Genomic DNA, 127,395 nt, shown 5'->3' with positions numbered 1-127,395 from the left:
GTAATGTTGTACTGTACCACTTTCATCAGGATCAAATGTGATTGTCAAGTTGGTAACTGACACAGTACTGAGTATTCTTCTTCTAGTTGGTTGGCGAGCTGTTACAAATCAAAAATACCAGATTGATTTTTTTTCAGATTTAGTATGAGAAAGACTTTAACAAAATTTTCAAATTAGAAATCATACAGTAAATTTCATCAGATGCGATCCATGAAAAATCAGTGCAAAAATATTTTTAAAATATTTTGAGCAAAAATTTCCAACATTTCATAGTAATGATTCAAATAGTTTTGTTTTGATGATAATATTTAAACATAAGTAATAAAAAGTTTATCCTTTGTTGAAATATTTATCACTCTCAATCAGAATTGTATGATTTGAATCATAAAAATCCCTTGACTCAAACACTGAATTAATTGATTACATAGGTACTTGTCAGAAAATTATTTTAATTATTAATATCGATACTTATATTATTCTCAGGTCAAGTACTAAGCAGAATTATATTGTATATTTAATATTTTTGGGAATAGTGTTGAAAAAACTCATATTGGGAAACATATATGGCGCTTTCCAAATAATAAAATTATATATGTATTCAAAAAATAATGCATATTAAAAGTAATTTGAATCTTCATTATTATTGAATTAATTGCATGCACAATGGGTATTCATAAATGCCTTATTCTACAGAATTTTATTGCCTTTCAATATGTAAATCAAATTGACTGATATTGAATATATAAAAGTAAAAATACAACAGCAAAGACTGATACCAACAAAAAAAATGAGGAATAAAATTTGATTATGAAAAACTTTGACGTTATCATCAAAAAATAAACATAATGTGCTTTTACAAAATACTTTAGTTAACTATTGTTTCAAATTTGAGTCAAAACAAAGAACAACCACTTACACTGTTGTTGTATATTTATCGTCACTCGAGAACTTCTTGTGTTGTTGCTTACAGAATGAAGAAAAAGTTTACTTAAAGCATCAGGTCTTCTAAAGTTGACAAGTGCACTTGTTTTGTCAGAATCATGCAGTACTTTCTCCTTCCCTTTTACAGTGGTTGACATCAAATACCTATTTAGTTTAGCAAATGAAACATATTTATATCACTGCAAGTGGACCTTTGTCAAGTTGTTGTTGTTAATTTAGATTTTCTCCTGAATACAAAGCCAGTAACTTTTAAATTTTCATTAATTAAAACAAATGTGTTTTCCAAAAACCTGTTATTTTTTTCGTCATTTGTTATTTTACAATAAATTCTGTTGCTTTTAGAAAAAATGCCACACAACAGAATTGATTTTTTGATGAGCGACTTTGACCACCTCATGTACTATGATACAATTCAAAATTATTGTATCATTGACTCACCTATCAACTCCAGTGACTTTATTCCATGTTATAAAAATACGATCTGCTCCTTGTTGGGAAAGTTTAACATTTTGTGGTATTGGTGGACGAGCTTAAAAGAAAATAATATAATTTGGAATTGAATAAATCAAACCAATTGGTGTTATATTTTAGTTAACATTGACTTCAGTTTCATACTGCATTACATCATGTAGGTGAAGCTAACAAACTGATGATAATGAGAATCAAAAAGGATTAGCATGTAGTAATGTCAACACACATCGAAATATGTGATTTTTTTTCAATATTGTATTATATAACGTAAACCAAGTGAACAACCTTAATTCATAAAAAATTGTTGAAATTCTCAAATCTAATTAATGTGTAAAGTATAATTACAATGACTGTGATTAGTTAAAAAATGATTAGGTCATACTGCTTTTTTTAATTTGTTCTGAAAACACCACTGGGCTTATCAGATCGGAGACAAATAACAGTAGGATAGTTAAAAGTCAAGTACGTGGCATAAACATAAGACAATATATTAATTCAGAGGTATCTACGTAGTTAACAAAAAACGGAACGGCATAAAAACATACGCAGAAACGGAATCCCAATGTATGTATTACGATAAGTATGGAGATCAAAAATTTCTGGTGATCCATGTGCTAAAATACACTTGCATATTACCGGTAAGTAGGAAAAAATGTGGTCATATAAAATATCTTGATCTTGTTTTTAACAAAACAACAGTAAAATTGAAATTTTTTGTGCTACAAATTTATTAACTACAAGATAAACTTTCATATAATATTCAATTGAATTCAATATTTGTTATTTATTGAAATATATGTTGTTTCAATATTTGTTGAATATAAAATTTTTAAGATTAACTAACCAGATTGCAATCGATTACTTACCGATCAATAATCTATACTTACTTAAAGTCACTACTGAATTAATTGGTCGGAAATTTAAACGTCGGTTGACTGCGGTTATACTAATGTTGTAAGAATATGCAGGTTGCAAGTTATTGAAAACCACTGGAACTGGTTGGCCTCTATTACGAAGAGCAACGACTTGTGTCCGACCCCTGTAAAATCGGATTCAAGCTAGTTACGCCTTATAATTTCGGATTTAATTTTTGTCCTAAACGGTATAAGGTGTGAACACCCTATATTGAGCCAGTAATACAACACCTGTTAAAAGCCTATCAGGGTATAAAAACTGAATGTAATATATGCTGGTGGATAGTAATGCCTACAATGCTATTGCAGTTCTAGTCAGTCCGAACATGCAAGCTTTACCCTTTGTAGAACCGCATTTGTTGCTGCTGTACTTGAATTCTTTCTAGTCATAAGTAGTTTCTTGTATACAATCATTTATTATGGAAGTATTGAAGTATAATGCAGCACACACATATGATCAAATCTTCAATTTACCTGTTTGCATCAATTCTAGTTACTGTAACTCGATATCTTTCTCTGTTGTTGTCAGATGGTGTTATTTTGAGTGTAATAGATGAAGAAGAGTATTCAATGTCTACCGTGATAGACTGTGTTATCGCTAGAAATTAACATAATTAGTTATTTACAGTTGGAACTAGGATAGGTGGGCATCAAGGGATGGATCTTTCTTTGCCAAAAATTGTTTACAGGTGAACTGTGTGACTCAGTGGCTAATGTTATATATAGGATTCATTATCTCTTCAAATGCTGATAACTATTGATGAAAAATTAGTTAACTCAGCTCATTTGAATGAGAAAATATAGTACTAAATAATAGTTGTGTAGCAACTGTTTGCTGATGTATCAATAGAAATAAAAAATCTTGGTAATAAAGAGCATATTTTCATAAATGCATGTAGATTAGTAATGTACTTTCAAAACAATTCTATAGGATTATTCAAATTGACCAGAAAACATCTTCCTACGTGGGATACACAAGCAACTCAAACCTGTTACTGATTAACCAAACAAACTCCGGTTGAAAACCACCATGTCTTAGACAAAGTTAAATTTTAAAACAACACTATCCTTAATAATATACTTTGGTGAAAAGATCCTTGCAGTTAGGGGTTATCATCAAAATGTTAATAATAGATTAGTTTCATTTTCATGCATATTATGAAGAAAGATGAAAGTTTGAATGGAAATGAACACAATAAAGATGTATAATATCACCTTGAAACAATATTGATTGTCAAAGAAGCGACCCCACAATTTAGGAACGAAGTTTCATGCATCATAATATTAAAATACAGACAAACTTTTTTACCGTTTTTTGGATTTATTTGTATGATCATATATATTGACTTGATAACCCTACTAATCTCTATAACATAGCTTCAAAGCTATATTCAATTTTTTTTTATTAGCGGAATAGTTTGATTCGAATATTTGTAAAAATTTGGGTGATTCAGCTGTACCTATATATGGGCATATGCTATTATAAATGACTACTGATTGTAACAAATAATAGCTTCGACATACATTCGAATTACGACATTCGAATTGTGAATTCTATAAGCTCACCATGCAAATCGATACAAACAAAAGTTAAAAAACAATTGCAAGAAATGTTTTTATGGCAATGAAGTGAAAGTGAAAGCTGAAAGCATAAAGAAATAAAGCATATGCTAACTGCTATAATAATAAAATGATGATAATAAAATTTTTCAAGCGAATTAAATTTTAACACAATTATTGACAAATACATGGACAGTGACAGTGTGTGTGTATGGACAGTTTTGATGATGAACTTTTGAAGTGAACAAATGAAGTATGAACTGATCTGCATTTTGAGCATATTGCCATGCCGTTGATCAACTTAATCACATGGATTGATATTGTTGAAGACAAATATTTTTCAAAAATATAGGTTTGTATCAAATAAAGCATTATGCGCAATTTCCGATTAAACATGCAGCATGTTGCTTATAAAGCATCAAATCAACAATATATAGAAAAAATTTACATGTGTGATTCAAGCCCATTGACAATGAACAATTTTAACATTGATCAAATATTGGTATTAGGATTAGACAAGTTAGTGATTTCAAAGCGTTCAGCAAAGACCTTTCCAGCAAAGTCAGTTTTCAGCAGAGTATGTTTACAATAAAACCTAAAATTATTACTGATGAAATATGAAAGCATTTATTTCAATGCTTTTGCAAAAACATACTCTGCTGAAGACTGCTTTGTCACGGTTGTCGCGGTACAAATTTATGAAATCAAAATTGTACCTCAGGACATATATACCTTCAGTTCTACCAAACGCCACAGGCAAACAGTCAAGCAATATTTATTTCCGTACATAAACAGAATTTATTTTCAAGTCATGTCGGACAAGCATGAACTATGAATGACTGAGCATGAGTAAAATAAATTGTCAAAAAACTCTTAGAAAAACATTGCAATGAACCGTATATAAATATTATTCATTGTATATAGGCTATATATATTATAGGCATTCATTTATCAAGACAAGTTATCAGCTCCAACTCTTCTATAAAATGGTAAATATTTAAAAATCGAAGTAAAGTCAGACCATCGTCTTCATACATCATTATATTATCGAAAGTCATAATAGATTGTAGATACAATTTTGGACTGTTGTAACAAAGATTCGAAGTCACAAATAACCAAAACTAATATAATACATATGAAATGGAATTTCAATTACTTGTATGAGCTTCAAGGTTTTAAAAGTAGACATAAGCAATCTACGTTTTTATATATTGTGATAAAATCCTTCAGTTGCCTATGTTGAAAATACTTGATTAATTAACAGCTTGCCTTCTTCTTCATTTATATGTTAATGTTTTATTTGTTATGTTAGCATTATTTTTGATTTAATTGATAATATTATATTTTTGTAAGTTACACTGCAATGTTTTTCTAACAGTACACAAACCACCAAGAAAACTCCACTCTCTATCACCACCAACCTTGTTTTTTCTTGGGCGATCCGGTATTATTTCCTATTTAAAATTATATTTGGAAAAATTATATTTAATTGATAACTTTTGATAAAACAGAAAAATAACATTTTAAAATAGTTTGAAAAATTTAAAACTAATATATAAAACATTTCAAAACTTACGAGATTCTATTATAAAAGTAGCTGGTTCACCACGGACACCATTAGCAACTGTCATGGCCGTAATAATGTATGACGTATCCGCAAGTTGAGGTACCTTAAATAATCCCTCGAGAGATTCATCAGCTTGGACCTATAAAATTTATAATTTTCTATTAGCACTTCAAGATCCCCATATATGAGAAGAGTTCTAAAAACTTTCACTGATAATATGGTTTTACCTAATTTTCGGATGCCCAGTATAAAAAGATTTTGTAAACATGCCATAGCAGAAATTCAAGTGTTTCACTGAGCTATCACATTTTGATAAGTAAAAATCGTATTGTTTCATTATGCCTTTTTAGCTGAATCAGTTCAAATACCAGTAAAATTCTTGTGGTTTCATTTAGAGCTTATCCATTCTAAAACTCTGTTGCTAACTTTTGTGCGTTCTTAATTAATAAAAAAGAAGGAAAAAAAAAAGGTAAGAATTGATATGCCTCAAACTTGTCCAAAATGTTTTTATTATCCATGTCTTTTCCAAATTTGATAGAAAGTATATAATGATCAACTTTTTCCACTCCAACAAACTTGACTCGAACACCATCAGAAGTCATTGTTGGTTTCAATGTTGTAATAGGCAGTGGAGCTAAAACACAAAACTTGTTGTTATCAGATGAAATAACATCACTTTTTAAATTCCAGTGCATTCTTCCAGTAAGTTCTAGTGCAACAAAATTTCCTGTATCTCAGTATTTAACTTCTGATTATTTCCAAAATATGTTTATTTATTATTATTAGTCAAAGTAAATATAGCAAGCAGCTTAGCATAAAGATCAGAATGTACAGTAGGTAGATGTATCCTCTTATTTTCACACGCCCAATTAAACCTTGCAATATCAATAATTAGAAACTAACGTAGTTATTTTTCTATATCTTGAAAATTACTCTGGAGAATCCGAAGCATATTCAAATTTGCTAAAAAGCGAGAAGGAAATACATTACGACATCGATTTTCGGCCAATTGAGTTTGGTAATTTTGTGATAAACAAACACCTTAGGATTACAGTAACAGAATACTTTGTACCCATATCTTTGTGCCTTTCTCCTTTGTTTTATTGATTTTAGACTCGGATGTAACCATCAAAAGGAATTGCACTGTTATTTTATCTAGACATGATTCGAATGTGTAGCAAAAGTGATTCTGCTATAGTACTTTTGATGTCCATAACAGTACACCATAAGTGGTACGAGTGTGATAAGGAGTACAAGTGGTGCATGACATGTACCATTTTTGTAGTACCATTATCTGAGTTGCTCAAATGGTGGGAAATAATAAGGTGAAGGAATAGTTACTAACCGGTATTGGAGATATGTTTCCTTGAATAATCACTGGTCTGCTCCATATTATTTATAAAAGATCTGACTTTGATTTCATATTGATTTGCTGGTGATAATTTTTGAAAGGTATAATTTGGATCACTTGTTTTGTGTATCATAAAAGTACTATCTCCTGGCAATGGGCCTGTCAATTCGACAAGATATCCCTGTAAATAAATTGCAAATGATATAGTTTCTGATGCACACAAAAACACACAGCCATATCTCGATATGTTACACAATAATTACCATAAATAATGAAAAAATTGACCCTGGGTTCTTATTTCAAATAAACTTCTTCTATATCACATAATTAGCCTTCTGCTGAAGCCTGAATTAAAAAAGCAAGAGTTCTGTGTACACAATCCGGTCCGATTTCCACTACTGAACTTGTTTAAAGATGTGTTGTGTAGTTATGGTACAAAACATGAACAGATTCATTTGATGTGCAAGTCTAAGTTAAGTGACTGATATACAAGTTTAAAGTCAATTTTTTGCCAACTCACTTCGACATTCTTGATAGAATCCCACGTAATACCAAGCATGTTGGTCCTGGATAACACAGTTTTCAAATTCTTCGGTATTTCAAGTTCATCAACCAAAAAATCAAATGGCACAGGCTTTGATGACTTTGGGCCACTCACAGTGGTAACAAGGAACAAGTATCTAAGAAGAAATATGGGTAATTTAAAAATGAAAATGTTGTTTTCAAACGAGGTTATTGTATATACTTTTAATTGAAAAATACATTGTACAGAAAATCTTGTTCTGGTAGGAGACTTGGATTGACCAATGCAAGATGACAATTTTCAATATTCAAAATATTGACCTGGCTACTAACAAAGGGGGTAATAGAAGTTGCCAAAATGCAAATGCCAGGGAAGCTTGAGTTTGTCATTAATTGGATATTAGGTACATTGATTCATAAGATGTAATCACTCCGTGGTGAATTGACTCAAGTCAAATTCAAGATATTATAATGAAAATCTATTATTGTAAAAAATATGACTTTACATGAACAAAACTTGTCTAATTAAAAATTTCAGAATTCTTCGAAAATTCTCGAATACCTAACTAATATCTGATTGCACCTCATTTAATGTTTTGCCACACTCCTTTTACACTCAAAAGGACACTTGCAACTTTACTGATGAGTGAGTTTTATTCATTTCACAGTCAATTCTTGTGAATATGATCTTTACTTTGAGCGAATATACATAAATGATGTAATCTATGTACTAAAGCACATAAAAAGGCACCCAATATTTGTAGCTAAAAGTACTTACTTTCCAGGTATATTGTTTTGGAAAACAGCAATTATATCTTTAACAGACTTCTGTTTCTTAACATTGATAGTATCAACAGCTAGTACTTCCATCGTCGAAGCATTAACTAATACAGTTTTATATTCGTCAACATTTCCAACAACAGGCGGAAATGATATTTGTAAATTTGATGCCAATCTGACTACCTTTACATTGCCTGTAACTTGTGCAGGATCTAATGGAAATAGTAAAATTTTATTTAGATTAACACAGTAGCTCTTAATGAGAAAAGCTAAGAATCATTGCACAGTTGATCCTCGTAGAGTACACTGGACCATAACGACAATTCAGTACTTGAACAAATATCTGAATGATACTAATTAGGATATTCATTGAAATGCAGCCCTCAAACTGTAATAAAAAGGTTCCATTACTAACTATGAAAAATATGCAATATATTGAATTTTGCCTAATTTTATTAATGATAAAATTATAATCCTAAATTTTTCGAATGAAGCCTTAATTTATGCTACTGCTGCATGTATATTTAAAATATTACTTTATCAGTTTTGAACAGTATTCTTACTTGAACAGTATTCTGAGGTAAGTGTGTTCATTTTGTTTACATTTCAGAAATGTTGTTACCACAGATTGAGGAGGATCTGGTATTCCAAACAAAATATTAAAAAGTACTAGACAAAACTTTTACCACTAAGAAACAAATTAAACTTTCTCGATTTTAGTGAAACCTAATGATAAACAAACCTGTCCAAAACTCTACAACATTGGAATTTTTTCCTCCTCGTCCCCGTCTTGTCTGTACCATAACAGAATATTGTGTTCCAGGTTGAAAACCATTTTTTTCATCAAATACATAGGAATTTCCTGTGACTCGAACCTGCTTGATATAGCTGGATGCATCTCGACCATCACCTTTATACAGCTGAATACCAACCAATTTAAGTTATACCAAATTTTTATTTTAAATTTTTATTATTGCTATTAGATTATTATATCTAAAGAAGTTATACTTTTAATTTAACTAATTCCACTAAGAATATATTTTATAAAAGTTTATCCCAGTTTCCCAGATGGAAAATTGGTCTAAAGTCTGTAGCAACAGAAATGCAAGTCAAGAAAGATTAACTTACATAGACTATAAATGAGTTCACACCAGTTCTGGATTTCCAAGAAACATGAATCGATTTCTCATTTATTATATGGACTTGAATTCCAACTGGAGGAAAGATTCCTGAAATAGTTTTAATGAAAATATGTGACCATATATATTTATTCTTGTAATTCTACATGAAACTACGAAAAAAGTTAGTTGCAATATCTTTAATTTAAAAATGAACAAAACATTGCACCAAAAATAGACGAACACTCACTAGGACAATTTGCTGCCTTTTTGATCTCTTTCGAAACTCTTCTTGATATTTCAGTAGAATTTAACGTTGCTTCGGTTGTACCAAACACCACGCCTTGTGGTAATGATATTTCTTCCATTAGTTTTCTTCTCAATGGCTGAAATATATTATACATATGATGACCAAGAGCAAATAAATAACAACCAATACGCCGCAACGAAAATTTGGACCTATTTTTACATATATTGGCCATGCTTCAGAAAACAACTAATCCCATGACCAACATGGAGTGGTAACCAGATGAGAGGCGTGGTTCGCCATATATTTAAGCCGTCTTATCAGCTTTCCTCTCTCTCTCTTGGAATAAATATGTAAATCCTATCCTATCCTAATTGCAAAACGCAACACGTGACTAGCTATATATATATATATATATAAATATATGGCCTACCATACTACTTCCAACAACAATCATAAAAATATACTAACTCCTATTCCAACGATGTGTAAAACAGCGCCTTGATTTTTTAATGACGCTGCAGCCGAAGCAAAATCATCCGGTAGGTTCCCTTTGGTAACAACAATCATGACCAGTCCAGCTCCTGGTCGTCTGCCCTTTCTATTCAGCAGTAAATTTGCTTCAATAAACTGTAGTGCTGAAAAAAATTTGAAGGATTCCTCACTCTGAACGAGGCTTTGAACAAGTGGGCAAAGCAAAAGGAGATAAGCTCTTCAATATGATATAAACCACATTGGTTTAGTGCACGCTGTAGAGTTTATCATCTGTATTCTAATACCGGACTAACATTATTCAAATAACAAAACTTCACTGTTTGATAACTAATTTTTAAATGCAATTCTTAACTATAATATACTATGATGACAAAAGTTAAAATGGTTGCTTCATTTTATTTTTGTGATAGCCAAGAGTGGTTTATTAATGGGGATACCCATAAAACAATTATTTCTAGACAACGTGGCAGTGGCGTATTTAGTGAGTAAGAGCATTAGTTTATATCATTTTGGCACTACTAAAATTGATATCTTCATCGCGTTAGGAACATAAACAACAAAACTTTGCAATACAACTGATATAACAAAAATTACCTTTGCCAAGTAATAACTTTGGCTCCCTTCCATTGTGAGTAATTTGTTCCAAGGCTTTTGCAATTTCAGTTCCAGTTTCATGTTCATCGAGAAAAAATTCTATCGATGAAGTCGAGCCCATGGTCACAGCACCAACCTAACGTAAAAAAAATATAATATTAACGATTAATACACAGTTTTACATATCAGTGAAAAAACGTGGTGTACAGGACAACGAGGACGGCGATGCCATTTCATTCAGAGGACGGCGATGCCATTTATTCAGTCGAGTGACACAATGAAAAATATTAAATTTGGCAAATAATTATGTCTTAGAATAAGGATAGGTATGCAAAATGGTTTAATCTCATTGCCGATGATTGCGAAGTTGTCGATGTTTCTGTCATATAGGTACCGGTATTTAGTTGCAGTTTATGACATACTGCAGAACTTTTATGTTATTATTATGTTTTTCTGACGAACTGCAGCGTTTATAACTTTTTTCTCATACTATCCTAAATGATTTGGTAATCCAGGTATGCGACTTACTTTGGTTGATAGCTGTCCAACATTAAATTGGCTGGCCACATTTAAGGCAAACTTTTTCATTCCACCGAACAAATTTCCTGAAGTAGCAAGTGTTGTTTCAAGAGCAAAAATTACGTCCAGGTAATCATTGTTTTCAGAACAGCCATATGCTAAAATCGAAAAACCCTCATGATAAACATTACACGTTGAACAAAAAATTGAAAATACATTCCAACAATTATGGCCCATGCTAACTGTGTTATATATATAAGTACACACTCAAGAATGAAAAATGTGTAAAATAAACTGTCATTGAAGAGGTTTGTATTTCAAACTTGCTATATCAATATAATATAGTGGATGAGCTAATTAAGCTATTTTGTTTCAAATACTTAGAAATCGTATAACCTACATTTATGAACCTACAATCAACATAAAATGTCAAAATAAAAAATGTCAAAAGCTATAGAAGCAATGCAGCACATACATGGACATATTGAGTTACGTAACATGGCAGGCATCTTTTGTTCAAGTAATTTGAAATTTGGATACGTAGTAACTCTTCCATCGTAGCCAGCTATATCTCTCAATTCCTTTTTATCGACGTGATTGGACACTCCAATGACATGCACATGAGAGGTGATCTAAAAGTTGATGTAAATTATAAATTCCGGTCAATCAACAATGTCTCTTTTTTATATTTAATAAAAATTTCAAAGTCATTACGACTGTTTGGCAATGAAGTCGAGACATTTTTTCGCGGTATGTTGTATCAAATAACATGGAGCGATAAGAAAGCCCGGGGCCTTGAATACGTTATCTGTCTGAAAAACATACTATCGCATTCGAACAATAACCTGGCAAAGAGTCTATTCGGTATCAACATTTTTTTTTATTTTGAAATTAAAATAACAATGGGATGAATTCGAAAAACAACTTTTTAAATCGCCCCAGGCGCAAATGTCGACAATACACAAACCACAATCTCAACGCAACGGTTTACGGTTCTTATAAAGAGCAATCGAGTTTAAAGTAAATTATATTTCTTCATATTTCCAATATTAAATTTTTTTTAGACGGGGGATATTGGTGTTTTTGATTTTTCTCCTTATATACCCAGGTAGTGTCTGTCCATGGAATTCGTACCAAATATTTTTGTTCAGATTGTAAAATAAAACAAACCTTGTGCAGATTACTTGCAGGTAAAGTTACATCGTCCGCACTTTTTCCATCAGTAATAATAATGACATGAAGATCGTTTCGTTGTCTTCTTCCGCGCGAAGACAACAAAACCTCGTCCTGGAGTTTTTGTATTGCTGAACAAATAAAACGCTATAATAATAGATGAAAACTTTTTGTTCTAGTCGTAATACAGGAATTTTATATATCGAGTTATGGACTTTAGCAAAAACTGCAAATATTACATAGTTTTCAAAATACGATTAAATATATATATATATATATATAATTATATATATATACCTAATCCAGTTTTTGTACCAAATCCCGAGTACGGAATGTTGCCAACTGCTTGTATAAGACTCTTCTTGTTTGCAAAGTCATTCAAGTGGAAAGCAACTTTAATATTCCTTGAATATTGTACGAATGCAATCTGAGACAAAAAGTAAGGTAAAATATGTGATGGCAAATCTTTGAATAGATCATCGTCGATTCAATGGGACACAACAATACCAAACTATCCATAAGTACAGGTTGGTTTGGGCTTGATATGGCGATGAAAGTTTGAACGAGAAATAAAGATGTTGCTCATAATGGCTATATAAGATAAATGAAGACTCTCGGATGAATATTATCACTGAAGTAGGGAGATCTACAGAATGAAATCAAGGCCAACATTAAAAGTTAAGACACGGAGAACCATCTTACTTTATCTTAATAAGCTCAGTTGGCCAGATGATCTATCGGTCAAACCATTAGACTTGGATGTGTTGATGACCACAGTTTGAATATCTCGAGTTTGTAAGATACCAGACAGGTTTCGCTCTTTTCAAAAATAGTCCCCCTTACATATCAGCTGATGCTTGTACAGGGCATTGTTCAGAACGAAAGACGTGATTAAGTGACGTAGAAAAAGTAATGTAAACCAAGATTAAACATCTTTACTTACTTGAGTTGCATACGGTCCGATTTCCAAGTAATCAATAAATTTTGTGACGGCCCGTAATACGAGTCTGTACGATGGATCTGTTACTGTTCTGCTTCCATCAACCATAATTACAATGTCATATTTTGCACGATCGCACGCTAAAAAGTTTGGAGGAATGCGAACGGGCTTCACCAAAGACATCTGAAAAATAATGTAATAGACAATTTTGAATAATAATTAAATTTGAATAATAATTTCAACATTTTCTATAACTAATGATCATCATTTTGTGTAACTGAGAAGTACAATTTGATGCTAATTTGGGGCTAGTTATATCTTCACTGGTGACTGAAATTGTTTGAATATTTCCTCAAGCATTATGTAAGTCGAGCGATCAGACGTAACTTATATTCCAAAGATAAACAAATATGTAGCTTGTTTTTCTTCGATCTGCTTTTCACTCATTATCCAATGTATGCGACTACGCGTAAAATTGCATATAGAATATTAATATTTAATTTACCATCGCAATTTATAGAAGCAATGAAAAACAGAACAGTAAATAGATTACCTCTTTTGATACTCTCTTCTCTTTACAATTAATGGGAAATGGTAGCTCATTGCTTCTTGGCACGGGTTCAAAACCGGGTGAACAGAGACAATAATAGCTTCCGGGTAAGTTATAGCATTTAGTACCAGATCCGCAATTATTGCTGTCTTCTCGATCACAAGCTTCGCATTCTACAATGGTATAAAGTGAAGAAATTAGGCATTGTATCGTATATTCAATTGATATGACACTAAACAACAGAAAAATATAATTTATTCGTCTGTAGTAAATTCAGATTACCGTATTTTACGGACCATAAGGCGGCACTCTAAATCCATTTTTGCTAAAAAACTATTTACTAAAAGAAGAAAGAGTATAAAATAAGTAATGAAAGAAGATATGTAAATCGTGATCATTACCTTCTATTTCAATCGATTTAGTATTCAAAGTTTGTAACAGTGAATTGGATCCCGAGTTGCTTATGATTGTTGTGTTGAGAGTTATTGTCAATTCTCGATGATCCTCTCCATCTAAAAGGAATCCCGTGTTTAATGTTCTAAACGTGAAAATATATATGATTTGATTTGCGTCTGAAAATCTTACTAATCATGGTCAAATCTGGCATCTGAAGATGGAAAAAAACTTTTGTGTAGTCGTCAACTTCATTGAGAGTCAAATCATTCACATGAGCAGGTCCTTTTCCCAACGTTTCAAACATGGAAGTTAGCTGAACAAACACAATCAAATTCTATATTTAGCCGGTAAATAATGACCTTTTTGGAGATCAACATAATTCCCAGAAACACATTCTCAAATGTTTTTCCCAATCTTTCGAATCATTCACGTTATATATATGTTATATTCATGGTTGTATCCCAGCAAATAAGGCCATTATACAGGATGATTCATTATGTTATTTAAAAAATAGTTTTGGATATAACGAAAAAACATTAGCATACGAAAATAAGTATATAAATATATATGTACTTACCATTTTCTCCAAATTTCCAGCCAAAAGATTTCTTTGACCAATATCAGCTTTCCATTCTCTTTTCAAGAGAAATGATATCTTGATGCAGGACCCGCCTTTCAAATAAAAACGATAACAATTAGAAAATTTTCTAATTGAAATATGGCCCACAACCGCAACTTACCTAGACTATTTGACTTCCCAATCTCAGACTTTTTCATTATGCTGACTAGCTCGCCGCTTCCTAAAATTAGACAACAAATTTTCGAGATTTAGAAAACTATAAGGAAAATACAATCTACAATGAAAAATAATTTATTGATAGAAAATAAGTAAAAAGCGTCTAGTATTTGTTTGAACAACTGAAAAGGAACAAAACAAGGTCACGAATTTTTTTAATTTTGTGTTTCATGAAATAAAACACATTACTTGTAGAAGCCTGAACTTGTTCAGTATAAGATCCCGTGCCGGCACTATTGATAGCAGCAATCCGAATTAGATATCTTGTAGAAGGCAGAAGACGAATGATATCTGTTGATAACCGATCAGCAAGAACCTGAATGAAAGGCAATGTAAATAGTTTGCGCGTTTGTTCATCTAGTATTCAAATTACTGGAAATATTAAACTTTAAATATAGTACAATGAATGAATTGCGCATTGGAGATCAACTTGACTGCCGAAGCATTTTATCAACAACTCGTACTGGAATGAGGTGTCAAATAATTATTGAAATGATGTTTATCCCTAGTCATCAGCATTGCGTTTTTGAGAACCCGGACCAATAATAGGTCAGACATTAGGTGAATGATGTACTCGAAATTAAAATTTAATCAATTTCACACCAGCAACAAATTTAAATCTGATAAACTTACTTGTATTATTTTACTCTCCTTGCATATATTGCCTATACATGAAGACGCTTGTCTGTATTCAACTGTGTAACCAAGTATTATTCCCATTGGTTCATCAGGTGTGTCCCAAGATATTTTTATACTATCTGCTCTTTCATTTTCAACTAGAAGATTTTGAGGCGGCGACGAAACTTTAAAATATAAAAAGGGAAGGTTTTGAAAATTGAACGAAGCATACAGCCTCGCATACGAATAAAACGTGTAAATATACTTATACTTACTTATACTCATAAAAAAGCATCAAATTTGGTAAAATCCTAAAATACCGCCCAAACACACTCACCATCACTATGGTGTATCATGTCAACTCTTTTGTGCCACAAACTAGTGGCCGGGGAAGTGCGCGCTTGTTCAAAAATGGAAAATGTTTGTTTCAGTGCAGTAAAATCACTTCATGAAAGAACAGTGATTAATGTTAGGGTGGAGTTTCATCAATTCATACTAACTGCTGACACGCGTGTGTTTCTTCTTTGTTACGTAAATACAGTGACTACTAAGTACTAACATATATTAATAAACCCATTACGCCCTATGATAAACGATTTAGTATCCCGGTTGGTACTCCCTATCTACACGAGACAAGATTTTCTGCGTTGGCTGTCATTAAACGCAAAGATACATCAAGATTAATACTAAACGAGACACGCCTAATTCAGAGATCCGACGAGGTTTGCCAAATTAAACGAGTCTGCATATCGCATTAAAATGTACCTGATTCATATTTGGTTTCCTATGATGTATTACAAATTAAACACTTATTGTTAGCTTCTTTATGATCTTATTTTTATTATAAGTATATTTTCACAGATACTTTAAAACTTTGCGGCAATCGTCGCAACGAATACACTTCGAAAAAATACTGTTGTAAAACATTTGATAATCTGAAACCTGAATCAAATCAAGGCAAATAGTGAGTAAAATCCCACTCCACAATTAAAAACTTATGTTCGAAAAGCTCGTGTATTCGTAATCAAGAGAGTAAAATGGACAAAAATGATTTCATATCCGTATAAATCGTGGCAAAAGCTATCAAACTCACGTCCTTCTCCCGTTACTTTCACACATGATCGAGTTGGGTTTTCTACAAGCCCTTCGGTGATTTGCATCCTGAGTCTAATAAAATATAGCGTGCTTGGGCGGAGATTGGTTATGATAAATGAAGATTCATTTCGCGCAATTGCTCTGTACTTTAAAGACGGCACGGTTTCCTGGAGATGAAAAATAAAAATAAAATGTTTGTAATAAACACCTCATATTTTTAAGATTTTCAGTTTGCTCGTTTATCTAATATACATTAGTAAAATCCACTCAATTATTGTGACTAATCTGAGAAAAATCCATGAGAGATGAAGATGACATAAATGTAATCGTGTCTCGGCATACGAAACTATAGAATTATTCATTATTCATCTACACAGTGTTTTATATACAGTCATTTGATCCGGTTGAACATGCTGAAGTCATTTCGACCGTCCATTTAAAAGCAGAATAATAGTATAGGTGAAAGTAAATGTCTATAATAATGAAACATCTGAAAAGCTCCCAGTGGTTTTATTTCCCTTATTATTAGGTGAAATAAAAAGATTTGTTCATTTGTCAATTATTTTTAAGGATTACCGTTTCGATGACATCATTCAGTTTTTCTTCGTAGTCATCGAATTCATCAAAATATGTCTTCAATTCTTCCTCTGTGTCATACGACAAGTCTTCGCGTGGATTCCAAGAAACGATAAACTGAATAATAATAATAAAATAATAGCAACTATGTATGAGTATAATCGACTGCAATTGATTTTTATGAACCAGTTATTGAAAATAAATCGGCATCAGTACGATAAAGTGGACATTTGACAATCACATCTAACAGTCAAGGATAAATCACAATATTACAGATTGTACTATATTACAAAATAAATCAATGTTTCTCCGACCCTAGAAAATTTTTCACATACCTATAATTAACCTATTTTTATGTTCATTTTGAGAACGTTTTTGCTAGCTTGATCAGAATCAAACTACCAATGCAGCTATTTGCCATTAAAATGATGAAATATTATTTTCACCCAATCTACTATTGCCGTTTAGTCGGGGCCATTTTCGATGACTCGGAAAGAATGACCACTGAACTGCTTCATTATACCTTCTTTGAAAACATAAAGAAGAACTGAGATATAAAATTCAAATTTCATCTCTAAAATTATCTCCCCTCAAAAATTGAAAGATAGGGGGAAATGCCGTCGAAGTACTTTCATATTCCTATTACCTGGTCGATAACAAGAGAATTCCTCCACTTTGGCGGTACTAGCCAGCTAACACGGATTGTGTCATTGCCCAAAACATCACAATTGAAATATTCGATCGAGACGGCAGCTGAAAAAAATAGGCTCGTGTTACGAAAATCTCGATATGCGATCTTTCAAATGATAACTTTTTAATTAAAGCAATCACTTTGAGTAAAATTATAACATTATTATGGTAAACACGAAAAGGTGTCACTTGCTCAACGTGATCTTGATCGCTTACCACTTTTGTATGCGTTTAATCTCATAAAGACATTCTCAGAGAATTCATTTTCTAAACTAAACTCAGTGAGATATCACAACCGCTGAGAACGCATATCAAGGTAGCACCTACGAAACAGTATGAAGATAGCAATGTCATAGCCTAGTACAGGGGTGTGCAAACTGCGGCCCGGCCCGCGGAGAAGCGCCAATTTTGAAGGTGTGCCCGCGAAAAGAGTTTTTGTTAGATAATCTGGTATGTGCGAGCAATTCCAATACTTTTGAGTCACAAAGCCTATACTAGTACCCGAGTACCTCCGTCATATTAGCAAAACTAGCTAGAAAACCCCTGTTGCAAAATACACGATGTTATAAAAACGTTTTTCTCACTTAATTCTCTTAAAGTCGGTGTGACAATAATTTAAATAGCACTTTTCTTCAGCAATTTATGCGTTTTAACTCGCCATTTCTGCAAGAACCTCTGATAATGCCGTAAGATCAATAACAAACAAAAAAATAATTGTGCATGCAACCGCTAGAAAAGCTATCTTCACCCAGTTACTTGTGTTTGGCCCTCCTGCCATTAAGATTGCACACCCCTAGCCTAGTCCAAACTGAATCAATAGACGATGTAACACCAAAACAAAACTAATGTATTTAAGGGTTGTGGAAGACAATTGTGTTGGAATGTATATCGCTTTCAATCTACCTTGACAAGAGTTTGTTCCATCGCCCACGTATCCTTCTTTGCAAAAACACAGAAAACCTCCGTCAATATTTTGACAATTGGCATCCGCGTGACAAGGAGAGGTTAGACATTCATCTTGATCTGTGATGTGAGATTTAATTACACCACGCCTCATATGCTAGTTAAACGTAATAGTGAAAACGTAAACTCTGATTGTGAGTCATAACCGTTCGAACATCAGTGTTATATGTGTGTTGATAGCGAGTTTGGATGTTGGTTGTACTACTACCACCGTGAAAGGTATAACGGAAATAGGCCATTTCACTTTCAGCTTCACTGATATGTTACTATGATGGACAAATTTTGAATGCTGAATACTAATCGAGGAATCATATCAATTCTGTCCTGAGCGAAAGGAAAATTCGATAGACCTACTTCACGAATGTTAGATTCAGTGACAAGTCGATGTAAATGGGACTGGACAACAAATTTTGACAATCCACTTGCATACCTTAGAGAGGGAGCACGTTACTGATGGCCAGTAAATGTAAGCATCACACTATTGAAATCCTCAAAATAATCGTTCCAGCATGACTTCGCTTTTAGTAAGTTATTTAGTTAAGCGCAACGGCCTATGTAATTCAGGCTTACTTCGAGTTAACGGCACAAGAAGTGTTTGTATTGAAGTATTGCAATATTTACCTTCACACGTTGGGACTGGTGAATCGTACTCGTTATCGTTACCACAAGTGATGGTTTGCTGCCCAACAAGTTCAAATCCTTTATTGCATTCGAATGTTACAGAGGATCCGACAGAAATATTTCCAGCAATCATTTGCCCGTTGTCGATAATTGGCTCATCGCAAACAGCTGGTGATGAAATAAACACAAACACTGAGACTGAGTAATTAATAATGATATATTGAATTATTTGAAAAATTTCACTTTAACAATTGTCTGGTCTGGCGGCTCATTTTACAGATAAGATGAAAAGATCGGGTATTCTATGAACTTTCGTTAATGAGGGAACGTACTAAACATGAACCAATGTGCGCTGATTCACAAACGTTCCATCAATAAGATTAGATTACTCCTTTAAAGATTGAACAAGTAATGTAAACGGAGTTTTTATGCACTTTGAGGGAGGGATAGACAGTTCAAATACGCAAATAGAAAAAAATGTGGGGAACTTATGTAGCCTACTAAACACTACAGAAAGCCTACCATAACAAACTATTCCGTCTCCTTGGTATCCTCTTGGACATTTTTCACATTGGAATCCTGTTCCAGGAGCCGGAACGTCAATACATTCAACTCCTTCGAAGCAAGGATCGTCTCTACATCCATTTTTATCGTTCAAACACATTGATCCATCGTAAGCGTCAGGACACTTGCATTTTAATATCTGTTCAAAGTGTTACATGATATAGAAAAAACTATGGAATTTATATTCATCTCGGGAGAATGCCAATAAGATACCCATTGGTGTGGCGAACTACAGTCTGTAACCAATCCCAGTCGGGCAAAATTGCTAGAGATTCAAGAATTTTATTGATGTGGAGGTGTCCGTGGCAACGTCGCAAAAATATCGTGTCCCACACTTGCCGTCCCATTTCAACACGCTTGTTCCACTGTTATATGTTAGGGTATTCACGTTATTTTCGGTGTTGGGATAGATATAGTACTTCGACATAAGGTTAGAGTATTCATATTAAGTTAGATTTAAAGGTAACACACGAAATTTTTGAAACACTTCCTGAAGGGGATAAAATGATTGATTTATGGGCTTGGATGAACAGCATAGTGCATCAAAAATTCAAAAATAATAATGAATACTCACGTGTATTCTGTCATTTTTGCTGTAAATCACGTCTGAGTTACAAGATCCGTTGTTTTGGCAACCACATAAATTCCATTCAGGGAACAGGTAATCGAAACCGTCTTTACCATCCTCTACCTTGAATTCAAGTCGGAGTAAACTTTTCAAGTAGTCAACAAGATTGCCTTCCAAAGGATTGTATGTGGTGAACTTTCCGTCTGAATATAAAATTTATGTAATTAATCGAATCCAACAGATACCGAAATATTTGTGATAATAATAAGCTAAATTTACAAACCTGATGTTACCGAACCAATTGATGATTTCTTTGTTAAAGAATACACCAGCTCGTCTCCATCAGGATCCGTTGCAACCAGCTGAGCAGATCCAATCTCGCCGATTTTCAGATGAACAGAAAATGGACGTTCAAATGCCGGGGCACGATTGCTGGATACTGTGTACAAATCAATATATACACGAACATTTCGATTATATTTTACTTACAAAATTTTAAACCAAGTTAAATTTACTCAGTGGCGCTGTCGTGGAGTTTATCGTTTAAGTAGAACCGCCAAAAGAGCACTTAAAACTATAAACAAATTAAAATCGGATCAAGGCGGTGATAAAGGTGTATGTTTGATTTATAGGTAAACTTGTAATGTCTCACCTTTGTATAGGACTAGTATTAAACGCTCCGGGCAAATAGTATATATATATATCAACGCAGTTTCTGCAAAAGATATCTCAGCGAAATAAATCAAAAATGACGAGTACGGTACATTTAATACTTAATCTCCCAGTACAAATCCACGTTATTCAGATTTGAACTATACATTTTGGCCTAGTCGTACGCAGGTATTCGGCTAAATCAACCATATATATATATATACGCGGTTAGAGTAATATTGAGTTCTATGCCAGCTAATTTATTTGATATTATGAAACGCTTAGTCAATATCAAGATCATTCCTAAAATTGTATTTATCAGATAGTAACACTATATAAACTTTTATAGAAAGATAAATTTTTCGGAATGTAAAATCTGCAACCATCAAAAACAGCGCCAGAAACTTGCGTATAAAATTCTTTCGCATTATGCCAAATATAATAATTTGTTCCTTCAATAGCTTCAAAGCCAGTCTTATCAAACTGCACTTAAAAATGCAATGGATATTTCGACAATACGCTTGCATGCATCAACATATGAGAGCATCGAAAAAATGGACAAAATAAACCCTCATGACCTAGAATAGATTATTACCGATCGAAACATTAAAGTAATGATTTGTAATCGTGAGACACACCCAGAAGGTTTGAAATGTCTCTTTCATTTATGTAATAAGTGAGGTTGGTTCTTGGAATAATAATAACTTTTAGTGCTAGACAGCCCGTAATGCTCTTGATTAGTGATACACAGTATTGATGAAAAGTGTTATGCGATTATTTGTGTCACATCAGCCACCTCTGTGGAAGATAACCTAAATAGTGTGTATCGGCTGTTGGCCTTGGTTTGCTAAATAAAATAACAAAAAAATTAGCTTCCTCTTTATCTATTAACCGAATCGCTTTCAATTTGTCAGTACTTGAACAAGAGTAAATCATAAAATAATAGTATATCTTTTTTTTCCAAATTTTCCTTGGACTACCTGGACCCCAATTTTTTATTATTTCGAGATTTCGCTGCCACATGGATATTCCGCTGATTGATTTATTCTCTTACGTATAACTACGTAATGTATGTCCAATAGTAATTGCGTCAACTTTTTTCCATATATTTGTGCCTTGCTGTTTTGTTTACCTAATAAATTGTTGACATATATATGTAACTTTTGAATATCATAAATCGGTAACACAACATATATTTCCCGTTGCGGTGTCGTTTATTATATTGCGTAACAAATTGCGACACGTTCATTTAAAGTAATCGCGAGAGAATTCTAGAAAACCAATTGGTCTCGCTTACTCACGTAGTATTAGATTTAACTGATATTTAGATTTTATCTACAGTCTAGTGGCTTTAGTGGACATAACAAGTGACCTAGTGACACGACTTTAGTTGGCATTGCCGAATGAAGAACTAGAATTAATGTTAGATAAAAATCGTGTAATCACAAAATCATATTAAGTTTCGTTCCTTCTTCCAAATTCATAAACAACGGGAAACAATATATATGATCTATCTATACAACGAAATGTCTCATTTAGGGCCAAACGAACTTGTAATCTTACTATTTTTTTATTCATTGCCACGCCCTAATTACTTTAGCGGGTTGTGTGAAAACATTCAAGCAATTTTTGCCTTGATTTTCGAAACGCTTACAATTTACATAATGAAAAAATAATTATATGTTCTAATTGCATATTGAGTATTTGTATTTTTTACTGAGTATTTTTAAAACCAACTTTTGTGTTGCATACCGACACCACCTGCGTTGTTTTTAATCTCATTAACTAATAAGTAGATTAAGTAATCCTCATAATTTGTGGATTTGCGTTCGTTCTTTCAGTCAATTGTTTTTGTATTAATACACAAAAGCGTAATATACTGATTTGAGTTCTGGCAATCACAAATCTACAAGTTTTAAAATTATCGTTTGGGTCACACAAAAGGTTTATATGCAAATTGGGGAATGTACCAGCCAATAACAATGAATCCCTCCACAAAATATGCCGGCTTCGGTGCACTGGTGGCTTCTTATTTGGGACTTATTTTGAGCAAAGTGGTAGGTTATATGCCATTATAACCCCGAATCATAGTTAAAAGGAGGGTTATATGGTCCCTGACGCGATGTGAATATCCTCCTCCGTCGAAGGCATATTGGTCTGCGATATATACAGCTAAATACACTACCAATCAAGTATGGTTTTGTTAAGTTTTATGGATTTTACAGATTCCCAAAGCATACCTTGACGTCGATGGCGAGTTTTTCCTGATTCACTTTCTTTCATCTCGCCCAATAAATCAGACAGGTGTCCGCCCTGCGCCAACTCCGCGAATCGCTCTTTTAGCATTTGTATTTTGGGTGTTCCAATATCCGGTAAGTCAAAATTATCCATGAAAATATATTCTCTCGTTGAATCATCGTTTGTGGTAATTTCAACTATTGATGAAATACTTGAGACGACTGAATCCCCATTGGTATCTCCTGCATTGCATGATGCTATGAGGAACAGCAGGTATAGCATACCTCCACCAGTAAACGTCATCTTCATTAAAACAGCCCCGGGTGGCTGTGAGGGTCGGAGTATTTTACGTTTGCACAAAAAATTTAATTCACTTTCTACAGAAAAGGTTATACATCTAAAAACATCGCAATGAGATTTCGAGGTTTTATGCTAGGATTTATACAAGAAAAAAGTGTCACGAAATCCTGTCATACGATATAAATGCGTCTTTTTGGTTTTATTTGAATTCGTCTTTGCCTACGGCTCCCTATTTCTTATCATACAGATGATATATCCCAATCTTTTGTGTTATGAATCATAAGTCATCATGAAGGTATTTTAACCACACTAACTACAAATTCACATGATAGGTTAGATCGCTGTTAGAAGATTTTACATCTATCCTGACATTTTGTATTCATTAGCATCCTTTAACCCCTGCATTACAAAATTTACCTCACACTGTAGGTATTCGGTGCCGATTAAAACGATTCTTTTAAGAAGAATTTCGAAATGAGTCTTTTTCATGAGAGTGGATTAAAAAATTAAATAAGAATATGAAAAACGTACAAAGTCTGTTAAATCTGATACATACATACTAGGAAGACTGTCATATGTTTATGTCGCCGTAGGCTAATGCTATGTTAGATTTAAACGGGATTGAGTATAAAATATGATATTGCATAGATCGTATATGATAACAAATACTAAACATAGGCATAGAAGACAAGGCCATGTATGGTCTGTCAATGAAAAACAAATTCCTGGAAAATAATAAAGTTTGTCGTTTAACTGCATTTTTATATTGTTTCAGATTTAGCAAAATATCTGAAATGACACAAGGAAATGTCGTTTTGCCGATGACAACAAATATGACTGGCATTTTAGTTTAATTGGGATGCGGAAAACGATTCCAAAAGCCGCTATAATATAACAGGGGGTACTCGTTTAAACCAAAACTTGCACAATAGTTTTAAAATACTGTATATGACTGAACGAAATACAAGTTGAAAGCCACGATCAAAGATAATATTTCAATTACAGCTGTTTTGTTTTTTATGTTTTTGAATGCTAATACAAAGCAGTCGCTCCTGTAAATATGACGCATAGTTTAATTTAAATGGATTCAGAATTGTCAATGAAATAAGTGGATGAATTTCTCAATGAAATTGGCAATCTTCTACTCTTCATGAAGAATACATAGAAGAAATTTAGCCGCAGCTCACTTGCAACATTAAGTAGGAAATGTTTTGTGGCATTGCTGAATACACGGTCGTCATTTATTAGTTGTATATCGCCAAGAAGGGATAGTTTGAAAAAAACATATGATTTACTGACTTTTCACGGTAATTTCATGGTTGAATTAAAATGTGTATACAATAGTAGACTAGTTTTAGTTTATCATTAATCAAAATGAGCTAAAACTGAACAATGTTGCTGAACATTTTCATGGAAACAAGTGTTTTTAATTATGGCTAAAGAAAATGTAACATTTTCGGAAATGATTCATTGGTGAGCTGCACATTGATGGTCGTTACGTACAATTATGTAAATATTTTTGACGGGATGGGTGATTAATGTGGGAGCAGACAAAATAAAAACAAGTACATATAAATATTGTTTATGAATTTTTCTCATTAGGGGAGTGGGCGGAATGAAGAAGCGACCGATGAACCAACAGGATCATGGAATGCAAATAAGACTTTATGAGCAATTACCGATAAACTTGAATACATAATGAATTTTTTTTTGGCAAATTTCCTTACTTTGACATGCATGGATCTGTATAAGAGATATTCCTAAATTTGTAATACAAGTTGAGTGAGTTTTCGTAAAGTATCATTGTTGCATGCAAAGTAGATTCCAAAACAATCGATTTTTCGTCGTTATTACGATGCTAATGTAAAGCTATACGGCAGACATTGCTGATATATGTTCAGGATCTAATTCTCCATATGCATTGAAATCAGAGACGATTCTATTTACATTCACCGATTAATTTTCGACTGTCTGAAAGTTTTTTTGGCGTGTATTTAAGTCAATGAGAGTTCATTTTCGTTAATTATTTGAAGTTTCCAAATTTATATGGGATCATTCATGAGTCGTGTCTGTTATACAAAGACCAAGATTGTTCTATCCTAGGAACCATGAAGACAAAAATACGTACAAAGTTTACAATGGCAGATGAAATAAAATGAACATATGCTACATCCACGGAACGCTTTCGGGACTAAAAATACGCCTGTGTGTTCATGACAAACAATCTATATGATGCGGTAATATTGATTCACGCTTCATCGTTAGTGATAGATCGTGAGGGTCAGTGCGAACATGGGCAAATATCTCTTGGAAGTCCCTGATCGCTTAATATGAATCACCAAAAAGTTTTCAATTTGTCATTTTTTAGTTCTTCGTTTTATTAAAGTTTGATCAATTGTGACGTAAAACAATAAAGTACATTTTGACGTCATAAATAATTTACAGTGTGCAAGAAGCTTCATGTTTAGCGAACAATATCATATGAAGTGAGGAGCGTATGGCGAAGAAGGAAATGTAGTCGGCCTGTCCTTCATCCATTCGTGTAGGTTGACAATAAGAGTTTACTGTTGTGAGGTTTACTGTGATCGAGACTGGTGAGTGGCAAAACCAACCAATTTGGTTGGTATCAAGTTGGTAATAATATACTGTTGAATAATTTTTCTTCGATTTTTTTTTATTTTGTCTAAAAATTGTGACGCGAGTAAATTACTTTTCACGCATTATGGATATATTTTACCACGCAATATCGGTACCAAGGTGGTGAAAAGTTAGCTTAATTACCTCCACTCTTTAGGTGAATAAAAATAGAATTGTTGTAAATGGTTTGATACAAGAATTAATTCATTTCCGTTCAAAAGATGCTTTCTACAGATCGCGCTAGTTAGGGGGCCACTTTAACGCAATCTTTATTACTAAATCATGTGCGGCCATGCATACCCGATTATATATAATGTCTTAGCATATTATTAGGTAATATAATGAGGAGATGCGCTGCTAGGATGCATGCCGTGGCTCTATATATTGATTAACTTCGTTAAGTATCATGCCCGAGTCTTTGAAAATACTTTTAAAATTATGTGAGACCACACCATCACAATATTGATTCAAGCGAAAGAGAAAGATACCAAATTAATGGGGAGCGATGTGTAGCAATGCGTAACATTAGCAAGTTAATTCGTGTAAATGAAAAATTGTAAGGTCTTGGGAAATGCGTTTTATCGCTTAATTTACAAAACATTGGCTTCTTGTGATGGTAATATATATTTGTTACAATAAGATTCTAAGATTGAAAATAGTAACGCACATATACATATTAATGTATATCAGCTTGAAAATTGAAGCAAACTGCAAAAAGCTCGATGTTACTGTAGCATAATAAATATTAATCAATATTGTTTTTCATAGATATAAGCATAATTATAAAAAATCAATACGGTGCTTGTTCTGAATGCCAAAAAATTGCAAAAACACAATAAGTTACTTATGAAGTTCCCTCCGTCTGAAGGAACAGTCAAGGATCACAAAGAACCTTCAACAAATATGGATGGATTCGGTTCTCAAAATTCGGCGAGGTCTCGCACCGGAAGAGGAGCTCCAGAGGGTACCCCGGCCCGAAGATCCAGGGGTGAAACTCCAGTAAATGGCCTGAGTGCACAATTATCTGGAGATTTGATTGAAGAATCCAAATCACCAAATAGGTTTTCAACGATGAAAAAGGCAGCTGAAGAACAACGAAGAAAAGTACGAGAAACAAGGTATGGAAAACCTAAGCAAAGGACTAAAATAATTTCTGCTACAAACAATTATTTTCTGCAAACCCGTTAAATATTATAATTATGTGTTAAGGGTGGTCGATCAATACAAATGAATGAGTTACGTTAAAACTAATTTATTTTCTTGTTTGGGTTTCTTTGATGTAAGCGTAACCTATTATGAATGCAAATTATTGGAAATTGTACTAAAACTAAAAAATAATATTACGAATATAAATACTAATTTGCTAAAGTAATTAGTTGATATAACCTAGTAAATGCATGGATATCAAATGCAATATCAATTAATATGTTATATCAAACAAGATCATGTATGTTGCATTATTGTAAAAATAAAATCTCCTATTTGGACAGAATTTAAGCAAAAAAGTTTAAAATAGTTTCATTTTAATCGGTCGTACAATTGATAAATGTAATGTAGCATGGTGATTTTTATTATATATTTATGTATGTATTAAATATGTACAAATTATATACATGGGAAATTAATCATAGCGAATGTAAGAACAGTAAAAAATAAGCGGGTTTATTTATTGAATACCAAACCCGAACAAAACCAGAACAGAAAAGCTAAAAGCTGGCCCAAATCTGAAATTACGAATAGCTGAGTAGGTTCAAAATTTGAAATAATCTAATTAATTACTTGTGTGAGCTCCATTGTAAATAATTAATGATTTGAAGTAATGCTTCGAGTATAACCCATGTTTGTCTATTTTAATCTCAAATTCTACCCCAGCAGTCCTGCGATTTAGATTTTCTGGCCAGTGAGTTTTTTTGTTTCTAATGCGTTAAAGCTCAAAATATTTTCATGCATAAAATACCTCGATAAGAACTTTTTGTATTGTTTACTTGGCAATGCTTCAGTTAGTTTTAAAAATTTAATAGCGCATTAATCTCCATTTTTCCCTAACTCTGTTGTGTACTTTACTGTCGAAAGTTAATAGAAAGTCACCATCGGTCACAATTACATTTAATCTAGTGCAGAATGTTTCGCCCCCTCTCTTTTCTATGAAGATTATTCGATGGTAAATGCTTCGATGAGGGTTTGAAGCCATGATTGAAACGATAGAAATGATTTTACGTTGCATTTGTTTCAAATTCAGATAATAGTTTCTGATTAGAAACAAGCCGAAGCTTTTGATCCATCCCGCGCATGCATAACCCGATCCATCAACACCTACTTATTTGTTAGTTCGTCGATATTATTTGATCAGGATACAGGACCACACTTGAATGATAAATGAGCGCATTTCTCAGTTGCAAATATTGAGTATCCCAAACTGAAAAACTGGAGGGTTATATTGAAATTCAAGGCTTATAAAACTAGAAATAATATTTTGATCATGTTATTGCAAGCTTCCATCGCTTATTTTATACGTTTACAACATTCTACACTCAGTCGACTGGCCTTTGGGGTTTGGACTTGAGTTTAAAATAAGTAAAAAAAAATGTTTAGCAAAAATATAATGTAGAACAAATTGCTCTGTCAAATAGGTATATCGCTTTTCAATGTATGGAATTATTCAAAATTTGTGGCCTACCTCAAAGAATTTGGGTCAGGTGTTTTGAGATTATAAGCATTTTTTTTCGGGTTCTACGAAAAAAATTGAGTCTGCTCTTTAATAAAAAAGTTTCAATTTTTATATGTTCCAGAGTGAAGCAACATGAAGAAGAAAGAGCACTGATTGCCCAGAGAAGACAAGAAGAATTGAAATTGCAAATTCGTGCGGTACTCGATAACATATTAGTCGATACTAGAAAAGACATCTTATTGGTTCTTCAAGATAGAATAAATCAGGAAAGACATTCAATAAAAGGTTAGTATATACGTTCTGTTTAGTTTTTTTTATAATAAATTGTATCTTTTGTTACATTCAAGCCAACTCACCACCGAACCCGATATATTGCATTGCGATTTGTTCTTGAAATCTATTCATTTTGATTTTAACATAGTTGGGTCAAAGCAGTAACTCATAAAAAACTATGTAATCACACTCATAAAAACTAACTTTTGCTTTTAATTTATGCTTGCTAATTTGTCACGTTGCTAGCTTGTACATTAACTTGTGTGGAAGTCACGGGCAAGCGCCTCAAAGGCGCTCGAAGATTTCCATCTCTAAAATCGGACTGCTCGGCCATGGAACGGCTAAATTAAACGCAGAGGACTACTTTGAATATTTTATTTGATAAACGTAGTAAGATTAGCGTGAAATTAAGTTATCAAACGACGCTAATAAAATAGAAAGGAAATTTAAATCGATACACGAGCGCTCTGTGAAAGAGCAGGATAAAAACGCAATTTGCGAAGTGCAAAAAGCATTTTTACTACTATTTTTACTTTAGCTCTTGCTGTACATATTATTTTCAATACCGACAAATAGATTTTCCAATCTTTTTGTCGTATATACCGGTAACTTATTTTTCATTGATACAAACTCGATATCGCTAAAATCTATATCGATCCCGATCGTTATTCCGATACTTATACTTGATAAAATATCTGAAACCGTTTTTCAAATATATCACAGGCTGACATCAGTTTCAAACATGATAATTTATTACTTTAATAAGAATAGTAAAAACGCTATTTTATCTTGAGATCAGATCAAAATTAATTACCTCTTTATTGGTACACACATTTCTGGAGTGCCGAGATTTATAGTTTTTATTCCCTCAAGTTAGCCAAATTTTGCGATCAATATTACAGTGGCGTAATGGCAATATCTATGGTCGAAATATAATATACATTTAGCTGATAGAAATAATCCTTAACCTAATTAGATGAGTGGTACATGCAATTATAGGGAAAATCGCCTAATTTTAAGGGATTTAACCATCAGACGAGTACTTATGAGACTACTCCAGGAAACAACTTTGCGCTGTGTAATGAGCTGTAAATAATATTGATTTATCGACTCACAACACACAAAATTGATCCATTTTATGAAGGCTGCCGTCCATTTAAACACGACTTAAAGTCAATTACAAGTACGAGATAGCGTTGAAGATAATTTATATTCTGAAATCAGAATTGGAATATTTTTTTATTTATTTTGAAATTTTCGATCAATTAGATTTGATAAGCCCGGTCACCAATATGTCCGGGTCTGCATTGCATCCCCTATTTATTCCACAGGTATGAAGGCTTGAACCCGAGAATATATTTGTGACATCAACAAAGTCCACCGTCATAATTGGATAGTACCCGAGATAACCAATTTGACATACAAAACCAAACATAGTTCGACCAATCCCCTATACCACTACAATCAAAGTAGACAAAATCTACCAATGCCCAACAAGAAAGTAAAATAATGTATTAGAATTGTTTAAAGAACATTACTTATTTGCGAGGGCTTTCCAATTAACATCTAAATAACGTAGTGTTTCGGCTTGATCTAGAGATTACTGATTTTTACAAACTACCGTACAAAAACTCATTTTTCAGGAGAATTAAAAGTGGACCTCGAAAAAACGGAAGATAATCTCACACGAGAATTAGAAAAACGTTTGACAAACGGAGAACCTTTTGAAAACCGAGTAGCAAAAGTTCAAAAAGAATTTGAAGATAGTTTCAACAAAATTCTTAAATCGGAACTGGGCAGGGTAAGAATATAACTCTAAAAAAGGTTATTTTTAAGACAATTCAACTGTTATGTTATTCTAATATATCGTAAACAAATTTGAAAAGAGCTCATCAATTGAAGAATTGCATCACAAACCATAAATTTTTCAAGCGATTAATGGTTTTGATAGATATATTTAGTTTTCGTGCTTTTATATACTGTGAAATATGACACATCAATCGCGAATTCTATTCAACTTGAAAATACTAGTTTTAGCCGGGAGCGACATTTTGGTGCTAGATTACGCATAATCGCATAAATAAGTCATTCTTACTTAAAAATATTATGTCGCATGTGCCATATATAAATCGCATTTGCCTCCTACATTTATCAAGATAAAATGTTGTTAGTTATAGGTTAATCCAAGACAAGTGCTTTTGCTTCACGATTTAACGATCAAAATTACTCCAACCGATCATTACTTTCACCAATGACATTTGTGGACAGATGATGCCACAACGTTTATCATGTTAGATGCTCTTCAACTCTTTCATTTCGATTCATCCGTACATTTCGTGATCCGCGGTGACGCTTTGTTTTTGCGGTGGGCGTAAGACTGAAAACAACACTGCGTCTATGGCAACGCCCGATACTATTTTGTGTTCCGTATTAAGATCAATCGGGTAAATTTACTTCATCGACAATCGAGAAACGGCCAATTAATTCATTAAATATTCAATGCTTTAAAGCATCGCAGGTTCAATGTATCGAAAACGTATGTACATCGCAGTTAAGATAAATTTAATATGAATTAATGCCGCAATGAATTATATAATATTGTTCAGCAAACTTGGGTTACCTTCGTTAGATGTAATGAAATATTTATGCGCCTGCTGTTTTTGCTGTCCGTATACAAATAACCATGAGCGGGGAAAGTAATGAGATACATGATATTTGCTTCAGCGTCCCGTATATTTAGTGTATATATCGCAGTCGGTTCTGATTGTAACAATTTAAAAATAATAATAAATTTATAATGAACTTTGAAAAAATGGATATATGGAATGGATATATTGGCACAGGGAATCTTTGTAGTAATCAACCAATCTTCGAACAAAATGCTGAATAAATAACTCGTATCTGCTCAATTTCATATATATATTCAATTTAACGTTATACTAAAAAAATTACATTGACGAGACTCGTTACTGTTGAAGCGTGCTATATGCAGTGGTTGGATCGGTTTGTCAGCGGTTTCATCACAAAAGTCATATTTTTCACCTGGTTCTGTTACATAAAGTCATTGACAGTAACCAGTAATGCTAACCGGTTCGCTGATCTCTAAAATTCCGTGAGACGGTTCTATATAACCGGTGCGAACCGACTGAATCCCACCACTGGCTATATGATATATTGATCGACATTGCGCCAATCGTCGTCGTCATTTTAACAAAGATGTCTGTAGATAGCGCTGATGTTCCAGACTGGAATTAATTAAAGTTAACACTGTCGTGCAAACAATTCATCTAAAAAAATAATCGTTGGTTTGATTAAAAAGTTTATAAACAAAACAATAAAATAATGTCATCACTTTGATTGTAGAATATGCAGTGGAAATTTTGTGGAGTTTAAGCATTTCCTGGGACATATGTCAATTTTGCAGGTTCAACGTGAGATTCTACAAGATGTCGATCAGAGGATTGACAAAGAGAAGCATCGGTGGGAGGAAAATTTTCGACGAGAAGCTGATACGAGAGTACGAACTGCCGAAGAAAATATCCGACAAGACTTTAGGTCAGTGGTTCTCAAACTTTTTTTGCTCGCGGCGCACTGAGCAAATGAAAAACAATTTGCGGCACACTTGTAAAAAATAAAGTTAGCTTTAAACAAATTTTATTCTGCAAATGTTGATTCGATGTGTGTGCCTGTTTTGAGAAACAATTGAAACGAGGTTCCATCGATCCCTTTTTTGCTTTTAATTTCAGTCAGAGCAAAAAAACCGTTTTCACAGAGCCATATGGAGATGCAAATGGCCAGATTACTTCGATGAATTTAGCACAGTCAAAACTCGTACAAACTTGCTTTCCTGTTAGCCCAACTAGGCGCGCAAGTCAACATGGTTAAACATGGACGTCTTGTTTGAATATACGTTATAACATAACAATACAATTATAGCGTGACAATTACCCTTACTACAACGACAAGTCAAATGCAATGATGTTATCAGTCTAATAATGGATAATGCGCACTCAAGTTTTTCCCGTTGCATGCATGCCTATGTGTAATATGAGAAGCTTATTTTCTAAAATTCCAAAAAGCTCTGCGGCACACCTGAGAATCTCTCACGGCACACTAGTGTGCCGCGGCACACAGTTTGATAAACACTGCTTTAGGTATTTCAAATGTAAACAGAAAAGATTTGACATGAGATCAAAGACTTTATTTATTTGAAAGTTCATTCAATCATGTACAGTATTTGGTGTCCATCGACACATGGTGGTATTTTTGCATCCCATTGTATCTATCCTTATTTGACAGTAAATGCGAAAACGCCTATAAATCTAAAATTGACGTTAAGAACAAAACTTTGTGAAATGTTTTCGCGTAAGATCTCATTGCGGTCAATGTAACTTTTAAAGCATTGCCACGGCTTAGCAATATAGAGCAAAGTATCGGTGGAAGGAAGTGAATAACCAGTAACATGGGGTAGATATGAACATTGCTTATTCGATTTTAGATTTAATGGCTTAACAAGTTGATTCATATATTCAGGCACGGCTTGGAAGACTCTCAACAACAATGCGATGACATAGTTCGAACTACACAAGAGCGAACAAACAGTTTAGAAAATCGACTTATGGATAAAATAGACACACTTGATCATTCAAATATGAAAAAAATTCAAGAATGCGAGGAAACACTAAAAAAGACAATAGATGATACAATGACAGATCGAGATGCAAACTTGACGCAAACATTTAAGAGCGAAAGTGATCGTATGCGCCAAGATATTACAGACATCCGGGGCCAGGTTACGCAACTCCAATCTAAATGCTGTACAATATTATAGCACCAACATGAGGATACAAACTAAACTAAAGTTTATTAAACTGAATTTCTTGAATTTGTATTTACAATTTTTCTAAATTTATATCGACTCTATTCATTTTCTTAACAATTAATAATTTTTCTTAACACACAAATAGAATCAGTATAGTAATCCAGACTGGTGTATGTGTTACAAATTTATGCGATAAAAATATGCGATATCATTTCTTAGACGAGTTTAGTCTGACAATAAATTATATGGCGCGTATTAACGGGATTTAGAGAAGCCAGTTTCAGCAAAAAAAAACGAGAATATCGGTCAGAGACCGAAGACTTATCGATCGAAAGTTAGGGGATCCCCCAAAACAGCGCTCTTACTCCATAGTGACACCTTGTGTCCCATCACTAATTAATTAATAACTCGCTAATTATACGACATAATTCGCCCAAAATAAATAGGCTTCTGGTCCGAGATATGATAAACGGACGTGCAAAATCTGGAGCAGATTCAATCTCGCTTTCGTGAGATATTGCGTGCATCTAACAGACAGACAGACCGACAAATACCTATCAACATACTTACCGATTAAAGTCGATAAGTAATGAGTTGGCAGATGTTATGGGCTTGATGATTACTGCTATATGTTAACGTTGAACCGCTCCGCAATTAATATTTTGTTCTTTAGTGATACCCCGTGGCCGCTCATGAAAATCGAAGGCCCTCAGCTTCGCACTAAACTTATTTACTCGCGGGACCAGCACGCAAGTCAAGTTTTAGATACAAGTTATGGACATGAGCAGTGGTGGGGTTCAATGGGTTTTGCACGAACCTGTTCTTGGAATGTAGTGAAGAGTCCGCGAACCCGTTCTTGTTTACTGTTTTAGAGTAGACGATGAGACGATCGCAGCATACGTGCACCGCTACTGACGACCAGCGAGCGCTATATTTGGCCTGTCGAACGTTTTGAACGTTTGTGATTTATGTGAAGCGTGTTAGTGAATTTGATACAAATGAAAACCCGTTCTAAATATATAGAACCGATAGAACCCTACTTAATTCCATTATAGTTGATTTTGCCCTCGGCAATGCTGACTATGTCCTATGTTTCCTCGAAGAAAAGACAGGCTTTCATTTCAAATTTCTTCCGAAAAATAACAATTACGAAATTTTCAAATATACAAAATATGAAATCAATATCCATTTACTTATAAATAACAATTTCTTATTTGATAAAAAACCGACTAGGTCTTATTTTAAGGGGAGAGCATATTATAAAATCATTTTTAAAATTCAGGATAGGTCCCATTTTCGGGGTTACACGGTATTGCAGACTGCAGTAGGGTTGAACTATCTGATAGACTTCTGGCAGTTTATTCTGTTACGATCCCTAACTCGTCAAGTCAAAGTGCGATACGTGATCTGTAAAAAAATACACACGTAAACTCCCGTGGGCGATATGTAGAACACCGTCGAAGCGCAGCAGAGGTTGATGGCAAGCCTACGATTGCGGAACCCGAAACGCCTCTGGTTCGAAATTTTATAAGGATGAATTGAAATACCTAGTCAAGGATTTTAATCATCCACTAATTAATTTATTGCAGCGGTCGCCAAATTTACTCGATATATTTCTCAAATCATTCGTACATGCATAAGATAATTTAAGCTACTATGAGATTCTTTTGACTGCTATTGAAGGCTAATACTACTATCTAGGATAGGATTTACATATTTATCCAGAGGGAAATGAATCCGATCGTTTATCGTATGAATAACCACAACCCTCCGTCCTGTTATCAGTCCATGACGGATGTGGGATTAGTTAGGCAGTTATTTGTTTCAGATGCAGGAGCTTGATGGTGGGGAAAGCCGTGACCAACCAGCAGTTAAGTGAATCATGGTGGGGAAAGCCGTGACCAACCAGAAGTTAAGTGAATCACCATGCGGCGGCGAAGAGTCCAACAATCCTCTAGTAGTCTAGACTCTAGCTAATAAAATTAATAGTATTTAAGTTAATTTTAGCCTTTTGGTTTCATCTTTACAAGTATCAAAAACGATCCGTCCAATATCAGATGAGTTAAAATGAAAGTGTATTTTTCCCAATTCAGTAAAACGATACATATACAAACTTGTCAAACAAACACTTGGTTTTATCAATTTATTCCACAAAACAGTTGATAATCAAAATATAAGCAGCAGAATGCAATCAATAAAATACACAGAAACATTTTTCATCAAATATCATACATGATTAGGAATATACTTAATATATATGCCACATTTCTTTATTTACAATACATAATCAGCAGTTACAGCGTATCGGTGAAAACTTGAAAAGCACTTTACTAATAAACTTTGCAAAACTAGCAGGGGAAAAATGCCATTGCCTCGAGAAGAGCTAAACTTCATCTATGCTTGAAATATATTTGATGAGCAGATCGGAGTTTACGATTCAAAATCCCACTTCCGAGATGGAGGGGTATTTGAGTTTCGCTGTTAAGGTATACATCAAAGATAACATAGAATACACATATTACAAACAACACGAGATATTATAACCAAGTAATTTCCAATGCAAGACACAACTCTGATATTAGATATCACGAAATATTCTTTGCGTACAACAAAATAAAAAGACTTTTGGTCATAAGAGGGATCCTTGGCATACGCAGTAATGTTCAAAACTTGTAAACCAATGAGAAAACATGGACCTCTAAATTCCGATTCAACTAAAATCGCTATAGAGGTTTGTTATGAATACTATGCTGAATTTTTTGAAACTAAATTATGAGCATGTATGTTACCTACCATAGAAAATGAACATTTGCTCAATGCTCAATTAGGCAATAACTTGTCAGTGGTATCAGCTAATTCAGTGTTTTGACGTAGTTCAATTAATTAAAAATATAAATCAATATATTTTATTCAGTAGGATCTATAAATGTTAAGTTTTTTTTTTCAATTCAAACAATATAATTCACAAATCATAATGAAAATAAATGTTGATTATCAATTTTTCAATGATAAGTTTCATTGAGAATCAAATTTATATCAATTCCCCAATATTCATCAAAAAAAAAGAGAAAACAAGTATTCTTAACAAAATCAGCAATTTGGAAATTACCTTAAAATTAAAATACAGATTCATGATTTGATTGCAAGTGGCTTGGGGTTTCATCAAGATTTTAAAATTATATATTGCAAAACTGTAATATTGCCATGCTATTGTATAATACTGTGTATGGATATAGACTAAGGTTCAAGTTTTAATATAAAGGAAGTGCTTCTGATTATCTAATTGTTTGTAAAATTGATTGTAAAAAGTTGAGAAAACTTCAAAGGGTATAGAAAAAATATCCGTTACTGTAATTAACTATGAAAATTAGTAAACATAAAAAACTGTTTTTCTAATCGCAACTTAATATTAAAAACTGAGCGGTTTTTCAAAATACTAATCTCCTGTAACATTTCATTAGATATAACAATGTAACAATAAGACTTTAATCTTCTGAAAAACAAAAATATGATTTGCCAATGGTTTCACAATTCAATATTTCAACTTGAAAGTCATAAAACATTGAAATGAAAAAAGTCAGTGTCACTTGTAAATCAAGAAATACTCATCGGTAATAAGCTATGTTTGAAGTCAATATCAATATTACTGGGCAAATGGGAGTGCACCAATTACAAAACTTGAGCAGCGGCAAGCAGAAAAAATGATACAAAAAAAGTTAGTTTCATAATTAATTTATACAGTATGAGAGGCAGTTAGCTTATAAAAGAATAGCATGAATGAAAGTTATCCAACAGAGATTCTACAGTACATTGATTTTATAAGAAAGCGTTTTTTGATCCATAAGTGCAAAGTAGTGACGGTATTTCAGAATATAAACAATAATACAGCGATAGCAAGATATTGTTAGCAGTGATAAGTAAAATGAATGACAGGAATGTACGCATAGCAGCACTGTAAAAATATTAAAGTTCTTTTATTTGATATTTACAAAAATGGTTTTTGTTGAAATCCATAAGGCAGCCATGCACATAGCATATTGCCTTTGCAGGCAAGGCCTAGACAATAACGAAAAAATTTGCGACTCCTAACAGGAATACTGTGGTTGTCATTTTACCTTAGTTACAACAAGTTTGAAAACCATGACAAAAATGGGTTTTATCACATTGTTGTAAGATGTGGTGACAAACACAATCAAAGTTCTGTCTCAGGGAAAAAAAATACTTAAGAATTAAATTATGTTAAGATAATGTAACAACCTTCGCTAAATTTTTATAAATTTCACCAAGCTTTCTAAATTAATTAAAAATTCATGATAATTAGACTTAGCAGCAGCACAATGAATATAACAAGAATAAATTCATGATTAGAGGAAGGAGGCTACCAAATTGTTTGATTAAAATTAAAAATAATTGATTCCCTGTATTTCACTTTCACAGCTTACAAATTAAAAGTTATGGGTTTATGATAAATTTAACCTAGTAAAATATACCCAATATCTCAGAATAATAAAATGACTTGCAAACAGAATATCTAGAATGCCAGCCATTCTATTGAATGTGTGCAGTCTTAACTCTCTTTTTCCTAATGATATATATATTCGTACTACCATCCTTGGTCATAATATGACAATAATAGTTATTTTCGGACTATTTTACGTTTATGTTCATGTTTTGTGAAGTATTCCCGCACTAACTAAAATCATTTTTGGCTTCCAACTATGATCCGTGCTTGATCCGTCAAAATTTTTTTTTTTGTAAATTTTTTATTCTACTACTAGGTGAATTTTATTTGTGTAGGTATTTCAAAGCTTAGAGATACACGAAAGTATTTGTCATTACTTCAAAGATAAGTCATTTGATCGAGCGGGAAACAATTTCGCGCACATAATAAACAAACAAAGATTCCAGACAACTATCGTGAACATGCTCTTACATATCATTGAATATTTCGCGTTTCGCTTCGCTTGCGAAGCTGAGTCTGGTTTTTCTGCAAAGGTGACTGCTCTTTGAGCAGAGCGCTTAAATCTTGTTTCTTTGTAACTCGTGTTCATCGGAGCGATGAGAGTGTGGCACAATCTCTCAAAATTTTTTGAAATTTCTCTCTTCTTACCGGGTAAGGTCGAACAGTTTGCGGATACGTCATCTGGGCGCGTTTTAGTAGGAAGACGCGAAAATAGGCTTTTCAAAGAGATATAAGGGGTGTTCCTGGCACGTTTGGTTAACTAGTCATTACATATTATAAAATGGTACAAAAAGTCGATTGTAACCAGCGGAAAAAGAGGGTTAAGTCAGAATGAAATAACTAATAAGAAGATACAGAATGTACAATGAACTAATTTGAAATGTTGACCAGAATTTTGTTTGTCGACTTCAGTGGTGCAGACACAAAATTGAAACGTTGATCGTTTGAAACTCAATAAAAAAACTTTCTAAATAAAATCTGAAACTTGAATATATATGTCATTTCAAACAGAGGCACCATTGTTTGATTATTAAAATACAGTAGTATAACAAAATGATGAAAATGATACATACAGCGTTAGTGTACTGAAAATAGAAAGAGACAAGTGCACATTAGTCATATCAGAGTACAAGATACATACAGTATTAATTATTGATAAATGGGAAAAAATATGGCCAACAATTTCAACATATGCTGATAATTTCAAATATTGTTTAAAGGAGTTACTACTTGAATGTTCATATCTTAATATTTTCACAATTTTTCAATTTTTATATCCAAGACTAATTTCCTTTTTTTATTTCCTAATTTGACCATGTTTTTCAAATACCTTGAATAATATTTACATTAAATACTCACTTACACTTCTATTAAGAAAAATAAAAGACTTTTGATAAATTGTATAAAATTGACTATAAATGAATTATGAACATCCAATAATCCTCAACTTTACAGTCAGTTCCAACAAACACTAAATCAGTCAAGTATTTGTACTTAAAAACAATCCATTGTTAGGAAATGCATAAAACACATTACGACTAGAGAGAGACATCGAAAAACAAGCCTTGAATTTGTATGATAATCAGTATCTATCATTTCTTCAAAATTCATACAAATATCATCTGAAATAAAAAAATGTGATTGAACATTATTACTTTCTGATTGAGCAAAATAATAAAAACCACCCTAATTGAAACAAGCACGGACCCATTAAAATGAAATTAAAAAAAAAAACGAAATATAAAGATGAAAAATATAGGTCGTTATCGAGAATTTTTGTAAAGGCCAGTGACCCTCAAGCTCAAATTGCCTAATGGTCCGTATAAATTGAATAAACATGATCCTTCACTCTTTTCAAAAATTTTCAATACCCTGAAATGCTTTGAATATTATCTTCAAATTGTTAAACCTAACTTACCAGAATTTAACTGACTGCATTAGTTCCATGTACATCAACACTCACGTCATCACAGGATATGTTACTGTCATCTTGCTCTTCAATCTGAAAACCTTCAGCTACAAATTTCCAAAGAAAAAAGACGAATGTTGGTAAATTTCAAACCAACTTATGCGACTTATCACACAGCTATTTATGTGAAATCTGCGCTAGTTTTCTGTAAATTTAAAAGAGTCTGAGTTTTGCATGTTTCTAAATTTGAGATTCACAAAATTTGAGACAGACAAAATTTTTAAAAATTCTAGTCCGCAGAAGAACGAGGATAATTGAATTCGAAACTTATGAGGGAACTGAAAAAAGCATTAAGTGAACCAAGAACGCTCGACAGATAAAAAATAATAGGACAAGTTTTTCCAAATCAAAAATTCCTCCAACATGAAGTCAGAAGCTAGAGTCGCGCTCAGAGTCATACTTTATGTCAACAAGGAGTCTGTTTGTGTTTAAATGAACCGGAGTTTAGAGTAAACTTCAAATCCAAACCACCAAATCGGCAGTGGGAAGTTGTGGTATAAAATACAGTACTCAATTTTAGTACATGAAAAATTACACCGACTTAATATGTTAAGCACATTACCATTGAATGGCGATGATGTGGCTGTGTCTGTCGTTGTACGTTTTGTGGAAGTGGAAGGAGTTGATGAAGCTTGTGGTATTGGAGTCAACAACCTATCTTTGTCAGTAGTTTCATTACATGCATTTGGTACAACATCAGCCTGCAACATCAAGTGTTTAATTGGTTAGGTTGCAAAGCTTGATATTACAACATTATAAAGAGTCGACCGACAAGAAAACAGTTCCCCCGAGCATCGGCTTCCTTGTTTATTTCTGTGACATTGACATTAGGTCATTAGCATTCTTTCAGACACCGCTTTCACTCAGACAGATTTTCAGGAACAACTTTGAACTTTCGACTCTTGTTCGTAGTGTCGAGTGTTAGTGTTATTTGTTAGTTATGTTAACAAATGAATCAGCAAATATAAACCAGTTATCTCAGCTCTCATTTGTCCTCAGAAGTGTTTTAGCTCGGCTGAGATAAATGGAAAGACTATGAAAAATGGGTGCGATAGACCAAACTTTTAAAATTAGTTCTTTTTTTGACAGCAGCTTGAACATTCTGGGGCAAAAATCATGATTTTGAAGATGTGAACCAATTTGCAAGCGCCAACTCACGGAACAAATTCCACAACGAAGCAGTATAGAAAAAAGTTTATAGGGTCAAGGATCGGGGGAACATCCATTGGTTTCTATTTCACATATATACATACCAAAACACCCAAAATCATCAAAATATCATCTCCTACTGCGTTAGATAATCAAAAAATATTAACAAACATTCAGCACATTTTATTTATGATTTACATAAATACAAATATATGTTGATCATGCACATTTTTGCAATGCAAGAAAAATACAACAATAACTAATATCATATTATATTACTTACTTTCACATTTTCAGGACTTCGGAATGACAGTCCAAACGTTTTCTTCGATACTGGACTTCGTGCTAGAAATAAGAAACCAATCAAGGATTAAAAAAGAAATTATCTAGACAAGATGAAAAATGCACATTGACTCATAATGTCATATTTATACATGGCCAATTGGCTACCAATCAATATTAGGCATATTCCCATTCAATGTTTACGCAACTGAGGTTTTATTCTGAGGAATGGAAAAACATTTTGTTATGCATTATAATTAGTCGCTCATTCAAGTTTTATTGTGATGGCAATCAGACAAATATGCATGAAAATTTTTCACTAAAAACTATCTGTGAAAACTCGCTTTTTTCATTTGTTGAAACCAGGGCTGTAGAGTCTGAAAAAACTCACAATCGACTCAAGACGCATGAAAAAACTTTGATCTAAACTCCAGCTACATAATCCGAAAAAATCAAATTTCGATAACGAAAACTATGGTATATGAGTCTATGACGGCCTTCTTTCATGGACTTAAGATTGGCTAGAAAAATTATTGATTACAGAGAAAACATGCTGAACTCCGACCCCAATTTAACATCTCTGATTGAAACCCTTGTCTACAGGTATTTCATCCTACATAATTTTTTTGAGAAATAGTTAAAATGTTGTGTGATTTTACAAGAATGGTGATTTCATGAGTACGAAGAGACGCTGTTTACCATGCATTATGGTTTTAAATCTTCACAACAAACATACCATAGTGTCCTGGTAAAGACAAAGTAAAAGATTCAGGTCTGGCAAGTGGTGCTGTTGCATCATGAGACATAGAGGAAGCAGATGAAGACGTGGATAATGGAGTACCCCGAATCTCATCAGTTATGTTGACACTAGAATAAAATTTTATATGGGTATTTTTTTTTATGTTTTCCATGCTTTCACTTGGAACAAATCTAGGAAGAACATAGTCAAGTCCAATGCTAAAACTTTTCATAATTAGTTGCTCATATGCCCAAATAATCTATGTCAGCAGTCCCCAAAGAGAGCGATTTGCTAGGTGCTTCTCCAAAATTGACAGAATTGTGTTAAACATAACCAATATATGATTGAATATTTTACATATTGTATTTATCATAAATGTTTTATTGTTTTTTGTTTTGAATGCTGCGTATATGAATCAATAAATCTATTTCACCTTTAAATGTTGTTTACTTTCTGTTACATAGTGTTATGTTACAAACACGGAAATTTGTTTTATTCGAAGGCAGCAATTTTTTTTTCGTGCAAGTGCGCCAAGAGTTTTTTCCCTTATAATATGGCGTCGTACGAACAAGAAGTTTGGAAAAGGTGTTTATCCAGTACAATAAATAGCTGTATACAGCTCCAAAGCAAATGCATATAACATTTGTGTTATAAAATTGTTTTCGTGATATCATAAAAGAAGGATGAAGAGAACTGAATAAATCATACAAAACTGGAAGATTTGTCTGCACAGAAAAACATGGGTTAAATACCTGCTTTGAAATCCATCAAATTCAAAGTTAAATTTATAATTTGTAGAATTTCTGATTACAATGTACGGTATACAAATCATACTTATTTTGATTTGTATTCAGAAACGGATGATCTGAGTCTTCCGACACATCTGAATCATGATGTCCATCAACTTCCTCATCATGATGGTGATGAGTTTGTACAGGAGATTCTATTATCAAGGATGTGTGAGGTTGCTCTACTACGGGGATGGTCTATAAGTATAATATTACAGATTGAAGAATAGGTGAATGGGGCAAAAGAAAAATGAACTCTGCAAATTAAAGAATATATATCAGTTTTATGAGTGGTAAAAACTCTAGGACCTGAAAATACAGTTATCTGGAGCAACCTATTACTGATAGTGGTTCTAGTATTCATTAGGTTATCCGTACTACTAACAAAAACAAACAAAATACAAAATTTCAGTAACAGGTTCCTTCGTTTCATAAACAATGCCGAACTTCTAGAACCATAATTGTACGTCATATTGACTAATGTATGTAACTACTAACTACATATGTTTCATTACCATGATTCGCTTTATATAAATTTCATACATAACTTTTGAAACGCCAAATACAATGATAGTTTTCAACTACGTGGTATGTTACCCATTTGCTGCTGTAGTCAAACGCTCACAACCAAAAAAAAAACAGAACAGGTCAGCTGATTATCACAACCATCCAAGGCATGTGAACCCTCCCTGAATCCTACACCATTGCTTGCAACTACATTAGTACATATATAGCATTGTAGAATAGAGTGGAAGCCTAGTAAAGGCTGCTTTTAGTCATTTATGATTCAACAGATATTTCGCTACCTTGTTCCTGTTTTTGTCTTTATTGCTTTGCATAGAATTACTTTTATTTTCAGTATATGGAAGAGTTGCTGATTGTGCATATGATCTGTTGATACGATCGGTAGGAAAATTGTGTATGGCCTGAAAAAAATATATATCAAGCATTAGACTTGCATAACTAATTAGTATTGAATATTCAAAATTTTGAAATGCTTAATCACACCGTTAACTTTAAATTTAATTACGCCAAGTAAGCAGTCAGTCATGACTATAAATACGTGCTTAGAATAAAGGGCATGCCAAAAGCTGTTTAACAAAGATACTGTTATGATTTTAGGCGAAGTCAAAGTTTTGAGTTTGGTGCTGTTTTATGAACAAGTAATTTCGCTATACTGGTTTGCTATAATGAGCAATTTCAAAATGCATTGTTTGTTTTAAAATCCCCAGTCATTAGGGAAAAAGAAATTCAGCAACCTCAGACCATCAAGCCTTGACCTGAAAATTTGAGCTAATCCTGAAATTTTTCAATCGCCATAACACGATTATAATCACCTTTCTGACACATCTTAAAACTTCTTGTGGCAAATGATGAGAAATCATCTGATGTGATACTATAACTTGATTGAAGTCATTCACGTTGTCACCATATATCATGTAATACTTTTTCTTCTTCTTGGAACTGTTGATGTAAAATAAGAACAACTTTATAAAGAATTTGCTCTCTACCTCACCTCTGTGTAGGGTCATGTATGACAGAATTGTCAAACTATTGTAGCCATTCATTGGGTAGTTTGAATAAGCACTGAGTAGTGGCAGTTTCCATCTTATAACATCCCTATAAATTGCAGCAGTCTCAACCTTCTAACTAATCCTATATCCAAGGTGGGCCGGTTTGATGAGACGAAATTGTTAGACATATTATATAAGTCTTGAACTTTCTACAATAAAATGAAAATCCGATTTTAATAGGCATAGGGACGCTACATGGTTAGAGACTTATGGAATCTAGTTCATCTTTATTTGAAAAAGTTTCTTGAAAATCCCCCTTGTTAGCCTACTCATTGAGGGAGAATTTAGTGGCAAAAATTTGAAAGAAAAAAGTGAAAGATGCAATTCCTGCCACAGAATTCATGTAGAAATCAAGCCACACTGTTTTATTTAAAAGGGGATGTTCACACCTTTATTCCTAACAACATGTAAAGGAGATATATTTTTAATAAGATCCAGAATCTTTCTATTTCAGCATTGCCTACACAATTTATCACACCCTGGGCAGGTGGTCGACATGGTGGCAGGATGGTGGCAAACATCTTCCCAAAAGCATTCCTAACCGATTGGGAAACGCTGCGCTAGGCCAATGGCTCTGATAAGCAATGTAGTAAAAAAAAGTTGAAGATGTATTTGACTATTTAGTTTGTCAGAATTCACAGTTACTAAATAAATAAAAATATCTATATTAGATATGCAACCAAAAATCACCATACTTCTGTTCCGATATACAGTCATTGGAATACACAAGATGAAAAATTCTTCCTGGTGGAAAAAGTTCTTCAGTTGCTGTTGAGACCATTTCTGTTGCCGTAGTATTTGCACTCACAGAATTTGTAGGCCTGGCACCTAATCTTACAGCTCGTGAATTCAATCTTTCCGAGCGCAGCAAACCATGGCGGTGTTCAATAGAATTGCACAAGTTCCCAAGTATAATTTGGTACTGAAATTAAAATAAAAAACTTGATTTTTACTTGATTTTTTTTTATAAAAGAAATCACCCATAGCAGGCTCAGAAATAGAAGAGACTCTTATCTGGGCAAAGATACAGGTGAGCATTGTAATGACAATATTGCAAAGGCCTGAATAGTATGGATCGAAAGAAAATTTACTAAATGAACGCTGCAGACAATTATGGACATGTTAAGAATATAACCGACTTTCATTGACAAGCGGGAACTTGAGTAGTGAATGATCGAGAATAAATGGGAGGAAAAAATAAAACCAGATAAGCAAGTTAAGTCATTTGATGACAACAGATTTGACAAAATCTTCATATTTATCTCAGGGAAAGGTGAAGAGCTAGCTTAATCACATGTCGAACCACAGCCACGTGTCCAGTGGCCATTCCAAACGTTGGGTATGAGATTAGTTAGCTAGTTTTTTTGCTTCAGATGCATGGACTTGATGGTGGAGGAAGCCGTAATCGTCCAGCAGCTAAGTAAAATACCCTTCAACAACAAGGTGTCCAGCAATACTCTAGCACAAAATTAGTCCCCACAGGACGGTTCTGCAGTAGCGAAAGTTTTCTTTGCGCTCAACACAATGTGTCAACTTCTGTGGCTCTGTTGGTTCATTTATTTTATTTCAATCAGGAAGCTCAGTACAATTTTGGGTGTCTGATCTTATGTTTGGCGAGATAATTGTACACAGATACTCACTTTTGGCGTCTTAGTATGCTTCAATAAGTCAAGAACTTCATTTCTTAAACTTTCTAATTGTGATAATCCAGCTCTTGGTACAATGTCTTTACCAAATATTAAAGTATGAATATAATCTTTAGATGCCATCACAGCAGAATGGCTAAAATAGATGAAAATTAATGATATGAAGGCATACATAGAATTTCCATAAAACATCACCATGATTTAAAAAACAGAGCAATCCGTAAATATATGGACACGAAAAGCAAATACAGTAATACAGCCAATGATAGCAAAATTTCAGGCTAATGTTACTAGAATGGTGTCGAATTTCATATGAAAATGTGTCAGAGAATAATCGAACATCAAATTTTATGGTGAAATGTTGAGCCGCATAGGACTATAGGAAAAATTCAAAATCAAAATAAAATAGTATTCCCTGAGACTTCCCATCCGTATTGAAAATTTGAAATCAATTGGTCAATTAGATGCAAAGAAAAACGATTTTCCAACTTCAATGATGAAATTTTTTTAGTAAAACTATCTTAATTCAGAAGATTAACCTACCTCAATAATCCACCCGGAGGTGAAAATGCATAACATTTTAAATTTCGATAAATAGGATGCAGTAGAATGGCAAGAATACTGGCAATACCGGCACCAAGTGAATGACCTGAAAAATATCATTTAAGAAATCATGCGATCTAATATAACAGCAATATCACATAATGATATATGAAATTACTAGAAATATGTGTACTTGTCATAATTTCAAAGTTGTGAAAATAAGATAGGTAAATAGAACAATACATAGTGTTAATGATAGGTACCATCTATTAGTGAATTTCTCACCCTGTATCACCATTCTTTTATTATTTTGAAGCTAAAACAATCAAGATCTTGACTGTTTGAAGAATGAAAAGATTGCAGTCCATAGAACAAACTTTTCACCCCAAGAGTACATAACCATAAATTGACAACTTACCCACTAAAACTAAATTATAGTCTTTCGTCCCCTTGGAAATACAATGACCAAAACCGAGAGACAAAACCATTTCTTCTTGCAAAAGTTTCTTCTTAATATATTCAGCACCATCCACCATGCCCTGGATAAGAGATATTAGATGGTTGGAAATAATTGGTTCAACGATTTCCAAGAGCTTTCAATATAAGATTAAGAATATATCATTATTGACTGGATATACGTGAGTGGTAGTAATGAAGTTGAAGTAATAAAATTTAGAATGAGAACTAAAAGTACATTGTATCAAATAGAACAATAAATTACATATATAAAATTTGAAATTACATGGCTGTAAACGCTGATCAGAAAAATTGATAGCTTCTCAATTACTGTTGTTTACAATTCTTTTTACATTTCATCCATCACCACATAGTTAATGAGTTGTTCAGAAGGATTGGTATCTTTTTATTGCTGGGTTCAATGGGTATGCTTATATTGAAATGAACATGATTTGGTTCTCACAGTTGTTTGATATAAAATTGATATTAATAAGACTGATATATGTGAAAGTATTAGACAGCTATGCATAAAATATTGATTGATATTTTTGGATATATTTCTTACACCAATGCATAATACAGACACCCAATTTTGGAAATGAAATTTGACTATGAAAGTGAGTATTATAAGTGGAGAAATATGGCAATTACTCTATATAACAGCTAACAAGAGTAATAGGAAAAATAAACAATATTCGCGAAAATCATGTGATTTTTTTTAGATAATAATATTGAGAATTCACAAATACTTTAGTGAACAATCCATACTAAGTTGGGTTGCCAGAGCTATAAGAATGTTCACAGGAACAGATGAAGAAATCAAATGTCGGTATCAAATATTCAGAATTTCTCATTGTCAGTGTTCATTAGCCATAAACCACAAAGAGTTCGACTATATGTATGGACTAACTATATGTACACTTCCAATTTTGATGGATATATACAAATCTATATGCTAAAATCCTGATAACAGAAGGTGATATGTAATTTTGGCATGAATCACAATATCATTGAAAAACATGCAATTCCGTGCAAAATACAGTACTTTCATAGTAGGCTACTTTATCAATTGTGCTATTTCTTGCAATACAATTTTTTATAATAAATAATTTAATAATTTAATAATAATTTAATTTAATAATTTAATAATTCTTTAGACAAAAACAATGTAACTTTCAAAGTAATATCCTTTCACTTACCTTGTGTGCTCTCCAAGTTCCATCATTTTCCTCTGTATCAAGATATTCAGAAGAAGCAACGAGATCAGTGAGGGCATCCGCTTCTGCTAGTGTTCCCCTCACTGTAACAACCACTGATCGTTTTTCATGATCAACAGATAGAAAGAATGGTTGTTTTGATACCTGAAAAAAATTGCAAATAAAGAGTCATAGAAGATGCCATTTCATGTACAGCAGAATCAATCAGAGTAAAGAGCGCAGCAACAGAGATAAAATGTCCAAAAATCTGCATTTGAACAATTCCATACGATTATTTGCTGATTAGGTAATTTCTTTGAATATCAATTTTGAAATCACAATTTTATTTTACAAATACAGTTTTTCTCATTTTGACACAAGTTTTCACTAAATGTGGTCAAAACATGCGTTACATAGATTTCATATAAAATGTCAGTGGTTCCCAAACTTTTTGTTTGTGCGGCATGTATACACAGCATTTAAAATAAGAAACAACATTCATGAGTAAAAACATTTATAATAAATACAATATGTAAAATATTCATTCTTTTCTTAGATATGTTTAACAGTAACACAATTCGGTTGATTTTCACAGCTCACTTAGCAAACCGTCCACTTTGGGGATTTCTGTACTAGATTGTATATAATGATTTTTAAGCTTTGGAGAGAGATAGAATAAATAGAAATGCATCAGCGACATTAATAATACATTAATGACATTAATGATATCAAACTGCTATGACTTTCGCTTAAATATTATCCAAAATCTGCACCATTTTACAACCATACACATGCAGATCACTGTCACCCTCACAGATATAATGCACCATAGGCATCTATCACAATCATAATTTGATGTATCGATATAAACGATATCGAGTCCTGCAGTGGTATACCCAGTGACAAATTTCTTTAAGATTTTTTTCTTCAAGATAATTCACTCAAATTCTTTTGGCAATGACAGTTGGCAATGATTTTTTTTATAAAAAGCTTGATTTGAAGTTAACTAAGCAATCAAATCATAACTTCAATAATAAAAATCATAATAGAAAAAATCAACTAATACAAATATCTTACATCATTTTCAAATGATACATAAACTACTTCTGTGTTGACACCATGATCAGTAAGTGATTTCTTGATTCCAGCAATTGCCCATCCACAACCGGAATCACCCTTGATGAGTGTTTTTCTTCGTCTTGCCACTTCTGTCCCAATACAACATCGTGATGTACAGGTTGGATTCTCACTACACCTAAAAAATACTGGTTATCTTATGGGCCTTAGAGTGAAAAAATCTTAAGAATTCAAAACATGGGACTTGAAACATACTTCTTGATAATTGAGAATTTCAGTGTTTAAATACAAAGACAATAACATGTAAAAAGATTATACATACAAAACTATATAACAATTTCCCAACAAGACGTTTCTGAAATATAAATTTTTATACTTAAATTTCCAAGTTCAAAGATAGATTAAGCAGAAATGCCACTAAGAAACTTACTAAAAACTGAGAAAACTCAGGGCAAAATTCGTCTGCGGCCGGTGCATTTCACTTGTTTCTACTCTTAAGGTGAGTTTATGTCATTTGGTTTGTATAATTAATTTTTCCTCTTTCAGTTATAAAATATCTTCTTATATACAAAAGTAATCATTTCCTACAGTCATATCCAAATATTAAAAAATCCTAACCTGATATCAGCAAAATCACACCATTGATTGGGAAAACAGCAGGATAATAGAAAACATTAATGAGATAGCAGTATGAAGTCACCCATGCGCTGAATCCTAAAACTAATACTTCATCATGTATTATTATGAGAAGTACCATACTTGACTTACAGACATTCCTGAAGGACACCACATAGTCCAGTTCCAGTGTTCTCCACCCAATAGAAGAGAGGTCCATATGCAGCTAGACCATAAACACAATAATACGCCAGGTCCTCACATTCTTGTTTAGTCACCTGAATAAATTTATACCGGTAATTGATTTTCAATTAGCATGCATATTTAAAAACTATTAGTAATTTCATAGAATCATTTTTCTATTACTTACTGTTGTAAGATGTTAGTAATGATGGGAAAACTAATACCAAGTGCTCAATATACCAAATATGATAAAAGATGAATAAAATTGAATATTCCACTTAAGTTTTGACATCCATGTACAGCAAATATTTGCACGAACAAAATATTTTGTCACAAGTATCATTGCAAAATCCAATACTTTACAATCACTTCTTCTTAGGGAGTCCAAAATCAAATGGTTTTTATTCTGGGATTCTGCTTTGCAGTTGTTCTCATAAGCATATAACATACTGAGATACAAAACAGGCTTAACCCAGGTATTTGACATCCCATTTTATACACCTCGGGATGGAAGGCAGGGTCGGATAAACAATGAGGTCGACTAATGGTTGGGCTTCAAACGTCCAAAATGAAATCCAAACGCATAAACCATTAGGTTATTAATGTATGATTTCCAATATCTAAATTTTGGATATAAGACCCATTATCACATGTTCGCAGAATCAAGACCTGCAACGATTAATAGTGTGCATGATGATTGTTTGACCTGTCATCATTGTGGGATTGCCCTAAATTGCGAGGTAGACAAATTTCTCCACCATCAAGTGCAGGCATCTGAATCGAATAACTGATGACTATTTCCATATCTGACATATGTTAATCGGATGACAAGCTGTGGTTAATCATATACATGTTTAATTAAGCCATTTTACCATGTTTCTTCACCTTGGAATAAACTTGACAATCCAATCATAAACTAACTTTTCCTTCGAGGCAAATAACTGGTAATAATAACCACGTTTACCCACCGTATTACTGAGATCCACAAAATTAGTATCTGGTGTAATTGCTCTTCCACACATGAATTCCTCCACATCATTTTCATCCTAAAGTAGACTTGTTATGTTAATTCGGCAAGTTACAAAGTAAATGACACAGTAAGAATAAGGAAAAGGCAGATAATAATAAAGAAAATAACACATAAAGTGGGATTTATGAGTACCGTTATTACAAAATAATAATTTGAAGTATAAACAGAGAAATGAAGAATTTATAAAAAAGGTAATATTTCCAACTGATTTATGAATCTTTAGAATGGCCAATCACTGGTGAATAGTGATGTCCATAGAACTTGGGATAGTCCATATTTTTAATTTTTTTAGAATATACGACGACAATATTGAAATATCTGTGCAAAGTTACATGACAAAATTTCAAAAATGAATATTTATAATTTACAAGGATTAAAGTAAATCTATTAGCAATTCTCAAATCACAGGAACTAAATATAATGTTCAAGTCTGTGCTTTAGTTTAGTTGATCATATTGTGGAGTGGTATATTTGTATCAAGACTTTTGAACTTTAGAATCAAATGGGTATTTTATGTATTTATATATATAAATAAGCTAGGAAATGCCTGCAACTACACCAGGCAATATCAATTATGTCAATCAGATTTGAGTCAAATAGAAATCGTGAATCACAATTTACATGCAGAGATGAAAAGACAACTACGGTAACTATGAATCAATAGAATATAACATGATGAATAGGTTGGAAAATTACTTCCTTGTTCACTTAAAATTATTCAAGCACTAAATGGGTATACTTAAAATTTAGTTCGAAAGAATTTGTGAATAATGTTTTTTGAAATATTGAACGCCCTAATATTCTATTGATATGAATCGCTTGGATTTTAGTTGAATCTATCTAAATTTTTCACAATTGTTATAATGGTGTTATATGCAAACAATCACCACAAGTTAGAGTTACTAGCTAGCTAGTTTCATCTAGACATACCATGGATGCAACTACCGTAATAGTGCAAATAATCACAAATCAAGTGTTGGTAACTTTTGGGTATTCACCATGCAGAAAGAATTTAAAAAGGACGTTTGTAAGTATCCTCAAGCATCACACTAGGCTTTTAATATGGTTTGAACATTTGAATTTGATTCTATTGGTGCTATTAGTAATATTCTAAATTGAATCGCATAAAATCAGCAAGTAATGCCATATCTCGATAACTAGCTACAGCATGCACTTAATTCAAACCAGGAAATATCCTGACTGAAATAATCATTTATTCAAAACTTTTTTGAACTTCAGTAATCTATAATTCCAAATTGGTCAACATAGACAGGATGGAGGTAAGATGCTTGATGAAAATGAAATATTGACGTAAATATATTGTTGGCTTCAAGTCCTATGGAAGTGAAATTTATTTCGATAGTTGCAGTAGTCTAATTGTGCGATGATAGTTCGATTCGTTTTGCCGCGATCTAACGATTTTTCTCTAATGTTCATTTATTTGCTATTGCTAGTTTGTGACACAAAAAATTTGTTTCCAAGTTGGATTTTCCTAAATTATCTTGGTGATCTATTGCAATCTATTTCAATATTGATTTGTTTTTTGACGCACATGACCTAATCATAAAGTGTTACTAAATAATCTCAAGCAAGAAACGTGAAGTGATGAAGACATCGAACCCTTGTGACTTATCTAAATAATATTACTCATATGTCTACATATCACCTTACTAAGATTGAATTTTATTATTCCAAAGTTTTAATTTGATGGTTTACTTCGGACATATTTTACCTAAACATGGTCATGACATGACCAAACATTTTTGAGCTGGTCTTTAGCGTATATACATGGATTATAAAAGAATTCAGATTTCATTATTCATTCATATAAATAAATAATATATATTCATTCTTGAAGGTGAAGTTACTAATGTGAAAAGCTACCCAAATTACAAATTATTCACTGAACTATGATTAGCATTCAAATTGGGATAGGATTACTCTAATCAATGAAAAAATTGAATATTCATGATGCTAATTTCATTCAAACAGTCACACCACAGGTGAAAATGATCAAATCAAAACCAAAGAAAATCAGAAAATAAATAAAAATAATTACGTTGCTCATAACTTGTTCGCGACACCAACATTCCTGTGAAGTGATAAACCAAAGCAGTAAGGTTAGTGGAAAGCAAGCAAAATGCAACAATCACCTGGAGTGAAGCAAGCAATGAAAAAATAAAAAGATGAGAAATTGAATGAAAATCTGAATGAAATCAATTCAAACTTAATCACACTCATTATTAATATACAAATAATGTTTTGAAACATAAGACGAAATACGGAATGGAAATGGGAGCCAAATTTCACAGCACGGACATAAACAATGTGAAACTGACAGAGAATAAATCAAAATGAAGATAAAAGCAGAAATATATATTTTCATTTAAAAATTAGTCATTTCTACTATAATTTTCTATGTTCAAACCAATGCTTCATAAGAATTAATAGAGCTTACAGTATGTTTTGTATGGAAAATTATTCCAAGATAGCTTCCAAGACCAATACAACTGAACTAAAAGTTGAAATAACTAAAAAATATTTGCCTGCTAAAGAAAACTCACCGACTATTATAGCAAAAGCTAGCTATGTCTAATGAAAAAGTAAGGCTTTTGGGAAGTGGAGAAAAGAAAATAAAGCTACATTGTGCATAATAACTAACTTAAAATTTGAAGAACGGAGAAGCTGGAATCATGAATTTAAATGCAAACAGGAATTTTTACTGATAAACAGCTTTTATTATCTTATTAAATCTATTTGAAAAATGTATTTTTTTGCCAAATACTATAGATTTTTCAATTTATCGATTTGAATATTTTTGACACTCATAACAAATGCATTAATAATTCAATAGGCATAATATGCTAATATAAATTTATAAATAAATTTATCAGTCTGATTTTATAGAAAAAGATAAAAAAAAAAAGACAATATAAACAGTGCTACAGATTGAAGCGAAAATGAACTGATTTGAATCTAAATGATAGCGTAAACATTATGCGAAGCAAAGAATATACAAGAAAATCCTATAAAATAATACTGATGGAAATCGAGAAATGAACGTAACCTAGGAAAATGAGTAGAAAATTCTTTAATTTTGCTGTTTATCATTACAAAATATATATTTCTATATATGTCTACACATCTATATCGTGATGCATGTTTTTAGGATATAACCCATTCACTCACAGTTACTGTTGTATCATTTTCAATGCATTGTTGTTTGTGACGAAGTAGAGTGAGACCGGCTATTATATCAGACATAACCAAGTCATGTTCTTTGAAAAAGTTGTGTAATAGCATGGATACCTCATCTAAAGCAACCTGAAAATATAGATTACTTGTTATAGGATGTTTATAAAATGAACTTGTTGACTGCTGTATCAAGAATTATCATCCATATATATATATACACGTTATTGATTGTGTATTTGGAACCATCCAATGCAAAATAAATGAAGAATATAGAGGGTTATCAAGCGTAGCTTCACCTATGTTAAGTAAAAAAGAGGAGTTCCTTATGGAAAAAATTGAACAGTGCCATGTATAACAATAGAATCCATGTCATCCGAACAACAGCATATTATAATTCCCTTGGGTTGTGGCATTCTGACATTTGAATTACTACGGAATAAACAAGTAGTAAAACTTGTATCTGAATGCCACGAACAACTGTTATCAAGCTGTAATGGCCACAAAATGATAACACGCTGACAGGAAGAAGTCCACATGATTTGCTTACCAGATAAAGATATCTTGATTCTTGAACATGTAGATTGAATCATGATACATCCGATAAAACCAGAGTTTCTGTTAGATGGCTGGTATTCAAGTATTTGCAGAATTTGACATTAAATGGAATAACTCCAAAAAAAATTTGAATCAAAAATGGCTACCGGTAATTTTGCAAAAATATTTATAATTTCATAAGAAACCATCAATACCAAACCATCTTTACAGAAATCTATTCTATTTCAGATATTCAAAAAGAATATATTCCACCAATTTTGATCATTAAAATAATTATATTACTGTGTACACGGTGCACACATCCAAACTTAGTTTTAGTACAAACTCATTAAGGTAGCAAATAACATGCCTAGAAAAAGCTTAAAAATTTAGAATTTAAATCAGGTGTGGGCATGGGCTTGTCAGGAGGGGCATAATAGCAGAAAGCGAATGGAATTTTTGCAACAGATCCAATACTAATAAATATTTAATGAAACCATAATAAACATTTGGGGTTACATTATTATATTCTGGTTCTCCAAACAGATTGGAATCTCTCTGATTAAGAGTGATATTGTATATACTTGTGGAATGACAGTAAATCTACTAAACCATGAAAAACAATTAGTCAAGCACATAGCACTTTGATAAAATATTAACAGTGGACAAGAAATAGACGAATGAAATGTTTTGCTTGATGATTGTTGTTGTTACTGAGAAAAAATCAATTTTCTTTTCACTTTTTTAAATTCTCAGTAAATATTTGGTATTCTAGGTTTTTACATATTTTCTCTGCTCTCCTCTTTTGAGGCTATTAATCTTATCTCAAATTTTGAAGAAAAATGTGATACTATATGAAATGCCATATATTTTTTATTACAATACTTTGCGTCAAAATATATCGTGTTCATCTTTACATGGTGGTCACAGTGGCCTACAGGTTAATAAAGCGTTAGATTTGACTATCATGGCATCGCACGTTGGAACTTTTATTTCCCAGAAAGAAATGAAATTTTTTGTGAATTTTCAATATCAAATTTGCAAATTTATCAATATAAACATATTTTTAGTAAAACAAGAACTGAACACACCTGTTTAATATTAGTACTGTTATTGGATACACAGCAGAAACAATTGCTTAATCGGGACAACCAAGTCTGCCGTCGTACGCTATCAAGTTCATTTCTGTAAATATGAGTATAATGAATCGAACAAGTCGAAATAATGCAAGCATACATATATAAATAATGAATTGTCATATAAAATTTCAAAACGCGATAACCATATCAGACAACAATCATGCAAAAATTTCACTTTAAACAGCTAATTAGGTAAATTTGAATAGATTCAACACAGACCCATTCAACAACTTGGACAAATATCAAACATATGGCATCATATTTGCATAGATTTTGAGTACATTTTGATTTTGAATAATATGAAACAATCCGATAGAGTAAGGAAAAAGGATGTTGCATCTGTGATATAAGTAGTAGAGGATTCAGAATAAATTATCAATTCAAAATTTAAATAATTAGGTACGTGTTGCATAGAAAAAATGTGTATACCACTGTGACATGATAAGCCAAATTTGGAATATATTTAGAACCAAATTCTTTAAAAACGACTATTTACAAAATTTAGTTTTTCCATGAAACATTTAGATGAAGAAAACACAAATCAAATACAACCCTCCTTTCAAAATATAGATTCTAGATTATATATATTATTCATGTATATTGAAATATTATTATTGGATGTCCCAAAGATTTTATTTTTTATAAATACATATTAATCCACACTCATTGCTTATCGATTTTAATTGGTAAGTATGTTGATATGTATTTGTCTGTCTGTCTGTCTGTTAGATGCACGCAATATCTCACGAAAGTGAGATTGAATCTGCTCCAGATTTTGCATGTGCATTCATCATATGTCGTACCAGAAGCCTATTGATTTTAGATGAATTATGTCGCATAAATAGGAGGTAATTAATTAATTAGTGATGGGACAAAGGTGTCACTATGGAGTAAGAGCGCTGTTTTGGGGGATCCCCTAGCTTTCGATCGATAAGTCTTCGGTCTCCGACCGATATTCTCGTTTTTCTGTTGAACAGAAAGAAATATATTTTCCGAAATATTGCAAATAGTGAATTATTCAGGTAAAAGCTTTTAAAAAAATAAAAATAATAAATAAAACAAACCTCATTTGTTCTATGTATGAAGCTGACATTCGTTCCTTGTAAGCATTCTTTACCTTGTAGTATTTTCCACCAGCGGGATCAAACACACAATATCCAACAAGAACAACAATGAGAAAAACTATGATGTTGACAATCACAATTCCTGAAAAAATGTCTTTAGTGAAAACAAGATATTTAGTGCGGGTAATATGAAGGTAACTTGGTCCCCAATTCCCAAAATAACAAGAGAGCAATCCTTAAATGCAAGTACACTGAAGTCCCACACACATAGTCAAAAATAATTCCCAGATTTGATGTTTTGAAATGGGCAGAGTTAATAACACGGTAAATTTTCTCGATATATCATGGTTTGATGTCATATGTACATAAACTGTTGAAGTGAATTGAATTTCACCACATGAAAAGAATTCTTAATTTGTAACTTCAAGACATTTGTTCTCAAAAGTTCTCTTATGTGACATTGCCCCTTTACAGCACTCTATACATCATCATTGTACCTCGGCAAAACAAAAGAAATGTGAGGGTTGTAAACAAATGCATTACAAATCAATTAAAATAATTATAATACACGGTGCTTTTAATGAGACGGATGAGCTTGGCGATTTTCAATGAGTTCTTAAAATTTGGAGACATTACTAACAAAAGCATAAACGTGACAAGTTTCGATATAATTTAGACTCTGAGAAAGCGTTTCGCCTCCTGCAGATTTTCACTGTCAAATGCATCTTTTTGCCTCCAGAGGGTGACTAATATTGCCCACTTCGAATTTCACGGCTTCAATGCACTGCTCCAGCAATAAATACAGGCCTGAATCCCTGTAAGTACCCTTCTATGCATAAGACTTCTAATCTAATCTCCTATCGATTAAAATTCTGACCTGTGGCAACAAAGTCATCTAAAGTTTAATGTTAGGTAGGTTTTGCCAACTGCCAAACCTAAAAGATTTCTATCTTTCTAGCACAGTTCTTACAGTGGCTTTATATCTTACTAGTCTGGATCCTTGTTCAGAATAGAGTGTGAAAAACATTAAAAATTCTCCAGTAACAAACCTGATAAATACCAAAAACCTAGACGAGAATTTGATATTGTGGCCAGACAGAATAATATGTTATGATTTGTCACAACCATGCAATCATTATATATAAATACTCATTTTAGAGTAAATTGCATATTTTCAAACTAATATTTTTGAACGTCATGACAATTCAATTATCGCAAGCATTCCAACAACTATTTCAACTCAGACTGGGGCCATACAGATGCATATCAAACAATACTTCACTGAAATTTACAGCAATATTTCAGATACCTTGAACATAAGATCAAGTTATTTAAATTCAAACTAATTATTTAGTAAACACAGAATATATCTTTTCTTGAGGATAGGCTAATAGATGAAAAACAGTTAATAAGAATTCAAATTAAGAAGAAATTTCTTCTATTTGGAAACTGATTTGGTAGATACAGATCACATATATTTTGAAATGCATCTGTAACAAGCAAATAAAAATTCATACCGATTTGTATATTGTATAAATCTCTCAGAACACCACAGATTCTCCAATGAAGAGATATTTGTACAGTGGTAAGAATACTATAGGCCATTTCAATGACGCCAAACGCTGAAATAATAAAAAAAATGAACCCAATTTAAACCCAGATTATCATCCTTTCATAATAACTCAAGTATTACAACTAATCTACAATTTATTGTTCCAAATTTTAAATAGATTCATTCAAAGAATGGCCAAAACCAAGTAATTTATCATTTCGAATACAATCTAAAATAATGTTTTTTAATAATATCATATTTATTTTACAAACTGGTCCTTTTCAACAGAGGATTTCCAAAAGCCATAGTTGATTCATAGAAATAAATTTGGTTAAGTGGAATGTTGATTTTAAATTGTTTTTTACAGAGTAGGAAGATCCCCCAAGTTTAAAAAAGCAAATTTATTAAGACGAGCAATTATTGAAAGAAAATAATTTAAACTAATTTTAAATGTATTTTAGAATTGTTTTACAGAAAATATGGACATAGGTACACTTTCACCTTAATAATTAGTAAAGTAATATGTTTATTGTTAGTTTATAAGCCCTAATCCAATTTGCCACTTTTACAATCTCTATTGAGAGTTCACTTTTGATTGAAGACCTGGGAGATATTTGTCACTATCAAAAAGATTGGTGTCATCAGTTAAAAATTGTGAGAAGAATGAAGAACAATGGGCAAGGTCATTAATAAAGACTAAAAATAATTAAGGCCCCAAAGTAGACCCTTGTGGACCCCATAAGATGCTGGAGCAGTATTTTTCTACTCGAACATATTGAGTTCTATCACCTCAATAACTAGATGATTTTCCCAGTATTTTTACTCAATTCGTTAGAGAACAGAGACATTCTTATAATTTATAAAACAATGTCATACCCATTCTGATATAAATCAAGTATTCCACTGGTTTTCTTGGTTCAGGGTTCATAATAGTTCCTTGCATGCTATAAAGGGTCAGCAAAATCTCTATTATCTGGAAAAAAAATACTCTATGAATAAAAATTAATATAAGTACATCACATCTAATTTTGTATCCAAGGTCAAGTATTTAGCACATTATATAAACTTAACTATATAGACATCTCAGAATCAAATCAAATGAAATTCACCCTACCCAAAGAGTATTAAAGGGAAAAGGTAGAAGTAAAGTCAAATCGAAAAGATTCCAGTCATTCCAATATTAGTACCGGAGTTCTTTACATATGAGTGACTATTTGTCGATAGCAATCATCAAAGAAAAGAGGGGAAAAACACTATAATATTATTAAAAACATTATGAGAGAGTACAGAATAAAAATTAAAAATAATATGATGCAGATTAAACTGGTGAAATGAGTATAAAAAAAAACTGTAAAATTTTGTTGATGACCGATATTGCTGTTGTTGCATTTTGTAATGTATTTAGTAACTATGTAATAATAATGATGTTTGAAGGAAGAAAAAATAATACCAGAGTGTATAGATAGGATAGTCAATGCCTAATCAGAACAATTTTGGTCCTTCCACAATTAATAGCTTCACTTTTCAGTGGCTGCTTATACAGTGTCTTTTTCAGAGTGAAAATGTAAGTGAATAAATTATAAATAATGATTATTTCTAAAAATCAAAAAAGCAATCTTACAGCAGCTACTGCAGCTAGTACCAAGTATCCTATTGAGTAATCTCTAATTTCATGAGCGCATGCTGCTTGGTCGTAGAGTGTCTTATTGTAGATAACACTGGTACTCAATGCATTTAAATCATACGAGGCATATTTATCCAGCTCTGGAGATGTTGAAATGATTACTGCTATCACAATAAATCTAAACAATTAAGAAAACTTAGTTTCAAATAACTACAATAATAAAAAGAGCAATGCTCAAACATAATATGAACACAAATATCACACAGTGACGGAGATGATAAAGCATGAATAAAGTGTTCCCATATTTCATAAAATGTGTTCCCATGGATTAAAACAAAACATAAAAATTTGATGTGGAACGTCGAGTCCCAAAAAATCCAAAAATGAGAAGGTATTAGGGCAATAGCCTTCCAGTAACTTCATTGATCTATATATATTGTCTACTAGATGTCAAAGTTTCAAACTTGACCGTGTTAAGGTGTTAGCATCGGTAGTCCCACATCTCATGGCCCACACCCAAAGGTGTAATAAATTGGATAGGCAATGCCAATGTCAGTTATAGAAACTCCTTACATATCAGTGGATTATTGCGCAAGGTATTTTCAGAGCAAAAAATAAAAATAAATACATATTTGGGAAAAATGGGATTATCTATCCCATTTCCAGCATTTTTTTATATGTCAGCGTCATTTCGACCAAAATATTATTCCTATTTGCTAAGTCTTTAGATATTTTTTCTATATCACATACCGGTAAATCGAAAAAATAAACGTAAATATCGACTTACAATATAAGATGCATGAGGAATAGTAACATTCCAGGAACCACAAGATCGTCGCTTCCCGTTCCCCATCTTCTTTTGAAGGCAATCATTCCAGGCATGATGGTGATAAATCCAACTTTCAACAAAGTTCATAAATTTGCTTTTAAACTAAGTAAGCTAATGATTATCTCCATTTAGGAAACGACATCTCATACTCCCAATAGACTCATGTAAATACCTGACCAGAAATGCTTGAAAAAAATGAATTAAAGATATGGATACACAATGTATGCAAATATTAGAATAGAGAGAGCCTGGCAGCTATTGGAAAATGAATAATTAGAATAAAATTACAAATCTTGAATCTTGGTGTAGTACAACCAAGAACATTTCCATATTGAAATATAAATTCCATAACATATTTTGCATTCTGATATTAGGAACAAAGTCCTAAATTATCGGTATTTTAAATTGAGAAAGAAATTAATTTGTCGATACCCCATAAATGTAGTTTGTTGGTGCCCACAGGTGTGTATAAAATGAGGTGAAACAAAGACTTGAATACACAGTTATTAGAATAGAACAAGCCTGATTAGGATATATAAAGAGATGACTTCATACCAAAATTGAAATTGTAATAGGACTATGAGAAATTCATTAAAAAAATATCATGCCAATTTTCTAAATTGATACATACAAGAGTGTGGTGGTACTATATTCTTTCAAGAATTAAAAAGGAGGTGTTGCATGATTATATTCTTATCAGTGTAGCCAGTGATGCACAAAGAATGGTTCGTGAGCGCAAAATTTAGAACAACACCTGGTACATTGGATCAGTGGTTCCCAACATTTTTTCAAGCAACCCAAATTTTCTAAAAAAAATTAATTTCCTAAAATCTCGCGACCCAAGGATATGTTCAAATACTCATTGGCATGTAATACTTTTATGGCCGCAAAATTCAATGACTAATAAAAAACATGACTAAGTGAGAAAGCTGCGTTAGTTTGCCCCAGTGAGGTCGTGGGGTAGCTCTACTTAAACAAAACAAATGCTGCAAAGTTTTTGCAATGTGATACTTCCCACGTATACAATTACTATTGAGCGACACTTCAATTACAAATATAAAACAAACAATAAAATTCACTAGAAATTGAAAATTGGTAACTTTTAGATTTTCGTTGAAAAAACAAGCTACCCATAAAAATGTTCAGGAGACTCAGTCGTGGGTCGTGACCCATAGGTTGGGAAACACTGCCTTAGATAATAAAAAGTAAGGTGGGTGCACAAATTTGTAGGTAGAAAGCATTTCGCAACAAGTCGAAACAAATTAAGTCGAAAGACAATTTGAGAAGGCTGAGAACAAATAGATAAATTTACAAGCTGCAGACCTAGTCCTTAGGGAGCAAAAAAAAATCAATACATTCTGAAAAAAATCATAAAGTTCAATTATGTGGTAATTAAAGTCATCCATGAAGTACATAAACAACTTTGATAGAAACATTTTTGAACAGATTAGTGAGAATCAAAAATATTAAAAACATTAGGTTTGACTGGTTTTCAAGTCTTGTCTGCAGTCAGTTTTTCATAGTGTGTATAATGGTAATTTAGTCATAATTTTGTCAAAACTTCCAAACGAACATTATTCAAATAGAATCCTACAAGCAAAAGGTATTATATTGAATTGACTTTGAGCAAATTACATTTGATTTGCATATAGCTTGCATCTTAGTCGATTGCTATTAAAAATAAGCACAGTCGTTGCAGAATACATTGCCTATACATAGATCAATTAAAAATATCATTTCTGTTTTTCAGAATAATCTTCTAAAACACCAGCTATAATATGATCATTATGTCTTTTAAATTTGCGCTTTCTGTTATTTGCCCTTTTACGAGGCTGTGCTGGCTTGAGCTTTGTCCTTGTGTCTTGTACAGAAGACATACCCTGTTGATTAAGGTACTCTTCAATTTTAGTTTCATCCATTGATTCAATAGCAACACTTCTCCACAACTTTTGAAATTCTTCGTCGACTTGAAACTCACAGCTTTTATCATTGTAAAACAAAACTTCCTTTTTATCAGGCCTCGTTATATAAATGATTTTATTTCCTAAAGCCTTTAGACAACGCTTTGCATTTGGTAAACTTTCTTCTACTTCGAAACGCATAATTCCACCTAGACCACGCTGATCATATCTATCCAATAATTTCAGAAGTGATTTTTTATCACGAATGTTATACTTCGGTTTGAAAGCGTATTTTCGTTCCTGGCCCGGATTGTCGACGACTTGTATTTTCGGATTATTTGGTAATGCTTCATTTATCAGCCAGTTTTTCTGTACTGGCGTTATAATATCTTCAAGCTTGCATTCCTCCAATATTTCATCAATCGTAAGTGGGAACATATCATCTTCTTGATGTCTCGATTTCATAAAGTTCACAATTTGAGCGAGGTTTCCGAATTTTGAACCTCCTATACCTGCCCTACTGCTATATGATGATATAGACTTGACCGAGTTACTATCTGACGTCGGCCGTTGTAATTTTTTAGGCTTTTTCTTTGCACTGGCTGCAGAAGTGTCATTGTTGACTGCCTCACTCTGATGTTTTCTCTTCTCTATGACAGGTCGTGCAAGCGCACGCTTATTAAACTCCTCTCTTTGACGTAAAAGACTAGCATCCATATTTCTAAATCAGTAAATTAAAAAAAAATTAATATAAAATACAACAGGCCACTTGAACTTATACAATTGCAAACAATTTTTAAGAGAAGTGGTATATACAATAATACAACTTACAAGAAGGATTGAGTCATTTATATTATTATTAGAATGACTTTCTAATTTAAGGAATCAAAATCACTTATACAGACAGCAATGTGATATCCTTGAATAATAATCTGAAACTACAGTCCAGCAATCACATATAACACTCCATATTAATTAATACAAGGGTTTAAAGGAGGAATGTGTCGTGTACTTTCAAGTGCAAATTTTTTGCAAAACCGAGTAAATAAAAATCCAATATTAAAGCACGCAACAATCATCTTTTCAAAGAATTTATAAAACTTTAGAATGTTTTGATAAAGTTATTTTAATAATTCTGTGACACATAAATATAAGGTACAGAATTGTGCGAAACGAGCCAATCTCAGGTCAAATACAACAAAGTCCAAATCAACAATAACTGTTCAAAATAATTTTGTATGAATTCATATTTTACTTGGTTTTATTCACAATCTAGTTTATTTTGATATGAATTTATTGGAGAGTGGAAAAATGAACTTTTTAATTCATTGATTTTACTCTTAAAATAGTTATTCAAAACATTCATATTGCTTTCTGCTCAAAAAATAACCATTTAAAAAAATCATGTTGTGTTTATATTTGTTGAAATTACTACAGACAGACAGAGCAGGTTGATGGCACACATTTTGACGATTCCTTTAAAATATTGGTAACAATATTTCACTGGCTTTATCATATTCCTATATTTTTTTATGTGTGCATCTAATTAGTCGTTATATATTTCTGCTGTGATTGTGTTTCAACTGATAATTCTGTGTTTGTCTAATACTGGATAACAATGTAGGGAAAATCTTGACTCATTTTTTTCAAGGACTCGGTGGATCTCACATTTCATGTAAATAAAATCACTTTTCTCGGATAGCCAGAGAGCCCGCATTGGGACTTCCAAGGGGTTCCACCTCAGTTGGAATGTGGAAAGAGCAATGTACTAACACACTAATGGAACATAATTTCTGGACACAATTTATCATGTCGATCAAAGTTTTATTCAAAACTCACTAGCAACAACTCAAAATACATCATGTTCATATAATTAATATTAAACGGTATTTAACGTCAATTTGGTACGGTAATTGTCGTTGCCTAAAAGTATCCAACTTCTGACAATGGTGCATTATAGACTACACTACACAAACATTCAATTCGCCAACGATAGCGAATTTCGGCAGTCGGCACGGTACCGATTTACTACTAGTCAACTAGGAAATGAATTGTTCCAAGAATTGTTTATGGAATTGGTCAATCGCTCACTTTCAATCCAACAAATTAGACCTGGCGCGGAGTAAGAGTGACATCTTGTGGAGAATTATTTGCGCAAAGAAAAATAGAATGAAGTCCTCTTTTCAGCACCACTTCGGCCATTTGGTTGGTTTTCGACAAGGTGAATTATATCCGTTGTAATAGATCTATTTTATTAGTGGATTGCTTTGTTTGTTATAAAATCGAGTACAGGATGGTTTATTTTAAAAGAATAATCTTTTGTGGAATGAAAGATAGCTTAGATTTTTTAGAATATTCGTATCAAGCGAAAGTATATATTGGTTTATGTATTTCAGAACACTCAGCACCATGACGTTGAAACGGCGAAATAATGGACGTAACAAAAAAGGCAGAGGGCATGTAAAATATGTTAGATGCGAATCATCAGGAGCCCGTGTTCCTAAAGACAAGGCAATCAAGAAATACATCATCAGGTATTGTGCTCTAATTTACTGATCTGATCTTTTCAGCTCTGCGATTATTGAAATCTGGCTGTTTCCATGTAGGATCCCCCTTTGCGTTAAAGAAAACGATACCCAAATCTATTTCAATGCAGCAATTTGTCATTAGTTAATATGACACAGTTCTCCGGTTCCAAGAATACCCCCCACATTTAAAGACATTTATAACGGTGATTGCCAACCTATGCTTTATGAGAAAGTCTGGGCCTCCATATCGGCAATGTGCAATAAACTAAAAGGAAGCGCAATCTAAAAATGTCACCATTGGATTCCACTCAAAAAGTAATTAATACACAGAAGATACACACGTTTTGGACGACATTTCGTATACTTTGATGGGCCATATTTCGGCAATGTAATGTTGCAGTGACGTAATTTTTGGATGACAAAGTCATGTGAAATTAGAAATGACATATGCGAAGATGGTTATGTCACGCCAACTAGAAGTACTTGACTGCGTTTGGTGAACTAGCCTCCTTCTTTTGACCAATATGTGCCATGATTATGTGAAATAGACCTTGTTACGTTATACCAACAGAATTGAAAACTTCGTAAATTCACTCGTACATCTGTAATTTACGAATAAAGTTATTGAGCTATGACTGTTTTTCATATAGAGCAGCGTTTCCCAACCTTTTCTGGTTGCGGACTATTTTCTCACCGGCGAAAACCTTTGCGGACTCATTGTGCGTTTATTGCAACCGTACTCTGTGTGAAAAAGCAATAAAACCAATTACAACAGAATTTTAAAATCGGGAATTCGCCGCAATTACACGTTCGTTAAGAGACGATTTTTTTAGTGTATAATGGCTTTTTCTGTCACACAATATCAATCTATCACAACGACGTGAATTTAAAATGTCCTATTTTAATTTGATTGTGTTCATGGTAACTCGCGGTTGCGTCGACTTACGACAAGATGAAAGCATTACTTCCTTAAAATGGCAGGGCAATCTGTGACTATAATAATGTGAGAATATATAATATTGCCCGATTATATTTTTTGCGAGCTTGCGAATTTGTTATCGTCGTTAGAAAAATCCTACTATCTGCTATAAATTTCCAGAAAGTACAACTTGATTTAGTACTTATTAAAAATACATATTCATCGTCTTGCTTTAAAATTAATCCAGTTGTGATCATTTTAATCTGCAGTTTTGTTGTCGAAATAAAAGCAATGCTACTCAGAAAATATCATGACAATGCGTGGTAAAGTGCTTGATTATATTTTGTTTTGATTCTTATTTTTGTAAATTCGACAAATCTGAGCTGTTCGTACAACACTTACGGTGCTCCAGTACTGTACGTACCAATGTGGAGGCAGTAAAGCAAAGAATCCTAAGGGAAAATGCCCTGGTACGTATACTACGGTAGCACCCGAACTTTTGCGATTCGTAATGTTTAAAAAAGCGTTTTTAATTGGTCGCGGACCATCATAAAACAAAATTTAAGGTGTTCTCCGTTTTATTTTTAGTATTGCCGATTTTCAATTTAGAAAATTCGGGTTGCCACCATTGACACTTATCTTATCATCAGAAAAAAAAAATTTATTCCTCGTTATTCGAACTCGCGAAACTTCATTTAGATATCTATCGAAGCTTGTGCACTCTCGTGTTTTTGTCGGAAATCCGCAAGGGAGTTGTGAAATCCGATCGTTTGATTAGGCGACGCGCAGGCGACCTTCGCGTTGTCAAATTTTTGAATATATGATCAGTCCTACTCAGTAACCAGTAATTATTGACTCGATTAATGTTATGTTAATAAACTTGCTTTTTTTGTTTTATGTAAATTCTGACGTAAATCGTAACTTGGCTGATAGTTGAGTTTCGCAAAAACGTTTGCTGCCCGAAGTGAATTTTTGGCTCATTGCGGACTCATTCAAACGCTCTGCGGACTCATTTGAGACCGCGGACTCGGGTTGGGAAACACTGATATAGAGTATTGTAAATGAAGCAATTCTGATTTTATAAGCAAAAAACAAAATGTGGTATATTTTCAATTGTCTGTAGACAGTGACCTAAACTCATAGCAAGTTAGCAGAATAGCTGTGCCTTTTAATTTGTCAAACTCCTGGTGTAGTCTAACGATATTTGCGTATGACATTTCTAACCCTCACCTTACTATATCATCCACAAATTATGTCACAGTGCAGTAAAAAGGGTCCGCCATAATATATGGACAGTCGGCCAAAACACGCAAACGATCACTTGAAATCAAGCAAGCAACATCGTATACAAAGGGATACTCTCTCATTTTGTCGTTATAGTGATTCCAATATGAGAGAGGCCACTGGCGTTAGTGAGTTGGACACTGTCAGCCCAGACGTTTTTGGATGACGTAGTTAGATGGGGTTGGTGATAACATAGTCATAAATGGTTATGCCACACGGATTAGAAGAATTTGTGGTACTAAAGTACTCTGTTAAACTCTTGTATAGGAAATGAATCCATTTATTAATAATGTATTCGAAAAACTGGTGTAATTTATTAAACATACATTCTACGATTACTCTATTTTGTTATGGAAACATGTTGAATTGTAAACTTCATATATTTATTAACCTTTTGTATTTCTCTCATTTCACAGAAACATTGTTGATGCCGCAGGAATGAGAGATTTGGCAGATGCTAGTGTGTACGAGTCATATGCATTGCCAAAAATGTATTATAAGGTCTACTACAGTGTGTCAGCTGCTATTCACTTGAGGTATTATAATTAAAAATATTTTTAATAATATTGAGTTAAGAATAAAATAGAATTACCGTAAGTGCTTTTTGTTTGAGTTTTTCGTAAATATTTTTTGCAATCTGTGATTATTGAATTCTGTCAAATATTCACAAATCACAATATTATACTTTGTCATTGTTTGATCTGGTTGTTATCCCAGAGTAGTGATAGTGGAGGAAGTTGAAACTGCTTCGAAACACTCTATAGCAGTGGTTCTCAACCTTTTATGACTCGTGGCCCCCTTTCGGAGGCTTTTAGCACTCATGGCCCCCACTTTAATATTCCGGAGGTATTAATAGGGTTATTTTCATTGATAGATTCCAAATCCCATTATGTTAAAACAATTTGCACAAAAGAGAGCGAAAACACCCTGCGAAATATCCTTGTTCAGCAGCAAACTAGGAAAAACTGAGATTTCTTTTAAAGTGAAAAGTAAATTCAGATTTCAGCCCATCCTTGTGGCCCCCTCCGAGGGCCCCCGGTTGAGAACCGCTGCCCTATAGTGACAAGTAGTGCAGCTATGCTCTTGAAAATAACTATCCCACATAGGACTTGAACCTGTGAACGCACAGAGGGTAATCAGAGGTGCGATGGCAAGTGTAGTCTTAATATGCCTAGCAATCTGTGCCAACCGCTGAGCTAGGGTTTATTTAGAACAAAAACAGGGATGTAAAGAGTGAATCAACCAGTAATGGCCAAAATTCAGCAATATACTATTTCCGAAATATTATTCTTAAATATGGAATGTCTATGACGTACGGTAATTAACAGAAAAATCTGCACAAATTTCGTAAATTCATTAGAGCTGAATTCAGTGAACCTCAACAAATAGTACGCTTCAAATGCCTACCATATATTTAACATGACCCAATTTGGAAAACATGGTGTTTTTAGAATGTATCCAAATTAAGTTCATTTTCTACCATACTATCAAAAATGTTGTACAATTTACTGCTCAATCAATAATCCAATGCTATGAAAACTGTGTTTCTGTTGAAAGGCTGCTTGAATACGTTTTAAATTGCTTCTATTTTGCAGACTGGTAAAGAACAGATCGAGACTTGCCCGCAAGGACCGTACTCCACCACCAAGATTCCGGCCGGGTGCTAACCAACAAGCAAACAGACCTAGAGTTTCTTGATTTGCTCATATTGCACATATTATGTGAGTGCAAATAAAAGCGAAAAACCACTGCCGTGTTAGTTATATCTTTGACAGGCTTTAGGCAGGTCAGGTGAATAATATGAGATCTGGTTCACTTTCCAGACCATGTCAGGTAATTGGACCAGTTTTTCATTTCAGATGCATGGACTTAATAATGAAGAGTGTCACAACAGGCCTTTCATCAGCATGGAGTTTTGCAATTATCGCTAACATAATTATCCTGAGAGAATAACACCTAGTTTTATACAGTGGCACAGTCAAGTCGCGGATTGTCGAGTAGTAATGTGTTTATTTTGCCGAAGCAACTGCAGGTGGCGTAATCGCGATGACTGTTTCAGAAGCCGTTTTGTGGGGATGAATATATGTTTTCGATCTACTTTATATGTATTATCACTGTTGTACTTTCTGAGTTTTTATAGCAGATCTTGGGATTTTTTCAACGACGGTCACGATCCCCCTTAAAAATACATGGCAGAAGAGAATTTTGTAAGCATTTTTGGCTGTTTGTCAGATGTACTTGTGGCATAAGAGACCTCCATGTAGAGCTTTAGTTTTAACTAAGGTCAGCTAAGCAGAACGTCATTTTAAACTGATGTACGTACATACACTATTTATTCAGGAACTACTATTGTTCTGAAGCAGCCGATATCACATTTCTTGATCCCAGCTATAATGCACATGCTATGTCTGGTATCAATAGGGTGATCGATCCCCTGGTATATAAATTGGCTATAGGTCCCAAACATCAGGAGATTGTGTGCCTGCTCGTCCCAACATTCATCATGGGATTACCCAGAGATTGATAGATCCGGAATGTGATGATGGCTCATTGTATAAAAATCATTGGTTGCTATGAAAAACCCACGATTTCTATGAAACCTAATAAATCATAATAAATTTGTGCGCACTCAACCTGTTAGAATCAGAACTGGTTCTAAGAAATAGTAAACACAGCAGCAGCACAATTTCAGAGTCTCTCCTATGTTATAAAGATGACAAATTTTCAATAGTCTAAATTTTATTTGCAAGAATTGGATTTAATTAAATATGATCTTCAAATCTTATTGAACGCAACAATATCCACACTTTGAACCTGCAAAAGTAGAGAGTATGAAAAAGGGAGAACATATGAAAAATGAGTGTCAAAAATCCACGCTTATACATTTTTTTATAGAATTACATGATAGGTTGCCTGCGTAACGTAATAAAAATCATACATTAAACGGTTTTTATGAAAAATATCAGGAATTAAAGCAAATTTACAGACAAAAATTTGGTTTTCAAATTGTATAGACAAACATTTTAAGACCAATATCACTTAATTTAAATACCAGTAATACTTGCTGAGAAGTTTTTTGTTCGATTGGTTTGCCAGAAAACATGATATATAATACTAAAATATAACTGTTCAAAATCCTAATTTTTGGTAAACGACTGTGTGATGACAATAACATCTTTTGAGGTTACCCAAGACTTCCACCACTCACCACCCTGCTCAAAATTGAATTTCGCAATAACAAACTCACATGGTCCTCATGACGAGTAATTTCCTCCTCAAGGAAGTCTGTTCCAACTTTATCATCTTCAACAATGCAATTGATTTGAAGTTTCTTGATTCCAAACGCAACCTGCGAAATAGTATATTCTGTACCATTATGATGTTTCAAATGAGCTGAACTAGGCTGCATTTACCGATATGATTGTGCTTGCAACAAACAATGCATACAGTCTCAATATTGTTATGTCATCCAGATGGAAATTTACCAATCAAAAGAATACTTATAACAACTACTTTAGGCATATCGTAATGGCAATCATCAGTTGGTTACAGAGTACTGTTATATTCATATTATACAATATTGCTTTTATAGTTCCACAAACATTAAATTGAATCGTCGTTATAACTAATAAGGTAACACATCAATTGGGCCTCTACTTCAATGTATCTAGCTTGCAGGGAGCAATTCAACTACATAGCAAAAATCTTATACAACCTCTACTAATTTCGATGCTGCCCACTTCAATCCATCTGTTGAGATATTCCTCACAAGTCTCTCCACTTCCCCCATGTCTGTTTGATCATCCCACTGTTAATAATGAAGGTAAGAATTCCTAATTAAAAGGAGACCAATATCACAATCACAAAAGTAGAAACAAGCTCTACGTTCTTTTTATAATTTGTTGTATTTACACTTCTGCTGCAAACAAGGCTATGAATCAGTTGATCTCAAACTGTGGGCGCGTGGACAATTTTTTTCATTATTTACGTTAAATCCACGTATTTTCAACGTTTTTTTGCGCCAACGCGCCTTATCATCAGTTATTTATTTGTAGCTGATTGTTAGCTACTGTAGTTATTTTCGAGGTGGAGCACGAGACTTCACAAATTCCTAAAAGGGGACACATTTTCAAGGTGGAGCACGAGACTTGACAAATTCTAAAAAGGGGGCACGGCTTCAAAAGTTTGAGAACTGCTGCTCTAAATACAAGCCACACATGGGGTTGACCCTAACATCATTAGTCTTGGAAAGTGATCACACTTAAATTCCCTAGTTGCCAAAATATATAGGCCTGTATTGCTAGTAAAATGAGCAACACAAGATCTAATTGATTGCACAAATGGTCCAGTGACATATAAACAAGTACAAAATACATTTATGTAACCTAAACATAAAAGCTATAAACACTCAACACTGTTCAATATAATTCCATGATAATATATAACACCTAAAAAAGTATAATATTAACAAACCACCCAATAACACTAAATGTCAAGCAACATACAATTCATTATGCCAGACAACACATGGTCCTTCCAGTACGTTCTGGATGCTGGAGTAGGTGAAATTCTCATTAGAAAAACCTAAATAATAAGTGAAACTTACAGGTTTGACATCGAGTAGAATGCTAGACTTTGCTATCACAGCTGGCTTTTTAGATTTTTTTTCAGCATATTCCGCCAATCTTTTTTGTTTTATTTTTTCATATTCATCGTCTTCCTCAGAGTCAGATGCGAAGAAATCCATGTCGTCAACATCATCGTCAGATTCTGATTTTTGCTCAATTTCGGTTTTAGAAGGCTATACTTGCATTAAACAAACATAAAAGAAGGTAAATTGATGTTCAGCAATTTGCAATGGACCAACTCATACAATTAACAACCTGCACGGCAGTTTCTTTACTGCCAGACTCTAGTTTGCTCAGTCGTGCTTCCATCGCATTCATTCTCTCAACGAGGGTGTTCACCAACTTCCTCAAATCATCATTTTCACTTCGTATTGCATCGACTTTCCCAGAGTCATTGCCACTAACTCCCTAAAATATAGATTTATATGAAAGTTGGAATAAAGGGTCCTAGTTTTGATAAACAAATTTAATAAATATAAAAAAGTATCAGACATAACTACTATAATATGGTAATCTAAAAAAAACTGCAACATACAGTATCAGATCCCTGTAGTGTTTGATGTATTTTTTGTCTGGCTTGAGCAATTTGTTCTGCGACACCTGAACCACAAGCACCCTAGAATTTCATATAATTAAAAGTTAATTATTAGGTCTATAATGATACCACAGAATGAAAAGATTTTCAAATTTGCACAATTCATGCATAAATATTACAGTATTATGAGACAAGTACCGGTAATATTTGTAAAATCTGAATTACTTTGAAATAAATTATTTCATAAATTATTAACACGTAAGTCTGTAAGTGGCGACTTTTACAGGGTAATACAGTAATATTTTTATGACCTTGCATTACTGAGATGAGAACTCAGACAACAGGTCGAGGATGTTGGTTGGGGCTCAGGATGCTGGGTATGAGTAAATTTAGTAGGGTTCAGACAATTGTGTGATTATCAGAGCATGGTTGATCAGGGTGATTTATTAAAATTACTAGTAATGCTATTTTTTGCTTTGTTTTTCGAATTAAATCAGATATGGATGATGCTTTGACTAGGCTATCATTTATTCAAATAATAGACTAAATATTAAAATTATGCTTAATTCGCCTCAGATATTGAAAAAAATAAATCAGGCTTAATTCACCAGAGAGATTTGACTTAAGAGCAGTACAGACTTGATAATTTTGAATGAGATTTAAAGTTAGGTTATAGGCTAACACAGTTTCATTTCGATTATTTTATCAAGTACATGAAAACGTCCATATTTCAAAAACAACTACAAAACCATAGTAAGCTACCACCACCGCTATTAAAATACTATCACCATCACCCGTTTGTCAGCTTTTGCTGCTGGTTTTACCCGTTGTTTCGCCATGTACACTTCATATTTGTATTCTTCTTCTTCAACCTTTGGTCGGTCAAACCAAACATCCGACAGCAAATGTGAAATGGGGACGGTTGAAGGCATTTTATAGACAATAAAATCAAATCTGATCCACGAAATTAAGAAAAGTTGAAGGATGGAACAGAAACCAAAATCGTGGAAACTGACGAAAATCAGAAGGTGAAAGGTCATGAACACGTGAAATGAAGCATGTTACCGGATGTGCTCAGAGCACCATTACTGCAATATCCGGTGAACAAAACAACTGAAATTTCCAGTCTCTGTAACTCTATCCACCTATATATAATTTTATCTCGAGCTTATAGGTATATTTACTTCTCTAGTTTAGCGTTCCAGATACTTGAAATTGGAAGTATACACTATTTGGAAGGAACAGAATATTTTATGCTCTGCATAACCTACCCAAATTATGCAAAATTTCCTCATACTGAGGGTTATTTATCGTCGTATCATTTGTAATAGATGTTAGTGGAAGGTGTCACTTAAAAGAAATGCCCAGTGTGTTATATTCTCTCTTATACCATATTAGGACTCATTATAGAATATGAATTTCATATTTATAAAATGAAAGGGGAATGCCAATAATACGACTCAACAATATTACGAATAATGCCCTCTCGTCCGGTTACCAGTCAATAGCCGGCTTGGGAGTAGTTTCCATAGGCGTAGCCTGTAAATGAGCGCCCATATAGCTTGGATAACTTCGACAGAGAAATAAATCCGTGGCGAGATTCTTTAAGATGACGTTAGGTATCAATGGCTGCTCGTTCCTGAGCTTTTCGTGGCAAAAGGCGCGACTAAGCGTCGTATTATGCCATATTAAACCTTTCATTCGTTTCAGTCTCATAGACTTGATTGTACGGAAAGCGTACTTTTCAGAGGATACATTAGCCAATGTTCGACGATATTGAGTAAGGCGATTCTCTCGTACATAATGATCCCCCGTGGTATTCAAATCTGTGAGTCCATACAGAACAATCAGAAGTGCGACGACGAGAGTGTTCCCAACGCTTAAATCAACTTGATTGCAATTTCTTTAAAATCCACGTACTTGTGTTAAATACCCGATGGGTGTGGCGATATATATATATATATATAACTCTATTACGGTAGTTAAACGGACCTGCCATAATTGCAGTACTTAAGCGGACGTCGTTCCTGTGTCTGTATCATTGTTTTTAAATACGTACTTGGAGAGCGCGAGAGCCGTTGACAACTACAGAGAAAAAGAGTCAACACAATCCTCTCGATAACAGATATAAAATTTTTGTCCGCTTAATTCGTCCACTTAATTCAGACCACCAAATGTTTTAGCCTATTTCGGCACTAAGCCGGACCCCTCTTATATGTCGCCCTGGATGTCTACATAAATGATGCTGCTTTTATTTTATTACGCATTTTAAAGCGTATGACCTCGCTTTAATTTCCGATGGATGCGAACCATTTAGCATTATTTATCACAGAAAATAGCATTTTTTTTCAATGTTCAGTATTTTGTGCAAGGGAGAGGCACTGTGTTTGGTGTTAGAAATAATCTTCCATGTCAAAAAATACTCAAAATGCAACGTGAAGGTAGACAAATCGAAACAAATTGATTCAAACGTAATATATATTTGAAACTGAGAAATACACAGAGCATATCACAAATGTTCGCATATTCCAACCCTATGGTGTAACATATAGATTAAACAGATGCTATGTTGTGAGTGTCACAAACTTTATCTCAAATGTCCACCTATCCGGCCTTTTAAGTTATCCAAATAATTGTAAATGGGAATTCTGGTATGTCATTAATGAAGACAAAAATCACACAAATTCGATTTCAAATGTTCATCTATTCGGTCACTCAAATGTGGCACGTAATTGAAAAATGAACACCAGCCCTATTGAGAAACATTACACGAAATATATCTCAAATGTCCACTTATCCGGCATTTAAGTGTGGCATATAACAATTAAAATAAAAATTCTGAAATCATATTGAGAAATATTACAAAAAGTATATCTCAAATGTCCACCTATCCGGCCACCTAAGTGTGGCATACAAGAATTGAAATGAAATCTCTTAAATCATATTGAGAAATATCACACAAAGTATATCTCAAATGTCCACCTATCCGGCCACCTAAGCGTGGCATACAAGAATTGAAATGAAAATTTTGAAATCCTATCGAGAAATATCACACAAAGTATATCTCAAATGTCCACCTATCCGGCCACCTAAGTGTGGCATAAAGCATTAAAATGAAAATTGTGAAATAATATTGAGAAACATTACACAAAGTATATCTCAAATGTCCACCTGTGTGGCATAAAGCATTAAAATGAACATTCTGAAATCATATTGAGAAATATTACACAAAATATATTTCAAATGTCCACCTATCCGGCCACCTAAATGTGGCGTACAAGAATTAAAATGAAAATTTTGAAATCATATTGAGAAATATCACACAAAGTATATCTCAAATGTCCACCTATCCGACCACCTAAGTGTGGCATAAAGCATTAAAATGAAAACTCTGAAATCATATAAAGAAATATTACACAAAGTATATCTTAAATGTCCACCTAAGTGTGGCATAAAGCATTAAAATGAAAATTCTGAAATCATATTGAGAAATATTACACAAAATATATTTTGAATGTCCACCTATCCGGCCACCTAAGTGTGGCATACAAGAATTGGAATGAAAATTCTGGAATCATATTGAGAAACATTACACGAAGTATATCTCAAATGTCCACCTATCCGACCACCTAAGTGTGGCATAAAACAATAAAATGAAAATTCTGAAATCATATTGAGAAACATTACATAAAGTATATCTCAAATGTCCACCTATCCGGCCACCTAAGAGTGGCATAAAACATTAAAATGAAAATTCCGAAATCGTAATGAGAAACATTATGCGAAGTATAAATCAAATGTCCACCTATCCGGCCACCTAAGTGTGGCATACAAGAATTGAAATGAAAATTCTTAAATCATATTGAGAAACATTACACAAAGTATATCTCAAATGTCCACCTATCCGGCCACCTAAGTGTGGCATACAAGAATTGAAATGAAAATTCTGAAATCATATTGAGAAACATTACACAAAGTATATCTCAAATGTTCACCTATCCGGCCACCTAAGTGTGGCATAAAACAATCACAATGAAAATTCTGAAATGATATTGAAGAACATTACACAAAATATATATCTCAAATGTCCGAATACCCGACTACCTAAGTGTAGCATACAACTATTGAAACCAATTCCTGAAATCATATTGAGAAATCTTACACAAAATATATCTCAAATGTCAACTTTAGTGTGTGAAATATAACTAAAATACGAAATTTCGAATACTAATTATATTTTGATGTTGTGGAAAATTGCTCAAAATTTATCTCAAATGTTCACCTATCCGATAACTTGAGAGTGACAAATATTATAAAACAAAATTTTGAAACCATATTGAGGAACAATACAGAAAATATATCGCAAATCGTCATCTACTCAGCTACGTAAGTGTGTCATGTAAATGCAAAATGATATTTTGGAATGACAATAATATTAGGAAGCATTCAAAAAAAATTTCAACCATCCGACCATTTCAGAAGGTATGTAATTAAAACACGAAATTCTCTAAAAAAAATATCGAGAACCATTACACACAACATATCTCAAATGTTCAATTAAGTGGCGTTTTCAGTGGGGCCTATAAATGCGAAATGAAATTTTGCCATGTCAACTAAAATGAGAAACATTACACCAATTATAACTCAAATGTCTACCTATCAAGGCGCGCCTAAGTATAGCAGTGATTATACAGTCAACTATACAAGCGATCAACATGAAATTATTCAACCCCGATATCAATTTTGAATCTTTGCACAATTTATTTAAAATTTTTGCACCAACTCGGAATACAAAAACATGATTGTTATTTTGAATTTATAATTAAATAGTAAAAATGTATGCCAAGTATGTATACGAATGTGGATATGCCCACTAGATTAAGTTGTTGAGGAGAGACAAAATTATGTGCTCACTGCCGGTTCATCTTTATGAATTATACAGAGATGTCTTGAAGCTTTACAATAAACTTCTAGCAAGATATACAAAGCCGTGCAATTATTTTTCTTTTCGTCGTTTCTTTTCTGGTTCACGTTTATTTAGAAGCTTTTTTTGGAATTGATTTACAGCCCTTTTCTTTTCCGTATATATGAGTTTCTTTTAAGTCACTTACATTGCTTATTGAAAGTGATTCTGAAGATGGTGCGGTATAGTCTGTTGACTAATCTGAAACTTTGGTCAAAAATACATGCATAAGTCACAAAACATCATCACAGTGTTCTAGTCCAATTCAGAATTACGGTACTCTTGATTGACCGAACAAACGAAGTGTTTGAAATGGGGAATTGCATTATTACTCAAATAAAACAGTGGGGGCTCCCGAAGTATGCGAACCAAGATGGCGGACATCGCAATGTAATATGTGTACTAGGTTAGGGTTAGGCCATAATTCTAGGTATAAATACTACGGGAGGCTCTTGGCTAGTCTTCGAACTGATAATAGGACTAAAATAAGGAAAACTGGAAAAAAATTATCGCCTAACCCTAACCTGTTACCCATGTTACGTTCCGATGTCCGCCATCTTGGTTCGCATACTTCGGGAGCACCAAACAGTGTTTTTAAACGGTGCACTACAATTATTCGTAGATAGCTGCGCTATTTGTGATGGGCTACAATTGATATTATGATTTGGTTTATTACCATTCATTGGTATCAATTTGAGATACCGTGTTTAATTAAAAACAAGCATAGCAAACTAATTTAATCACCTCCTGGCACAGCGTTCTCCGAATCACTACCCGCATTTCCGTCTGCCAAGTTCTGAAACGTAGGCCATCTCGTTGGAGAGTCACTTACATGTGAACAAAAAATACAGCCCAGTAAATAACTAGATGAGGATGGTAAAATAACACAGGGATATGTGCCAAATCACAAAACAAAATTGCTAGCAATGCAATTCTTTAAAACTGTTTTCCGAAGATAAAATATTCTAATCTAATATGAAGCGGTGTATTAGATATTTTTATTTATACAAAGCTATACAAACCTATATAAAGTGGCGTCAACCACTCGCTTCTCGTATCTCCTTCTGTTTCGAGAAAAATTTGAATTCATTGAATTTTCACAATCTTCGTTTGTATTGTCATCTGGATTTAGAAATCCTTCTGAATTACACACTCTTACAAACGCAAACCCAGTCGTAGCAATATTTTGATGGTCAGATCAGAACTACGACCAGTAAAAGCATAACAGTATCAGTAGTCTTTTGATAATCAGGAATAAGTGAACAATCTCAAAAACAAAAATATATGCTAATGATTTGGTTTCTGCAGGACTAACTACTTATCCTTCTTCTATGCTTTTGTGTCGGCGGATCCGTATGCATAAGGATGCTGTAGCAAGAGTAAAGATAACTATCCTACAGTCCTAAGTGATTCAAGAGTCTTGCTGCACACTAACACAATTATATTTCTGTAACGTTTCGTCTGACCAAGATCAGACTCCTTCAGACATACATAGTAAATAAAATTGTGTTAGTGTGCAGCAAGACTCTTGAATCACTTATGAATATAATATAGTAGCCCTAATATTAAAAATCGTTATGACTAATCACCTTATCCGATGAGTGATGATTTCCAGCAGCATTCTTCGGTGACGTTGAAAACCTTGTTTCAAGTTATTATGACTCGACTTCAACTCACTGGGTAATTGATAACACCTGACACAAAAGACTTGGATCGCTTCTCCAAACACAACTGTTCTATTTTATCTAAATTTCTGCAATCCCGCACTCATGAAGATCCCGATCCCCTCACGGCGTCCAGGTTACTTGCGAACAAAACGGCAAACGTGGTAGGTAAAGTTCTCGGCAAACCCGACAGTTTTACTATTGCGACACAAAGCCTCTCTAGTACGGAGTTGTGAATTGAGGTCCTTTTCAGTTTATTGAGCTTATATTGCAAAAAACAGAACGAACGATCTTCATGTTCTGCCTGGTTATTGTATCAAAATTATCAATCCTACTCTCCAAAAATCGTAAAGACATATACCGAAAAATTAAAAGATTTTCGCGTAAACAAAATGTCCGCTTAGTGTACGAAAATAATACCCGTTGATTATAAACCAGCAGAACTACTGTCCCCTCAAAGTTGGCAAAAATATGCAGATATTTTAAAAATATTGAAAGAACATATTGTTTTTGATACTGTTTTATCAGAGAGAAAGAGATTTCAGCAAAAAATAGCAAAACGTTTTAATTATGGAACGTGGAATAATTAAGCGGACAGGAAAATGTCTACCCAATTTTTCCGTCGTAAGTAGACATACCGTGCTAAAAAAGCGACAGTTTTAAAGAATTGCATTGCTAGCAATTTTGTTTTGTGATTTGGCAAATATCCCTGTGTTATTTTACCATCCTCATCTAGTTATTTACTGGGCTGTATTTTTTGTTCACATGTAAGTGACTCTCCAACGAGATGGCCTACGTTTCAGAACTTAGCAGACGGAAATGCGGGTAGTGATTCGGAGAACGCTGTGCCAGGAGGTGATTAAATTAGTTTGCTATGCTTGTTTTTAATTAAATACGGTATCTCAAATTGATACCAATGAATGGTAATAAACCAAATCATAATATCAATTGTAGCCCATCACAAATAGCGCAGCTATCTACGAATAATTGTAGTGCACCGTTTAAAAACACTGTTTGGTGCTCCCGAAGTATGCGAACCAAGATGGCGGACATCGGAACGTAACATGGGTAACAGGTTAGGGTTAGGCGATAATTTTTTTTCCAGTTTTCCTTATTTTAGTCCTATTATCAGTTCGAAGACTAGCCAAGAGCCTCCCGCAGTATTTATACCTAAAATTATGGCCTAACCCTAACCTAGTACACATATTACATTCCGATGTCCGCCATCTTGGTTCGCATACTTCGGGAGCCCCCACTGTTTTATTTGAGTAATAATGCAATTCCCCATTTCAAACACTTCGTTTGTTCTGTCAATCAAGAGTACCGTAATTCTGAATTGGACTAGAACACTGTGATGATGTTTTGTGACTTATGCATGTATTTTTGACCAAAGTTTCAGATTAGTCAACAGACTATACCGCACCATCTTCAGAATCACTTTCAATAAGCAATGTAAGTGACTTAAAAGAAAATCATATATACGGAAAAGAAAAGGGCTGTAAATCAATTTCAAAAAAAGCTTCTAAATAAACGTGAACCAGAAAAGAAACGACGAAAAGAAAAATAAATGCACGGCTTTGTATATCTTGCGAGAAGTTCATTGTAAAGCTTTAAGACATCTCTGTATAATTCATAAAGATGAACCGGCAGTGAGCATATAATTTTGTCTCTCCTCAACAACTTAATCTAGTGGGCATATCCACATTCGTATACATACTTGGCATACATTTTTACTATTTAATTATAAATTCAAAATAACAATCATGTTTTTGTATTCCGAGTTGGTGCAAAAATTTTAAATAAATTGTGCAAAGATTCTAAATTGATATCGGGTTGAATAATCTCATGTTGATCGCTTGTATAGTTGACTGTATAATCACTGCTATACTTAGGCGCGCCTTGATAGGTAGACATTTGAGTTATAATTGGTGTAATGTTTCTCATTTTAGTTGACATGGCAAAATTTCATTTCGCATTTATAGGCCCCACTGAAAACGTCACTTAATTGAACATTTGAGATATGTTGTGTGTAATGCTTCTCGATATTTTTTTAGAGAATTTCGTGTTTTAATTACATACCTTCTGAAATGGTCGGATGGTTGAAATTTTTTTTGAATGCTTCCTAATATTATTGTCATTCCAAAATATCATTTTGCATTTACATGACACACTTACGTATCTGAGTAGATGACGATTTGCGATATATTTTCTGTATTGTTCCTCAATATGGTTTCAAAATTTTCATTTTAATGCTTTATGCCACACTTAGGTGGCCGGATAGGTGGACATTTGAGATATACTTTGTGTGATATTTCTCGATAGGATTTCAAAATTTTCCTTTTAATTCTTGTATGCCACGATAGGTGGACATTTGAGATATACTTTGTGTAATATTTCTCAATATGATTTCAGAGTTTTCATTTCAATTCTTGTATGCCACACTTAGGTGGCCGGATAGGTGGACATTTGAGATATACTTTGTGTAATATTTCTCAATATGATTTCAGAATTTTTATTTTAATTGGTATATGCCACACTTAAATGCCGGACAAGTGGACATTTGAGATATATTTTGTGTAATGTTTCTCAATAGGGCTGGTGTTCATTTTTAAATTACGTGCCACATTTGAGTGACCGAATAGATGAACATTTGAAATCGAATTTGTGTGATTTTTGTCTTCATTAATGACATACCAGAATTCCCATTTACAATTATTTGTATAAATTAAAAGGCCGGATAGGTGGACATTTGAAATAAAGTTTGTGATATTTTTTCAATATTATTGGCATTTCCGAGTTTCATTTTGCGGTTTCCTTCTGCGTATATATAATTTTCTTTTATTGTTTCTCAATAATATTAGCACTTTCATATTTTATTTTACTATTTTATACCACACTTCCTTTTTAAAATAATATTTCACACTTTAGCAATCAAATTGGTGATACATTTGAAATATATTTTGTGTATTGTTTCTCAATATGTATGGCATTTCGAAATTTTGTTTTTCAATTACATGTAACGCTTAATAACTAGCCATATAGATATGCGGATTTTTGAGATATATTTTGCGCAAAGTTTATCAATATTATTTGAATGCAATAATTTTGACTTGGTATTGAAATCTTGACACTCACAACATAGCATCTGTTTAATCTATATGTTACACCATAGGGTTGGAATAGGCGAACATTTGTGATATGCTCTGTGTATTTCTCAGTTTCAAATATATATTACGTTTGAATCAATTTGTTTCGATTTGTCTACCTTCACGTTGCATTTTGAGTATTTTTTGACATGGAAGATTATTTCCTACACCAAACACAGTGCATCTCCCTTGCACAAAATACTGAACATTGAAAAAAAAATGCTATTTTTTGTGATAAATAATGCTAAATGGTTCGAATCCATCGGAAATGAAAGCGAGGTCATACGCTTTAAAATGCGTAATAAAATAAAAGCAACATCATTTATGTAGACATCCAGAGCGACATATAAGAGGGGTCCGGCTTAGTGCCGAAATAGGCTAAAACATTTGGTGGTCTGAATTAAGTGGACGAATTAAGCGGACAAAAATTTTATATCTGTCATCGAGAGGATTGTGTTGACTCTTTTTCTCCGTAGTTGTCAACGGCTCTCGCGCTCTCCAAGTACGTATTTAAAAACAATGATACGGACACAGGAACGACGTCCGCTTAAGTACTGCAATTATGGCAGGTCCGTTTAACTACCGTAATAGAGTTATATATATATATATATATATATATACAATTTGCAATTGAAAACGTCGAAGTGAGATAAATTGAAATGAATAGTTTATTCAAAATATTCCATGATTTATTTGCCGCTTTCCGGGGCAATTTCGGCATGGTCGCTTCAAACTGACCAGTTCATTGATGGTGTGTAAATTTTTCAAAACCATGAATAAAATATTTTTGATATAAATAGTTCCAACGGATAGAATTCGATACTAGGACTCGCGGTTTGTCCACCTTTCGCGGTGCTAAAAATATATATATTATATATATATATAACAAAAGACTCTAGACTTGAATAGACGAACATATGAAAACAAGCGTAGGAAAATAATCTCTCAACGCGAATAAATTAAAACAATAAGAAGACGCACTTACAACTCTGTATACATTTTGTTTTATTACAAATCGGATAGAATTTCAATTGACACAATGATGGTGCGCAAAATAGTCTAGGAGCCGATTCATATTTCATCAATTGTTTGTTGTACATCGTCAATGTGTCACTGTTATAGGGCAACCCACCGATATGTTTCTAGGAGAAAAATAATGTATTACCGAAGAATGTCACGGCGACACTACAGAAGTGTAGCAATTAAACACGCCATGATATTAGACCAGGTAAAAAACAATACAAAAAAGTCGAAGTGAGCAATTACATTTTTGTTGGAAGCAATATTTTTGTAAAAATTGAAGAAAGCAAAATGCCGACAAAAAGTATGACACTATCGCAAAGAAAAAGAGCTCTCATCGGAAGTTCTAACTTTGCAAGAGCAATGTACAGAGAACAATATTCTTCAGGAATCCGAAAATTGATGTCAATCTCATATAAGGTTTGATAAATAGTAGACTTTTATATTTTTATTTATACGGGTCAGTGTAGGTGACACACAAAAATGGCGGATACTCGAATGGTATGTATGTTCAGCTTTGCTTATATGTTATATACCTCATGTGGAATTATAATCTTCTTCTATTAGAATGAACTGATAGCAACATTTAAGTGTATAGTTGGCGTCCTATTCAGCATATCATTAAATTAGAATGTTAAATGTAATTCCAATTTAAGTACATTGTAATTCACAATGTAATAGTTTGACTTTGACCAAAATAGAAAATCCGGAAACTCATACATATTGCAAACGATATTTTATAGTTATATTTATGTAGACAATAACCGCCTATTTATATACTTGTACAAAGTGATGACATAGTACCCTAAATTGCAACTAATTTATCACAATAGGAGGCTTTAAATACGTTAGAGCTCTATTCTTGTTTTCAGACGCCGTCGTCAGCGTTTTTTAAGGAAATAACAAACAGCGATCCTTCAGATTGGTTATTGCATCACAAGGAAGAAGGTCAAACCTTCGAACAATACTTTAAATCGTGTTTGACTGGGGTCAATTTTAATTCCGGTGGATGCGAATCATTAAAAGAAAAAGATTGTAAAACAACAATCAGCATATTACCTCTTGGACCATTTCCCTCCTGCAATGAAACAAAATGTGACAATTCTGAAACTTATGGGGAAAATAACCAATCAAAGACGAATTCAACATATCCTAATTACTTGCTTTTCTGGCTGAAATCGTATTGTGAAACGTTTTTTCACACTGCAAAGGTTTGGAAACCTAACCTAACTTGATACCTAATGCAAATATGCTAAATTTCAATGTGAGATTGACATAATTTTTCTATATCATGTGTGATCTATAAGTAACAATGCTACCGACAATACCTTGAGTTTCCCATTTTTTTTTCTCATTTAATTTTTTTTTATTATATATATCATAAGCCCATCACAATGCATGCCTTTCGTGCAGTTCAAATATTGATCACACTTTTTTTAAAATAAGATGGTAAGTATCCGGAATGTAGTACAAATAATTATACAATTTTAATTGTGCTAATTATTGGAAGCTCTAAAATATATCGTCATAATTATCAAAAGCTAAAATATTATAAATATGCGTGTACTGTTTTTACAATTGATGTAAATGTAAATATAACGCAGTCAACTAGTAGTCGCAACGCCCTGCGTATCTGTGCACTTAAGCTATTTGCAGTTAACACCACCGTATATTATTAGGTGGAAATGTTGTCTCCGGTTACATTGAAGGAAGTGGCTTGTGATTATCGCGTCAATGAATTCACTGGACGATTTCAACTGAACGCTTCGCAGATATTAGATTACCTTCGACGCGTAAGTAATATATTCACCATCCTGGTAAAATTATTTAGGTTCTTTATACTATCATTCTTGTTTTCTTAGACAAAAACTCCTTGTCAACAATGTCTCGTAGCTGTAACTATGATTGATCTATTTCCGAAGCCATCGTGGAATTTCGTGTTCGGACTTGCTTCCACGATCAGAGGATCTGTAGGCGGAGTTGGCATATTCAGCTTCTGCAGGTAATCTACTGCCTACTTATATATAAGTTTATCACAGAAAAAATCTTTTACACCGCTAAAAAATGTAAATGGGCCCAGACAATGAATTTTAAATTTAAATGAAATTCCAGGGATGTTCATGTGACTCGCATTGGATAAAAATATTGCCATTCAATATCAGTTAATTCGTCAGAAATGGGCTCGCAATTTTAGATTAATTCTTTACATTTAGCATGTTGGGCATACTGAAGTCGTGCTGATTTTTCATAGAACAATTGAAGAGCTGTAGTAGGATAAACATTTCATAGGCAATTTGACTCATGCACCAATAACGTGTAATTAGGAGATCACCATCCCCAAATATATAGCGCAAATACATGGGTATGCTACTACAAACTATATGAACATTTTCCCGGTAAAACATTGTTAAAATATGATGGAATTGATAACGAGGAATTGTACTTATTTAGATATAATAACGATTTCTATGAAACATGGTCACTGCGTGAAGACGTTGTTCGCAAGTATCCAGACGGGTCGCTTGATTACTCAGCTTTATCAAATGAGCAAATGGAAAAGCAATTCCCGCGAATAAATGGGATCTTATTACTCAGGGCGTGCAAGGTTGTACAGCAACTTTTTTTTTTAAACCCGGTTTGCTTTAATATCAGCCTGCTAGGAAAAATAATAACGGATTATTTTCGTATATATGCTATTTTATATAGATTAATATGTAAAATTCATTAAAGGGTGGGCATGAACTGATCTATAAGATCACGCATAGACTCATGAATGCAAACGGCTTTACTTGTCGGTCGTGACACCGTGAATCTTTGATTGCCCATCATTTGGCGATAGGTTTGGGTAAGGTGCTAGAGTTGGCTGTATATGAATTATGTTAGCGATATATATAAATGCATATCACATTATCAACCCCACTCACATTTGACACATAGGTCAATTCTGCTTACTCAACGAAGAAATGTTTTCAACCGCATAATAACAAACAGTTATTTTGAAACCCGTAACAAGTTTTCTGCGTCGGTGTTGTGGTCTAAGTGCCATAAGCATAAAATAGATATAAACCAATTAAACAATAGTAGGGGTACGTCAGAGAATGAGTGCCAAAATGCTGAGTCTTCACCTTTTATAATCGTCCTTTTTCTCAGGTCATGACACATGAAGTTTGTCACATGTTTGGGTTGAAGCATTGTATTTATATGCAATGTCTTATGAATGGAACAAATCATTTACAAGAATCAGATCGTCGACCTCCACAACTTTGTCCAGTTTGTCTTAGAAAATTACAGGTATAGCTCATACAATTGCAAGATTTTAAGACGAAAGTTGTATTTCAAGTATTACAAAAATTTAAAACAAATATCGCCCGAAACTTGGATCGTTTACCACCCGAGCATTTTGTCCTCATTGGTATGCATATTGTAGATCCTACTGAACCCATTGTTTGTGCCAGAGGGCTGCGGTAAATGTTCAGATATCAAATTGCGATTCTTTACAATATTGTAAGTGTTTGTCATTATGTTTAATATCGGGCTTCTACATTTTACTGCCTAGATTGCATTTGGGTAAAAAGAATCGTTTTTTTGCATATTTTATTATTTCTGAAACGTTTACAAGAGAAAAGAACTCTTCTGAAAATATGATACACAAATATAGGAATGTTTTAAATCTCTTTTTTTTTAATATTATTTCTTCAGGCTGCTCTGAACTTCGACGTTCTTGAAAGATACAAAGCATTACTAAAATGGACATCTTCAATATACCGGAAAGACGGTCGGTACTTGAAGTTTAACATAATTTCAGTTTTAAAGAATAAATAAATATAGATAGTGTGTCTATACATTACACAAGTATGTTTTATATTACGTCACATCAGTTCAGCAAATTTTATATATAATATATATGACAAAGTGTCATTTACTTTTCTACTACACACACACATACATATAGTTTTGTTTCAAGTCCAAGTTTGAGATTTTTCATTCCATTCGTGTACTTCTTTCTTGTTTCAACAGTATCAGATACATACGATAAAAAACAACCAACGCACCGGCCATCAAGTACAAAACGAAAGGAACGAGCGTCCGCCAGTCCAAAAAAGATTAAGAGAAAGGGAAGTGCGTCTTCGCAAAGGTAGGTTTGTCGCAGTTATTTCGGAGAACAAATAAATTTTTCAAACTATTTTTGTGAGTCATGTAATAAAAATAATCTGGGATTCGTGATCAGAAAACGTTTAACCCCAATGCTGTACTTAATAGCGCACAAGCAAATTTGTCATTCCGAAATGAGACATGTGTTCTTTTTTGTTCCAAGGCCCAATGTAAAATTCTCTACAGACAAGGAAGTATTTTTACAAATTCAGACAATAATCAGAGTTTAGAATTTGAAGTTTATTATCAATTTATTAGAATTTCTTAAAAGTAAAGTTTGGGGTACTCCCGTAGCATATGTACCAGGTTAGTAGTGTTTGGCAAAAATTTTATTCCGATTTTTTTTATTTTAGTTTTATTACGAGTTCGGGACTGTCTGTGTTAGTCAAGTGAATACACCCCGTGCCCCTAGTAATCAGTCCCTGTACACAATTTGACATAAAGTAGGCGAACAAAATTAGTTACCTCCATATTGGTACCCATACTTCTGGAGCGCCAAGTTTGGAACTATTTTATTTTGCAGATCATTCAAAGCTCCATCTCGAGCGATTACAAAACACAGAACGACAGATTGTGTGGACTCGGTGTCAGACATGGTGTCGCAGATCCCTTGCCCACCTCTAAAAGAGTTCGGGAATTACAAACTATGGTTACGTGAAGTGATCGAATTTATACTATCAAATGGAAAGCCAACCTTTCTCTCTTGTCACGAGGACGAGACGCCGCAAATTGTTGATTTAGTTTGATATTGATTGGCAATGTAAGCCACTAAAAGAATATAATCAGCAATGACAGTAGCAATATATATTACAAGTAATACTAATTGTGACTTATTCGCCAATACCGGAAGAAATGTCAATTATTCAATCTTTCTGCATTTTTGAATATTCCAGATTGATAAACATCCCCCTCTGTCTAGTGTTTGAGATCTCAGGTAAAAAATCTGTTTAGTCAAGTGATTGACCTAAGCTCACATCAAATTGCATGTAACAATTTGGATATATCAAAATGATATTTTTGGTAGTTGTCTTTGAGCTCAGTGTCTGCTCATACAAACCTCCTTTGAAGTAAAGTGGTGAACAAACACCATAAAAATGACTCCACCTCATCTATAATATGTTCATATGGAAGATATAGAAAGTATATATGTCTGATATTGTATTCATCAGACCTATATATCTTATTTATAATTCTGTGAAGAGTAGCTCTGATAATTCTGGTAATAATTCTCAGGTTTACACATTAATTTATTCAGGTGCCATTACATTTGAACCCACGACAATTGCATCTGCATACTATTGCAGCTATTGAATTTTTTTTGTTTCACGGATATTTGAACCCATACTAACCCTAACCCATGGGTTTTAGCACCCGCATATATGTTGAACCCGTGGATATACACATGGGTTCAAATGTACGTGGGTTCAAATGTACGGTCATCATTTATTCATTTACTATGTTCCTTATTCTCAAAACAGCTGAGAAATCGCCCCTTTCGTCGTTTGTCTACTTTTTTCCCGCATAGTAGGAAATAAATGCAATTTTTCGTAGTCAATTTTATATGTATTTATTATTCAATGCTAGAAAATATATATTTATACTGAATATAACACAAATTAGAATTCCTACAATGATTTCACAGACGCTCTTCGGAACTCAGTTCGACTTATTTTTATGAAACTTCAGTTGATAAATTGGCTATAACGTTTCTTCGATAAAATCTGATGATTGATCTTTGCTCACTCCAACAGTCTCAGAAAGCAGTGAATTGAATAGTCACATCATCTATTAATATAAGTGAAGTTACTGTAATAATTAGAATTTTTTGTGGAAATAATATAAAAACGGGAGATTACGCGCTCTTTTGTATATCATTAACCACGTGAGCAGCTCACGAATATGCTTATATATTTTGGAAGACGAAATGATTTCTAGAAAATCTATCTGTTTTTATTTTTTTTTTAATATGTTCACTGCGTTGGGTTCAAATTCAATTAGATGCCATAATTAGGGGTGAATCTTCATTAATTCAAATCAACGATATAATTCTTTATAGCATTACTAGGCAATCTAGTGGTCGCTCTTAACAGATGCTGGAAGATCACCTTCTATTTGAGTACGCGTGACCTTGATTTGGGAAAATTTCCTTATGGAAAAAATAAATTTTATATTGCGTGACATTAAGTTTATACATCTTTAAATACTTAATTTGTGAATAAGAGTTTAAACAAAATTGGTTTCAGTTGTTCCATGCCAAAAGGTTGCCGTAAACATGATTGCATGTCGTTAGAAAGTTATAAGGAGTCATATGCAATAACCAATACGTTTACCTTGCAAAATCAGGGGACTGATTCTTGGTCACTCTTTCGTTTGGCACGTTATATTGAATTCCTGTAACGCAAAACAAAACGTGAAATACAAACAAATTGTAGGATCATTTGAAAACTTAGTTTAGAATATTTTCTCGGCAAAGTGGAATCTCGCTTGAGGGGATAAAGCATTGACTGAATTATTTCAAACACGCGTAACAAAAAGCAGTCGTCTTCACAGTGTGCCGTATTTGTCGCTTAGTCATGTAAACTAGACACAGTTCTTTTCAAATGTCGTCAATAATAATTTCCTTTTAATATGATGAGATTAGGATTCGTCGACAAACAAACCGCATCCGCGTGAATTTATATGGGATAAAGATAGTTATTATTTAATCACTCATTCAAGATGACACGACTAAAACCCAAATTTTCATTTCATCTGTTTTATACGTTGGATATGTTAGATTTGAAGATCGTTTCCAGCGTTTTACCAGTTCAATTCATAAGATTTATAAGTTGATGAGTAACATAAATTTTAAGAATTGAACTACGAAAACGATGATACAGTTGTGAATGACCAAGAATGTACTTAGTATGGAAACGTTTTTCAAGCAGCTTTTTCATTTCTTTTTTTATAGCTCATCGAGTGGATAAAGATTGTTCAGAAATTGTTTAATAATTATGTTTGAAGTCAGGTGATTAAAACTAAAAAGCAATCTAGGCTCTTAGAAGCATGAATCCGCATATTCGTAACTGGTCGAGTATTAGCCCGTGATGGAGAGGGCATATTGGACATTTAAATTACGTGAAATAAGGGTACGACTTACCTTTTCTCATGTCTGTTCCATCACTATTTACCTTACCATTACATTTCTTTTCTGATAGTTTTTTCTTTCGCTAGTGGAAAAAAAATATTCTGTAATGAAAAATTGAATACAAAAGTCAAATTTTGCTATTCAAATTGGAACGAAAAAGAATAATGTTATCCTGCACTCCACTAGATAAATGATTTTGATCAATCATTTATAATGTGGTACAGCGAAAGATTCTGGGCCTTCAGTCATGAAAAGTTACCCCATAGTACAAATAATAAATGTATATTATTCTATAGTAGACGAATAATGGAAAGCATAGAAATTCCTCAATTACTATTATTTAATAGTATTACCTATTCAATAGCCTATTCTATATTACCACAAATGTTTCATCACACTCACCTATTCGGGACGAAACGTTGTTTGTTTTGCCATCCAATGGTTGATATCATAAGCATTAGGTTACACGTATTAGTTTAAAATCACCATTCGTCTTACAGCTTCTTCGTTTATAATGCAATGACATTACTAAATAGCTCATAAAATATTTTATATCACTCTTTTTGACACTCTCCGATACTGTATTGCCTGCCTTTTTTCACAAAATGAAAAAATATGATAATATTGGCATATTAACAGTTTACACCTGTACAACATAACCAGATTATTACGCAGGCTTGCGTTCCCATGTATCTATGTACAAATTAAAACGAATTTATCTTGTACATTTTATTGTAAAACAGACAGGAAAATGAATCACGAATAAGAGGCGGAAACACCGCAATTGAAACATGGGATGAGAATTAGGACGAACAATGATATCGAGAAGTGTTATAACATAAATGAATGCAATATTGGTATTTAATACAAAGTACAATTGTTGTTGATTTTTTTGTATGGCAGTGTTATTCAACCAAGCATAAAGTATACGTAAACGTAGCTATTAAAGGGTTTTTATTTTTTAAATGTTCAAGCATAAACAAACATAGTCGATTGAGATTATCCCGAGTAAATGGGATTTTTTAATAGTGTAAATATGAAAATAATTATATTGTGAAATGGAAGGCAAGATATTATCGTATGATACAACATATATTGACCGCGCAGGCCAAAATACAGCATAAAATCTTGGTCCATGCTAATTTTTACCAGCATTTGAACTACGTTTGAGATATTTTCAACATGTAGGTAATAGTGGTCCGCACTAAATTCTTCCAAGAGCCATCTTGCCAATGCGTGATATATTCTTATTATTGTTCTTCGTGAGTGAACTCTGTAAAATAAGGGACAGTCAATTAATTCGATGCCAGATTTGTATTATGCTATTCTAATCGCATAAGTATTCATAATACTTTGCATAATAGAAATAATACTTTGATTTAACTTTGTTGTTTGTATGTAAAGTAAACTGCAGAGTAACATAAATTGGATCGAAAAATACGCGGACTTCTTTTGCTTTACCGCATTACTATTGTTTGGCCCGCCTTTCACCAATGAGATCAATCCATTTTCTTTGTCAGAACAAATACGAAATACTCTTGTATACTATCGTGAGAAACCATGTGCAGGTATGAATTTGACATTTCCAAATTTTGGAAATTTAATTGTTCAAGATGGCAATTCTCAACTAACAAATCTCTTTACGATATATATATATTTTTGAAATGTAAGTTAATTAAAGCATTTGTATGCTTAATTTTCCGGTAGATTCTCTTTCCTAATTTACGTCGCATTTTCTCTGCGTCGAAAGTTTTTCGTTTTTTGGAATGGATGAAACTTGAGGTCATAATCCAGGAGTTGGACAAGCTATGCTTTAACTGCCCGTTATAACTGTTGCAAATTTTCGGCATAAACCGATGTGATGTTTTCTCATTTTTACCAAATTTTAGCGGCAAAAAATAAACGCTGTTGTTATGTACCCATTAAGTATATATACATCCAATAAAGGGATTAGTTGAACGGAGAATTGGTAACATGAATTTGCCTGGTGATACCTGACTGTAGTAAGTGTTTTTGAAATGTTAATTGCCCTTCTGCGCGTGCTGCAACTCTGAAACAAAAGATCCCAACGAGAACGATTACACTATTAGAAAAAGAATATTTCCCACGCAATGCGCTTTCATAATAAATTACAGAAAGAAAGAAGATCGGTATACTTGTAAATTATTACACAATATTTAGATATTTACAAAAAAAAAATCATATCGCTGCAATACGGCACCGTATTCCTTTAATAACCGTAGCACGCTAGTCACTTTTTCCTTATTTTCAAAATTGTTTCAATAAATTCAAAAAGTGGTTGTCATGGTTGGCCTACCACGATCAATTTGATCTTAATTCAAGTGTACTTATTACGACTAAAAATGTTTCCATCTGGCAACACTTATTCTAACGATCCGTTAACCCCATCCTCCCGAGCTGAGTAAAATCCTTGTGTAAAAAGTATATTGGATTTATGAGGTGGGTTCAGTGGTAGTTTATGTAGTAACTATAAAGTGATATAAAATAAATTTGACGTAGATAGTTTGATATATGATGTAAGTGCGACAGAGTGTTTGCGTTAACATCAATATACCATGAGAGCATTCCACGAATAGAGATGAAGATTCGCAAAGTATTTCCTATTTGCATATAATGTTCAAATGCCGCACACTGTCGCTTTCCTATATATATGCTATTTCAATTTTCATAAATAATCAACAACTAAATGCTGTGAGAAAGGGTAGCTTTGATTACATAAAAAAATTATGAATGCTCAAAAGTCAATTAGAGGTTGTTCAAATTGTATCCCGTTTTTACAATATAAATGAATATTCATTACTTTTCGAAATAAAAAAAAGTACTACAGTCAACAATAAATAAAAATAAATGAATTTGCTGCGACTAATTTCATCAACTGCAATTATATATTAACTTGGAATAAAGTTTCTAAGCTACATATCACATGTAACATTTCATATTTAGGGGACAAATAAGCGAAAGACAATTTTCCTGCGTTCTTGAGTAGCACTGAATGAATATTAAATTATCAAAAGCGAGTATATAAAATTGCGAACAAAACAAAAGCATATTGCCCGTAGCTTTGAAATATAGTAAACGATGAGCATTGTAATAAACATAGCTTGGGTTAAATTACAAGTTGCTATTCTATCTTGCACCGAATTTCACATTGAAGTCTGTCGCCAAGTCAGAGAGGCGATGAGTGTACTTGGAGATCATTCGAGAGCCTCCTGTACTCAACTCATGAAAAGAACTTCATTTAAATCCGTTAATTGTGGGCAGAATTGTCGACAGAAAGGCGCTTGTAAGTAAATATTGGTAACGGCACTGTAGCTTACGTTAAGAAAGTGTTTAGCATTTGTTGTTGTATGTATAACTCATACGTCAAGTAGGATGAAATGATAAGAAATGTGTTTGGGCACTAATTGTGGTCTATGATGTAATTTATAACTGCAAAAGCTAAACATGCCGGTACAATGTCCTATCATTGCAGCTGAACCTTTTATGATGATTGTCCGTACTGCTTGTTATGTATGGTAGATGTAATGATACGCATTCTATAATACTACTGCATAGTCGTATGAGAAATAGCAATTTTTTATAATTCATGAGGAGTTTGTTGTCCGAGAAGCTCTCAAAAAGCGGACACGTATGTGCCGTTTGAAAAATGGATGGTACGAAGTTAGGGTTAAAGCGTTTTAACCAGGCTATCTTTTAGTTAGGACACTGTAGTAATATTTTTCCGCGAAAACCGTACGTGAAAACAGTTGATTTGATGCACAGTGGTTGCAGCCTGATTGATTTCGATATTTTCAAAGTTAAAATAGGTATAAAACATTGGGCAAATGGTTCGAGCTAAAATTGAATGTCCGTGGCAAAATTGGTAATTAAACACACTAATCCTGTTTGATAGACCTCGTATGAATATTCATATCAATAGTCTTTGGTTTTCATTAGAATAAACTTTATTTGAGTACGTGTATGAAGCTGTAATATCACTATCGGCCCGCGTTGGGTATGTGGAATGGGAAATGATTATTTAAAACGAAACATCACAAGAGAGTGTGGTTACTTTTACGGAGAAGATCTACCAAGTAATTTCCAAAGAGTGATTTTGTATTGCAGGAAGACAAATATATTTAATTAGACTCTTACAAGATGCAGGACATGAGATGTAACTGAGTTCATGATTCCTAAGTGCTAGTGTTCGTTTGAAATTATATTGAAAAATGAGTTACTAATTTTCCTAATTCAAACTTCATCTTTTAGCCTATATGTATATAATTATGTAAATCATGTGTGTGAATGTGGAGTCGGCCCTCGAAACCACAAGAAAATATATACGCGGTGAACCACAGCACCTCGTGCCAAATTCTAACAATAGAAAAGCAATGCGACAACGGCAGCTGGGTCTCCTAAGAAATGCGTATTCTGCTGATCTTGTCAGCCGAGAAGTAAGAGCGGCAAGAAGAAAAGCAATAACTGAAAACAAGGCATCTGTAGCACCCCGTAGTGCTTTGTATAGAAGAGGTATGTGTTGAAGTTGCAAGGTTTCCAGTCACGCACTTTTCTCGTGGTATGGCGAGATTATGTTTTATTTATGTAAAATCCACTGTGATGTATAATATTAATTTGGAGCTTATTTTATATATTCCATACGATTCTGAATAGATGGAAAATATTATAAATAATTTGATATATTTCAAATTTGTCCACTATGGAAATGTTGGTTATGTCCAGTGGTGGGATTCAGCCGGTTCGCACCGGTTCTATAGAACGGTCTCGCGGAATTTTATGAGATCAGCGAACCGGTTAGCATTACTAAAAAAAACATATAACAGAACCGGCCGAAAAATATGACTTCTGTGATGGAACCGGCTGACAAAAAATAAGAATTCCACCACTGGTTATGTCATAAATGCTTTGTTTTGTATGGGTCTGATTTTTTATTCTCCTTGTCAAAAACATGTTTGTTGCCATTTAAACATACTGTATAATATGTTTGTATCATGCCTATAAGTCTTCACTTCATATCAATAACATAAAGCGGACATATATGTTCTCTGTCACTGAAAAAGAGATGTTCACATAACTTCATAACAGCTTGTGTTGTACAAGAAGAAAAAATTTCTTTGTAATATTGACTGATAGTCGTCTTTTTCACCGAGTATATAATTAACACTTATATATTGTAATAAATAAATACGCTCTCTCGGGGTTATTATGGTCTTATACAAATAATTTTTTTATTGCCTGTCATTTTTTCACACTGTGGAAATTTCATTGGAAAAGCAAACCCCCTTTTTTATACCAATAACTAATTCTATGTCAAAATATTTTGCGTTAACTATCATGGGTTAATATGTAATTCAAGAAAACTTCTATGCGCGAAGCCCTAATTTCGCCATATACGTACATTGCGATACAAATCAGCTGTTCGCCAATGATATTTGCGCATTGAGGCTTCCAATAAGTAAAAAGTATCTGTCAGTTAAACTTCAGAGTTGACACCTGTTTTCATGTACACAGAAAACAGGTATCCACTAGATAAACGAGGACCAAGCGTATTGTCTCGAGAGAAATTTAAAATGTTGCAACAAATTCGAAATGACAACGCGGCAAATACAACAAATATAATTAAACAGGTAATAAATAAAATTCAATAATCTTGCAGGCAAATGTGCTCACAGAGTGAGGAATGTTCATATTATAATAATAATAATACTCGCTGATCCCGTTGCTATACGGGAATTGACGGGATTGAAATGTTATAATTTGCTTCTAGGAATATTGAAAAAGTCTTTCACTTGTTTGATGGTAAAGATTCAATTGGAATCGGTGTTCCAAACAAACTGAAAACACTCAGTATCACATTGAATGCTGTTACCTTTGATCATTCAACATTATTTTATAATGTATTAAATGTTACTATGTCAGGGAGATACTCGAGCTTCATCTGCGCCAGCTCAGGGAAACACGCAGCAAGTTGGTCATACGCAAACTCAAAAAGAGCAAAAGACTGACTCGACCAACCACCCTGAATCAACTAAAGTCAACATACCTAGTGCATCTGGAACTATACCTTCAAATAATAACCATAAAGAAATAATGAAAGAAATTCGCGAAAGATCGAAGTACTTACCAGCATTGATGAGCGAATTCAAACGCATTCATCTCAACTTTGGACTGAATTTCAATCAATCTGTCGATTCTCAAGAACAAACTCGTATACCAGGAACAAATCAGATGGATCAAAACACTGCTGGACAACTCGCGAATGTAACATGTGCGACTATACTGTCTGCCATAAAGTCGGCAAGAGAGAAGGGTCAAGTAAAAAGAGGTGAATAATGAATAAATATTTTGCGGATGAAGTAGTTGGAATTTCCACCAAAGTTTCGTGTCCTAATAACGTCTCATAGTCAAACATATAAGTATACATCTAAGTATTTTAATGTGTACTCTTCATAAAATAAAAGATATAAAAAAAACAAAAGAACAACGCTTAGGTATATGAAGAAAAAGGTACTCCCGTAGTGTGTGTACCGGGTTAGGGTTAGGCCATAATTTTATTCCGATTTTCCTTATTTTAGTTCTATTACGAGTTCGGAAACTGTCTGTCTTAATCAAGTCAATATACAGCACTTATGTAGTATGTGCAACAAGATGGCGGACACCGGAACGTAGTATGTGTATCAGGTTAGGGGTAGACCCTTATTTCAGGTACAAATACTAAGTGAGTCACTTGGCTAGTACCCGAACTCGTAATAAAACTAAATTAAGGAAAATTGGAATAAAATTATGGCCTAACCACAACCTGATAAACATACTATGTTCAGGTGTTCACCATCTTGGTGCACATATTGCGGGAGCGCCGAATATACCCATAGTCAGTCCTTTTACACAACTGGATACAAAGTAGTCGAACAAAGTTTACCTCCATATTGCTACACACGCTTCTGGACCGGCCAAAAAGACAACGTTAAATATGCTTGAACTCGTAAGCTCACATTGAGTGAATTGTACCAAATGGCATATGAAAGAGTTCCCCTAACAATAAAAACCTGCAACATTTTGTGTCCAATAAGAAATAGAAATTTTCATATTCTATTATTACGATAATGGAAAACGACCAATGTTCTCGTAGGTAAGAGGTAGCCATCCACTTTCATTTTTTCAATCTTTTTACATATATGCGTACAATAGTATCAAACAATTTCAATTCGACTTTTTAGCTGCTTCTGCGCAAAAAGTAAATAATCCTACTTTTGCTGATCACAAGCTCCCTAAGAAGCCAAATAGTAGCATACCGGCGTTCAGAAACATCAGCAGACACACTACAACCTCAACAGGAACAAAAGTGGGTCCTGGAGCCGTGGCGGTTTATAATCACATACCTGCTCCCCCATCTAAAGACTACAGAGTACATTGGAACCGGAGACCTTCGACGGATAGCGTTTTAATTCGGTGTATAAAAAACAATGACTCCAGTAGTGAAAATGTCAATGAGCGCATACAGAGTAGATGTAGAAGCAAAACTGTGCCAGCATGGAGAGGTAGAGTAAGATGCATAGGTACCATAAAACGAGACGGGGATTCTGTCAGTTTAACTAGTCCTTGTGAAAACCCAGACAAATATTTGTTATGTTCCCAAATAAATTTAACCCGTTCCAAACTCGCTTCTGCACATCGTTCTACTCCTGTAACGGGTACGACGCAGGCACTTGTTAAATTGTCCAAAGATGCGAAAAATAACATTGATAAATTGTCGTCGATTAATGGCTACGAACTTACACGACCGGATGGTACAATCGTTAAAGAATCAAGACCCTCTCGAAAAGGCCGAAAATTACGCCGAAGCGTCAGGTTTAGCGACGAAAAAGACAAAATATTTGAATATAGATGTGAAGATCCCGTCGGACCTAAAAATACCAACTGTGTTGACGCGGTCATAAATTGTAAGAATACAATGGAACTTCGGGGACTTCTGGATACAACTTTTAATAGTTAAATATAACAAAATGTCTAATCAATCAAAACGAGCCGTCATTATTAATCATATTTACTGCCGCTAGTTGCCACGTCGGAGCAATAAACTCTTTGAGAATCAATTTAGTTTTGCGCAACCGCAAGGTGACAATCGCGAGCAAGATATTAGGGGCATAAATTTTCCCGCCAAAATTCAGAAATGGGCAGAATAATTAATGTGTACACGGCTAGCTTTAGAAAGAATGGTGATTCTCTAAAGTAAACCCATAAGATTAAAATATTTTATTTTACTTTTTGCGGTAATATTTTTCGAGTAATTATAAGTTAATAATAATATAGACATAAATATTTATTCTTTCATATATAATCGTGAACTTATTTTGATGATGATATCATTTTCTTTGTTGATCCTGGCCACAAGCTCGTATTAGTGGTTTGTTTCATGAATGTATCTTATTCTGCTTAATTAATATACAAAATATTAATGACATTTACTATTTTCATGAATGTGACGTTAGGATTGCACGAGTTTATTATTATCTTTGTAAAAAATTATTCACTTTTGTGCTTTATAAAAGTAATATTTATATCAAGAATAATTTTGATAGTAAACTATTACATTATATAATTTTATTCAGCATATGGTATTTATGAATGGTCCACGTCTTGGATTAAGTTCTGTTCTCGTATTGATCACGCCTAAATAAAACTTGATGGATAGTAATTTTCAATATATTACCATTCAAAAATGAATCAATTTCGATGTAATTTAATAGCGTAACAGTGACCCTAATTTTGCAAAGTCGTCTTATGATGACTATCGTAAAAACTAATAATGAATCTAAAGATAACCTATACCCCCACTGGATAGGCAATACCGAAGCGTTTAGATTCTAGTTGCCTACACCTAATTGATCTCTGACTATGAAGTATTTTCATAACAACCTTTACACCAGCGGTTCCCAAAGGATGTGCCGCGAAAACTAACAAAATTGTGTTAAACATAACTAAAATATGATTGAATTGTATTTCACATATTGTATTTATTATAAATGTTTCATTGTGTTAATGTTGTGTAAATGAATTCTTTTCTGCTTATTTTCTGTTACGTGATGTCTACCTCTATTGTTACGTAACAATAGAGGTAGACACTACCAACGCCTTTATATACTACTTGCCGCAATTTCGCGAGCTGCAGTTTATTTATCTGTTGAACCGAGTTTAGCAAACAGTGTGTGATTTTTCAGCATTTCAAAGGAAAAGCAGGCGGAGATGAGAAAGAAGCGTTAACCTTTTGCCTTTATTCCTTAGGCCTAGGCCTACATGTTCACAAACAAAGGTATAAAGTACACATTAACGATCACAAAATTGAGTTTTATTAAAAAGCAGCATTTTTTCTTCTAAGTGCGCGGTGAGTTTTTTTTTCTAATAATTCAACGACGCACGAACACAGATTTTTGGAACCGCTTTTGGGAACCGCTGCTTTACACAGATTTTTGCTTGAAAGTCTTTACAAAAAACCTTGCACTTGATTGGTAATAGAGATCTTGTGTAGCTGACATAAAAAGCAAACACCTCGTTCACGGGAAATCCTTATGCATATCCGGAGGATGTCATTTAAATGGCGATTGAGAACACATATTCAGCCCTATTTCGACTAGTCTAGAGCCCCTTCGGAAAAGTCGTGAAAACGCGACATTTAAAAAAATTGCCACGCTGTTACAACTAAACAACGACAACTGATCAGTATTTATGATAAGCGTGTGCAAATGTCTGGCGTCAAAATAATTTCCAATATAATTAAATTGTTAAGGACAATTATCGAAATTGTTGACATCATAATCTTGTATAAAATAGACTTCGAAACTAAAATTACATTGCCACGATTTTCGATATCCTTTCAACTTAGCCTACTTATTCGTAATTCTGAACGTTTTATGGCAAAGTTGCGTTTGTCTCGTGCCTGGGGCAAACATTAGGTCTATTCTACATATTGAGGTGGAGGGTTGAACGATGCAAATACCTATAAATTTAAAAGATAACCAACCGCAGTTGTACCAATACGACGAATATGCAAATAGCAATATGCTTGGGTAAGTAAAGTTTATATAAGGAATCGAAGATAAAATCTTGCTTACTGGAAAAATATTTACCTCGAAACCGCTTATGTCAAAGTAAATTGTACTGAGGACATATATTAAATACCCTCATTGTCTGCCAACGTATTTTTATGCTTATTGGACATGAAGGATCGTTTTGTTGCTGTTTTGAAGTAATTGTTGTTGTTGAAGAGAAATCGCTTTTCTCCGTAACTAATGGACCAACCACTACAATATTTTCAGTATTCAAAAACGGTTGAATCCGCGATAAGGCCGCTCTTATTAAAATTCCCCCTGAGTCCGATAGTTGTGGATAGTCCTATAAATATTGTTTGTTTTATTTTAGTTTATGCGCGAACAGGTTATTCTGTAATGCTAGACCTCCTCAGTCACACAGATTTTTCAGCAAGCTCGGTTCTCAGCTAAGATTACCGTACCGGTACCGATTAGCAACCATGCGATCAACTGCAGTCAGCGTATACTCCATAATATCAGACAATAAAAGTGTTTATTTGCTGTGTGTCAACATATTCTTCTTTCTCAGTTTTTACAACATGTTACTTGCGTGCATCGATAACAATATCTTTCAAAATAAGCTCCTGTATTCATATCAATATAGCCGTTGACAACCGTTGAACGTTTGACCCAGACAATGGTGATATATTACGTCATAGTTAAGTGTTATTTAGATTGGATTATTACTGTAAATAAAAACAGTAAGTTCAGTGTAATAATGTAATGTAGGAAATTGTACTGTAATGTATTGGTGTACTTTTTTAAACGAACCGTGAAATTACATCTACATTTCATATTTTAATATGAGCTTGTTTTTGTCCCAAGCGATATAGGGACAAAATATGCTAGCAGTTTCTTATATTACCTCTGAATCAAATTTTGAAGTAAAATCCCAATAAAAATAATGCTACAAATCATCATACACGGCATACAGTGTTTTCATAGCATTGCACGATTACGGTATTATCCCATTAACATAGTTATACTTGCAAAATGCAGCTACCGATGATGGCTCGTGCTTGAACCATGTCATTTTGCTATAGATATCAGTTGACCTTATTTTCGGACTGATTTGTGTGTTTAACTTATATCAGATACAGAACCCTTTTCGCTACCGATTTTGCGCTTTTACAACTCCAGTCAGACGCGATTTAATTTAATTACATTTGTCCTGAATGACCTTGAACAAACGGTGCCGTATGAAGGTCACGACGTCTCTCATTGATAGATACGGCCTGTTAACAATGAATAAAGTGCTTTTCAAAAAGAGAAATAAGATATAAATCTCTTTTTCGTCTACGAAAGGAGTTTATTTCGACTATAGTTCTTTTTACACCAGCAATGCTATCCCACGGGGGCTTCCAACGACTATTTTTACATTTCGACGTTCATATTTATATATATACCCATAAACAAGGCCACGGTGATTGATTTCAACGCCATTATAATATTATTTTTGTCGCACAAAACAGTAGACACAACATGAGCAATTGAACAACATCTGTTAAAATCCTGACAAGTGTTTTCAAGATAATCTTTCAACTCGAAAGGCTCGAGTACACATGGTCCCAAAGAGTGTCATTCTACTAAACGAAAATCCCCCGAAGTAAGGAGAACCAATGGCGAATACAATATTCCAATTGAACTGGAACGAAAAAAATAATGATGAAGGTGTTTTCCTGAAGTGTTTGTCTTGCACGTTTATTCTTTTTGTTCCTATAACTAATTTTGTACACGCATCAAACGTTTGTACGAGTATTATAACAAACCGTTCCTAAAAATTCAATCAGCTGAACCAATCTTTTTATATCAATGAGGAATCGGTACTTACCGGTGCCCGTAAAAATTTAAATTCGGGAACCACGGTCGATCAACTTTACATCCGCAGTAGCAGGATTATTCATACTGATTCAGTAACGAGTTTTAATCGAGTTAACGGCTTCAAATTGCCAGCAAAATATCGAACATTTTCTTATTTTTAAGTTTCACCCAGAAAAAGTACCTGAAAATGAATAATCCTAATATATTCAAGATAGCTGCAATGTAATCAAACAGAGAAACTTGGGCCGATTAAACAACGGATATTATTTGGTAGGTACCTAGACTAACCAAATCTTGAGTGTGGATCGTCTTATCACACTTCAGTGGCGAACACACTTAATTAACTTTGGCCGAAGTTCGCTCGATGGCTTATGCAGGGGTGCACGACTCAAATGAAGTTATGTGTCAAAGTTATCAAAATATTCATGTCGTGTGCCACGCCACGTTCGAGTTGGCATTGTGAATGAATGCAGAATTATATTGCCGAAATGTCCGGTACAAGATGGGCATAACTTGAAAACCATTATGAAGAATTGTTGATATTTTTGCTTGTGACTCGGCGAATATAAATTGCAATTTTAATAATGTAATTGTGCAAAAACTGGTGCAAACAGACAGACTGGTGACTAGAATTCGATCACTCTTGGCTTATATTAAAATTGGGACGCATAATTTTAAAATACCTATCGAAACCGGTTGGATGCCAATGATGGCATGCGTGTTGTCCTATCAACGACTAATCCTCAATTTCTTTTGTCTCAAGGCACACAACAGCATCTTTCGGACATACGACTAAAATATTTTAGGGGTCCGTGACAAAAAAAGTTCAAAAACCACTGCACTAAACAAATACTTTTGATTACTTTAGAATCACTGGTCAAATACTTTACCGCCTTTACAATAATTTCCCCCGTAATATGTTGTATCAAAATAAAAAACTTTATTCCTTCCCTGCATTTGGAAATGAAATTTTGACCTATATTTTGCCTAATTTTAATGTGATAAACTCCAACAGGTGAAATAACTAAAGCAATTTCACACCTGTTAACTTTTTGTTTGCGGAAGATGTGGTCTGATCATTATCTTCAGACCGTTGCCTTCGAGAGCGACATCACACCTGGTCTGGGCAATTTCGTATCCCATATCGTTCCTACACCGACCGAAAATGTTCACTTTATTCAAAGCCGATTATGCGCAATTGATGAAGTGTGCTCCAATGGGTCGATTTGTGGTCGTCTAAGCGCGTAGAAAAATTGAAATATAGATAAATATGAATAAAAATGTCGTGACGGAAGAGGCCCAAGCAGCCGTAATCAAACCCTTCGGTCGTTCTGACGTCGAATTACAGTTTGTAAATAAAGTTTTCCACATAAATTTGTTGAAAGCAAAATTCAAAATTTGGGACGTCCTGTAATTCTCATAACGGTAAACAAAAATATCTATAATCTCTTTCGTAAAATACAATCCAGATTAAAAATTTATCAAACATGCGATTGTACGAGATTATTGAAATTAAATCTCATTTAATTTGATCGACATACGTCATCAATTTGGAATTGCAAAAAGTTATTCTATCGAACGTAAATAATTCTGCGAATTTCAATAATACACCATATTTGTGAGAAAGCAGCCGATTTTGTTCGTTTCTCTGAAGTTCAAATACTTTGATTAAATAGAAAAACGTTTTATTTTACCGAACATATTGAATTGTCACGTTTGCTGTTTCGTGGTGGAGTTGGAATTTCGAAAATAAAATCGATGTGTGTAGTGTATTTGATGCTTCATGTAAAAATGTCGATGAAAGCATGCAATAAATGGTCAATCTCATTTTTGTAAGCTTCGGTATATCTGTGTCGGCATCAGAAAAATTATGTTGATATATCTCTAGTGTAAACTACACATTTGGCCTCTTAGATTACTTCAAGAACTCTTTTTTGAGGTGTAATGTGAATCTGATTGTCGTATCAGGTATTTTATGTATCTATTGTGTTATTTTTATTTTGCTCTTGTTTATTTGTTTGTGTTATTTTTATATGGACCGCAGCGGCCTGGAGTAATAAACGAAATGAATTGAATACATGGCACCACACTCTGGCCATTTTCAATAGTTAGTTCCGTAAACAAATTTATGCTTCACTCTTGAACTAAGCTGGTGTATAGAATTAATTAGTAACTGAATTAAAAAAAACTCGTTTTATGGTATTCAAATAAATACGTCTTCAAATTGCTCAATCTTCGGACATCGACTTGTCAATCTTAGCAAAACGAATTTTATGTCAGGACAAAATTGTTTATTGCTTGTAATCAGATATAATCATATTCTATTAGTTCCGGATCTCAATATCATGGGAACGAATTAAACTAGTAGATTCCCAGAACGTCTGATTTATGGAAAAGATTGATGAGACGAAAAGATTATTATCAATCAAATATTTTGACATTATATTTAATTAGGTATATGCCGTATTTGAAATATTACAATTTTTAGCGCAGAATAGTTTTTGTTTAGGGGCTTATCGTCTGAAATAGTCCGTGAACAATATACCTCCGATAATGTAATGATTGAGTAAAGATGATTCAAATTCATTGTTTAGGCAAAATCGAAACGTTATTGTTTTGTTGGTCTCAAGATGAAATTAGTGAAAAGGCCGTTTTTGCCTTGAGTCACAAGTTATGCAGGCGCGGTCGACAAGAGGATTCAAATATTAGATATAAAATTGAATAACAAATGATTCGAAGTAGTCTATGCAAAATTATCAAATTACGAATAACGCATATCTTAAAATCGTTCCTAGATGGATAGAGAAATTCAAACAGTGTGATATACATATATATTTGCATCAATTCTGAAATTAAAATATATTCGATTTTGGTCAAATACAGCTCTGATAAGAGTATTCGAACTGCAGCGATCGATTGCTATTTTGTCCATTCGCTGTGCTTTCCTAGAAATGGTATTTTCTGATATTGATTACGGAAGAAACCTCTATCATCGATCGTTTCATAACCCGTGAAATACAAACCAAATATGTTTTCAACTTGAATTTTTTTTGTTTTTAACACATTTTATTGAAACGATATAATTATACATGGGATAAGATGGGCTCACTCAACCTTGGTTAGGCATCGGCAGGCAGGCTTGTGGATTGATTAGGAGCTTATATTGGTTTTGACTACCATTGCTTCAAACAGGGCCCTATACTAGAAACGGGCCATTTTCACTTATAGTGTTTGGTAACCTATACTGTTACTTTTGATAACTTTAATATAAGTTGGATATATATATATACTAATTATGATGATGAAATTGTTATACTCCAATGAACTACAGATATGCGGAAATATTATTCCATTTGTTGCACAAATGTAAAACGTTGCCAACATTCGTTATTTCAGGCTTAAAATAGTCCTATACTATGACCAACACTCTGATAGGACCTGTACTTTTCCCAACTCCAATACTAATAAGGTAGAGGGAGATTTAGTATTAGTCTTTGTTATCAATCAGAAAGTAATATTTGGTTTCACTTAAGACGCCAATCGTGGAATTTTGAGGAAAATATATATTTCGCCATTTACACTAATATGAGGTAACTTCAAATGGGAAGTACTTTCGGCGTGTTAGATGTGATTTTTCTAATTTTTATTACTTCGCCGTCCAACAGTTAACCAATGGCGAACATTTAAAAAAAAGGTTACATTTGAATTACCGTAACGGTTGATCCGCCATTAAAATCAAAACGTCGAAAACAGATTCGTTGCAATAAAATAGACTTGCTTGTCAATAAAATACAAATATCACCACGTGCACCAGACGAGTATCGACAAAACGAGCCTTCAACTCGAGGTTTAAATCGTCAGTTCCATACAGAGATGGTAATAAATCAATTGGATTCAGGAACGACCCGACGATTAAACGCCGTTAAATCTGCTTTGAAGGGAACGTTCGCCGGGATGGTCGTTCGTCGGCGACACAAAGGCGAGCTTATTAGTGTTTTATATATCACGCCCATACGTGAGTTAATTAGCGATTGAAATTCTGTTATGAGGTCGTAATGCAGAATTTACGATTCATTTAACAATTAGAAAAGCCGTTACATCGCATTAAAAATTGAATGAGAACCTGCCTATCCATATTGTGCATGACTAATAGGAAACATCGCAATATTTTAACTAATTAACAAAAATTAATGAAGCGTAAAACGCCAAATGTTCAAATACAATATGTTGAAGGAAATAATGAATACGACAATTCATAGCCACGTTTAAAAATTACAATAGAACAAAGTGCTACATTTGTAGACCACGGGGCCAATGCGCGATATACACTTGTTCCAAAATTGGAAACCTTCTGATATTTTTTATGTAATTCTGACACGACACATCCACCCGATATGGAGATATGGGTACTGGAATTTTACTACTTTTTTCCAGAATTGTATCTTTTATTGTAAAATTTCAACTGGGCTACATGAATGAATGTTTTCAACTAAACGCTCAAATGACACGTTCTAAATATTATTATTTTTTTATTATACACATATTTTTTCATTAACAAATATTGTGCGACGAAGAATGATTTATATCCTTTTTTAAACGACGCTCATGCACGCCACTTGCTCCCAAGTCGGCCGCTGATATCTAACGATAACTAAAAAGCTACTTTTATTTGAGGGACCGGTTCGCATTGCTTGTCAAATTTATTACACTCTGAGTGAGTGAGGTCGGAGACATGAGATTTGAATCGAGATGTGTAAACTGCGATGTCAAGTCTCACGATTTAACCGCCTCGTGTGGTTTGAGATCAAGTTAAAAGGCGGGCGGCTTTTGATGATGAATATTCAAACAGGACATTTAGATATAATGCGTATCGTTGTCCACGCCACGCACTTCGACGGCGAATAGGGTAATCGGAATTGAAGTAAACAGATCAGAAAATTAGTGCTGGAGTAACAATAACATGATAAAACATAATCTTCCTCACTCTTGAACTACCCACGATTTTTATATCTTCATAACGACTGAATATGGCAAAAATATATTTTTAATCTCAACTCCGCCACAATCTATGGCAAATTTATCTACACTTGTTATTTACGGAGAAACGAGAGCGTCTGTTATGATCTCATCACGTCAACTTTTCCCGCCAAATTTTCCCTTTTCGGTCATTTTGTCCTGGTCGATTAAAACAAACAGCACCGCGACATATGTTTGATCGCGTCTAGACCATATTTTGCGGGATTTTACTTTTGTGATAATTTTATTATTTATTATATTATGTATCTTCAAAACTTTTACTAATATTCATGTGTAATTCCCCTTCATTTTTAATACAGTTTTTGGGGCGGAGGTGTGCAATATTGAGGTGAAGGTATATCTGCTAATATCACTTACACAATGCAATGGTGAGCAGTGGTATAATATTCAGGCAATAAATGTTTATATATATAATATTTTATGCTATCAATAAGAATTCAAGTTTACCGAGTGATTTTGACAACATTATATCATTGTATCACGCATCAAAATTACATCAAGTAGTCGATGGATCGAAATGTTTATACACGAAACACCTGACCACCTTCGTGATAAATGCCTGAGTGAACGAAAAAAGTATGTCTTTGAAAAGAAATTGTGTAACTGTGGTATTGTAGATACTTAACGATTTTTTCGCGAAGTATATATTCCAACTTCAACAGGAAATGTGAGTCTGGAATGACGGCATCATCGACCCCCGCTTGGAGTCTGGATGATGTTTTGGGGTCAAGAGTATGTCAAGAATATAACACAGTAAACCCAACTCACACGATGAAATATGAGCAGAATAAAGAAAAGTAATAGGAAATGTAAACATTGGAAACTCTGCTTTGCTAATCTTGTGAAATTCAATTAATATCCTGTGCGCTTGTATCCCTTTCCGCAAAAAATCCCAAACAAAAATGAGCTCTGACATTGTCTCATTTTTAAATTCGATAGTGGAAAATAAAGATTGATATTTTGTATATGCACAATGCACAGAAAAACTTGATGACTATTCACGTCAGTTGAACTTATATGATTAAAACTTGGCCATGTAGGATTCCAAAGTCTAGAACTTATTTGAACAAGTTCAGGTCGTCAGTCCAGCTCCACACCCACCAAAAATTGCCCATTGTGTAATCAATCGTGTGTAGACTATACCAAATCGAAAGATATCGCTGTTTCGACCATTTTGGTATTTCAGAACTGCCTACGGAAGCGTGCTTTGTTAGTGTACGCTCGCCGACTCGATTCATTATGGAAATATAATATGGACTTTAGACATGAGTCATTCCAAAATTGTATTATTTGCTAACCAAGCGGCAATACATTTCTGCAAATCAGCATTACAAGTCCTTTACAGCCTTTGGCTCAAGCATGAACAATTATGTAACCATTTATGACTGATACTCGTATGTTTAAAATGAGATTTCCTCGACTACGAAAGGAGTATTTTTTATCCAAAATCTGTTTTGCAACTCGACAAAATGTTGACAAAGCTAAGCATTACGCTCGCCTCGAGTTATTTGGCGCCATCTTAATAAAACATACATTTTTCTTAATAATTTAGCGCCATTTCTCCACATTCAGCATTTTCTGACGTCGTGTTTTTTACGGTTCAACTCCCACCTCCCTTTCTTAATCAGTTATCCACAAGTTTTGGAAATACCAAACCGCGCCTGCCACTTGTCCACTCCCACTTGAGAACGTCAAAAACAACAATTTCTTTTATCAATTGGCCGAGACGATAGAACTCCACAAAAATCAAGGTAAATTTTGACCTTGTAGATTTAAGGATTCTTTGTCAGGCGTTTGGATATTTTGCTGTTTTACATGAACCGTGCTAACTTAAAATTGGTTGACTGCTGATCTCAGGAAGTTTTTGCCGCCATGGTTTGCAGTATTTGCCTGACTTCTATTTTGTTGGTCTATGTTGCGAAACTGTAACGCAAATTGAAAAGGAGGGCATTTTGTCGCCGCTATAGTCATGATCTTATGAAAAAAAAAGAATGAAAAATTATGAAATCAGTTTTCATTAGGAAGCATCGGATTATTATTCCTGGATAAATAAATTCATAAAAGCGCAATAATAATACAGTATGAGCATTACACCTGAAAAGCTTTGAATTTTTCGATATAGTTCAAGAACAATACTTAAATTGTATAATCAGAAATTACCAGATCTGTCACGAATACTAGTATACACGATTGTATATTTTTAAATCTTAATCAAGTGTCAATCCAGCCGCATCAAATCGAATCTCCAATGACGTCAAACGATACCCATGACCCCCTCCCTAGTCAATTATCATGAACACGACTTTTATAGCAATACAGTCAATATTTTGCTTTTTGTTGCAAAATTGTCAAAGATTGGATGTGGTGTTCCCTGATATATTTTGAAACGATAATAACAAAACATCATATTGTTAATCCACTAAAACTGGGGTACGACATACACAAATCTTAATATCAAACAGGGACCGTACAATTAAATAAGCAAATATCGCGCCTATTTTTTTTTATCAAGAGCTTTTAATTTCACAAAGATACCATTTCAAATTGAAGTCAATTTATAAGGATTGCATTATTCAATAAAAATGGAGAATATTTTGTACCACAGGCGACAACTGGGGACTTTAATTCTGACAAAATACAATATCTGATCTATACTATTAGTTTCTTAATATTACTACTCCATTAAAACCCACAATCGTACCCATAAAAGTCGCATCAATTTGATTTTAGCTTCTAAACAGCGATTTATGACCCTGTCTGAATAGGAATATTATGTTCTTAGAATCGAAAGTAAACAATAACCACTTTACTATACGACATGGTTGATAGCAAAGCCAACATTAAAAACATTCGTTCAAAGCTCTGCCTGGGTGGTCGCCAACTGGTCTGATGATTTATTGCTCGATTCCTATAGTTGTTTCATAAATGGGCAAAAAATCAAAATCTTAACAAAAATCAATGAATCTATGCTTTGACGGTGGGTTTAGTTAACATGTAACACAAGCAACATTCTCACTATACGAGAATATCAGATGATAGAAAAGGTCAACAATTGTTCCATTTATTATCTGAAGTGATTTCAAATAAATCAATATATACATTCCCAATTCTCATCTATAGAAAGTGAAATGAAGTTAGTTTTAAATTCAAAACAAACGCTAATCACTAAATGAACAAATCAATGAAATAGGTTGAATGAAATTATTGGCGTAAAATGTTAATTTCAATGAAAACTTGGCACACATAAATATTTGACTCCAATGTAGATATATTTAGACAAGCACTTAGTAGCATAAATATAAAGTGATCCATATAGACACCGACCATCTCATACAAAATCAACTTATAACTTGCTTCATCAAGCTTTAATTTTGATCAGGATTAGCAGTTTAAGGTTTGAATAAAAAACAAGCAAACTAACTTTATAACCTTCATTTTTCTAATTGGATCAGTTATTTTTTTACAAAAAAATAGTTACAAGTCATTAGACATATCTAATAATTATAGATGACTGTTTTAATTTTTGTGATTCATTAAGAAATCCATATGTATAATTTTCCTGGTTTTGGGGTTTCTTTGGGGTCGAATATGTCAAGACAAAATATGTTTTCAATATCCTAGGTTATATATTCAAGATGACTGTATTTTCAATTTGCCATTGCGCATTGAAAACGTGACATACATAATGCTTCAAAATGTAAAGATCGATCGAATTGGAGAAATCGATTATTATTTGCGAGGCAAAATTTTAGATATTAAATATAATATTAAATAATATTATTCGGATTATTCCTAAAAATTCAGGAAAGAAACGACTTCTTTCACTGGCAGTATCAATAGTAAAATATCATTGCAGATGCTTCAGCGTAATACATATCGTTGCCTCGTGCGAATGAACTTCGTATTAGCCGAAACAATATTCGGAAAAGAACTTATTTATCCATGACAAATATTTTCAATCCATATATGTGCAAGTTTTCAATAGTAATGGATTCAATTTAAGTTAGTAATGGGAGTAGCAGCCGTGTAAAAATGTTATATTATCTGTACCGATATTTTATACACAATATGTTAGAGGTTGAGAATATAATACGGTGTTGCAATAGATATTTTCCATCAATATATGTGATTCGAAACGAATACTTCGACATGGGCTAAACCCTAAAGTATTATTGAACGAATGTGCATGACAATATGCGGTGTTATGCACAAGTCACTTGACCGCGAATCGAATCGAAGCTGTCTCGATTCAACTCCGAAATGAATAAATACGAGTGGCATGACAATACTTCTATCTGGCGTTAAACCAATGCCATTCCTAAAGCCAAACCTAGATTCGATCATGTATTGGCTGCATTAAAGTCGAATCAAAACGTTTACGTTTATTTATTGGTGTGACAAGCTAGTAAATTTTCAATTGTTTTCCATAGATTATCAAAATACGTGGTCAATTGCATAGAAAACATGAATCACATCGAGTCTCCGGAGAAGGTGACTAGAGTCGAGTCTCCTCAGTCTTCTCTCATGAAAATCATTTCACCCGAATGACATGATGACCTAGAAAACTGGTCTTTATTTGCACGTGGTCAAAGTACTTTATTACTGTAGCACAACCACGCGGTGTTCAGTTGTTGTTTTTATTTTGTCAAAATAAACAGATTTGTCAATTATTCAGCGAATTGCAAATTAATAATTGAAGTAAAGCATTTCCGTGTATATATAAATTATGTTTATTTTGACACGTGGATTTAAGTCCCTGCAGAGTACTACGCGTAGTTGATACGTGGAAATAATAATCCGATCAAGGCAATTGTATTTTGGCACTTGCTTGTTTAGAAAGGGGAAAGTGGACTAAGCGGATAATATCTTGATCCCCAAATCAATGATGGTGCCGCCTAGTCTCGAAATTATTTACGGCAATGTCGTTCTCTTTCGCAAATTCACGTCCTTGGCAAAATAGCGTTTCTATTTTGAAGGTCACAATTCTAAACTATTTGTTCAATTATAAACGGCCAAGTGTGGTGCATTTATAAATAACACGATATTACGCATACCTAGAAAAGTTGTGCTAATAGTCCCCTACTATTGACATTTCTTTTTATTGTGCAATAATAGAGTTATTACGCCAATAGCCCGGCGTTGAAAGTGATACTTTCGCCCACAGTATCGTATTAAATATTCCATGTTTAGGGCATATAAAAACATGTTCTTTTCACTATATAATATCATCAAAGTCTTTGTGGAAGCGGTTATGATGAACAGAAGCAAATAACTTATTTACAAAATGGACACATAGTTTTTTGCAACATTAGTTTTCACATATGCAATTACATGACATTTTAAGCGCCCAAGATTGGTATAATTTGAAACTTTAGTTTTCATGATTCGAATTGCCTTCCCATTTGTATATAACAATGTAGCTTAAGTTTTCATTTATTATACAACATTTACTAAAGCGCCATCAGAATTAACCGCTTGTGCACGCCTCATTGTTGGCCATTTGATGTGCGAGCAAGTAGATTTTGACTGCTTGGAACTGTTCAACTAGAAAAGCAATCAAAGCTCCTTATTTTCGAATCGGTATCGCTCGTCATGAGAGTCAGTCATGTCAAGCAGACGACAAAAATACTATTCACGGGGTCAAGTGAAGCGTGCTAGAGCCGAATATCGAGTGGTATCGTCTCAAAACAAAAACAAACAATGAGAAAGAATATTATGTTAGTCAATTTATTGCCAAGAAAGCCAAACATCTTTGTCGGGGCGAGTCAACATTGAGAGTTATTATAGCAATTATTCAAGACGTTACACACTTACACTGAATTAATAGTTTAAGCCAGCGAGATACCTGGAAATTGCTTTAAAGTTGCCATAAACTTCGAGGGGCCGGTTTCATAAGTCGACCTATCAAATTTCGGCTGTTTTTGGAAAACCTATGCCCTTAACTTTGGCGTTTTACATACTGTGCAGCGACATAACAACTAGAATTTTTTATCAAACTGCTGCACACATTTTAAAACACTTCACAGTTATTGGGAAAATCATTATAAAAACGAACGGAAGGGATCAACATAAGTAAGATATCGTACAAAATAGTCTATTGGAAAGAAAGATATTACGTATATTGCCCAATAACCTAATTGGTGATACTTGCTTATTTCGGGTTCACAGATAAATGGTCCAACTGGGGGCTACGGGCTCACGATAAAGAATAATAAAAATACTGATTGGCTGAGTAATTTTAACATGTATTTAAATGACAGTTAGTATATCACTCCATCCAATTTCTAATTAGGGCCATAAAACGTAACTGATTTGTATTTTTCTGAAATAAGCCACAACAAAATATTTTAGGGCTTGGCATTTTGACCCGTTCCGATGCAAAAATGTACTTCGGCCATAAGAAGGTAAATATCTGGAAAACAATAAATCATGACCTAGGCTGATTTCCTGATTGAATTTATAAAGTAGAAGCAATAGCAAGTCAAAAGTGCATATTGCGGCGAATTAACACAATGGTGAAGAGAAAGATTGATGTATATGTCAGAATAGCTCCCGTTCATGAACCTAATGCTTACATATAAACAGGTTTTGAGTAGTTAAATTACAAATAGATTAGAATAAATATTATAAGTGGATAAATATTATGAACACCACACCTTACAATCACCACATTTGGATGGAGTGGACGGTCGATCTATTTACACGTAGATGCAGATGAATTGCACTATTTTTAACAGCGTATATCCGGTGTTAGAAAATTGAATATAGTAATTGAGTATAGTTGACCGTGGATTCATTTTTGGGCATTTCTCCTAATTTATCGACCGTCGTTCGTAACGTGATACTTATCACCTGTTCACGTTGCCTCTCGCCCTCCACGAATCTTTTGTGCAAATGTGTCCTACTTCCCTCTTTAGTAAACAGGTAATCTGAAGAGCAAACTATTGAAATATAAGGTCATCTTGTACAACTAAAAGCATGTTCCACAATCAGGTGTTTCTTTATTTGTGAGAACAAAAGATACCACGAATCACAACTTGAAATTAGGTCAAGAAACACAAATTTGAAGACAATTGTCTTTTGCCACAAAGATGGTTCAAGTTAGGTGGGTTATGAACTAACTTCGTGTATTATAAGTTACCGTTAAATAAAAATGACATTTTATCATCCAATTTTGTTTGGAGTTGAGCATTTTCAGTGTTAAATAAAGTAACTGTAGTAAGCATTAATGACTTATACTCAATTGCTGGGTATGCTGTACAGACCAGTAATATGCAAATGCCTAAATGGATTAAACTATTCTATCCTTGTGCGGGTAAACTCATTACATCATTCTTTTTGAACCTTGATGCCTAAAGATAATTTTACAAACTATACAAATGGCTGAAGTAAACCTAGGTAGGTCAAAAACTATTTCCAGGAAACGAGAATTACTAGGATGTTTGTCACAATAGTATATAGTTCCACTAGCTGGATTAAATGTATCTCCCAGGTTGATTGGGTAGTTTTGTACATAGCTACTGTATTCGATACCGTGAATTTGCGATAAGTTAGGGAGTAAAAAGTAACGTTGTCATACTCGATAGACTGCTGGACGAAAATAGATGGGTTTATCATACCAACAAGCATATCCAATTTATGTCAACACTTCAATCTGTCAACTAGAAGCAAATTATGGATAACAAATGACATTTGCAATGTAGTTCATAATATGTTATGTTGAATGTTTAAACAAAGCGCTAAATCAAATTGAGATTTGAAGAGGCGTTATTGGCATCAAACTTTCCACTTAACGGCACGCGTTATCCATGTAACTACAATTTGATGATGATATGCCCTGATAAAAATATATTTATCGTTATTTAAATATATCATAATCTCATATAATATAGTATTAAAACTGAAAAAAAAAGTACTAATTGGCATTCTATTTCATGATATTAGCTTTGCTGGATTGATTGAAATGACATACCGTATAGCGTATACACAACATTGTGTGAGAATACTACCACCGAGTGGCTTTTCCAAAATACTTGGCATTGGAAAAGGTTTTTGTTAATCCAAGTGGACAATTCCTCACACAATTTGGACCACAAAGATTTCTCCAGTCACTCCAAACTTAAATGACATCTCACCTACAGACGAACGGTTCAGAGTTTCAAAGGTGCAAAAATAGCGTAAACTTGCAATAATCTTTGGGATAGGGAGGGTTGGATCAATTCCTACTCGTGATTTTTATGCACCCGTTAAAAACTTGTTTTTTTTCTCTCCAACAGAATTCATATTCGCAGGCATTCCGTGAAGCAGCCTTCAAAGTTCGACGCCAATCGAATCGGTATCAAGCACACCATGACTCACTGAAGAACAAATAACATACGCAATTTCTATTTTGGGACCAGTGATTGTTTAGACATAATAACACTTACTAACGATATTGGAGTGTGTGTTGCGACATTGACTTGGAAAGAAAATGATTATGAATCCCGCCCACACGGGTCCTCGAGTGAAGACTCCACTTTTAAAAGTGTCGCTTTTGACGTCTGTGGCTCAACAACTCTCGGGACATGTCTAAACCTGTCCTGAATAGTATATCAAAAAAACAGGTTTGACAAGATTTCAACAGTATGTCTTCATGTACTGAGTGCTTTTTAGGAAAGTGACAATATCTGTTTGTTGCGAAGACACATAGGCACACAAGGGAAACAAAGTGGAATCAATTTTTCGGGCATCTCGGACAACTTTCAGTAAGTGCAGGCAATGTAGCCCAGATAAGTTACCTTTTAAAACTTACATTTTCGTACATGATACAGCACTCATTTTGAAATAATTTCCTAAAGCTGCAGAAAACAGTATGAACTCAATTTTTTTTTTTATACATATATATATCCCAATGTATAACTCTGAATGTCTTTCTGTACATAAACTAAAAGATTAAGATTAATGGCCTGACCAAACCCTGGGACACTTCAGAACATACTTCAATACGGTGGTCGGGGGAGTATTTGCTTGATATTGATCAAAATTTCTAGAAATGATTGACGCATCCGTGAATTTACTTTTCAATTTACCATACATGATAGGTACTTCAATTTAGAACAAATTGGTATTGTACAAAAAGCGTAACTAATGATTTCGAGGCCAATGCAACCCAGAACAAATCAATTTCTATTTATTCACACAAATTTCGCCATTTTTCTTAAGATAATCATGATATTAATTGATTCTAAATATTGTTTTATTTTACCTAAATATTTTTACGATGAGCATAGACATAACGGAATTTTAATGTATTGCGCTATTGTATACATTTGAATCCAATGCAAAGTCATAACCACTGAATATGCAACTGAATTATGCATAAAAAACAGAGTGCACAATCTGTAGAATTGAGTGCAAAGTAACACGTCATAAGTAAATGAATAACATCGCACCTTGCCAGGTACTGTTGAATCCAGCACCCAATGTCATATTGCACGGATGCTACTGATCATGGTGTGTAATATCAGTCCAATTTTGAATTTTTTTTTCTTGTGAATAACCGTGTTCCCCGGGGAAATAAGACCTAGCCTAAAAATAAAACGATGTCTGAATTTTCAAGATGATTTTACTATAAGCCCTCCCCCCTAAAATAAGACCTAGTTGATAGCGCAAATTTTATATTTGACCTAGTCCATAGCAAGAAATCTCTTCTACACGTTTAAACGATTAATCTAAAACGTTTGAGAGATGAAAAGGTTCAATTACCTGAGGTAACGTGAGAACCACGCCACGGATCATATTTTGTATATTTGAAAATTCGTAATTCTCAACTTTGTAATTTTGTTTTTGATAATACAAATAAAAGACACCCCTCAAAATAAACCCTAGTGTTATTTTTCGAAAGAAAACTGAAACAGTAACCTGCCTTATTTTCGGGGAAACACGGCATGAGTTTACCATAGTTGCGATAATTTGCAACTCACACTTATCGTGCAAGCGATACCGAGTAAAATATACAGCAGCTTTTTGAATCGCGCTCTTGAGATACGATGGTGTAATTTTACCCAAGCATTCAAGTGAAACGAAAACACAACATGCGCTACGAGAGACTCTGACGTCACTTAATTTTCCCGCCAATTGAGTTTAAATTTAGCTCGAGAGACGGGCGAGATAGAACATGCCCAGACTTGTCGCCAAGCGGTACGCTATTACAGCGGCAAAGACTGTATCGTATTATTAAAATCACGGCGATCACATCCACAAGTTCTAAACAAGAACGGCAATAGTGTCGTTGTTCAAGTACAGGCCCCTACTCACCGTTGTTGTTTTGAACCTCGCCTCAGTCCTTGTGTACAAACTATTACTATACGATTGCTAACATATTGGATTTTCCTGTCGAAATAACAACTTTTCTCGGAATTCAGAAAGACATAGAGGTTACAATATTCAATGAGCACGATATTTAATACGCACAGCATAAAAAGAAAATATATCATAGAAAGTAGCATTTGTAAAAATAGTAATGCTGTAATAATTTTTTTTCAGACAAATATTTGAAAGATTTAAAAAGTAATATTATCAGTCATCAGTGGTAACCTTCATTTTTGAATTTTAATTATTAATTTATGAAAGAGTATTTCTTAGGAAATAGAAGAACATATATATCTTACTTTACAAACTTATTCTGAATTTTATTTATCTTGTAAGTAAATAGTTCTACTGTAAAATTACAGAGTGAAGCTTTTGATCCTTTGAGAAACGAAAGACAAAAAATCCATTAAAAATTTATAATGGTCGATATGATTAGCATACATATTAATGAGAAAGATTTAAATTTCAAAAAAAACAGTTATGATTGGTTGAGACAGTTGGCGGGAAAATTCAAATTTTGAAAAAAAACACATTAGCTGGCAGGATCAATAACACAAAAAATACGACGGGCAGCGTGTAATCAGCTTATTGGCAGTTGCTCTCTTTATTTCTTCGGCAGCATGGAATCTGGCTTGAAATTACTTCATAAGTTTATGATATGTTCATTCACATTTAAACGTCTCTATTTGAAATAAGAATATGTATTTCAATATCGCAGCAGCTTGAAAACAAAATGGCGATTTCCGCCAATTTTGCACGGTGAAACAGGTCGCTGATCGGACCGTGTCTGTTGAACGTCGAAAAAGTACACAACACAGTGCTGGTCTTTGAACGTGATCTTTGGTGAATCGAAGTCAGTCTCCGGTTTCCAAGAATTGGCATTTTACTCACAGCGAATAGGTATCTAAAAGAAATAAAATATCTGATAAGATATGGTAATCATATAAGGTATCGTGTGTTATCCAACACAGATTATTCAACTGAATTGGCACCCACAAGGAAAATATTCTGCGCAGCTGTGGGCAATCAACCTCTAGCTGTGGGCAATCAATCTCGAAAATATAGCTATAATAGTGTGGGCAGAATAAACTTAAGTGTGTACATAAAATAAACTCTTATGGATATTCCGGGTTCCCCTTTCCCTCGATATAAACGTGGATCAAATACAAATTAGTCAATCAAAATATATGATGACTTAAGTGAACACAACTTGGGAAGATATAAAATTAACAAGTTCGACAAAGTGAGACCGATAAAACGGTTTTTAGAACAGCTGTGGCTCACGACGGTTACAAGTGAAACGAAGTACTTTGTTTGTTGGAAGACGAAAATCGAAAGCTCGATTTCACGGACCATGTGTTGATCATTAAAGATATCACATTTCGGCTTGAATTCCCGCGTTGATTCGAGCGATGCCTTTAGCGTGGCAGCCGTGGCGTGCCTACGGCGTGGCTAAGTCGATTCCCGATGGAGCGCAATAAACTCGGACACAAAATGATGTAAACAGCTGCAAATTTATGGAACTTGAAAAAAAAAACATTGTGGAAGCCATAAACGAGAAGGAATGAGGTCATTCGTATCGGAATACTACGAGTTGTTTGTTTTCTCTTGAAGGACCAGAAGCCGTTGATCGAATGGTTGAATATGTCAATAAATCGTAACCAATTAACTTTCAAGTTTTGTGCAATTAAATTCCCTAATCGTTTCAATATCCAACGAAGGAAAAGTCATCCATCATTTCACTGACCTCGAAGTTGGTAATAAACAAGTAGAGAAATCCGAAACTCAAATAAATACGGGTCATTAACTATTGACTCTTGTTGACAAGTGAATAGCCTTGATGTGAAATAGAATTGCCGCATTTAGCAGTGTTATAATTTTAGTTGTGTAGGTGCTGATATAGCGATTTGAAACGAGTTGAGTCACGTGATACACGTCATCAACTGTCATTTAAATGAGTCACGGGTTAGGTTGGCAGTAGCAAAACTCGTTGTGGTCGATGAGCAAAGCAAACTCATTCATTGTGGGTCTATTGGTCGTTTTACGGCCATTCTATTCAACGATCCCCGTCACCTGCTTCGTGTTTGTCTAATTTTTCAACGAACGGTTATCAACCGTCCCGAAGAATCACAATGCGTAAGCACAATAAAGCTCTAACGTACGTCCAGGTCGAGTACCGTTCTATTTGTCTTACGATTTTAAATCCCAACGTCGGTTTGAGACTAACGTACGTTTCTCGATATTCACAGCGCAATGAATGATTTTCCGGATGTAAGGTGCCGGCAACGGTGAAGAACAAAAGACGCCTCGGTGCCAAAACCCGAAATACATCTGTTTTCCCCACGTTTCCCAACATATCAGATGACGGGGTAACAAAGACTTTAAATACCAGGAAATCATGAGAAAATTCGGTTGATATATCAAAATCAGAATTTTACATATTTTTGCTTCGTTTTAAATAGAATATCATAATAATTTGAAAATTTTATCATTTACGGTATAAAATTCAAGTTATCGCGATATACTGGGTATATTAGAGGCAGCGTAGACCATTTTTATTGTGCTATATTAAATTTCACAACGTGTTTTACGAAACAATACCACAATCAAAACATTATAGTACGCACGTGGAATTCAACTGACTACAAATACAAATTACGGGTGGCGCCTACAAGTCCTTTTAAAATACAAAGCTTGTCTTTATCACAGTTGAGAATCTGTTTCAATTTTGATTTTGTCCTTAATATTTGTGATGTATTCGAATTGTCATATAACAACGAATTCAACTAGCTGATGAATTTTAAATTTATTTCCTACAAATTCCTTTGGAGAAAGATAGGATTGATGTCAACATTTTTTCGATGATGGCGGTTGGCGCATACCATCTGCCATTTAAAGCCTATTTCTACGCGCGGACCTAAATGGCTATCACGATATAGCCTCTGTAATTGATTTAGCATTGTAATGTATGGGTCAGATTAATCCCAATTTAGTCCACCCAATTGAACCATTCGTATATGAGAGAATCGAAAAATGTTTTAAAACAGCAAGTGGGCAGAAATACTTAACGGATTATGTTTTAGTAACGAATGAAATCGAGTCTCCGTAGTTGTCGAATCCCGTAATTAAATTTCAGTGACATATGGCCAACGATTGCCATATGTGCAATTGAACAGTCCTAATGAATAAATCGATATGTTTTCGCTTTGGTGACGCGAAATGTGTAAAAACGGCACTCCAATACTGCGCACGTACCATAATCCAACAAAATGGAGAGAAAAAGTAGTCTATACATTAACGCTCTTTGTTACTATGCGAAAGTACCTTTGGGTAATTTTAAATGGGTACATTATTGGCGGTACGGATTTTGCAGAGAATAATCAGAAGAAAACACCTGGGCTGAATTTTGGTCAAACTGCTAAATTTATACCTTAAAAAGTTCGCCAAAAAATAAGATAAAATTTTCGTCGGAAATTTTCACACCTGTCTGCTGCAATTAAAGCTTATGTTTGCGCAAGGCTGCTTATTAAGGCTGCGATAAGTGCGTCAATAGCATTCACCATAAAACCCGTGCCTGGTTTTTAACAACCGAAATCCTGCAATTAAACGATGCGTATTTGCCACGGGTGATATCCCACAGCAAAGTTTCACTTCATTTGTATATTATTGGCTATTCTAAGCAGAAAATTGACATTGTGTATATTGCTAAGTCACAAATTATTTAAACTCATGACGGTACACGCTTGTCCCCCGAAGACGTATTTCTGTGAAAAATACCCCGATCAATATCCTAAAAGATCACGAATTCGAAACACGCACACGGAAATGGTATCCTGACGCCGGCGCTGTAAACAGACAAACTCTTCGCCCGTTTCCTAATTGATGTTTGGTGATAGAGAAACAGTTTATACTAGGAAACTTGAATTACTTGACCAAAATATCTTTAAATTCAACTTACCACAATAAGAATTAAAGTCCTTATTTGCTAGGATGAGTCAATCTCGGCGTCTTTGCAGATGAAGTTTCGTCTTCAGATAAATTAAGGCGTTTTCTTGCTTTCAAGGCCGGAGATCTTGGCTTACGCATGGTTACCATTTCTGAATACAAAAGAAAGATTGGTTAGAACAAATCAATAAGTTAGTACCCATATTTTCGATTTTTCACAAGTATCCAGATTATAAAGCACTTCATATCTATGATGGACAACATGTCACTTCAACTGCCGAAGCTTTCAATTTTCAGTTCAATATATAACAGCGCTTAATACAAAGTGTTCTGTACTTGTCAAAAGAGGTTTGCGGACATAGGCCCATTTCATTGTTTTTGGACTGAAGGCACTCTTAACCTGAAACATAACGACTCCAATCGGCAATTTCAACTCCCTATTGGAGTGTTTCAATAGTGCTGTTGCGACCATCCCGTCGCCAGTCAAGGGTTTGAGTGGACACGTATTAACTAGCGATAATGACAGTTCTTCTGTTCCCTTCCCACATAAATTGTTAATGGTAATTGTCATCTACGTAACTGACTGTCATTCATACGATATATTTAAAACTCAAATGACAAAATGGAACTAGCTCACCGCTTTCATATAAATAAAATTAAATATTTATAAGCCGTCTGTTGAAAGAACTTCCTACTTTCCCACATCAATTTTTCACGAAGGTAAAATTTGAAATTTTGAACATTATTAATAATTTCAAAAGCGATATGATAATACAGTTTTATATAATCACCTGTAAGTTTGAGCTGCTTGAGTGGTGTTGGTGCAGCAGGAACACGCATTTCGGAAGACGGTGTTGACATAATTTCAGGTGTGGAAGTTGAGATACTGGAATTATTACTATTGGTGACATCTGACGTAAACCTGGGCGCAAAAACCGATGAGCCTTGTTGAAGACTTGAGGAAAAATCGAGAGCTCTGACTCCTCTTTCTTGGTTCCCACGTTGGCTAAGAGGCGACCTTGCAGTGAAACGCACATTGGCAGGCGTGGATTTTGCTGGTGAAAATACTTTGACAGTGAAAGCATTTTCGGTCGAAGCATGCAGAGGCAAGGGTCGTAAAATTGGGAGTGGAAGTCTGATTTTCTCCGAGTCGAATGAAAGTGGTGAGTCGACCGGATCTTTTGACGAAAGAGTCCGGAGCGGGCTCGGTTCAAGTCGGGACGTAGATGAGGGCCTTATGATATTTTTTTGGCGGATTTCACTTGATGGTGAGCGAAGATAGCCATTGAGACTACGTCTAACCGAGCGAGATCTTGAAGTTGATGAATCTGGACTACAATTCGACAAATCAACAGGCATCAATAATTTTTTGCCCTTGTATCGGCGGGAATAAAATTCGGGTGCCTCTCCGGATTTCATTTGCTTCCAATAGTACCGTCGTCTTGGCTCTGGAGTTTTGTCAGCATCAGAAATGTTTTCTTGTTGTTCGTGTTTGGCTGGCTTTTCGTTGTGAATATCAAAATTCAGATTAGAATATCCTCTTCTTCGCTCGCTTACCAAAACCTCATTCAACATTTGCGACACGACGGATGCTTCGCTCGCGCCAAAAAGGTTTCTAGATACCGGGCTGGCGAGCTTCGCCTGAGGTTTTTGTCGCAGCAGAGCAAGAGGTAAAATAGGCGACTGGGAAGTCATATTGATATTAGTTGGCAGTAATAATAGTATACGTATAATAACTGCAAATGACATGTATACAAATAACGTTAGGATTTCGTCCAGATATTATAATATATATAACCAAGTTTATGCGCATTAGGAAGAGACCGCTGAAATTACTAACCTGGCAATCTACTTATTAAATTCTATATTAAATTTATATACGTCTTGGTACAACCTGAATGTAACACTAACGGAATTACGTACCTGAAAATTTTGAAATCAAAGATTACATGAACCCCACCCAAAATGACATCGGTGTCACAGACGTCCACTATCGCTACCAACGGAATACTGATCTGTGTCTCTTTGTTTACGACAATTTTCTGCTGAGCTAAAATTAAGCCCGATAACAGACTCAAGTCCAAACTTGCCTAAATGAGTAGTCTCTTTTTTCAGCGTCTTATTCTTTTTACGTACCTCAACGAAATGCGCCCAGAGGCTTTCGCCGCGACACAGTCACTACGAGTGCCGACCAATATCTGTTTGCTTGTTTCAACGTTTGCTCTCATTTTTATTGCTCCCTCTCTCTCTCTCTTTATGACTTCACGAAAAGGGCGGAGACAATCTTTTTTCTCATAGTACAATTCTCTCCTTTCGGGACGACTTTTCTTACTACGATTCGAAAATCAAAAATGTAATGATTAAGAATACGATCTTGTATAATATTATGGCGCAATGTTATTACCAAATTATTTGGTACGGCCAAATCCTCAATAACCGAGAGTAATTTCATCGAATTCAGAAACAAACTAATTAAATCAAAGCTTTATATACGTGCTCGTATTATTAAAGGTATTCACCATATAACTCGAGATACTTTTCTGTGAGTTTTGACATACAACTTTTACTTCTATTTCCAAACAATCAGGCTGGGCTAAGTAATACGCAAATTGATATGATTGCAAGTGACGTTCCCCTAATATATGCCACAACACTGGCTTTTTTTCTTTTTTCCATACATTACATATATCACGCAGCGTCAAGATTATCGTTGCTATTGTAAGCGTGATAGTAACTATTCGTGAACTGGTCCACGAAATAGTAACAGAAGGCGCGCGTGTGGAATATTTCAAACAATTGTCATGAATCGATCTACCGTGAGTTCACTCACCGTGCTAACATGTGTTGAGTTAGCACGTTAAAATACAATTTTTCTGATGTTACCGCAACATAATTAACTCCATGTGCCGTGTAAATTGCACTTCATCGGCACATTTGTTAGCATTGAATTTTTTGCTGCGAAATAGGGTTATTAGCGAAATACATACTTTCTTGAGCATTATTACACAGTTCAATTAGCAGCGTAATTTTTTTATAATTGTATATTAGACGCTATGATAGACTTTGTTTTGTGGGCTATATGATTCAGCTTTCACTTACCGATCCCCATTCAAGCGTTTCCGCCAACATAAATTCGAATAAAATAATGCGTTCCCAATTATGAAGCTCTATTAACAAATGTGTTTTCTACTGTAGCATTAAATTGGCCATGCTCGTTGGCTTGTGAGCAAAAAAATTATTGCAAATACTCGACTAAAGTTTTCTTGAAGTTCAGAAACAGAAGTTTAAAACTTTTAAAACTCCATTTACAGATATATTAAGCTCAAACACTCGAAAGTCACGGAATTTTAGAAAAGTTTTTAAATATATATCGCAGCATAATTAAAATATAAAAACTATGTTGTGACGATATTCACATGTATTAGCTAAAGTTGCGATTGATTACGTTGTATAATACATCCGTTCTAAAATTAAAACATATATATTCCATGTACGATTTGCAATATCATACTGTGACATCTATGATTTACATGTAGATTAAAATATTAAGAGTTCCAAGTTTTTCCTTCTTAAAACTTCTGATACTAATTAATCCTGTAGTAGAAGGATATCGTTGAAAGGATATGGAGGCGTATAGCCTTGTGAGACTATGTACTGTATATTTATAACGATATACTCGTGGGAACAACACTTTGAAGTACTACCAACGGCAGGGTCTAGGAGAATACATTTCAAAAAATCTAGTTTACCATGCAAGGCTAACACTTTATGATTTCTGTTCATCTGCTCATGAGAAAAAAATGACAAAGGGCTTTTTCTCAATTCAATAATTTTTAAACTCACTGTAACACGATTAGACATATTTCAGTTCGTTTCAAACATGTCGCAACTATATTAAATTGATTAACGAACGGACACACCGTTAGGTGTGGATGGGAAGTTATCAACGTCGGAAGAAGTCTGAGGTAGATTCACGTTAGGAAGCTTAACTTCCTTGATTGAGTTCAGATACATAAATTATTTCGATGGCAGATATTACATTTGAGAATACGAGAATTGATGCATTTGTAAGATTTGTTTCAATAACATTTTGCGTTTTCGATCGTGTTACCACCTTAACCCGATATTCAACAATCGACTCAAATGAGCGCTTTACAAAAATCAGAATGTTGAGTAAATAGACTTCGATTTTCAAATGAATGCACCCACAAAAGTCACATCCTAAACTTAATTTGAAATAACATGAAATAACATCCTGTAGCGAACGCCACAGGATTCTTTCAAGATGGCAATGTTTTACACGACCATTTGTAGTTTAAAGGTGAACAATAGTGCAAGAACGCCCTCGCTGTTTTACTGTTTTGACAGCATACAGACATTTCATTCAAAACGAACAAAAGTACCGAC

At 33.8% G+C, this 127,395-nt stretch overlaps 11 protein-coding genes and 2 long non-coding RNA genes across 17 annotated transcripts; 4 read left to right on the top strand and 9 right to left on the bottom strand.

Moving 5' to 3' along the window:
* Window positions 1-5,875: 5,875 nt before the first annotated feature.
* Window positions 5,876-14,063, bottom strand: LOC120331261 (von Willebrand factor A domain-containing protein 2-like). The gene is made up of 17 exons (XM_078113785.1): window positions 14,036-14,063; window positions 13,747-13,916; window positions 13,197-13,376; window positions 12,551-12,680; window positions 12,251-12,384; window positions 11,556-11,712; window positions 11,090-11,238; window positions 10,562-10,697; window positions 9,944-10,110; window positions 9,476-9,611; window positions 9,236-9,336; window positions 8,850-9,027; window positions 8,106-8,319; window positions 7,326-7,485; window positions 6,800-6,986; window positions 5,947-6,088; window positions 5,876-5,891 (listed from the first exon to the last, which is right to left on the bottom strand). Exons 1-17 carry the CDS (start codon window positions 14,061-14,063, stop codon window positions 5,876-5,878), a joined length of 2,385 nt encoding a protein of 794 aa, XP_077969911.1.
* A 2,347-nt stretch (window positions 14,064-16,410) lies between these two features.
* LOC120331949 (uncharacterized) lies at window positions 16,411-20,164 on the bottom strand. Its single transcript, XM_039399133.2, has 6 exons — window positions 20,021-20,164; window positions 19,499-19,666; window positions 18,818-18,937; window positions 17,871-17,977; window positions 17,225-17,341; window positions 16,411-16,815 (listed from the first exon to the last, which is right to left on the bottom strand). The coding sequence occupies exons 1-6, from the start codon at window positions 20,160-20,162 to the stop codon at window positions 16,549-16,551; spliced, it is 921 nt and encodes a 306-aa protein (XP_039255067.2). The 5' UTR covers window positions 20,163-20,164; the 3' UTR covers window positions 16,411-16,548.
* A 343-nt stretch (window positions 20,165-20,507) lies between these two features.
* On the bottom strand, window positions 20,508-23,828 carry LOC120331260 (uncharacterized). The gene is made up of 4 exons (XM_039398331.2): window positions 23,522-23,828; window positions 20,914-21,069; window positions 20,637-20,833; window positions 20,508-20,552 (listed from the first exon to the last, which is right to left on the bottom strand). The coding sequence occupies exons 1-4, from the start codon at window positions 23,826-23,828 to the stop codon at window positions 20,508-20,510; spliced, it is 705 nt and encodes a 234-aa protein (XP_039254265.2).
* Window positions 23,829-26,284: 2,456 nt separating this feature from the next.
* On the top strand, window positions 26,285-34,384 carry LOC120331010 (uncharacterized). The gene is made up of 6 exons (XM_039398026.2): window positions 26,285-26,413; window positions 27,325-27,574; window positions 29,246-29,409; window positions 31,041-31,198; window positions 32,822-32,952; window positions 33,931-34,384. Exons 2-6 carry the CDS (start codon window positions 27,360-27,362, stop codon window positions 34,226-34,228), a joined length of 966 nt encoding a protein of 321 aa, XP_039253960.1. The 5' UTR covers window positions 26,285-26,413; window positions 27,325-27,359; the 3' UTR covers window positions 34,229-34,384.
* A 1,963-nt stretch (window positions 34,385-36,347) lies between these two features.
* On the bottom strand, window positions 36,348-62,054 carry LOC120331642 (diacylglycerol lipase-alpha-like). Of its 3 annotated transcripts, none has more exons than XM_039398757.2 (24): window positions 61,824-62,054; window positions 61,034-61,214; window positions 60,289-60,385; window positions 59,378-59,482; window positions 57,861-58,014; window positions 56,749-56,842; window positions 55,118-55,252; window positions 53,988-54,020; window positions 51,867-51,944; window positions 50,869-50,993; window positions 50,101-50,278; window positions 49,027-49,188; window positions 47,790-47,910; window positions 47,372-47,477; window positions 46,823-46,964; window positions 45,878-46,104; window positions 44,946-45,072; window positions 44,415-44,534; window positions 43,655-43,806; window positions 42,818-42,948; window positions 42,083-42,144; window positions 41,213-41,351; window positions 40,600-40,697; window positions 36,348-40,303 (listed from the first exon to the last, which is right to left on the bottom strand). In XM_039398757.2, exons 1-23 carry the CDS (start codon window positions 61,916-61,918, stop codon window positions 40,606-40,608), a joined length of 2,856 nt encoding a protein of 951 aa, XP_039254691.2. In that variant the 5' UTR covers window positions 61,919-62,054; the 3' UTR covers window positions 36,348-40,303; window positions 40,600-40,605. The 3 variants fall into 3 exon arrangements, with proteins under 3 accessions (XP_039254691.2, XP_039254692.2, XP_039254693.2); XM_039398758.2 differs by having other exon boundaries at window positions 57,861-58,002; XM_039398759.2 differs by lacking the exon at window positions 53,988-54,020.
* On the bottom strand, window positions 62,051-64,508 carry LOC120331643 (general transcription factor IIE subunit 2-like). The gene has a single exon (XM_039398761.2). The coding sequence runs from the start codon at window positions 64,481-64,483 to the stop codon at window positions 63,599-63,601; it is 885 nt and encodes a 294-aa protein (XP_039254695.2). The 5' UTR covers window positions 64,484-64,508; the 3' UTR covers window positions 62,051-63,598.
* Window positions 64,509-65,850: 1,342 nt separating this feature from the next.
* LOC120331022 (small ribosomal subunit protein eS26-like) lies at window positions 65,851-70,245 on the top strand. The gene is made up of 4 exons (XM_039398039.2): window positions 65,851-65,987; window positions 66,163-66,300; window positions 68,914-69,033; window positions 70,093-70,245. Exons 2-4 carry the CDS (start codon window positions 66,176-66,178, stop codon window positions 70,193-70,195), a joined length of 348 nt encoding a protein of 115 aa, XP_039253973.1. The 5' UTR covers window positions 65,851-65,987; window positions 66,163-66,175; the 3' UTR covers window positions 70,196-70,245.
* A 973-nt stretch (window positions 70,246-71,218) lies between these two features.
* On the bottom strand, window positions 71,219-74,689 carry LOC120330876 (elongation factor 1-delta-like). Of its 2 annotated transcripts, none has more exons than XM_039397844.2 (7): window positions 74,455-74,689; window positions 73,661-73,741; window positions 73,381-73,533; window positions 73,104-73,298; window positions 72,213-72,305; window positions 71,745-71,846; window positions 71,219-71,311 (listed from the first exon to the last, which is right to left on the bottom strand). In XM_039397844.2, the coding sequence occupies exons 1-7, from the start codon at window positions 74,590-74,592 to the stop codon at window positions 71,273-71,275; spliced, it is 801 nt and encodes a 266-aa protein (XP_039253778.1). In that variant the 5' UTR covers window positions 74,593-74,689; the 3' UTR covers window positions 71,219-71,272. The 2 variants fall into 2 exon arrangements, with proteins under 2 accessions (XP_039253778.1, XP_039253779.1); XM_039397845.2 differs by having other exon boundaries at window positions 74,485-74,688.
* Window positions 74,690-78,735: 4,046 nt separating this feature from the next.
* Window positions 78,736-80,675, bottom strand: LOC120331467 (uncharacterized). 2 transcript variants are annotated; one of them, XR_013476854.1, is made up of 4 exons: window positions 80,213-80,675; window positions 79,646-79,890; window positions 79,368-79,450; window positions 78,736-78,830 (listed from the first exon to the last, which is right to left on the bottom strand). It is a non-coding gene; the product is annotated as an uncharacterized LOC120331467 (long non-coding RNA). The 2 variants fall into 2 exon arrangements; XR_005567962.2 differs by having other exon boundaries at window positions 79,646-79,745.
* Window positions 80,676-84,454: 3,779 nt separating this feature from the next.
* On the top strand, window positions 84,455-90,907 carry LOC120331259 (archaemetzincin-2-like). Its single transcript, XM_039398330.2, has 9 exons — window positions 84,455-84,873; window positions 85,326-85,664; window positions 86,133-86,246; window positions 86,316-86,455; window positions 86,905-87,058; window positions 87,604-87,744; window positions 88,153-88,228; window positions 88,471-88,588; window positions 89,129-90,907. The coding sequence occupies exons 1-9, from the start codon at window positions 84,745-84,747 to the stop codon at window positions 89,349-89,351; spliced, it is 1,434 nt and encodes a 477-aa protein (XP_039254264.1). The 5' UTR covers window positions 84,455-84,744; the 3' UTR covers window positions 89,352-90,907.
* On the bottom strand, window positions 90,255-92,378 carry LOC120331533 (uncharacterized). The gene is made up of 4 exons (XR_005567978.2): window positions 92,135-92,378; window positions 91,745-91,833; window positions 90,936-90,996; window positions 90,255-90,390 (listed from the first exon to the last, which is right to left on the bottom strand). It is a non-coding gene; the product is annotated as an uncharacterized LOC120331533 (long non-coding RNA).
* A 3,624-nt stretch (window positions 92,379-96,002) lies between these two features.
* Window positions 96,003-102,477, top strand: LOC120331886 (uncharacterized). The gene is made up of 4 exons (XM_039399054.2): window positions 96,003-96,262; window positions 97,262-97,377; window positions 97,670-98,075; window positions 98,968-102,477. Exons 1-4 carry the CDS (start codon window positions 96,028-96,030, stop codon window positions 99,741-99,743), a joined length of 1,533 nt encoding a protein of 510 aa, XP_039254988.2. The 5' UTR covers window positions 96,003-96,027; the 3' UTR covers window positions 99,744-102,477.
* Window positions 102,478-119,109: 16,632 nt separating this feature from the next.
* On the bottom strand, window positions 119,110-124,724 carry LOC120330958 (uncharacterized). The gene is made up of 3 exons (XM_039397952.2): window positions 123,780-124,724; window positions 123,002-123,140; window positions 119,110-119,947 (listed from the first exon to the last, which is right to left on the bottom strand). Exons 1-2 carry the CDS (start codon window positions 124,681-124,683, stop codon window positions 123,022-123,024), a joined length of 1,023 nt encoding a protein of 340 aa, XP_039253886.2. The 5' UTR covers window positions 124,684-124,724; the 3' UTR covers window positions 119,110-119,947; window positions 123,002-123,021.
* Window positions 124,725-127,395: the final 2,671 nt, after the last annotated feature.

This window comes from Styela clava, chromosome 6 (assembly GCF_964204865.1).
Source record: "Styela clava chromosome 6, kaStyClav1.hap1.2, whole genome shotgun sequence".
NCBI classification, from domain to species: Eukaryota; Metazoa; Chordata; class Ascidiacea; order Stolidobranchia; family Styelidae; genus Styela; species Styela clava.
Note: the sequence above shows the minus strand (reverse complement) of the source record. Positions and strands in the feature narration are given on the sequence as shown.

Coding starts and splice junctions, on each gene's coding strand:
- LOC120331886 (XM_039399054.2), top strand. CDS start 96,028: ATGTGTGTGAATGTGGAGTCGGCCCTCGAAACCACAAGAAAATATATA. Junction 96,263..97,261: donor TAGTGCTTTGTATAGAAGAG/GTATGTGTTGAA, acceptor TCATGTACACAG/AAAACAGGTATCCACTAGAT. Junction 98,076..98,967: donor GAAGGGTCAAGTAAAAAGAG/GTGAATAATGAA, acceptor TCGACTTTTTAG/CTGCTTCTGCGCAAAAAGTA.
- LOC120330876 (XM_039397844.2), bottom strand. CDS start 74,592: ATGCCTTCAACCGTCCCCATTTCACATTTGCTGTCGGATGTTTGGTTT. Junction 73,299..73,380: donor GTAAAGAAACTGCCGTGCAG/GTTGTTAATTGT, acceptor ATGCAAGTATAG/CCTTCTAAAACCGAAATTGA. Junction 71,312..71,744: donor TTACTCGTCATGAGGACCAT/GTGAGTTTGTTA, acceptor CTACTTTTGCAG/GTTCAAAGTGTGGATATTGT.
- LOC120331642 (XM_039398757.2), bottom strand. CDS start 61,918: ATGCCTGGAATGATTGCCTTCAAAAGAAGATGGGGAACGGGAAGCGAC. Junction 61,215..61,823: donor TTCCTCATGCATCTTATATT/GTAAGTCGATAT, acceptor TTAATTGTTTAG/ATTTATTGTGATAGCAGTAA. Junction 54,021..55,117: donor AAAATGATACAACAGTAACT/GTGAGTGAATGG, acceptor ATCACTTCACAG/GAATGTTGGTGTCGCGAACA.
- LOC120331259 (XM_039398330.2), top strand. CDS start 84,745: ATGCCGACAAAAAGTATGACACTATCGCAAAGAAAAAGAGCTCTCATC. Junction 86,247..86,315: donor TATTAGATTACCTTCGACGC/GTAAGTAATATA, acceptor TTGTTTTCTTAG/ACAAAAACTCCTTGTCAACA. Junction 87,745..88,152: donor TTTGTCTTAGAAAATTACAG/GTATAGCTCATA, acceptor TTATTTCTTCAG/GCTGCTCTGAACTTCGACGT.
- LOC120331260 (XM_039398331.2), bottom strand. CDS start 23,828: ATGAAGATGACGTTTACTGGTGGAGGTATGCTATACCTGCTGTTCCTC. Junction 21,070..23,521: donor AACTCGCCATCGACGTCAAG/GTATGCTTTGGG, acceptor ATTTGTACACAG/TATCCAGCAATCGTGCCCCG. Junction 20,834..20,913: donor AATTGGTTCGGTAACATCAG/GTTTGTAAATTT, acceptor TTTTATATTCAG/ACGGAAAGTTCACCACATAC.
- LOC120331261 (XM_078113785.1), bottom strand. CDS start 14,063: ATGGATTTAGAGTGCCGCCTTATGGTCC. Junction 13,917..14,035: donor AGAGTGCCGCCTTATGGTCC/GTAAAATACGGT, acceptor ATACCATTGTAG/AATGCGAAGCTTGTGATCGA. Junction 11,239..11,555: donor ACGTAACTCAATATGTCCAT/GTATGTGCTGCA, acceptor TTTCGATTTTAG/CATATGGCTGTTCTGAAAAC.
- LOC120331949 (XM_039399133.2), bottom strand. CDS start 20,162: ATGTGTTTGAACGATAAAAATGGATGTAGAGACGATCCTTGCTTCGAA. Junction 19,667..20,020: donor AGACGGAATAGTTTGTTATG/GTAGGCTTTCTG, acceptor TTTCATCACCAG/CTGTTTGCGATGAGCCAATT. Junction 18,938..19,498: donor ACCAGTCCCAACGTGTGAAG/GTAAATATTGCA, acceptor CTCACATCACAG/ATCAAGATGAATGTCTAACC.
- LOC120331643 (XM_039398761.2), bottom strand. CDS start 64,483: ATGGATGCTAGTCTTTTACGTCAAAGAGAGGAGTTTAATAAGCGTGCG.
- LOC120331022 (XM_039398039.2), top strand. CDS start 66,176: ATGACGTTGAAACGGCGAAATAATGGACGTAACAAAAAAGGCAGAGGG. Junction 66,301..68,913: donor ATCAAGAAATACATCATCAG/GTATTGTGCTCT, acceptor CTCATTTCACAG/AAACATTGTTGATGCCGCAG. Junction 69,034..70,092: donor TCAGCTGCTATTCACTTGAG/GTATTATAATTA, acceptor TCTATTTTGCAG/ACTGGTAAAGAACAGATCGA.
- LOC120330958 (XM_039397952.2), bottom strand. CDS start 124,683: ATGACTTCCCAGTCGCCTATTTTACCTCTTGCTCTGCTGCGACAAAAA. Junction 123,141..123,779: donor CAAGCAGCTCAAACTTACAG/GTGATTATATAA, acceptor TTTTGTATTCAG/AAATGGTAACCATGCGTAAG.
- LOC120331010 (XM_039398026.2), top strand. CDS start 27,360: ATGGATGGATTCGGTTCTCAAAATTCGGCGAGGTCTCGCACCGGAAGA. Junction 27,575..29,245: donor AGAAAAGTACGAGAAACAAG/GTATGGAAAACC, acceptor TATATGTTCCAG/AGTGAAGCAACATGAAGAAG. Junction 31,199..32,821: donor TTAAATCGGAACTGGGCAGG/GTAAGAATATAA, acceptor TCAATTTTGCAG/GTTCAACGTGAGATTCTACA.